Source organism: Peromyscus californicus, unplaced genomic scaffold (assembly GCF_007827085.1).
Source record: "Peromyscus californicus insignis strain IS unplaced genomic scaffold, ASM782708v3 Scaffold_17__1_contigs__length_78620276, whole genome shotgun sequence".
NCBI lineage: Eukaryota > Metazoa > Chordata > Mammalia > Rodentia > Cricetidae > Peromyscus > Peromyscus californicus.
In genome coordinates, this window is record NW_026294469.1 from 48,943,783 (window position 1) to 49,063,549 (window position 119,767).

The window sequence follows — 119,767 nt, forward strand, 5'->3', positions numbered from 1 at the left end:
AAGTGGCCAACCAATGACTGGTCTGACTAGAGATCCATTCCACAAGAGGAAGCCTATTGCCACCTGGGGGTGGGGGCAGCTTCCAGCAGTGCAGGGCGCAAAGGAAATCCTAGTAGTCCACATGCTGTGACTTTTTTATCTGAGGGGGTTAAGGGGAAAAGACACTCAAACACTCTTTATTCTTCTTCTGCATTCTTTATTTTTGTGTTCTTTATTCTCTTTTCTTATCTCTATACGGAAATGTCCCTTCTGTCTCTCTATTGATGTTTTCCTTCTAAATCAATGTTTGCCTCTTAATTCTCTCACTCTTGATGTTTTCCTTTTCTCTCTTTCTTTATTATTGATGTTTCCTTCTAATTCTATCTTTATTCTTCCTTATTCTCTTTCTTGATGTTTTCTTTCTCCTTTATCTTCATTCTTTCCCTTACAGCTTATTTACCCCAGCAAAATCTTTCAAGCAATATAAAAATTTCAATGTGGTTACATTCTATTTTTCAAATGAATGCTTACAATGACTTCAAGTAAAAAAAAAAAAACAGCATGTTTTCCATATCCCTTAACATGATTAAACATTTTACATATTAAAGGTGAAAAACAAATTATCCCAAGAACCCATGTTACGTCCATGCCCAAGCAACTTGTTATAGATTAACAGCGTAGGCAAGCAGGTGTTCTTTTACTGATAGGCTGCCTTTTGCAGTTAAAAAGAAAGGACCAATCACTTTATTACTTATCTTAAAAGGTAATCTTATAAGGAATCTTAAAGGAATCACAAACCTAAACCATTATATATGAAAAAGAACCAGTCAGCTCTACTTTAAATCTTTAGGGTGCATACCCACTCATCAATAGTTTATACACACACACACACACACACACACACACACACACACACACACACACACATATATATATATATATATATATATATATATATATAAAATCAGGAGATTGAGGGCAGAAATGGGTACAAGGAATTAATCACCACATTTGATCATCAACCAAACCTAGCAAGAAAGGCACATCAGCTAATGATAATTGGGCTGCTTTGTTCTTGTTCCCTGACCTTAAAGAGTTCCTCACTCAACTGTGTGCCTTTCTGAAACTTTAGATTGTCTTCTCTGTGGGAGACCAGCTCCCACCTTTTCAAGGGTTCTTAGGAGGAAAGAGAAAATATTAGAGAGAAAGAGAGACCAAGAAAGACAGAAACACAGGATAGCTTCAGGAGGACCTGGATCAATACCCAATGGCCACAAAGGTTTATTCAAAAGGCTTTTTATAACATGCCAAGGGGAGAGGCAAAAGACCTCCCCCTTGCAAGATCAAAGCAGACCGTACAGCCAAGTGTAGACCCTTCCAAACACCTGGTAAAGCCTGTGACTAAATCATCTCCTTATTCAGCCCTGCTGGGTAAAGCAAGCTCAGATTCTCTGACCCTGAGTTATTTGGGCCTCCACACTTCCTGGGTTTTTCACCTCAAAGCTGTTTAACAAAAAACATCTTAGTCTAACTTTAAGTTATTTTCAAAGCTTTGGTTCAGCTATGATGCATTCCAAAACCTGTGAACATATCTCCCAACATTAAGATTAGAAAAATTTAAACTAGCTGGGCTACTGGGACTCAACTGTTTTTTTTAATCATTAACCTAAGTCACAGTCTATATGGCTCCTCAATAAAAACTCATGTGTTCTAGCTGTGTAACACTTCTTTATTTTATCTTTTATTATCAAAAGTCTATTTAAACTAACATTATTATTATTATCAATTAGTACAGCTTAGGAAGAAATCATCTTCATAATAATCCACAGGTAAAAATGTCCAGTAGAAGGGGATATTTCCATGAGATAAACACACTACATTACAGGCAGTGGGGATCTCCCCACACCCATTCACACCATGCCAGATACCAGAGAAAGATGCAGCAGCAAACATGTAAAGGCACAGCAGAAGCAAAAGACATTCTGGAGTCTGTGGTCTCGGGGCCTTGCCCATCCAAGATTCATCCATCAGGGATTCACCTCCTGGTGGGCTGACACCTTGAACTTCAATTGCCACCTCCTGCTCCTCTGACATGGCCACTGGCAGGAGCCCATGCCAGACACTGCCTGAATGGCCAGGAACTAGAGGCTGGATAACCCAGAGACCTAAGATAGAACCAAACACAACTGGCAGGGGGAAAAGTCAATAAAATGATTCCCAGTAATATTCTGCTATACTCATAGACCAGAGCCTAGCATAATTGTCATCAGAGAGGCTTCATCCAGCAACTGATAGGAAGAGATGCAGAAAGCCACAGGAAAACATTAGGCAGAGCTCAGAGAATCCTGAGGTAGAAAGGGAGAAAGTATTGTAGGAGCCAGAGACGTCAAGGACACCACAAGAACATGGCTCACAGAATCAACTAACCAGGGCCCATAGGGACTTACAGAGACTGAAGGGACAATCTGGGAGCCTGTATGGGTCTGACCTAGGTCCTCTGCATATATGTTATGGTTGTGTAGCTTGGTGTTCTTGTGGAACTCCTAACAGTGGGAGCTGAGGCTGTCTCTGACTCTTGCCTGCTTCTGGGACCTTTTCCTCCTACTGGGTTGCCTCATCCAGCCTTGATATGAGATATGTGCCTAGGCTTATTGTAACCTGTTGTGCCATGTTTCGTTGATATCTCTGGGAGGCCTGCTCTTTTCTGAAGGGAAATGGAGGAGAGGATCTGGGGGAGAGGGGAAGGGGCTGGGAGGAGAGGAGGGAGGGTGTAGCTAGAGTTTTCCTGCCTGGCCCACAGTCAGGACAAATCTCTGACACCCGCCAGTCCCACAGCCACTCAGACCCAACCAAATAAACACTGAGACTTATATTGGTTACAAACTGTATGGCCGTGGCAGGCTTCTTGCTAACTGTTCTTATAGCTTAAATTAATCCATTTCTATTAATCTATACCTTGCCACATGGCTCGTGGCTTACCGGCATCTTCACATGTTGTTTGTCATCATGGCGGCTGGCAGTGTCTCTCTCACCCAGCTTCCTGTTCTCTCAATTCTCCTCTCTGTTAGTCCCACCTATACATCCTGCCTGGCCACTGGCCAATCAGTGATTTATTTATTGACCAATCAGCAACACATTTGACATACAGACCATCCCACAGCAGGAGAGGAAACTGTAGTCGGGATATAACATATGAGAGAATTGATTAATTTTTGAAATGATAGAAGAGAGCCCTGAGACCTGACCTTTTAGTGCCGAGGACAAGAAATTCCATGATTCTGCAGGCAGCTAGCAGCCTTATGACTAGCCCTGGACAGGACACTATGATAATCAATGAACACCAACAACTGAATTGACCAAATTGAGACTTTTAAACAAACAATAAAAGAGACTCCCACCTCCTAGTTCATGGGGCTGAGGGATGTGGGGACAACTGAATGAGCCTGAGGATAGAGGGAGTATATAGAGTAATAGAACCACTTGTCCTCCTTTAGGTTTATGTAATCCAAGGCAACACAAGGGACATGAATCTCTGATAGGAGCCATTAGGGAGCCTTGGTCACCACAGGATAGGGTCCCATGAATATCAGCAAGACCACAAAGGGCACACATTATAGAGAGAGCCAGTATTCAATGCCCAGCTTCTTAGGCAGATAGAACTGTATTCACAGAGAGCTAGGAGGGCACCATCAGCTATGAGCTTGCTATGCAAGCATGAGGACCTGCAGTTGGGATCTGCAGCACCCACACAGAACTCCAGGTGACACATTCCTGACACCCGGCCATGGGAGCGCGGAGAGAGGAAGATCCCTGGGGCTTGCTGGTGAGACCATCTAGCTGAGTCAGTGAGCCCCAGGTTCAGGGAGAGACCCTGTCTCAAAAATAAGATGGAGGAGCAACTGAAATGGAAAAAACATTTCAGAAAATGTTTCTCCATTTTTCCCTATTTCTATTTTTTAATGCTTATACTTTTGATAGAATATTTACTTGGTTGTACTTTAATGTTTTAATTTTATGTCTCCTCATTCGTTAGTTTAAGATGTATTTTATCATTTTAATCATGTGCATGTGTGTTTATCTATGTGGTATATACAATGTGTGGGGTTGCATAGACCAGAGGCATCAGATCTTGCAGAGCTGGAGTTACAGGTGGTATGAGGCACCTGATGTGGGTGCTTGGAAGCAAATCCTGCTCCTTGGAAAGAGCAATATATAATCCTAAACCCTGAGCCATCTCTCTAGTCCCACCCCCTCAAATGTTTATTTAATTTTGTTTACATTTCTTTTTTCATTATTGGACAATCTTTTTTTACTCTTGTGTCCCCCGACACACACAAATTTTCTTTCTGCTTTATTTTTAACTTTATCTTGTCTTTTTTTTCTTTTAAAACTGATGTTATAGGTCTAGAAAGATGGTTCAGTGGATAAAATATATGATAGGCAAGCTGAGTTCAAGTCCCAGCATCCACATAAAAGCCAAGCATGGTGGCATGCATCAGTAACCCCAGTGCTTGGTAGCTTGCTGGATACCCAGTCCATCTGAAACAGTAAGCTCAAGATTCCTGAGAGACCCGGTCTCAAAACAAGCTGGAAACCAATAAAGGACAAAATCTGACATTGACTGCTGGCCTCCACACATGCACACATGAGTGGGTGCACTCACAGAGACACAAGAAAATACTATTTTATGCACAGCACATTATATATTTAGGTGATAGTGTCCTTTTGTAAGCTTATATAGGAAAAGAATTGGGGAATAGTGAAAGGGCTCACACACATCTAGCTTGGGTGAACAACCAAAACCAATGGCAACAGCCTGTTTTGGAGTCTTATGATTTCATTGTCCATACATGCACAGTGTCTGTGTTCAAACCCCTACTTTTTAGTTAACTGTCTTACAAGTAGTGGGATTTCATAGAACAGTGGTTCCCAACCTGGGGGTTGAACAACCCTTTCACAGGGGTCACATATCAGATGCCCTGCATATCAGACATTTACATTATAATTCATAACAGTAGCAAAATTAGTTATGAAGTAGCAATGAAAATAACTTTATGATTGGGGGTCACCACATGAGGAACTGTATTAAAGGGTTGTAGCATTAGCAAAGTTGAGACCCACTACCATAGAGGTTTTTCACATATAGTTTTGGTTAACCCATCTCCACACCTTCTTCCTTAACCTTATATGAACCTGATATAAGCACTGGCTGCCCTTCCAAAAGACCTGGGTTTGGTTCCCAGCACCCACATGGCAGCTCATAACCATCTGTAACTCCAGTGCCAGGAAGATCTGATGTTCCCTTCTGACCTCTCTAAGCACTGCATGCAAATGGTACACAAACTTGGAGCAAAACACCTTCATGCACATGTAAAAATAAAAGTTCTGGCGGGCCGACAGGGTGAGCTCACCACTACAATGAGCACATATATGATGGAGAGATGGAAGAGAAAGACAAGAGGAATGGTGCACAGGCTGTGGAGGGAGGCAGAGCTGGAGAGGAGACAGAGGTGAGGAACAGGCTGATGTGAGGGGCCTGCACTACCACCTGAGGCCATGTGATGTCCGGGCCACATTTATCACAGAAGGCCATGTCTGTGTCCATGACCCTGCCACAGCTGAGGTCTGTGTTGATGTTCATGGCCAATGTTGCCACCAAGAGCCATGCAGATAGATGTCAGTGGTCTAGGCTGCCACCTAAGGCCATATTGATGTCTGAAGACCACGCTGATCTGGGTGGCTTCTGCTGCCACCTGGGGCGGTGGTGATGTCTAGGCCCGTGCTGTGGCTGAGGGCCATGTCTGTGGCCCAGGGCCATGTCTGTGGCCCATGTTAACCACCAAAAGCCATGAGGATGCCTGTGGTCTGGGCTGCCACCTCAAGTCATGTTGAGACCCAAGGGCAGCGCTGAGCTGACCCCACCCCTCACCTGCTGCCACACAGCAGCACCAGCAATGGTGTGGGCTTGGGAGAGCTGGCTGTGGTCGTGCAGGAGAGCTGGCCTTGATCATGTGGACTCCGGGAGATGGCGGAACCACACCCACAGGATCTCCGTGACTCAGGGCAACAGCTGGATATCCGAGAGGAATCTCGGTGAGGGTCCAGTACTGATGATGTATCAGATGCCAGGAGCCTTGAACCAGACCACTGACTCACTGCAATGAACATTTGCAAGTAAAGCTCTTTGAACAGAATACTGCGTGACACACCACAGCTCCCAGTGCCACTAAGAGGAATGAATATGTGATGGGGAGGCGGGAAAGACAGGGAAGTGGTAGGAGACAGCTGTGTTGAGTGTAAAAAGGCTGCAGCTAACAGAGGAGCAGGTCGTTGCCCTGAGGGGTCCTCAAGATGTTTTTTGTTTGTTTTTGTTTTGTTCTATTTGGGGGGTGAGGTTACAAGGGTGGAGGGCAGACATGGAAGGACTAGGAAATGAGCAGGATTGGGGGTACATGATGTGAAATTCCCAAAAAAAAGTCAATTAAAAAATGTGTTTAAAAAAAGAACAAGATAGTTGCAGAACGTGAGTTGTAAACAGATGTGGAGACCAGTCAGTCCCACAGGGTGAAAGGCCCGTCTCCAGCTTTACCCTGCTATGCAAATAAACGTGAGTTTTCTTTTCAAAATAATAATTGATAAATACTTTCAAATGAGTTTATTTTTATTTTACCTCCCTCTATGTATCTGATTTGGTTATGGGTTTTTCCACGGTTAGGAAATTTTTTAATTTTTCTTCTACTCTCCTTGCTCTTCTCTCTTCTCCTACATGACTTCTCCACTCTCTCCTTTGTCCCTTCATTTATTTAACTTTGTTTCTCAAAGTTTTCTTTTTCCTTGCTCCTCTCCTTTGTCGAAGGGGAAGGGAGAAAAATAAAAGCTTCTTGCTCGGTTTAAACCAAAGGTACTTCCTGTCCTGCTTTTTGGAGCTGGCAGTTGCTTTTGCTCCAAAAAAGCAGTGGCCAGGCAGCTGCACAGAGATCGCAAGCAGCATTTGTCGCCAACCACAGAACTGAGGGCAAGCATCGGACACCGGGGGTTTTCCCTCTCTCGTCCCCAGCGCCTGGTAACTGAGTCGGATGCTTAAGCCTTTTGTTTCTATTTCCAGAACCAGGAAGAAAGTGTTTGGGAATCAGCTATGGAAAAGGGCGCCGAAGGAAACAATTCCAGAGTTGTCCAGAGACAGCGGGGCTCAGCCCCAAGTTAAGATGAACCCGCTTTTTCCATAAACCGGATGTACATACCGGAAGCTTTGGAAAGTGGGGAAGAGGCGGCTGGCTGCCCTGGTATAAAGCTGTCCACTAGATGGAGCAAGGCTGAAACGGCTTCCACGAGGACGGGCAAGCTTAGGAAACTGTGATTCTGCTGGCACCAATAGAAAACGTCAGGCAGGGGAAAAAAAGGGCTGCCTTCACCACGTCCAAAAGAAATCAGCGTTCTCCGTAAAGGCATAATAATCAAACCCTCCAGAACACCATTCAAAACTGCCATTCACATGAAGAAAAAGCAAGGGCCCTCAGAACATCGCTCAGAGAAAAAGTTAATAGACCTATCAAAATTTGCTTTAAAAAAAAAGTTGATAAAATGAAAAAAAAAAAATGTTACTGACTTGGAGAAAATATTTGCAAATTAAGAATCAGACATTATGCACAACATATAAAGATTTCCTTAAATTCAATAGTAAGAAGACAAGCAACTCGATTTTGTAAACAGGGCTAAAACTTAAACAGACATATTAGCAGAAAGAAACACCCATGACAAATAGAACACACCAGCTAGAATGGGCAAGGATTCCAAATGTGATTTAAGACACTTAGCAAGCATAACCTCGCCTCATGCTGCTGGGAATGCGCCCATAGGAAATAGTTTGCCAGTCTTAGAAAATAGAAATTCCACATTAACCAGCATTGCTGATGCTAGGTACTTACCAAAGAAAAATAAAGCAGGGTTAGTGAGACGGCTCAGCCGGTAAAGGCGCTTGCGGCCAAACCTGACACCTCAGTTCAATCCCTGGGACCCACGTGCTCAGGAGAGAACTGATGTCAGCAAGTTGAACTCTCGCCTCCACCTACGTGTATAATACATATATGCATAAATTAATATGTAAAAAAATTAAGGACGAATGAAAGGCTGTGTTCATATAAAACTATACAAAGGGCTGGAGAGATGGCTCAGTGGATAACAGCATCCTGTGTAAGCATGAGGACTTGCGTTCAAATCTCAAGTGTGTGCTGGTAACCCCACTGGGGGTTGAGGGGAAGAAACAGGCAGAGCCCAGGAACTTGCTGGCCAGCCAGCCTGTCTAAAATGGAAAGCAGATCACTGAGAGACGCTGTCTCGGACAATAAGCAGGATGCAGCACAAGCCTGTGTAAAACAGAACCAAGTGGATACACAGATTAAGGTACTCCTGAAAGCATACGTTTTCAAAGAAACAAGCCTCGAAGACACACACACACCAGCATTGACCTAACATTCCAGAAAAGGGAAAAAACAAAACAAAACACCTACACTGTCAGAGAACGGATTGGTGGCCCTGAATCAGGAAGACAGGCAGGCGATTTTATGAACAGAAAGAACACACAGAGTCTTAGTGCTGCAGAACCGCTCTGTACACCGTTTGTGAATCCAGCTGTGCTCTCCGCTTCCTCATCGAAGCCACAAGAACAGCTGTTTCTGAAGGTCCCTCTACGACGTTTGGAACCAATTCCTCCATGCTTTCCCGATGATGAACTGAAACAGAGCCACAAGAAACCTTTCCTCCTTCCCGTGAGGTCAGGTGCTTCTGTGACAGTGGTGCAAGCCAACACCCAGCACAAGTGGACCGAGACACATTCCTTCTGCCAGCCTCCCCACGCCCCCTTAACTTTTGCCGCTTTACTACAGTGCTGTCCGTGGGAAGCTTGTTTGTTCGCTCTGCTTTGGCTTCCTGATAGCCTGCTCACTCCTTAGCCTGTGTGACTGGACCTTTCCTTCATACTGCATGGGCCTTTCAATCTCCTTGCTTCTGTCTTCTCCTTCTCTGCCCCTTACACTCCTACTTAGCATCCTCCGGGCTCTGGACTTAGCACCTCACTCCACAATGCGGACAGTGATCCTGTCCACTGAGAACCGGATGAGTCCGCATTCGATAGATGATACCTGCAGTGCCGGGCACAGAAACAGGGAGGTAGGTCATGATAACAGTGGTAGCCAGGATGATGAGGACAGGACCATTCTTCGTATCTTCCAAACCATAACTACAACTGCAAACTCGTTCCCAAGGAACTGAAGGAGACTGCCAACTGCATCCTGAAGGAAGGGCCCAGAGCTCTGTGGTAAAGCCATTGCCTAGCGTGAACACAGCCCTGAATTGACAGCAGAACTGAAAAAGCAAAACACAGTTGAGTTGAATCCTTTTATCTAAGTTCTGAGTTCAGGTAGGTGTTCTTTTTTTTAATATATATTTTTTATTAAGAGATTTCCTATTCATTTTACATACCAAGCACAGATTCTGCTGTCCTCCCTCCTCCCGTTCCCCAGCCTTTCCCCCAACACACCTCCTCCAAGGCAAAGTCTCCCATGGGGAGTCAGCAGAGCCTGGTACATTCAGTTGAGGCAGGTCCAAGCCCCTCCTTCCTGTACCAAGGCTGCACAAAGTGTCCCACCATAGTCACTAGGTTCCAAAAAGCCAGCTCATGCACTAGGGACAGGTCCCGATCCCACTGCCTGGGAGCCCCAGGTAGGTATTCTTAAAAGAAAAACTTTACACATGGTCAGTGCGGCACTTTATTGGAAATTGGATGCATACATCAATGAAGTAAGATCAAAGTCAGCATCATTTGACACAATCCTAATATCTATGCTATCTTCTTACATAACAATAGATCCCAAGATGCCCCTGACTTGAGTATCAAAGGGAAAGCTTTAATAGTCTAGAAATATCTCTATGTAAATATAAATCATAGCATCTAAAATAACCATCATTGTTTTGAGTCGGGTTCAAGAGTCCTGGGAAATCTCTTAAAATAATAAGTACTTTAGATGGCTGCTGGAGCTGGAAGGGCTTGTAACTCAATGACAGAACACGGCCCCGAGTTCTCCAGTGCCACAAACAAAAATGACTAAACAAAATCACGAAGATAGCGACAACAAAGTTCAGGCAGAGGGAAATTCTCTCCTGGGGGTCACACGAAGGGGCTAGAATGCTGGGCAGAAAACTCAGCCACCTTGCATTTCTAACACTGCTTGAGAGTCAAAGCTAACAGAGACATGAGACTCAGTGCAGAAAGCAAGTCACTGCACTAACACCTTGGGCACTGTTAAATTATGGCAAAGCTCTCCTTCGAGTCACACGGGGCAGAGATTGGCAGAGAAGTTTGTGAAACTTGTGCTCATCTCTCTCTCTCTGCCATATCAGCTCCTTCTCCCCAACAGAGAAAAATGGAAGAAGTTTCACAAATCAGAAGTTTGATTTGCTGAGGATGGGGTAGACTTCCATGGTTTGGTGCGAGGGGCCCTGGCCAAAGCTGCTCTTTCCCAGTCTCCCTCACCTCCTTTACCATCAGCAGCTTCAAGGATCTTTGGTTCTGCAAAGTTTCTCACTGCACGGCACACATCTGTGTGGCTTCACTGCTCACAAACAGCATTCACTTCCATGGTTCTCAACCCTGTGAAGCGGGAGGCAGGGACCATGACCCCTGGCTGAAAGCTAAGGAGCTTGGTACCCAGAGCGTTAGGTCCCTTGGTCAAATTCACACTGTCAGCCAGCTGCAGAATCAAAACTAAACTGCAAGTCCAACTCCTGCATCTTCTCCACTGTCTCTCTGAGAAGAGGCTGGGGGAGAGACCTGTGTTCTTATCACACGCCATCCCACTTTCAATGGTCTCAGACAGCCCCATTGAGAACCGGATGAGTCCGCATTCGATAGATGATGACTGCAGTGGCCGGGCACAGAAACAAGGAGGTCATGACGACGATGGTAGCCAGGATGATGAGGACAATGGCCCAGATATCCAGAATGTGCTTGGGAAGCAGGACATCCACAGGTGATTGGCTGATAGCATCCATTTCGGCCCTGGAATGGACAGGAAAGGAAAGTCAATTTCGAGCACCCTCTCCCTGCCACCCTCCTAGGAAGGAGATCTCCAGAAGTCAGAGTTGCTGTGATCATTAGTGGTGTGATGGCATCATTTGCCACAGTATCCTATTACCAAGAACATGCAAAACACTTTTTAATATTTCTTTTTATTATGTGTGTCCACACAAGTGCACATGTCTGCATTCATACGTGTTTCTGCAGAGACCAAAAGATTTCAGGTCCCCTGCAGTTGGAGTTATAAGTGGTTCTGAGCCGCCTGACCTGTGGGCTGTCTCCACTCCTCTGCAAAAGCAGCAAGTGCTCTTAACCACAGAGCCACCTCTCCTGCCCCTTATGCAAGGCACTTTATGACTACTAATTCATTCTATCCTCATATCAATTACCAATCCAATGATGAGGGACTTCAATAACTATTCGTGTTAGGTTTCTTAGCCTTTATCTTCAGTTATTCCCATGATTCCCATATTCCATTGATTGACAATGGAAATCAAAGCCATGTAGATGTCATGAATTTGGCCTAGGAAATAAACCCAGATAGATGAACTTTTCATGCTTATTGTTTAAACTACCAGTCTGTTTCCCTCATCCATAAAGTGATAGTTCACTGTTTTTGTTGTGTTCCATTGCTTTTTTAGGGGGGAAGGAGAATATGTGTGTACATATGCACATGAACATGTATGTTCTGTATATGGAAGATATAGGACAAGAACAACCTTGAATGTCATTCCTCAGGTATTATCTATCTTGCTTTGGGGTGTTTTTTTTTTTTTTTTAATAATAGCCGTATTTTTTTTTAATTAGGCAGGAAGTAGAAAAGAAAGCCCCTATACATATTCAAGGCATCTTTGGGTTTCACGGGGTTAAGGAAGACAAAGTGTTTGGAAAATCCAAGTGACCCCTGAATTTTATACTGTGGCCCCTCACAGCCCTCATCTCAGCAGAACCTAGTATTATGCACTGGAACCCTGGGGCAGGAAAAACACCACTTTCATTCCTCTTCTTAAAACTGCTGACAGCCACATGGTAACAGAGAAACACAAGCAAGAACAGTAGCACACAAAGCACTGTGGGAAAGCTGGCAGAGCGCATCTGTAACCATCCTAACTGGCCCCACTCAGCTCCAGCTACCATGCACAGCGTGGTTTCTGAGTCGGGGTCTCTCACTGGGACCTAGGGCTTGTAGATTCAGCTTGGCAGACTGCCAGCAAGCTCCAGGGATCTGCCTGCCTCTGGCTCCCTGGCTCTGGGATTAAAAGCATGCACTACCACACCCAGCTTTTTACACAGACACTGGGAATTGGACTTAGGTCCTGTTGTTTGTGGCAAGGATTGAGGCAACTTTCTTTTTTCTACAGAAAGCCTGCCTACTTATTCCTTGTGGGTTCCTTGGGACATCCACCAAGCACAAGGATGGAGATCTGACTTAGGCATAGCATAGAGAATCTCAATAACCACATTTGGGAATACCTTAGGGACTCAGACTGGTCCACCAAAGTCTTCTCCAGTACTTTTATGCCCAAGCTCTTGGGAAAGGGTCGGGGTGGCTAAATTGAAAGGCTGTATATCTGGAAAGGGTGGGGCTCTTTTGTTCACAGGTAGAGCGCCTGTCTTAGAGTTAAACACAGGTAGAGCCTTGGTAGCTCTCATCTGATATCACTCGACAGTGAGCACCTGAACCAAGCCACGTTTGATGCCGTTTGCAACCCTAGACATGCCAAACATACGAGCCAGCCAATAATTTCCAGGTTCTGTTTAAACCAATGTCCATTTGGTATCTAAAAAAGAAAGTTCAACATGCCTGTAACACAAGTGAGAAGATAAGGCAAAAAGATCAGGAGTTTGAGGCCAACCTGGGCTACAATGTAGCAAGACCTTGCCAAAAAATTAACTAAATTCAGATAGGTAAGACATTCTGTTTCACAATGTCTCAGTGTCTTGGTAGTTGTTCTCAAAGTACCTCAAGCCAAAGAAGTATCTTGCAACTCCGTGTACTAAGTAGTTAGGTTCAAACAATCTAGCAAGGATTTCTGTCCTAACAAGTTAGTATGCGTGTACCTGTTGACACTGTTGCGTGTGTGTGTGTGTGTGTGTGTGTGTGTGTGTGTGTGTGTGTGTGTGTGTGTGTAGGTACCCTCAGATACTAGAGGCGTGGATTCCCCCAGATGTTAGCTTTGGGAATCAAACTCTGGTCTTCTGGAAGATCAATAAATGCTATTAACTGCAGAGCCATCTCTCCAGCCCCTGTGAAATGTTTTAAACTTTGGGATATGACTAGACAATGCCATCTTCTTCTCCTAGTCTACATTAATTTTTGTCCAGATCTAACATATCAATAGCAACCATCAGAAACAGCTGCATGGAATACCACCTCCAAAAACAACATAGAAAGTTCAATGTTAAACAAACTGCCTTCTAAATAATTATGTTTATACCCATAAATTACTGCTGTTCTCAGAGAAGCTTCTTTTTATAGTAGACAGCACTAACTGCAGAGCCTCATAACTGGTCAAAGTGCAGAACATGACTATTGAATGTCGCCGTAAATAAAACATTTATGTCATGCCCTATAAAGGTTCGGGAAACACAACAGAAGAGGGGGGGCAGAAAGAACGGAAGAGCCAGAGGAAGCCTAAGACTGTGGTGGAATGCTGTCTTCTGGGTAGAACATGGCCACTGCACTCTTGATATCAAAGCAGCTGTCCTTACCTGCACAAGACCGCACGTCACTGGGCCCATCGATATCCTGCCATGGATGGGTGAGGGGTTCACAAAGTCTCCCCTTCCCGGAGGATCTATAGGCAGTCAATGGTTGTGGGGAAGACATTTTCTTCAGTGGTGTGGTCATCAGTGAGACACCTATGCTCCTGAAAATAATTTTCCACCCATGTTCCCATAAACAACCGCAATGAAACTGACTGGGTCACTGAAATATGGAGGGATATGGTGAGGTGGCTCAGCAGGTAAAGGAACTTGCTCTCCCTGACCATCTGAGTTCAATCCTTGAGATTCACACAGTGGAAGGAGAGAAATGAATCGCCCAAGTTGTCCTCTGACCTCCACATATGCACCACGGTGTCCTCAAGTGTGTGGTGTGCACACACACACACACACACACACACACACACACACACACACAAGTAAACATCTTTTTTTTTATTTTTCTTAAAGATATGAAAGTAGTAGTAGTAGTAGAAATAGGGGTTAGTTAGGAAAAGGATCAGAGGAATTAAGAGGGAAACAAGAGAGCAATAAGAATGTGATCAAAATAGATTATACACATATATGAGAATGTCATAATTAACCCTATTATGTATGATTATATATGTTAATAAAAACAAAATGAAGTCTGGCATGTGCAGAGAAAAATATATTAAGAACCTACAGCTCCCCTGTTTTCCCTTCAGTGAGTTGACTTTGGCTCCCCAGGTCACCTCACTGCACAGCTCGGGACGAACAATGCAGTGCACTCTCTGTCCAGACGACGTGAGGCTGGCATAACCTCCTACAGCCCGTCTAATCTAAGACCTCTAATTCTATGACTCCAGGTCCCAGCAAAATTCCCAATTCCACCCTTATTTCCTTTTTCCCTAACCACCAGCTTGTCTTTCCTAATGCCTCTGATTCAGTGCCCCTGTTACCACTCTCTGGTAGTACCCATCACACCCAGGACCAGTAGAGAACCCAACATATACATACTGTACAATGGATACAATTCAAGTGTCCACTAATAATAAGATTAAATGAGGAATATCCACATGCTATGGTTTAGATATAGACTGGATGTGTCCTTCATGGATCCCTGTGTTAATCTAATCTCCATTTCTAGAGATTCAGAAGGTAGAAAGTTAATTCAATGATAATGTTTTGAAGTGGAGCCCTTGAAAGCTGGGCATGTTAGCACAGGCCTGTAACTCAGTATTTCAGAGACAGACATAAGAGGAACTCAAGTTTGAAGCCAGCCTAAGCTACACAGAGATGTTATCTGAGGGGGAGGGTGAGAGAAAGGGAGAAATAAGGAAAGGAGGGGATAATCTGACATTGATGAACTCCAAAATATTTTTAAGATTTATTTTTTTAATTTATGTGTGTGAGTGTTTTTGGTTGCATGTACATCTGTGTACCACCTATGTGCAGTGCCCATGGAGGCCAGAAGACGAGTGGGATCCCTTGGAACTGGAGTTAGAGGCAGTTGTGAACTACCATGTGGGTGCTGTGGAAATCAAACCCAGGTCCTCTGCAAGAGCAACAAGTGCTCTTAACTGCTGCATCAATCCAGCTCCACCCACCCCACCTGCTGCCAATATTTTCTTAAAACAAAGTCTCATGTGACTAGGTTGGCCTTGAATCTACTATGTAGCCAAAGATGACCTCCACCTCCAGAGTGCTGGGCTCACCCGTGTGCATTATACTCAATTCACACAGTGCCAGAGAGCAAACACCTGACCTGCTGCGCTATATCCTCAGCCCCCACCTAAATAATTTAAGTGGAAAAAAAGGATAAATAAGGTACAAGATAATGTGTATAGGGTTTAGATTTTGTAAATTGAGTAGATGGGAAAGTAAGGACACAACCACGGAAAATAATTGTGAGAGTAAGCCATCCAAAGAAAGGGTTAATAGCGGTCACCTTCTGGTAGAGTTCACCAACAAGATGCTTTTGCTTTTCATTTTTTGTGGTATTAGGTCACTTGAATTTTCTAAACATGAGCATGTATTGTAATCTCTTTATCTTGACTGAATAGAGGGGAAAATAGAATTGGAGAGGAAGTTCTTCCTGGTTTTCTGTGCTGAAAGGATAAATACATGTATAATTTTTAAATAAAATTAAGACTTTAGACTAGATCAAGAGTCACCAAATGGTATAGACTATGGGAAGTAAGAATCACCTTAGGATACAACAACAACAAAAACACTGCTTTCTGGGCCTCAACCTTGACTTACTGAAAGATTAAAGGATGATGGGAGACTGTTTGGCCTGTCACCCAGGCGATCTGAATACACAGCCAGGTTTGGGAGGCCCTGGGGTCTCAGGCCTTTTCCAGCACTAAGATTTGAGAATTGGCCTGTGTGCCTCACAGCCAGGCTGCTCAGACTTGATGATCAGGGAGCCTCTGGCAGGAGGCCCAGTACCAGGACTGTCAGGCTGGGGCCTGCAGAGAAGGGAGAGGCACGGGCTGCTTGACTCAGTCACAGAGATGGAGTCACTTTCTCCAAAGTCGAAGACACAGAAGCTTGAGTCACAGGAGACACAAACTGTTCAAGACGCATGGGGGTGGAAGAAATCACTCTGTGGTCTCCTGATTGCATCAACAGTTAGCCTGCCTTGGGCCAGAGGAACCCCACAAAAGTCTTCCAGGAAGCCTATTAACATCAAACAGTCTCTGAAACTTCAAATGCCGGGAACACAACTTCCCTGACGGATCTTTCATAAGCAAAACCTGTCATTTACAGTAAAGCAGGCTTCAGGGCTCATCCACAATAAGAAATCATGGACTATGAAAGTGTGAGCCAGTCCTGTTTCAGAGGGTGTGAAGGGGAGGGCTTCAGCACTCCTAGCCCTTCTGAAGTAAGAATTAAATCCCACTCCACAGAAGAGAATCCATGCCTGGTATTGCACACTCAGTCAAACACATATTCTAATCATACCCCTGCTCCTACAAAACTAAGCAAGCAAGACACGTAAATAAATACTGTTTATAACCCACACTCAAGACTATACCAGCATTGCTCTGGTGCAAGTGAAGTGATGGGTTATGAGTTCTGTGTACATTTGAGTACATGTGCACACACACACATGTGTATGTGGGGGGCAGTGTGCATGAGTCACCAAGTGTGCATGGAGAAGCAAGAGGTCCATGTCATACGTCTTCTCTGTCAATCTCCAATTTATTTTTTGAAACAAGGACTTTCACTAAACTGGAGCTCACAGTTTAATTTTTACTAGACCATCTGGCCACCAGGCCCCCAGATCCTCCTGGCTCCACCTTCTGGCTCTGAGATTACAGGCATGCAATGCCACATCCACCTTTTTTACCTGGGTGCTAGGGATCTGAACTCAAGTCTTCCCCATTTTGTGGCAAGTGCTTTAACAGATGAACCATCTCCCCAGCACAAATGAAATTGTCTTTAAAACTCAAAGCGTGGGCGGGAGACAGAGATCCATTGAGGTGCTTACTCTGCATGAGCAAAGGATCCAGCATAAACTGGGCACAGAGGGGAATGCCTTTAGTCTCAACTTGTAGGAGGCGGAGACAGGAGGGTCAGAAGCTCCTGGTCATCTTACATGACAAGTGAGTTAGAAGCCTGGGTTACATGAAACACTGTCTCAAAACAAAAACAAAGAAAACCGAAGGGAGGAAACAGATAAGAGGAAATACTTCAGTAGAAGACAGAGAGAAGGATGGGCAGCTTGAGTTCCTGTCCTCTCTGAAGGGTTGAATAAATATCCTTGAGACCCTAACTAAGCACATAAGCACAATATAAATTATAAGTAATACCAACCAAGTGGTACTGGCACATGACTTTAATCCCAGTACTTGGGAGGCAGAGGCAGGAGGATCTCTGTAGAATATTATTTTAAGGTGTGTTAGTTTTGTTTAAGTTGCATTTGTTTAACTATGCGAAGCTGTGTTACTGTGCCTGTCTAAAACACCTGGTGGTCTAATAAAGAACAAAATGGCCAATAGCAAGGCAAGAGAAAAGATAGGCAGGGCTGGCAAACAGAAAGGATAAACAGAAGGAGAAATCTGGGAGGAGAAAAAAGGATGAAGTATCCAGAGAAGGAGCCAGCCACTCCAGGGGCCAGCCACCCAGCTACAAAGCAAGCCACAGAGTAGGAAAGAAAAGGAATACATAAATAAAGGTAAAAGCCCAGAGGCAAAAGACAGATGGAGATAATTTAGGTTAAGAAAAGATGGCAAGAAACAAGCCAAGCTAAGGCTGGACATTTATAAGAAAAAGCCTCTGTGTGTGATTTATTTGGGAGCTGGGTGATAGGCTCCCAAAAGAGTAAAGAGAAAAAATAAACAACAACAGATCTCTGTAAGTTCAAGCCCAGCCAGGTCTGCAGAGCAAGGTCCAGGACTGCCAGGGCTACACAAAGAAACCCTGTCCCAAAAACAAAACAACAACAACAACAAAAGCAGTACTAAAACAAAACGAAAAATTTACATAGTCTAAAATTAAATGTTTTTCTCCTAATAAAAACTGTCATGTTCTCCCTGAGCCTTTCCGTTTCCTGAGCTACTGTTGGAGGACTCTCAGGCATACGCATGGGCAGGCGCCAGCTCTATCTACATCTTACTCTTCTCTGTCCTTGAGCATGGGTCCTTCAGCATGCTGTTTCTCCCCAGGTAACAAGCTCCAAAACCAATGAAAGAATAAATTTGTCCCCAGAATAAGAACTAAACAAATCATGTTCTGTAGCTTTAACTGCATGCTAGAAAAACTTGAAGAACAGCAGGGCCCTCAGCCTCTGAGGCTGGCTCCTGTTTGACCTCATTTCAACATCCGGGTGTATCGGTCCCCTATCACTACATAAAAAACGTGTATCTTGGCACATCTAATGAATAGCAATAGATCAATTTCCTTATCACTTACTTCGCAGACAAACTGCTTGTAATTTCTGATTAATGGTTCATGTTGGAATTTGGCCCAAACCATTTACGTCATAAATTTAATCCTACCATTGATAAAAATATGAAGTTTCTATGACTACAGGCAGTAAACAGCAGTCAGTCTCAACTGCTGTCATTTTGAGCTAGCAGACTTGATTTATCTCATGAGTGAACAATAAACTTCAGCATGCATTCCAGAGATGTGCACTCAAGAAATGGCATTAACAGTCAGGCACAGTGGCACACAACCACAATGCCAGCACTTCAGAGGCTGGAGGATCAGAAGTTCAAAGTCAGCCTGTTTCAGAAACTCAGAAGCGGGTGAATCAGGCAAGAACAGACTAGTGCTGATGGGGACTCTGCACAAGCCACTCTTCGAATAGGTACTCGGCAGCCTGAGACCCTTGCCTGACCTTACTATGTACACACGCCCCTTTCCACAATGCACCTGGCAACCTGAATCAAGCTATACACGCACTGGACAGCGGAGTAAGTTTCTCCCTTAGTAATGATCAAATCTGGACAATTTGCATTCAAACATATTCCTAATACATCTAAGTAAGAAGGCAGGAGGAGTGATTCAGCCTGAACTGGTTTGGTGCATGTGCAATAAAATAAAGTAAATTGTGTCTTCTAAGAGAATTTTTAGAGAGAATTTCCCATTTACCATCTTATGCCCATGCTTAAGTAGTTAAAATTAAATGCATTGTGGGAAGGGACAAACAGAACAAAGAAATGGATTTAAAACTTATGAAGACAGCTGCAACACATTCCCATACCCAGGACTCAAGGAACATGCGGAAGAGGGAGCAGAAAGACTATAAGAGCCAGGGATCGGGGAGTTCACTGTGAAATTGTGCCTCCTAGTAACATCGGAAGCTACATCCATTGAGTCTCACTAACATGACTGCCCAAATGTGAGCTCAACAAGGAGAACACCAGTGGACATGCCAAACTGGACAGGGAAAGCCCACAGACCTCAACCATACACAGAGGACTACAGGCAACTGAGGAAAGCTGGGAAGGGAAGAGAACACCAATTGCATGTTCTGTGCCAAATGGTCAGCCCTGAAAACATACATACAGCTAGCATTAGCAGCATTATATGCACTCAACAGGTTATGTTTAGGAATACTGTGTGTGTGTGTGCAAGAACAATTAGTAAAAAGAGACCATGAATTTGAAGGCAATCCAGGAGGAGTATATAGGTGGATTTGGAGGGAGGAAGGGGAAGGGAGAAATGTTACAATTAAATTATAATCTCAGAAATAAAAAGTAAAACTTAAAACTGTCAATCAAAATTGAGAACTTCCTGCACCTTAGCAGCAACCTCCCTTGAGCCCCATAACAGGAAGCCCCAACACTAACCAGGGCCCTTGGATACCTCACTCACATGGCCACTGTCACCTTGACAGCATATTTGATCTATTCTCTGGTTTTGCTTTGAACAAAGTTTCCCTGTTACTTTTGCAAAGTTTTCCTTATTATTTTATGTCAATTCTTTGAATAAGAGACCAACAACCTGGAAACCCCTGTCCCAGACGCCATCCACAGGGGGGCTGGAGAGATGGGTCGGTAGCTAGAAGGGCTTGCTGTGCAAGCATGTGGACTGAGTTTGGATCCCAGCGCTCCCATAAAAGCCAAGCATGGCAATGTGCACACACCTATAACCCCAGGCTGCCGGGAGCAGACACGGGGAATTACAGGGACTTGCTGGCTGCCGTCCTAGCTCTAAATTCACTTAGAGACCCTGTCACACGGAAATAAGGTGAAGAGAAATAGAGCAGAAGACCCGGCATCCTCCTCTGGCCTCACACATGCACATGCATGTACATCACACACATGTACTATATACACTATCACACACAGACAGACAGACAGACAGACAGAGAGGAGGGAAGGGGAGAGAAAGGAGGAGGAGGGAATGGTAGGAGGGCTTAACTGATTTAGTCAATTTACTAGAAGTCAATAACTACTGAATTTTGTTTTCATTAACAAGAGCAAGTATACAGCTTTTTTAAAAAATGTAGTTTTTCTTGTTTATTTTGTACAGAGAGAAAGAAGGCATGGAGCAGGATGGGTGGAAGGCGGGGAGGATCTGGGAGGAGAGGAAGGAGGGGAAACAATGGTCAAAATATATTGTATGAAAAACATTCTTTTTTTTTTTTTTTTTTTTTTTTTTTTTTTTGGTTTTTCGAGACAGGATTTTACTGTGCAGGCCTGACTGTTCTAGAACTCACTCTGTAGACCAGGCTGGCCTCGAATTCACAGAAATCTGTCTGCTTCTGCGGAGTGCTGGGATTAAAGACGTTCACCACTACCATCCAGCGGAACTATTTTCGTAAGCAATCAAGTTCTTTGGCAAAAGTCAAAATTAATATACTCAACCAATATCATCACATAGCATATTTAAATGACCTAATTTTCATAAATTAAAATTTCTCATATGTTGGTTGTCAAATGGCTTTTTTCCTTTAGTTTAAAGTGGACAACAAGATAAAAACATTTTTTAAAAAATGGCTTTGGTTGTTTAAGCCCAGCCTGGTCTACAGAGTGAGATCCAGGACAGCCAAGGCTACACAGAGAAACCCTGTCTGGTGGGTGGGAAGTGAGGGAGTAGCCTTGTGGCTGGAGAGATGGCTTAGCTGTTAAGAGCACTGGCTGCTCTTGCAGAGGACTCAGGTTCAGTTCCCAGCATCCAACATGGCATCTCACAACCATCTGTAATTCCAGTTCAAGGGAAACTGATGCCCTCTTCTGGCCTCCACAGGCACCAAGCACAAATGTGGTGCACAGACATATGTACAAATAAAGCACAAACAATAAAATGTATTTTTAAACGCTGCCTCTGAACTAACTTAATTACCCTTTGTGACTCCCTCACCTCCATGAAGCAGAGGTGAGGCTTCCCTTCAGACTTCTCAAACGTACAATCATAAAACTTGCACTTGTATAACAAATTGTATTTGTTTAAAAAAGACTGTAGCAAGTTTATATAGTTTATATAGTGTTTGTATTTGCTTAGTGAATGCAAATATTAAGTTTTATCTAGCCTTGCCTCCTATGTTCACAAAAGCTTCCCAACAATCCTGCAAGGGATGTATTCGTTTCCTACTGTGGAAATGAGAAGTTAACCAGGCAGGGATCTTAAAGCTCTCAAGTACGAAGAAGGATTTTTGCTAAAATACCCAGAAGTTTCACAGTTAGCCTTTCTCCAGTCCTTCTCCAGAGGGACCTAGAGCCTTTCACAAGGCTAACTAACTGTACACTGGGAGAAAGGGAACAGCCAGACTTTCCAGGGTCTGTTGGATACTGGTTCAGAATTGACACTAATTCCAGGACACCCCAAGAAGCACTGTGGCCTTCCATTTGAAGTTGGAGATTAAGAAGATCAGGTGATTAACAGAGTTTTGACTGACATCTGACTCACTGTAGGTCCAGTGGGTCCCCAGACTCATTCTGGTGTGCAATTGGAATCAATATACTTGAAAGTTAGCAGAATCCCCACCCTGGTTCCCACTCCGGCACTCACCACCTCACCAAAGCTCCTTCCAGAATCCACAGAGCCCAGCACACAAGTTGGCAAGGCTCAGCGGCAGAAGCCAGAGCTGCCAGGCTTACCAGCTGACCCACGTTAGTCCCACCACTCTCTTCCCAGGGCAGGGCAGATTCTTACTGTTTCTGGCCAAAAGCCTTTGCAGATGTAGAGTTAAGATGGGTGTGACCTAAAACTATCAAGAGTTCCAGTTCTGATGATGGCAAAGCAAACAATGGATCAATCCTTTTTCTAAACACAACCAGAAAGGCAGGAAATGTCCTCAAAGATGTTAAAAAACGAACAAAATAATGAAGAGTTACCAGGAGACCATCTGGGAGAGGACAGAAAGCAAAGGAGAGCTTGGCAGTTAGGGGCAGCATTTTCCCTCATGGAAACCAGAGACTGAGCTGTGCCTCTGGCAGACTCGGGAGGGTAAGGGAGCGGGAGCCAAGACTGTCTAGATGGACGGGGCCGGCCTTGGAAATGGAACTAGAGCACTCAGTGCTACATGTGAGCTGGAAGTACACCAGGCCTGCCAGAAACCATGGCCTCTGTGAGTTAGCACAGTCCCCAAAATCAAATTCCTGTTCATCTGGATTTCAAGCATCACCAGGTACCTGGCCCAAGTGACTGCGTCTTCTTGGAGGCCAGAGCATCAAACATGCTGAGTTTCAGGTCGTCATGAACATACAATGTCCAGCATAAAACCAAACTGATCAGGAAGGCGAAAGAGACAGTATGGCAAGAACCAAACTATCAAAACAACAGAAAATATAGCTGGGTCAGGCATGGCGACTTGCCTATAACCCAGCACTTGAGAGACAAGGCAGAGAGTCAAGTGTTCAAGAGAGGCTTTACCTACATGTGTTCAGGCCAGCCTGGGCTCCTCCATGAGAACACTACCACTACTCATTACTATGTTTACAAAAAATTCAAGATTGTAAGTTTGCCAGAGAACATGAAAGAGAAAGAACATACTAGACTTTCTTTAAAAAAAAAAAAAAAGTACTAGAACTAATACATTGTTAGGAATGAAAAATCAATATAGGGCTTAGCAGCACTCATAGTTGAAGAGGTAACTGAAAGATGCACCACCAGGAAAATTACTTAAAATGAAACAGAATAAAATCAAAGAATGGATAACACCAAGCCAATAAGGGACCCAGGACACAATGACAAGATACAATGGATACAAAGCACAGGTAACTGGAGGTGGGAGGGGGTGGGCATGCAGAAACAAGGCTGGAATAAACAGGATGAGCAAAGACATCAATTCATACACGAAAGCCCCAGAGACCCCATGAAGATAAGCAAAATGAAGTGCATTATAAAGAATCTGTTAAGATTCAAAAATGAAGAGAAATAATAAGTTATCTTCAATTGAGAAACAACTGATTGCTAACTTTGTAACAGAAACACTTAAAAACAAAATGAGTCTTGAAACAGGTGACAAGAAATAACTCCTATGACTTATGGTGAAGCAGGATATCTCCAGATGAAAATGCAGAAATAAAATATTCAACAGCAATAGAAAACAGCAAAAGAAACCAAAGTAATGTACTTTGATTTTCTGACACTGTCTGGGAAAGAAAAAAAAAACAAAAAACAATAGTAGACTTGGCTTAATCAAAGATCAGTGTCACACTTGGAGCAGCCATTAAGTACATTGCGGGGGAGGGCAGAAACTACTTCATTTTTCTCTTTCCCAAACAAGTGTCAGAAAATCAAAGTGTATATGTATTATCAGACAAAGTAGACTTCCAGGCAAAAAGCAGGATGGCAAATACCGTAAAGATAAAATGATTTTTAATTTCTGTGTACATAATCTCAGAATTTTAAGGAGAAGTAGCCAAATTCATAGAGTGGGAGGTTACAACCCAGCTCTCTCAATCAATGATAAAACAAAGGAATTTTAAAATAACTCTGGGACACAGGTGTCTTAAGTTAATGGCTTTCTATAATGTATTATTGTGAACAGGGAAGTAAGGCTGGGACACTGCTCAGTGCAGAGTGGCTGGCCCGCATGAGCCGAGGTTCTATTCCTAGCACAGAAAGGGGAGGAGATGGGAAGGAAGAAGGCAGAAGAAAAGGTTGGGAAGGCAGGGAGGAAAAGGAAAATAGCTGAATAATTGCATTAGGATACAAGAAAACATAATATATACAACTATAAATAAATGTTGCTACAAGGTAATCGTCCCATAGAGAATTCTAAGTTGATCTCCGTGAATTCTGTCTCCTAAGAGTATCCCAATTATGCAGCCATGTGACCTAAGGTTCCATCAGCATCACGGATGTATGCAATCCTGTCCTTGCTATTTCAGCCCTTTGGCTTTAGTCCCAGATGCAAATAAAGTTAATGAAGACAATAAATAGGTAAACCTTGAAGGTTATTCATTCTCATTTAAGTAAGGCTCTAGAGGACTCAGGGCTAATAAGATTACCACAGTGAGCCTCATACTGTCAATAGGAAGCCCTTTCAATAGAGGATTTAGGAAAAGGGCCAGGAGGAGGCTCTCCTCTAGGGTCTATGACCTCCCCAGCCATGGATAATTGACTAAGATTACAGTACAAGGCACAAATTCCTTCCTAATGAGTGGTTCTTAATTCCAATTAGACACTGTTGGTTACCCCCAAGATAAGAGTGCCACTATTGCACCACCGGGGATGTACTTTTTTAGATTCATTTAATTTTATGTATATGTATGAGTACCATGTGCATGCCAAGTGCCCACAGAGACAAGAAGGTATCAGATCTCCTGGAACTGGAGCTACAGGCAGTTATAAGCTACCATGGAAGCGCTAGGAACAAAACTCAGGTCTCTAGAAGAGCAGCAAGAACTCTTAACTGCTGAGCCATCTCTCCAGCACACACCTCCCAGCATTCCCTGTGGATACAAGCACTGTGAAGTAGACATATCCACATTTCTTAACTTCACTTTTCAGCCATGGAAAGCACTGAGAGTTGACTGAGGCAAGCTACCTAAGGCACAGAGTCCCAGCAACTTAACAGACAGAAAGGAAGGAACATGGCTTACTAGGATCACATGCACATAAACCACAAACGAAACAAGAGAAATGCTGGGTCAGAAGCCCTGATGTTTGCAGTCCCATACTGGGCTCAGCCCTTTGGCTTAAGGCTCGAATACAAACGTACTAAGGTTACTTATTCCTCAATGAGGATAAGAACATCAGAAAAGAGAGGAAGAGACAAGAGAATCTGGCTGGGAGTGAGAAATTCCTCCAAGGGCACAGGGAGAGCCGGGCGGGCGAGTCAGTAGGTACAGAGACAAGACACTAGGAGGGAAATGCAGACAGCTTTGCTCTGTAGCACAGCTTCTCTACATCCCTCCACTCGGTAGATATTGAATAAACACTTTGAACTCAACAAAGCCACAAGATCTTCTATTTAGATGAAGCTATGGGAACTCTTCTAAGTACATGGAATACTTTAAAAGCCAAGGGGGATGTAGAAGGACCCTTTTCTTTACTTTAACATGCAGATGAATGTTAAAAACTCAGACTCTGAGGCTAGGCAGCTTGTGGTGAAACGCGGGCCCACTACCTTCTGGCTAAGCAACCTTAAGTAAGCTAATTGAACTTCCCCATGCTTCTGTTTACTCAGCTGAAAACAAAACCAAATATGGGAAAAAAGTATCTGCCTCGGGATTAAGAGAATTAGCTGAGATAATCACACACAGCACATAACACTGCTCTCACAGAGCAAGAGCTCTACAAATATTAATTCTTATCATGATTGGAAATTCTTGTCTGTAAAGAACCATTACCCTAAGCAAACATCCTCCCCTCCTTCAGCTAGAATCTGTTAGCATCCCAGACTTGGAAAGAACTTCCACTTTATTAACAAAGACGACAAATGGTGCTGTGGTTCAGATACAGTCTGCCTCCCAAGGTTCCTCAGTGGAACAGCACTGAGAGGTGGTACTGCCTGGGGGCAGGTTACAAATAAGGTCACGGGACACCACCTTTGAGTGCTTAGGCCAATCTTACAGAGTGGGCTTGTCACCATGAAACCAGGTTATTACATGGCAAGGCCATATCACATGCTAGCCTTTTGGTACACACATATCCCTTTCTCCTTTATGATGAGTTGTGTGCCACCATAAAGCCCTCATCAGAAGCCAGTGTCATGCCCTCAAACCTCTAGGACAGTGATCCAAATAAACCTCTTTTACAACCAATGCAGCCTCCAATATTTTGTTATATCAACATGAAGCCAACTCAGACAGAGGATAACCCAAACCAAAGATTTTTTTTTTTTAAATCAACCAACGCAGTTAATAAACTGACCTATTTCTCTGGTCCAAGTATGAAACTGATATAGTCAACCATTCAATCTAGTTGGATAAATAGAGATGGCACTGTGACTAATACCAGAGACCAAGGAGGCATAGACATACCCATAAATAAAATAGTTTTTGCCCTTAAGGAGATGAGGTATCAAGTTCGGCATATTTGACACACACCTTTGATTTCCAGTTAAAAGGAAGAGGTGGGTGAATCTCTGTCTCAAGCTAGACCCTGTCTCAAAAAAAAAAAAAAAAAAAAAGAAGTTCACTGTCAGACTGTGGTCAGTGGTAGAGCACTTGCCTAGCACGTGTGAGACCCTGGATTCAATCCCAGTACTGCAATTAAGAAAGAAAGCAGCTGAGGGACAGCTAAATAGGTAAAGGGCTTGCCTCAGAAGCATGAAGAAAGACCCAAGTTCAATCCCCGGTACTCACAGAACAAAAGCCAGGTGTGGTGGCACTTGTAATCCCAGTGCTGAGCAGATGGTGACAAGGGGCTGGCTCCAATCAGTCCCGCCCACTGGGAGAGCTCCAGGCCATGGAGAGATGCTGCCTTAAAATAAGATGGGGGTGGCAAGATGGCTAATCGGGTAGTCATTTGCCACACAAACCTGGTAACCCGAGTTCAATCCATGGAACCCACAGAAAGGTGGAAGAAGAGAAATGACAAAACGTTGTCCTCTGATCGCCACACATGCACACCCCATGGGAAACGCACATATGAGCATGTACACACGCGCATACACATATATACACATGCACTCGCATATGAACACATTATGCATACACACTATAATAATTTTTTTTTAAATAACAAGGTGATGGTGCCTGGGACGCGCTACTTCACGCCATCCTTTCATGATGATACAGCCAGGCCACATGGAGACTCCTAGAACAAACAAGTACTCAAAAAGACAGTGATCCTCACTCTCCCACTCTGCCTAAGAAAAAGAGGTCTACAAGGCAAGGGATTTTTATATGGTCCTAGGAGGACAAGTGCGGGTTCAAGAAGGAAAGAAGAGAGGTGGGCTGAGCAGAGCAGACCACAAAGCCCAGAAGTGATGAGCTGCAGGCTGTGCTGGGACATGTGGAGTCCTGGCAGCTTCGGCGAAGGCTTCGCCTCCCCCCAGCATCAGTCCCACTTGCGGAAGGGGCTGTGGTACAACACCTGTGGGTCAAATGAACTAACTAGTGGGCACAAAATAGTTTGCTGTGGGGTATTTGCTCACACTGTGTGAAAGGCACCTTCTGATTAGTTGAATAAAGAGCTGAATGGCCAATAGCTACAATAGCTAGGCAGGAGAGGTTAGGTGGGACTTCCAAGCAGAAAGAGAACCTCAAAACGCATCTAGGCACCCAGAGATGCCAGCAAGACATGGAGCAAGTCAGACGTACAGAATGGAAAAAAGGTTAAAAAAAAAAAAAAGTGGCAGAACATAGATTAATAGAAATAAGCTAATTTAAGTTATAAGAGCTAGTTGAGAACAAACCTAAAGCTAAAGGCCGAGCTTTCATAATAAGTCTCCGTGTCATAATTTGGGGGCTGGCAACCCAAAATAAAATCTGACGAGAAAGCTTGCTACAGTAGTTGAATATAAAATACCCAGGTGCCACTGAGAAGTGGTGGAAACATTAAGAGGTGGGGCCCAGTGAGAGGTCTTCCGGTGGTCTTTGGGGTAACGTCTCTGAGAGGACACAGTCCCCTCCCCAGACACCTCTCTTCCTCCCCTTTTTTTATTTTTTGTTTGTTTTTCAAGACAAAGTTTCTCTGTGTAGCCTTGGCTGTCCTGGAACTCATTCTGTAGACCAGGCTGGCCTCGAACTCACAGAGATCTGCCTGGCTCTGCCTCCCGAGTGCTGGGATTAAAGGTGTGCACCACCACCGCCCAACTCTTTCTCCCTTTCTTAAAATGTCTCCCACCTGCCACGAAGTGAGCAACTCAGTTCACCACACAATCCCTGCCACACTGCATCGCCTTGTCAGGGAGAGCTGACCATGGTGTAGAACTCCAAAACTATGAGCCAAAACCAATCTTTTCTTTTTATAGGTTGACTATCTCAGGTGTGACAGTATCAGACAGCCTAAGCACTTAGGGCAGTGCACAGGGTCATAGAACTGAACTGATCACATGAACACAGGAGGGGCAGTGGTAAGAGAGTCTCTAAAAAGAGCTCAGCGGTCCTGACAGTAGCTAGGAGGCAATGGTGGTCCAACTGATCTGAATCCAGCGGAGGCAACCACAGTGATGAGTTTGATAGCCTTTCATGTCTGCCCCAAGCTTCAACCTTCCTCTGAAGCAGCTCATCCTCAACATGGGAACTGAAGGGAAGAGTTAGCATTTGAGAGGTTGCCAGTGGTCATCCAACTGGTTTTACCACAAGGACCTATTGAGGAAGGAGGCAATAAAAGAAATGACTTCCTGCTAGCAGGCAACCTTAATTACCCCACAGCAAGAGAAAAGGCAGATAGAGGCAGGTGGCATCCTGCAGGTGTGGCCCTCATCCAGCTCTGCCAGAAGTCTGAGCAGAAAGCGAGGCAGTTGTTTCCTCTCTACCAGACACAGAGCAGAGAGGAGACAGCTCTGAGTCACTGGCACTGCGGGGGTCTGAAGATGTGTGACTCCAAATATCTTTCAGAAAGTGAATCATGGCCAGACATGGTGTCGCATGCCTTTAATCCCAGCACTTGGGAGGCAGGTGGATCTCTGTGAGTTTGAGGCTAACCTGGTCTATATAGTAAGTTCCAGGACAGCAAGGGCTATGGAGAGAGACCCTGTCTGGAAAGAAAACAAAAACACAACAAAACAGAAAGTGAACCATAGAGGCAGGGAACCAGGGAACCACTCAAGGTTTTGCCAGCATCGTGCCTTACAGGACCTCTAAGGCTCTATTCTCTGTCAAAGTTGAGACTGTCAAGGAAGAATGTGGTGTCTAACATAGAGAAAGCATCACAACTATCAAGAAGGGTCACCACCACTACGTTCAGCCTGAGGCCCCAGATGCCTGGGACCCACCAACTTATCCCACCTGCAGGTCTCACTTGCTCTTAGAAGATCAATCCTGGTTTCTACTGAAATGTTCCCAAGTTTTTCTAGACTTAATTTATTAAAATACCACTGACACCCACCAGCCATTCTTCTACCTCATTATGTTTTACTTTCTTCACACAACTTCTGGAGAGGTTCTTTGGTTGTTTAGTTGTTTTGTGTGTGCATGCACACACAAGCACACATAATGGAGTATGTTGCCATGGTGATCACAGGGAGACCAACAGACAAACTCTGTGGAGTCTGTTCTCTCCTTCCACCTTATGCAGGTTCCAGGAACTGAACTCAGACTGCAAGGCTTGCTCAATAAGCTCCTTTAACCAATGAACCATCCCAGCAGCCTTGTTTTGTTATTGTGAGAAAGGGTCTCATGTAGTCTGATCTTAGACTTACTGGCCTTTTTCAAGGTCATCCTTCTGCCTCTACCTCAGTGCAAGATTACAAACACTGCCACTATACCTAGTTTATGTGTTACTAGGGTGTCTTAGTTAGGGTTTCTATTGCTGCAACAAAACACCATGACCATAATGCAAGTTGGGGAGGGCTTACACTTCCACATGGCTGTTCATCATTGAAGGAATTCAGGACAAGAACTCAAACAGCAGGATCCTGAAGGCAGGAACTGATGCAGAGGCCATGGAGGGGTGCTGCTTACTGGCTTGCTTAGCCTGCTTTCTACAGAACCCAGGACCACCAGTCCAGATGGCACCACCTACAATGGGCTGAGCCCTCCCCCATTGATCACTAATGGAGAAAATGCCTTACAGCTGGATCTCATGGCGGCATTTCCTCAGCTGAGACTCCTTCCTCTCTGATGACTCTAGCTTGTGTCAAGTTGACACACAAAACCAGCCAGTACATGGGGATTGAACCCAGGGGTTGATGTATGGTAAACAGGCCCTCTACCAACTGATCTACATTCCTAGACCCTGCATACAGATTTCAGTCTAAAATAAGCTTGCTCAGCACTTGTTGATTTTTTTATTGGCTTTTACACCTAATCTCCTCAAATGAAGGCCGGTGAGAATGGAAGCCCTGTGTTTTGTCTATTACCACATCTTCAATATCTATCACAGGGCCCACCCAGCACATCACGGTACCAATACTGGAAGACCAGAGAGAGAACAGAAGGAGAAGGCTAGGCACGTCACATTTGGCCCCGATCCATGGAATTAGCAGAGGAGGTCCAGAAAGAACCCTGGCTCCTGCAGAAGTCTCAATAGCCATCAAAGTTGGACTGTGTCTCCAAAATAAAACTCACCCTCCGAGTTCACCATTTTCTGGCCTCTCCGTACATTTAAGGATCACGGGGGCTCCTTTCTTTCCCAGTCCACACTGTACCTAACATAGGACTGGCCTTTTAAAATCAAGTCCTCTAGGATTTCCTCCTGTTGACATGCTTGGACTGATGAACATAAATTCTAGTTTAAACCCCATTTACAACAGTAGGTAGGCATGGCTGGAGGGTGCCCACAGTGTGATCCTTTCTCTGCTCTCGGAAAAGGACAGGGAGGCTGGTTAAAGAGGAGGAGTTTCTGATGCCATGACCAGCATGAGGACATCCCAGTCACCCATTAAGTCTTAGAAATGGTAGCTCCTTCCCATTGTATAACAGCCTCAAACATCTGCCATCCTGGCATAACCATTTCACCAGGGAAATTTGTTCCAAATAAATGGGTCAAAAGAAGAAATGAACCGGGCACACAAAATATCAAAAACATGACATGAATCAAATCAGAAACCTTTCTCTAATGTCCCAAGATCCTAAAGGGGCACTCTGTTCTCATCTCACCCTGATTGATCTTACTTCCCCAAAATTCCTAATGGACTACAGACTTGTTCATTGCTTGAGTTTCTGCTCCTCTGTGGCTAGAAAATGGAAAAACACAGGCTATTTATTTCAGACATCAGAAAAGCAGCCAGAGGAGCCCTTTGAGACTGCATGTAGACTGCATTTGACCAGCCAATCACAGGGTTTCAGAAACCAACAGCAAGCCAGCAGAAGAGAAAACACAGGCCAAATCCACAGCATCCTGTTTAAGCCAGTACCGTCCGTCATTACTCAGCAGTGACTTGAACACTGCTGTGCTGGCTGACAAAGGAGACCCTCCATGGATGCAGGGACTCGGACAGCTGCAGAGCACAGAGTAGAGGGGCTAAGCCTCTGCCTCCCCGTGTGATACTACACCAGCCACTCTCCCAAAGATTGCTTCACATGTGTGGCCTGCAGAAAAATGACCCCAAGAGATGTCCATGCCTTGGTCCCCTTAGAAAGGAATTGTGACTTGCAGGGTGAGGCCATGAGAAGACAGGTAAAAGGGTTTGTGGATGTGGTTCATGTTAAGGGTGCTGTGACCGAGAGAGCACCCTGGAATATCCAGCTAGACCCAACCTATCACAGGAACCGCTAAAGTCACGTGGAAGGCTAGAGAAGGCTGCAACCCTTTAGTGCAGTCCCTCATAGTGCGGTGCCCTTACTACTATTATTTTCGTAGTTACTTCATATCTATATTTTCGCTACTGCTATGAACCATAAGGTAAATATCTGATAGTTCCGATGGTCTTAAACAACCAACCCCTGTGAAAGGGCCGGTCATCCTGTGCTTGAGACCCATAGGTTGAGAGCCACTGGGTTAGAAAGCTGTGGGAAGGACTGATTCATTGCTGGTTTGAATGAAGAAGGCAGCCGGTAGCCCAAGACTGCAGCAGCTGTCAGGAGCAGGGGGAGGCCCTCTGTTTACAGTCCAAAAGAAAATGGTGACCTTGGGCCACAACCAAAGGGAGTGAATTCTGCCAACAACTCCAAGAAGGAAACTACCCTACAGCCTCAAGAATGGCAACCCCACGATGTCTGACTTTACTCTCATGACACCCAGACAGATGCCGACCTATGGAGCTCTCCCAGAATAAGTGTTCAAAGCTGCCAAATTTAAGTCTGATAAATTGGGTCTGGAGGATGTGGGGGTTGTTGTTCTTGTTGTTGTTTGCAACTCAGTCTTTACATTTTTGTTCATTGTGAGGACAGGGAGGGAATGAGCATGCCACAGTACAGCACGTGTGTAGGTCAGAGGCAGCTTTGGGGAGTCTGTTCTCTCCTTCTACAGTGGATTCCTAGACTCAAACTCAAGTCACCAGACTTGCATGGCAACTGTTTTTACCAGCTGAACCATCTGGCCAGCCTTGTTTTCTATTTTTTTTTAATTTTGTGTATACATACACAGATTTGTAACTGTGCGTGCAAGCGTGTACACAGCAAGCCTCCAGGATCTGCCTGTCTCCACCTCCCCTTCCCTACCCACCCCACCCCATCCCCCAGTGCTGGAATCATAAGCACACAGCACCACACCCGAGTTTTTTCACATGGATTCTGGGAATCGAACTCAGGCCCTCAGGCTTGCCTGACAGACACTTCAGCCGTGAGCTATCTCCCCAGCTCTAAATACGGCAAGTTATTGACGTGCACAATTAGCTCCTAAGCAAATTCCTCTTTTTGCTTGCACCTCAGTTCTGGTATCAGTCACAACTAGGAATGAAGAACCAGATCAATTCTGAGGGTCTGGCCTGCTCTGGGAAACGGCTGGCTGTGCCTGCTGCTGCCATCCTACCACCCACACCGTTCTGCTCCACCCCGTTCCAGGATGGTCTACGGTTGAAGAACATTAATAAAAATACAGAAAAGAGTGAAATAACAAATAAAGTATGATACAACCGGAGATAATCATATTAAGTGAATTAATCCAACCTCGGAAGGACCAGGATCAGGGGCTAGAGACACAGTTCAGCAGTTGAGAGCACTTGCTGTTCTTGCAGAAGACCTGGCTGAGTTCAGTTCCCTGCACCCAAATCAGGATGCTCAAAACTACCTATAACTCGAGCTCCGAGACACCCACATACATGTGCACCGACACATATACAAACAAATAAAAATAAAATGCTTTAAAGACGAAAATTACATGTGTCCTCTCATCTGTGGACTGGACTTCATACATTACACGTGCACAGAGGATCTGAAAGTGGAAGCAAAGCTGCCCCAGAGAACAAAGGAAATGGGGGGGGGGCGTTAAGGAGAGGACAGTGAGTGTGGGAGACAATGCGCCATAATACAATATACACCTGCATGAAAATAGCCTTAGGTAACCCAATATAAATTTTTTAGTAATTTTCAAATTTTAAAAATAAAATTAAAAGACAAAGGGTAATCATTTCAAAAGTCCCGTGCTATCTTTGAAGGTGACAGATAGGGCTCTTGTTTTGTCACTTCTAACGTCCTTGATCATACCTCAGAGCAATTAAATGAAGTCTAGGAGACCAAGAAGGAAGCCTCAACACTGAGTTAAAGTTTGGGGACCTGAGAAGGTGAAGTGCAGCATGCTGATTAGCAATGTCTGCCTGGGGTAGGGGTCAAGAGGAACAACACAGGCCAGACACTTCTTATTGACTCAAACTAGTTCAGGAAGTATAATTTACTTTCCTCCTTTCTCCTCCTCCCTCTGCTACTCCATTTACCTTGATCCTGTATAGCAAGTCATATCCAGTCAGGCAACAGAATCCAAATCAATGGATAATGAAGCTCTATCTATAGACAACAAAAGTTGTAAGGGTATAGTTTGAATCAGGCTTGCTATTATCTAATGTGCAGGCAGTTCTAATTCTGATCTGGTCCCTGTCCTGGCTACCCTGCACTTAGCCTTTAATATCCTGGTCGTTCCTGAGGTTCACCTACCTCCAAAAAGAACTTTAAGGGATCTAGGGGTCCCTGGTGATCCACAAGTATTCTGGCAGATGAATTCTCACTTAATTTCTCCCATGTCATCCTGCAGTTAATGCAAGATTTGATCCCCATTTCTTCAGGGTTTGGAGAAGTTTGAAGGCTTGATATTGAAGCCAGATTGTCTGGTATCAGTATCACACTGTACCGTGCCACTGACTTCCTGTGTGACCGGAGCTCAGTTTGCTCACCTATTAAGTGGAAGGAATGACAGTCCTTCCCTAACAGGATCATAGCAGAGACTAAATGAAAGAGTATGTGGAAAAGCTGAGAATTATGCCTGTATCACAGTGAGCACCAATCAACGTCAAGTAGGCTTATCATTCCATCATTCAGAATATGTGGCTGGCTAGGGGGCTGCGGTATCACAAGGGCAGTGATGTCAGCATCTATGCTTGTCTTAGTCACTGTTCTATTGTTGGGAAGAGACTCCATGACCAAGGCAACTCTTATAAAACAAAAGAAAGCCTTTAACTGGGGGCTAGCTTACAGTTCCAGAGTCAATAGTCACTATGGTGGAAAGCAGGCAGGCATGCTGCTGGAGCAGTAGCTGAGAGAGAAAGAGACACTGGGCCTGTCCTTTTGCAACCTCAAAGCCCACTCCCAGTGACACACCTCCTCCAACAAGGCCACACCTACCCCAATCCTCTTAATCCTTCTAATCCTTCGCACACAGTTCCACTCCCTGGTGACAAGGTATTCAAATATGTGAGCCTATGGGGGCCATTCTATTTAAAACACCACACTCCTATAAACTATGGGAATGGGGAGTTTACTGGTGCCTATAATGTACTAGAAGTAAAACCAGTGTAAGGTCAAGCAAAACAAAGATCCTGTTTCCTTGGAGACACAGTTTGTATGCTTTAATCCATACGTAAGAAAGAGAAGCAGGTTTTTAAGATGAGATCACAGCAGAGCTGGAAAGCACCTGAGGTTGCCTTGGCCCCTTACCGCCTTGTCCTGTCACCCTCTGGGGTCCAGCATCTGACCCAGCCACCGGGTTTGCACTTTGGTTTGTCTCTCTGACACCTTGTTAGAGCTTTTCACAGAGTTCTCTAGCCACACCAAGGGAAGGAGGGGAAATCCCCAGACTTTCTGTGTAACAGAGCCCACAGTGAGGTTCTGAGGGGTCAGCTTCGGGGACTCCATATAGCACGACTTGTCACCCTACAGTGTGACTCACAACCCCAGGGTGGCTTTGTGACTTTTTCAGTTCTCACCACAGAAGTCTGTGACAGCCTCAAACTCAGCTGGGCTTTCTGTGTGCCTTCAGACAGTGGTGAGTATCTTACACAACCCAAAGAACACAGGCTCTGGTCACCACAGACAAATAGGCATCTGGCCCACTGACTTCCTCATTTGACATATGAGGAAGACTGGGTACAGAGAAGGGAAATGCTCCAGTCCTGGTGATTCTGAGATCTCCTGCTCCACAGAAAACTGCTCCTCCCATTCCACCCTAGGGGGGCTTTCTGTTCTCTCAGACTACCCACTGAGTGGCTCAGCAGATCGCAGAGGATGCTCTGGTGATCTTTCATAGGTGAGTGACAGCAGCTCTAGTAGCAGCCCTGGGCTTTGAGTAGTTTAGTATTCACTGTCTGCCCGCAGACCAGAGAACTGACAGCCACAGGATTCTGCTAGTCACGGAAACACACACACACACACACACACACACACACACACACACACACACACACACAGGGCTACATAAAAGCCCATCTAGACTAGTCGATCAGAAAACTTCCTGACATCTGCACAGATTTTGATGGCTCGTACCTTCTATCCTTTACTCAGTGAACTGTCTGGAGCACCTACTATCTAACAGGCCCCGTGCCAGGTCCTGGGCATGCCTCAGAATCGAGGACTGACGGACTGTCCCTACACTCAAAGAACTGGAGAGGGGCTGAGGGGTACGAAGGAACCAGTCAAACAGAAACTAAGTTCTAACATCAGAGAACCTGGAAGAGGGAGCTTGGAAGAAAGGTCCCTCTCAAAGATACTTTCACTGTGTTTTCATTTGCTTCTAGTCTGGAAGGATGTTTTCCCCATTCCACTGTGACTAAACAGTTCACTGAGACGATGATGAAGTAACCGGAGGCAGTACCTAGGCGAGAACCCAGCAGTCCTGAGGACCAACTGCCGGCTCCAGATATTCCGGACTCTGATGATCTGTTGTTTCTGGGGCTGCCCAAACCCTGCGCTGTGCTCAGGAGCACCGGGGCTCAGGCGCTGAGCTCGGACGCCCAGCCCGGGCAGCGAGCAGGAGCTGCGGTGTCTGGGGTAGAACGAAAAGGCAGGAGCAGGGAAACCCTTGAGTAGCCATCTGCGAGTGGGCAGGGTTCACCCACCCAAGCCACGGCCTGCTAAGAGGCCCAAGGCTGTGGGCAAAAGGTGGCTGGAACTTAGGACTGACAGCGGAGGTAAGGGACAAGGGTGGGGAAAAGAAACTCAGAAATACCGAGGCAGGAGAGAACACCCGGTAAGGGCTACGCTAGGGCAGTCTCCAATCGGGAGAGCCCCACAAAAGACACTCTTCAGTCTCACTCACCCTCGATCCGATCCCGATCCACACTTAGGCTTTACAAGCAGCAACCGGTGCTCTTCCAGGTCCCCAGGATCGCAGGGGATCAAGCAGCCTCAAGCTACCCCAGCTCTGGAACCTCAGCTCTGCTGGCGCCAGGAACATGCTCGGGCTCCCAAGTCCGGGAGCGCGCAACAGAGGCTGGGATGCGTGCTCAGAACTCCACGCGCCACACGGATGACTCTGGAATGCACCGCCGCTAGGGACCGCCCCGGAAAGACTGATCCCCCAGCCTCAGCGCAAAGCGAGCTCTGCTCCTCCCAGCCTCCCCAGGACCGCTGTGAAGAAAGGAACCTGGAGAGAGTCAAAACCGTGGGGCTCCCCGCCACAGTACACTCAGCCTGTAGCCTTAAACAAGTCACTTCGTTTCTCAGGGGGCTTCAGTCCTCTGTGTAGTAAACAGAGGGGCTAGCCTACAGCATGTCCCCAAGATCCTTTCCAACAGTAGTCTACTGTTGGATTCAGGCTGTACCATGTCCTGCATGTAAGATCTTAAGATCCCTTGCTTGCCTCTGTTCTGCTAAGCTGGGATAGCAGCATAGCCCTCTTATGACAACAGACTTAAAAGGACCAGTTGGTGGCCTGCCATAACACACCTCCATGTATTGTTTATTTTGTGATAACATGAAAGTCCAAGGTGATCAACACCCATTAGAATTCAGATCTGAGAGGCTGCCACTCCCTGTTTATTAGTGACCCACTTTAAACACAGGACAGTGCTAACTCCAAAGTCTCCTGCCTCACTCTATGATCCTGTGATCCATGGAATGAAGGGGGACTTCCATTCATCTTTCTTTTAATTTATTTATTTTTGAGACAGGGTCTCTCTAAACTTGCTGTCCTGGAACTTGCTATGTATACCAGCTGGCCTCAAACTAACAGAGATCTGACTGCCTCTGCCTGGGATTAAAGGCACATCAGATTTCCATCCATCTTTTTATTCTATAGCATTTCCTTCCATCTTACTCTTATGGAGGGTGGGGCACATAGGCAGAGGCCACCAATGCCTTAAAAAGTTGTGTTTCTTCCCTTTTTCTAACGCATATAGCAACCATGCTGAGTTGCCCAGGATGACATCTGATCTGGTATAAGCCTCGACTTTTATCTCCCCCCCCCCCCCACACACACACACACACTGTTTCCTCCCACTCAGAGATGAGGTCAGCAGCAATGACAAGTCATTACCAGAAGCTTTAGAGTGAGGGCCATGAGGACGAAGGGGATTAGCATGGAAAGTAACTGGAGGAAAATTCTAAGAGTCATTTTTGATCAACAGAGAAAATGTGTGGTCCTCAGAACAAGTGCAATCCACACGACGGTTGGCTTCACTCTTGAGACAATGCAAGACCCAGGGCTGGAGCCAGCAATCAGGTGGTGTCTTTTCCATTTAGCAGGGTATCAAGATCTTTAATATTTATTTGCTCTGAGACCCAAACAGGAGGTCAAAAAAGAAAAAGTCTTGAAGTCCCTACCAGAAGCACATGACACTGTCTGTTGCCCAGCTGGACTGTGCTGTGGGATGGTCTTTTTGTCAAATGTGTTGCTGATTAGTTATTAAATAAAACACTGATTGGCCATTGGCTAGGCAGGAAGTGTAGGCGGGACAAGAAGGAGAATAAAGCTGGGAAGTGGAAGGCTGAGTCAGAGAGACACTGCCAGCCGCCACGATGAGAAACAGCATGTGAAGATGCTGGTAAGCCACGAGCCATGTGGCAAGGTATAGATTTATGGAAATGGATTAATTTAAGCAGTAAGAACAGTTAGCAAGAAGCCTGCCACGGCCATACAGTTTGAAACCAATATAAGTCTCTGTGTTTACTTGGTCGGGTTTGAGAGGCTGTGGGACTGGCAGGTGAGAGAGATTTGTCCTGACTGTGGGCCAGGAAAACTTAAGCTACAGGACTGATGTTGAATCATATCTACATAACACTTTGTCTTTTCACTTATACACATATGAATATTCAACTGTGGGGGAAACAAGGTATACTGGGTTGGAAATTGGAAAACCCGATTTCTGAGACTGTAACAATTAGCTAAAGGATCATAATGTCTCGCTTTCTTCACTTATAAAGTAGTAAAAACGACCCATCCATCCTGCCTGATACAATTAGGAATAAAGGTTCCATTCATGTATCTTTTTACTTAAAATACTTGATTATCTCAACATTCTAGGCATAAAGAAGACAAACTCTTTACATATATATGTATATAGATGTATGTACATATATATTACTAACACCTAAGAAATAGGTCAAATGCAATCTCCACAACAGAATACTGTCCATAACTCTGTCATATCATCTGGTTTTATGTTCTTTGTGGTTTCACACACACACACACGCACACACATCTTTGTATACTATTTTTGTATGCTTGACAAATCTTTGAGATTTTTCCATGTATCTGTTCTATTTACCACCTTATAAAATGCAGAAGGAACATGTCACCATAGGAAGTTTTATTACAATTGTTTTTAACTTCTGCTGGCCAGCTAAATGCTTCCATATTTCATACTCATTGCTTGCCCAGAGTTAGCTCTGTGAGGAAACAGGAGGTAGAGACACTCGGTTTGTGCTTTATATGGATTATTGAGCCAAACTAAGAATGTAAACATGAATATTACATTTGTAAATGTGATGAGTATGATTTATCAATTAAATCATCAGTAATTTTGTCTGTGAAAATGCCAGAATGTGAACAATAAGTAAAAGACAAAAACTGAATAAGTGACTTGTGAAAAAGAAAGTTCTGTTCATGTTGGTTTACAGCCTGAGCTTGGTCACAAGATTCCACAGTAGAAGGAAAGAATCAACCCCCAAAAGTTGTCCTCTGACCTCTGCACAATGTCAAGTCACATGTATACAGAGACTCATACATACACATACAGAGAAAAGAGAGAGAGAGAGAGAGAGAGAGAGAGAGAGAGAGAGAGAGAGAGAGAGAATGAAGATAAATAAAAATTAATTTTTAATGAAATAAAATTTGAAAGTTCAAGTAAAATCATTTGGACAGAGTCAGACATTAACAAAATCTGAAAGGGAGGGAGCTCTACCCAAACGCCATCACTCAGATTAGCAGAGGGCAAAAGAGGCAGTTACTTTCAAGGATGACCACAGTTTGCTCTCCAGGTAGAGCCTAGTGCCCATCTTTGGGTTCAGCAGCAGAATCCATGTATCACAGAGCGTGAAGACTTCCTCATGGAGCTGCGCATCCATCCTTTCCGCCTCCACTCTCACTCCTTACAGAATATCACACTAACACTGGGGCTCCTACAGTCCCCCCTCTAAACCACCAACAGCTGCCTTTTTGAGTTTTTTGCAGGATTCCAAAAAAGCAGTATTCCCAGATTCTGCCAAAGCTTTCCCTTCTTCATAACTGATCACCCTTTCCATACACATGTCTCTAAAAAAAATATTTATTGTGCTTTCCCCACCACATCCAACAATTTGTCATAGGTAACATCCATTAATCACTTCAACAATCCACAAAAATATATTGATCAATAGCTATGAAGTATGTCTGAGGAAAATGGGGTATTCATCCTGCCCAACTGTCTGCAAGTTCAAAATGGTAACCTTGATCCATTTACTGTGATCAACTTTAGGGAAGCGCTTTCTATGATTGGATCATATGAGTCAACAACCGCCTTCCACAAACTGAACTGTCTATGATGACATCCCTGGCCTTGTTTCTTACAAAGAAAAAGAAGTCACTGAGGTTCCGAGAAGCCTTTTTCTTTCCTTCATTACTCTGGTCACCAGCAATTATCTAGAGTGCTTATCAACAGGCATCTCCTGAACAGGACTCACCTAGTGTCTTCATTACTTTTCTGTTGCCATGGTAAACACCATGACCAAAAGCAACTTTGGAAGGTAAGGATTTACTTGGCTTCCATGTCCCACTCACAGTTCATCATTCAGGCAAGCCAGGGCAGGAACTCAAGCAGGGCAGGAACCTGGAAGCAGAAACTGAAGCAGAAGACATGGAGGAATGTTGTTTACTGGCTTTCTCTCCATGGCTTGCTCAGTTTGCTTTCTTATAAAACCTAGGACCACCTGCCCAAGGCTGGTACCTCCTACAGTAAGCTGGGCCCTCCCACATCAATCCTTAACCAAGATAATACAGGCCTACAGGCCAACCTGATGGAGGTATTTTCTCAATTAAAAGTCCCTCTTTCCAAGCTATGTCTAGGTTTGTGTCAAACTGACTTGTAAAATAACTAACCAACCCACAAAAGTTTTTTTGGTGGGAAACTTGCCCTGCCAAACCTTCCACAGTCAAGTAGCCAGGACTGCAATCTTCCAGAACCTGAACTACAGCTTCTTGGCAGCCTCTTCAGCCTTGGCCCAAACACATCAGAGGCAGCAGGGCATCTCCTGCTGTGTTTAGGAGAGTGGCACAAAAAGCAGATTGGAGAGCGGCACCTGAAATTAGATATTTTTAATGACCTTGTTGCTGTGGAATAATCCTTCTGTACACTGTGTGATGATTGGTTTAATAAACAAGCTGACTGGCCAATAGCTGAACAGGATAAAGTTAGGCAGGAGAGCCAAACTGAGAATGATGGGATAAGGAAGGGTGGAGTCTGAGAAGTCACAAGCAGAAGCTGGGAGAAGCAAAATGGACATGTCATACTGAGAAAAAGTACCAAGCCAAGTGGCAAGGCATAGATAAAAAATATGGGTTAATTTAAATGTAAGAGGTTGTGATTGATAAAGCTTTCATGGGGATCAGAGAACAGAACAGCCACTAGATTAGACAAAGAGGTCAGGCAGTGGTGGCACACACCTTTAATCCCAGCACTTGAGATCCCATGTCTTTGCCTGGGAAGGACACATGTCTTTAATCCCAAGAAGTAATATGGCAAGACATAGAAAGGTATATAAGGCATGAAGAAACAGGAACTCGCGCTCTTGAGGCTGAGGACCAGGAACTAGAGGCTTTTAAGCAGTTAAACTAAGACCCTTTTGGGTGAGGACTCAGAGGCTTTCAGTGTGAGGAAACAGGAACTCACTCGCTCTTTTGATGGAGGATTTTGTAGGGGTAAGAACTAGTGGCTTGCTGCTCTGCCTCTCTGATCTTTCAACTTATACCCCAATATCTGGCTCTGAGTTTTTTATTATAAGACCTTTTAAGATTCGTGTTACAAGAGTTAGCTAGTAACAAGCCTGAGCTACTGGCTGAGCATTTATAAGTAATCTTAAGTCTCCATGTTGGTTATTTGGGAGCAGGTGCTCAGGACATGAAAACTCACTAAACAACCCCTCAGGATTGAGGAGTAATGTGTTTACTGAGTCCCTAGATATACTGCTGTCTGAATAAACTCAAAGATTCTGTTCTCTCTTTATCAGGATATAGTAGGTAAACTTATTTTATAATCAAAGCCTCCACAGACTTTTATACAGAACAAATGTCATTTCATTGGGTATTACCCTTAATCCCTAAGGAATAATTGTACTTCTAGTGCGGAAGCAAGGCTACAAAGCCCTCCAGGGAAATAACTCTGGTGTCTACTCTGAGACTTACATAAGGTCTCAACAGGCACTAACAGATAGCTGTGAAGTTCATTTGCTGAAGAGCCAGCAGTATTAGCAAATGGTGAGAACCCAGAGAAAAGAGGAATCCACTCACTTTAGAGACTTAATACAAGACTTAATGGAGATCAGTTTCCTGGCTTTAATATCCTAGTATTAGACTGGACATCAAAGAAGTGTTTTGAGGGTGGGAAATAGAACTCACGTGTCAGAGTGCTTGCTAGCATGCATAAAGCCCTTGGTTTAATCTCCAGTACGGCAACAATAACAACAACAATAATAGTAATAACAATAAGATGGTCAAGCATTACACTGAACAATATTCACTGGACACCACACCACGGCAGTGAGAGGAACAGAACAACAACAACAGCAACAGAAAACAAAGCTGATAAAAGCGAGTGCTGAAAAGACACCCCAGCTGACACAGTGGTTGATGTGCAGACCTGCGCATGTGAGTGTGAGCTTCAGAACCCACACTGAAAAAGCAATAAAAGCCAGGCATCAAGCTGTGCACTTGTAATTCCAAGTGTAGAACTACAGGGCTGCAGCACCACCCTGTGCTTACACAAGTCAAAACTGTACACTTTTCTACCAAACTGTTAAATAAGACAAAACTCCATTTTAAATAATTTTCTGAAGAAGGTACTTGGCTGAAATTCAAATTCTTCCAGGGTTAGCACTTCTTAAAATCAAATACGTGTTCAGTTTCACTTTCTGCTAAAATTTGCATTCCACTTAGGAACTACATCCCTTTAAATCAGCCAAGTGTGTAAGAATGGATGCCAAGACTATCCACTCAACATGAGGTCCAGAACCTCTTTGTATTATAAATAAGCTCCCCCCCCCCCAACCCCTGCAAAACCCCCTACTGTTTGTGCTCACCTGCTTGATTTGGCATGGCTATGTACCCTTTTGGAAAAGTAAGTAAAACTTTTTTTTAATCTTAGTCCCATTTCTTAAGGAAAAAATAATTTATTTATTTTATTTTTATGTCTATGGGTGTTTTGCCTGTATGCCTGTGTGCCTGGGGCCCCCAGAGGTCAGAAGAGAATGTCAGATTCCCAGGAAATGGAGTTACCCATGGTTGTGAACTACCATCTAGATGCTGGTAACTGATTCCCAGGTCATCTGCAAGAGCAACAAATGCTCTTAACCACAGAGCCATCTCTCCAGCTACCCAGACACCTTTCTTACATGCAGTGTGAGGAACTGAAAACAGAACTTCACACGTGCTTAGCGAGCAGGCTAGCAACTGAACTATCGCCAAAGCCCAGAAGACATTTCTTTGAAACAAAATCAATTAGCCTTTACAGGCATCGAACAAGAAAGACTCACATTGCTAAACATGCTTATGAAACAGAAGTCAGAAATGGAAGATGGAACCATATTACAGACCTTTTAGAAATGAAAAGAATTACAAGGGAAACTACTATGACTAACTCTTTTCTTCTAATTTAGATAAATGGACAAATTCCTAGAAAAAAGAAAACAGTAATTAGCAAAGCCAACTGTGGTGGTTTGAACAAGAAAGCCCACCCCCAATAGGCTCATATATTCGAATGCTTAGTCATCAGGGAGTGGAACTACTTGAGAAAGATTAGGAGGTGTGGCCTTGTTGGAGTAGGTGTGGCCTTGTTGGAGGAACTGTGTCACTGGGGGTGGGCTTTGAGGTTTCAAAAGCCCAAGATAGGCACAGTGGCTCTCTCTTCCAGCTGCCTGAGGATCTGGATATAGAACTCTCAGCTACTTCTCCAGTATCATGTTTGCATGCATGCTGCCATGCTCCCCTCCGTGATGATAATGAACTAAACCTCTGTGTAACACAAATTGCTAAACAGTCTTATTAATAAAAAACCCAGAGCCAGATATTTGGGCAAAAGCTGAAAGATCAGAAAAGCAGAGCAAGCCTGCCACTAGTTCTTACCTCTATGAAATCCTCAGTCTAAAGAGAGCAAGTTCCTGTTTCCTCACGCCTTATATACCTTTCTGTGTCCTGTCATATTACTTCCTGGGATTAAAGGTGTGTGTGCTTCCCAAGTAAAGGCATGAGATCTCAAGTAATGGGATTAAAGGTGTGTGCCACCACTGCCTGGCTCTGTTTCCAGTGTGGCTTTGAACTCACAGAGATCCAGAGGCTCTCTGCCTCCAGAGTGATAGGATTAAAAGTATGTGACACCACTGTCTGACCTCTATGTCTAATCTAGTGACTGTTTCTGTCCTCTGGTCCCCAGATAAGTTTATTAGTGATATATTATAATATATCACTATACCTCTGAAACTGTAAGCCAGCCCAATTAAATGCTTTATTATAAAGAGTTGACATGGTCATGGTGTCTCTTTATAGCAATAAAACAGTGACTAAGACACTGACTAAAGAAACAAAAAATCTGAATAAACCCCAAATAAAGCGACTAGATTAATAGTTAAAAACAAAAAAACACCCTCCATAAAAATCCTAGAACCAGAGTTCTCTAGAGAAACAGAACTGTAGTCAGAAGTTTTCCTGTGTCCTGCCTGGCCCGTGGTCAAGACAAATCTCTCCCACTCTCGTCCCCCAAGTAAACACACAGAGGCTTATATTAATTATAACTGCTCAGCCATTAGCTCAGGCTTATTACTGACTAGCTCTTACATTTAAACTCAGCCCATTTCTGTTAATCTATATGTCGCCACATGTTATGTGGCTTTACCTGTGTGCCATTACATGCTGTTCCCTGGACAGCAGGCTGGTGTCTCCTCACTCAGCCTTCCTCTTCCCAGAATTCTCCTTGTCTGCTTATCCCACCTATACTTCCTACCTGGCTACTGGCCAATCAAAGTTTTATTAAACCAGTGTACAAAAGCATTATCCCACAGCACATAAGTAATAGAATGAATGTGTGTGTGAGAGAATATGTGTGTGTGATATATATGAATACTATTAAATAATATATATGGGAGTTATTACAATGGCATGCAATGGTCCAGCTAGTCCAACAATGACTGTCTATCAACAGCAGCTGTTCAGTCTATGAGGCTGGATATCTCAACTGGCCTTCCGTATATTCCAGAATCCCAAAGAGGTATGCTCTAATGCCAGGGAAGAAATGAACTTGCCATCAAGAGTGAGGGCAAGCAGGCAAAGAGCAAGTACTTTCTTCTCCAGTGTCATTTATTAGGCTGCTACTAGAAGATGTGGCCCAGATTTAAGGTGGATTGTCCCACCTCAAAAGATCCAGATTTAGGGTGGATCTTCCCACTCCAAACAATTAAATCAAGAAAACTCTCTCACATGTGTCCCCAGCCTCTTGACACAGTCAAGTTGACAACCAAGAACAGGCATCACCCTGGCTAAGAGCACTCACAGATTTTGCAAGGACTCAAGTTCAGTTCCCAGCACCCAGATGGTGGCCCACAACCCCCTGTAATTCCAGTTCCAGGAGATCACTCTTCTGACTTCCTCAGGCTCCTGCACACACTTGGTGCAAATACATGCACCCAGGCACACACACTCAATCAAACATAAACATAAAAATAAATAAATTTGTTAAAAGCCCAGGACCAGATGACTTCATAGGCCAATTTAGTAAACGTTTGAAAAATTAGTATACTAAGTGACTCCTGGACATGCTTCATTCTTTCCCTCGGCCCTCTTGCATCCTATTAATCCCTCTGCTTAAAACCATATTAAAATGTCCCTTAATAAACTTCAACTCTGATTCCTATAAATATGTCAGTTTTTCCACAACACAGAAGTGAATAGTTAGGATTTCGTTACTTTTCTTACTGCTGTGACCTGACAATCTAAGGGCTCCTTTGGGCTCATTGCTTGAAGGTATCATCCAGCCCTGCAGGGAAGCACGGCAGGAAGAGCAGCTCCAGCTGTGGCTGCAGGGTCACCAGGCAGCTAGCCATGCTGCATCCACAGCCAGGAAACAGGAATGCTGGTGCCCAGCAGGCTTTCTTACACCTTTCTTCTTTTATTCAGTTCTAAGTTTGGCCATTTAACCTGAAAAATAATGGAAAAGGGTTCATCACTTCTATTGTAGGGTTCAATTTTACTGTATTTTAAAAATCCATTCTGTGTTTCCATTCATAGGGGTCCCCACTGGATCAGGCCCTCCGAATGAGTGAGACAGTTGATTGGCTTGATCTGTTTGGGAGGCATCCAGGCAGTGGGACCAGATCTTGTGCTCATTGCATGAGTTGGCTGTTTGAAACCTGGGGCCTATGCAGGATTGTTTGGCTCGGCCTGGGAGGAGGGGACTGGACCTACCTGGACTGAGTACCAGGTTGACCTCAGTCTGTGGGGAAGGCTTTGCCCTGGAGGAGATGGGAATGGGGGGGGCGGGGGAAGGTGAGGGGGACGGGAGGGGGGAGAACAAGGGAATCCATGGCTGATATGTAGAACTGAATTGTATTGCAAAATAAACTAAAATAAATTAAAAAAAATCCATTCTGTGTGCATGTGGTTTGTGTATAGGAGCAAGCATGCAAAGGCAGAGGTAGGCAGAGGGCAGCTTTTAGGAATCAGTTCTCTCCCACTCTGTGGGTCCTGGGGATTGAACTTTGGGTGTCAGACTTGACAGCAGGTGCTTTATATCCTGAGCCATCTCAAGGGCACTCTGTGATCATATTTTTAAAGATTGGCGACAGGGTCATATGAGACCAAGACTGTCCTTGAACTCTTCATCCCCCTACCACTACCTCTCAAGTGCTAGGATTACAGGCATGTACGGCCAGGTCTGGCTCACAAATAACTTTGGAAGTTTGTCATTATAGAAGTGTACCGATAAGAAAAAACATTGAGAAGTAAAGCAGAGGGTAACCAGCTGTCCCATCTACGTCATAGTACAGCATGTCATCAAGGCCACCTGACTCTAGGAAACAGCTGTTGCTTGGTTCACCATTTACTGTCAATTAAGAGTCAGACAATTGACAACCCCGTAGAGTTAGCTGCTAACTTGTGGACAGCTGGGTGCAGAACAAGTGGATTTTTGTCCGTTCTTTCCAGGAAAGATACAGATGATTTCTACCAAATAGCAAAAATAACTAAAGGTTATGTTTCTATTGCTCTGAACTCAGGTCATTCTTCACAAATGTCAAAAACTTCTAAGTAAATGCAAAATGAGGGTGTGGTTCAGAATTTTTGAAAAGTGATTTTGAATGCTTCTTCTGCATTTACCTCACTGCCATGGCCACATACTTAATGTCTGCGAGCCTCAGTTTTCCCTTCTGTAAAACGTTACATGCCGGGCGGTGGTGGCGCATGCCTTTAATCCCAGCACTCGGGAGGCAGAGCCAGGTGGATCTCTGTGAGTTCGAGGCCAGCCTGGTCTACAGAGTGAGTTCCAGGAAAGGCGCAAAGCTACACAGAGAAACCCTGTCTCGGGGGGAAAAAAAAAAAAACCTATTAAAATCAGAGTTCTTCAGGGAATCAGTTAGATAGATGTGTGTTTAGGAAGGGAGAAAGAGAGAGAAAGGAGTCGGGGGTTGCTTTTAAGGAACTGAAGAACTGGCTACCGTGAATATGGAGGCTGGCAGGACAGGCCAAGTAGACCAGAAACACAAAAGGAACTAATGTTGCGTTGGAATCCAAAGGCATCTGTTAGCAGAACCCCCTGATTCTTTTTCCTTAAGGCCCAGAGCTGACTGGCTAAGGCAGAACCAGACTTAAGAGGGTAATCTAGATTACTTAAAACCCATTTAAATCTTAATCTCATCTCAGAAATAACTTTCCCAACAATAGCTAGACATGTTTAACCAATATATTGAGTACTGTGGTCTAGCAAAATTAACACACAAAGTTACCTAAAACACTCTTTGTCTCCTCTGTCCACCCACCTGAAGAAAACCAGGACCAGTTAATGGTATGTCTAGAACACAAAGTGCCTTTACAATAAGAAGAAACAATACAGAACTGATAGAACTGCAAAGAAATGGGATGCGGGGTCTAAAGATGTGGGCAGGAGTCAGGTCAGCTTTTGAACCCTAAACAACCCTGTATGGTATGTTCTGAGCAGAAAGAGACAATTAGAACCAGAGGGGCAGATCGCTGGAAGAAAAAACTCTAGGACTACACCCTGAAAATGCAGAATGGGCTTTCCTGGGCTGCCATGGCTTCCCTGCCACGGAAGTCATACAAGCTGGTGATGTGGCAGAGGGATTCTGCTGTGACCATGGAGTGCTGGGGAGAACACTGGTACAATGTATGACACTAAACAGTACTGAACCTGACTCCTCTGTCCCTAGTCTGCTGTGACACTGACTAAATCTCTTCCCTTTTCTAAGTCTTTAGGCTCTAGCCATGAATAGAATGTGAAGTTGAATTAGATGATATTCTCTGGAGGAAGCTGCAACTCCGCAATTCCTTTAAAGTTAAGGCTCAAGGGTCTTAAGAACGCTACAATCTGAGTTTACCTTTTCAAAAATTAGTTTTTATTATGGGGGGCGGGGCTGCACGTCTGTCGGTGTACCACATGACTGCAGGACCAAAAGAGGGCATTAGATCCCCTGGGACTGGGGCTGTACATGGTTGTGAGCTGACGTTTGGTGCTGGGAATCAGACCCAGGGCCTCTGGAAGAGAAGCTTGTGCTGTGCTCTTAAGTGCTGAGCCACCCCTCCAGCCCTGGGTGTACCTTTCAAGGAACTTCTGTGAGAGATGACTCACCTTGTCCCACTAACCCTGTATTAGTGACTTTTCTACTACTCGTGTCTGAACCAGGACGGAGCCGCCATCCGTGCTGGAGGAAGTGTGTCACTGGGGGAGGGCCTGACAGTTGGAAGACTTGCAGTTCCCCCTTGCAGGCCCTTGAACAGCTGAACCTTCCAACAGCATTCTTCCAACAGGGTCAGAGAGCAGGTCTTAGAACTCCCAAGAGTCTCCCTCCCTTCCCATTTCATCCTGGACTTCCTCTGCTCCACAGACCCTTGGGCGAAATGTCCTCTTCTACAAAGAAGCAACACAGACTTGCTAACTCTCAAAAGACATAGCTTCTTGCCTGAAAGCGGCATGCAGAAATTTTTACTTTAACTAAAACTTTTTATTGTGGCTAAAATACTACATCCAATTAACAATTAGGAAGGAAGGGAGGGAAAATGAATTTGAGAGGAAACAAGATGCTGAAAAGGAAATGGGAAGATTCCATCTTCTAGGTTAAAAGTGGAGAGATAGTCACATGGTCTCATTAGTGTAATTACTTGAAAGCACTCCCATAGCTTAATTTCAAAGTGTTCAATTATATAGTTGTAGAGCTAGCAAAGCAGAAAGACTGTTACCAGCACATTGTCTGTTTGCCTTTCTAATTTTTCAAGAAAACTGTGACACCAAAATAAAAGGACTTCTATTTATTTTTTTTATAAAATATTCTTTGTTTCTTTGTTTGTGTTTGTTTTTGTTTTTTGAGACAGGGTTTCACTGTGTAGCCCTGGTTGTCCTGGAACTTACTGTAGACCAGGCTGGCCTCAAACTCACAGAAATGGGATTACAGACCTGTGCCACCATGCCTGGCTTTAAGGACACTTCTTAGCAGGGCATGGTGGCTCATACCTATAATCCTACTAGTCGAGAGACTGAACAAGATATAATATAAACTTTTTATTTCTTAATTTAACTTATCCAGGATCACCCAGCCTATAGGGACAGCACTTGTTTTTTGGCTGGCTGGTTGGTTGGTTGGTTGGTTGGCTGGTTTGCAGTAATGGAAATTGAACCCAGAGCCTTCCACATGCTAAAAAAGCACTCCACTACTGAGCTACACCCCCTCTTTTGACATTTTTAACACAGGCCCTCACTGAGCTGCCCAGGCAGCTCTTGAACTTGGAGACCTCTGTTTTACCCTCCCAAGTAGTTGGGCTTACAGGTCTGACTCTTAGAGCTGGCCGTAAGTGTCCTGTGCCCAACTGGCTTCTCCTGAGTCAGTCAGTACTCCTCTTGGTGCCTCTGCTTTTTGCTCTATGAAATGGGCTCCTTCCTGTCTGGCTAACGCACACCAGAAAACACATCAGAATGTGCAGCAAACAAGTACAATGCAGCTTCGACAGTTCAAAGCCCGGCGAAGGGAACAGGCAGAGGATGTTTCTGTGGGAATGAAGAGGAACAATCACTGTGAAGCCTAGCTAACGTTCAAGTACGGTTGTCAGCTCCACTTGTCAACTCCACATGCCCCTAACTTGGATCTGTATTTCCTCCTTGCTTTGAGGGTGGAAGGACTTCTGTGTTTACTACACCACTAGGCCCCAGAGAAGACTATCAGGGCTCCCTTGCAGGGCCTCACAGACTTCCAATTGCTAGCACCTTTGTGTCTATGGGTTTTCCCAGAGCCATAGGAAAGCAGTCTGTCAGTCAAAGTGTCCAGTAATTAACACTCTCTCCAAGTCTTCAGGGATATAAATATTCCCAACTCCCTATCAATTATAATTGGCAGAATAATTTCTGAGAAGCATGTTCTATTGCTTCCCAGAGTGTCTCTGTGGCCCTAGGTTACAGACTGGTAATCAGCTCACTCTCTCCCCTTCCAGGAGCACTCTCTACTGGCATACCCTGAACCCCTCAACTCCCCTAACTCTTGTCTCAAGACTCCTGTCTCATATTCTGCTTCAGATCACACATCTCCTTGGTGTCTGGCTTCTGTCAGGTTCAGCTCACAGAGAAGCTCCAGCAGGAGCTGAGGAGTTTTCATTCTACCCTCAGCCTCCCCACCATCCCCAGAGGTTCCGAATGGTAATGGCTGGCTCTGCAACTGATTCTTCCCCTGCAACTTCAGGTCTCAGGCTTCAAAAAGTACCCCACCTTTGCTAGCCAGGGAATACCAAAATGTTCCTTTAGATTCGCAGAAAGACACACACACTTTTGAACAACTCCCACAAGCAGCTTTTTCTCGAGTTATCAATTCTGGTTAGGTAACTAGTCAGATAGTACAGGCTTAAGGAAGGACCCCTGAGGGAGACCAGCTCCCTCTTATTCCCCCGGGGTACTCCTGAGCAGGGAGAAATGAGGAATTTGTAGATAGAAGGAGAGAGAAAGAAAGACGGAAAACACAGGATAGCCTGGAGAGGGCCTGGGTCCAAACCCACCAGCCCCTTCTGTCTCTACTAAAGGGCTTTTAAAGGAATGCTAAGGGGTGGAGCCAAAGACTTCCCCGCCTGCACAGGCAAGTGCAGATCATCCCAGACACCTGGTGACCATGTACATGGTCAAGCCATCCCCTAATGCAGCCCTGCTGTGTAAAGCAAGCTCAGATCTCACTAGGAAACCTTTGTGGGCTCCCACAGATTCCCACCTGCAGAATCAGTAGCTTGTAAAACCAGGAACTAAAACTACCAGACCCTAAGTGCTAGCCAAAAACAAAGAGATCTAGGCCCTGCGTAGAGACATATCATTCCAAACTGCCCAAAAGATCCTCCTGTTTACAGGGAGGCTTTCTGGTAAAGAATGAAGATACACATTATCCTTTTAAGAGTTAATCCAAACAGGCCTGTTAATGACCTGGACAGGGAAATGTCCCATTGGGGACGCTTTCTATTCTAGAGACACAAGAAACAGCAAAAAGCCTACCTGAAATACAAGAGGGCTCAATGGTCCCTTTAGCCAATGTCCACTCTTACAACTTGAGAGGATGCTCTACACACAATGCCCCTTTGGCCATCGGCCACTCTCACTCTTTGAAAGTGTTTCACTTGCCCCTGTAATAAACATGACCTATCTTCTACACCACACTCCGTAGGTCTTGTCTTAATTCTTTCGACAGACATCACAGGCACACTGGCCTCAGAGAGGGTAGCTGAGGAGGACATGAGGCAAAGAAAGGATAGTAGGAAAAGCAGGAGCACAAGGTGAAGTAGACAGGATGATAGGAGTGAGCCGCACCAGCGGTGGGAGCGAAGGGGTTGTGTTGGCTACAGGTGGGTCATAAAACATCCTAAAGGAAGTTCTTGCCTGGGTGGGTCAGGCTAGCATCTCCCAGGCAATCAAATGGAACCACTGTGCTGGGGATGTCTTTCTGTATGTTGTAAATGTATTGCTCTGATTGATTAATAAATAAAACGCTGATTGGCCAGTAGCCAGGCAGGAAGTATAGTATAGGCGGGATAAGCAGAGAGAATTCTGGGGAGTGGAAGGCTGAGTCAAGAGATGCTGCCAGCCACTGTCATGAGAAGCAAGATGTAAAGATACCGGTAAGCCACAAGCCACGTGGCAAGGATTAGATTTATAGAAATGGGTTAATTTAAGATGTAAGATCTAGCTAGCAAGAAGCCTGAGCCATTAGGCCATACAGTTTAATTAATAAAAGCCTCTGTGTGTGTTTACTTGGGTCTAAGAGGCTTCAGGACTGGCAGGTGAGAGAGATTAGTCCTGACCACGGGCCAGGTTAAACACAGGAAAACATCAACTACACCACTGTGCCCACATCCACTTCAGGTACACTTTTTGCTGTTTCTCAAGTCTCTAGAATAGACAGACAGCTTCCCCATGGGGCATTTCCCTGACCAGGTGATTGGCAGGCCCACCTGAATTAACTCAATACTGGAGTAGAGCTGGAGACTCCATTTTTAGCTTACTTGCTAGCTACCAGCCAGACATCAGCTTCTTTCCACACTAGGCCTCATTATATAGCTAGCTACTCATAAGATCCAGCTTGCAGGGGCGGGGGTGGGTGGGAGAGGTACGTTTATATTTTGGGATTTTTTTTTTTTAGTTGTTGTTTTGTTTTATTGTCTATAGCCCAAGCTGGTCTGAAAGTCAAGACAACTCTCCTGTCTCAGCCTCACAAGTACTAGGATTACAGGCAGAGGCCATAAGAGTAGCTTTAATTTTTTTTATATTTATTTCAAACTTAACTATTAAAAAAAAAATCACATACCAAAAACTAGAGCTCAGTTAACTTCTATACAGTGAGAGCAGTCTTTTGGACCAGAAGCTGGAGACCTGCACATTAGATTTTATACTTTTACCATCAAATACATTTTTATGCATTTGCCCATAATCAAAAATAAAAAAAAATCTATGAGTTAAAACTAGAAAACAATTATATCCTATTTCATAATTCATGTTCATTACTGAATTCAATCCTTCCTCATCCCCTAATATTCAGCTATTTTTGTTATCTTCATGTTTCTTCATGTTATACTATACCCCTATGTACATTTGTTTCCATCTACACATGTATTATGTTATTGGCTAGATGCTGCACATGAGAGAAAACGTGGTCTCACTTAATATTAAACATTCTAAGTCCATCCAATATCTTGCAAATTAACATTTCCATAATCATTTTGGAAGGGTCATTTCATCACTTCTATGGTATGCTCCTGGTTACCAGGCTATGAGTACTACTGAGTACCGACCACCAGAGAAAACCTGGAGACTGGTTTCAGAGACTGGCTCAGTAGTAACCAAACATCAGGCTGAACTTCCATGAGGCAGAAAGTTCCTCAGACATGAAGGGACTCTGGCCAGCCCAAGTGTGGCAAGCTTAGCTCTGGCAGCCTTACCCTTCTCCCCCAATCCCTCTGCCTTGTAAAAACCATTAGATTACATTCGTAAAGCTAGCCACCCAGGTCTATTCCCTTATTTGGCCACTTCCTCCTCCTGAGGCTGACCACCAAGGTCCAGCTATCAAAGTATTGAAGTCCAGCAATCAAAAGTCCCCTTTGGCTCACTAATTAACATGCCTAATTACAATTAAAGACCTCACCCTACCATGGAGTTTCCCCTTGTACGTTTAGAAACTGCCATCTTCCTATGTGCCATGTCTGTCTCCTCTCTATCCAGAGGCACTTCTTTGTCTTCCAGGACAAATACCCCTGCCCCCTCTCCCTTGTTCTCTTCCCCTTCTCCCTAGTCCTCTATGTCCTGTCTTTGTCTCTTATTCCCTGCTCTCTGGTCCCTCTGGGGCAAATAAATCTCCATGGTGTTAAGAACTTGGTCTTGGGGGTCCTGAGCCAATACATTTCCTTTCAAGAAAACAGTTCAAAGTCCAAAAGAACTTTCTAGAAATGAACAGTAAGAGACATCAAACTGAACAGATAGGAATATAGGCACCTGAGAAATGCCAATCATCCAAAGTAATCAAAGAAGTGAACATAATGTCCAAGAAGTAAGCTGGAGATGAGTCTAACTTCAGACAAGCACTTCCTCCCTCGGAACCTCCTTCTCTGGCAGCAAATGTGCTTCTCTGGAACACACTGGTAGCATGCTCTGTTCTTCCCAGTGTACTTCCCTGAACTCATCTTGCTCACATAGCAAGGAGCAAAGCTTATCTGGAAGAGCCTTTGGCACCATTACAAATGGACTCACACAGCAGCAGCAAATTCTCAACCCCAGCTGGAGCTCTGAAGATCTGATTAATGTGTTTAACAAGTGACTGGCTCTTTCCCGGGGCCTCTTGTGAAATATGCTTTCCTGTCTGGTAACCATCATGCTTTGTGGGTTGGAACAAAGTAAACCTGAGACTGAACAAGTCAGCTTCAACCATTCTCTTACAATTAAAAACTCTCATCCTTTCCTGGTCTTTTTATTTGAACCTCTGACAGTATTAATAGCGGTTTCTGAGGAAATAAACTCCCTGTGAGTGAATTCAGTCAAGTCATTAAACAATTCATCCCCTGGTCTAACCAGAGCCTCACTGCATGTTTCCAAGCTACACCCTTCATGTGATACTCATACTGCCTAAAGCTAACTCAAGAAACCCCACAGGCTCAACTTTCAAAATACGCCAGGATCCCCACCCCTGGCACTGTCACCTCTTCCCTAGACCACTGGAGCAATCTATTAGCTAGCTTCTGCTTCTCTCCTTTTCTGTCTGCATCCCAAACACTTCACATACAGAGTGACACGTAAAATGTAGGTCATCACCGCTCCTTTGGAAAACATGGCGGCCTACTAAGCTTTTTGTCAACCTGACACAAGATAGAGTCATCATGGTAAAGGAGCCTCAATTGAGAAAATACCTCCATCAGACTGGCCTGTAGGCAAGCCTGTAGGGCATTGTCTTGGTTGGTGATTGATGTGGGAAGACCTAGCACACTGGGAATGGTGCCATCCCTGGACAGGGAGTCCTGGCTTATAAAAGAAAGCAGTCTGGGCAAGCCCATAAAGACACATTACTCCATGGTCTCTCTTTCACTTCCTGCCTCCAGGTTCCTGCCCTGCTTGAGTTCCTGTCTTGGCTTCCTCTGATGATGGACTGTGACCCATAAGTCAAATCAATCCTTTCCTCCCCAGGTTGCTTTTGGTCGTGCTGTTTATCGCAGCAAGAGAAAGCCAATGAAGAAGACACATGCAATGGCCTCCATGTCCCATAGAGCAAAATCCGATCTCTTAAATGCTTTTCAGGATCCCACAAAGGCTGTCCTTGTTACTTCTGGTGCCTCAGTCCCAAGGACTCTCCAGCCATGTACCCTTTACCAGTTCCCTTACCTCTTTGCTATTGCTCCTCTGGACCTCTGAGATTTGGATCCGCCTCTGCCGAGAACACCCTTTCTCTACTATCTACTTGTTTCAACTTCCTATTTTCTTCCACCTGTGCTCAAATCTAACCTTTTCAGAAGGCCTATCTTGTCACTCCATGTAAAATTTTGAGGTTCCTGCCTTCCATTCCTTGCTCTACCTTCTACAAAAAAAAGAATTGCTTAAAGATGAAAAGAAATTATTTTTGCTGAGTCAGAGTCAGTGTGAAGTCACAGGCTGAATAGAACAGAGAATGTGTGTCAATGGGATGTCATATGAGATCCATCATTTGAGAAGCCAGGATCCTACCCTAAATTTAATTAGCTTTCAGAAAACAACTACCATGGTTAGCCTGAGGTCAAGGTGTGTATCCTCTACTTAAAGAGGATGCTGAGCCCACATTCCTGCTGCTGTGACAGAACAGAAGAAGCACTCTCCAAAGTGCCACAGAATTGGTACTGCGTTCATGTTAAGTCTAGCAGAAGCAGGAGCATGAGGGGAAAACACTTGGTGAGGCTGGAGGTGTGCTTGAGAAACTCCTGTTGAAGACAAGGTGGGGGTACTCTGGAACTGTGAAACTCATGTGCTCAGAGTGGGAATGAGGTCACTCAACAAATGTCCATGGCAAAATGAACAGGCTCTCTGCTATCGTTGGCTTTCTTTTACATTGGCTTGCTTTTTCTTTTTAAGTGTTAAAAGAGAAACTAGATTTTCACTCTGCTGCAGACATGTATTAGCTAATTTCAATAAACTGGGGAGTTGTGTTTATAGGATTAGAAAACAGAAACTGTAACAAGAAAAAACTATGGAAAACAAGTATGTCACGCAGCTCTAATACCAGCACTCCAGAGACAAAAAGATTATTAGGTTTGGGCCCAGCCTAGACTACAAGAAGAGACTCTCTCAAAAACAAATCAACCCATGCTCTGAGTCTTTTTATTTTCCATATGAAAATGCAGGGATGTGAACTAGAATCTTGGCAGTTCATGTTGATTCTTGGTTACATTCATCCTACCGTACCAGAAGACTAGAGTGGGCATCTACCAACTCCAACTTCAGAGACAATGCTACATCTGACTTGGTCTGTGCACCCTGAAAATAGCACTGAAGAAGCTGGCCCTAAAGGGCCTCTCACACCAAGTCAGGTGTCTTCGAGGTCTGTTTCTCCCTCTGCTTCTTTGCCTTGACCTGTGATTCACCGCTGACTGGGGCTCACGCTCGTTACCACCTAGACTTAGGGAATTCCACTATTGGCAACTGCAATGGAAACTCAGCCTGTCCAAATGGAGTCAGCCATGCACTACAGGCAAACAGGAGAGCATTGGGGAAAAAGCTGAGCTGACTCTCCCTTGAGGGGTTTTGTGTCTACAAACCTGTCAGGCAATGTTAGCAAATTCAGTAGCATGTGCACGTAATATGTTCAGATGCAAAAGTAATCAAATACAAATTATTGTACACCTACTATAACACGAATCTTAAAGGGGCTTGTTAATAAAAAAAAAAAAAAAGAGCCTGGAGCCAGGTATTGGGGTAAATGCAGCAAGATCAGAGAGAGAGAACAGCCACAGCTAACCTCATTTCACCAATTCCTCAGCTGATCTCGTTTCCTCAAACTGGAAGCCTCTGAGTCCTCATCCAAATGGATCTCAGCTGAACTGCTGCTAAAAGCCTAAAAGGTTAACAAACCTAAAAAGCCTCTTAGTGCCTGGTTTTCACGCCTTATATACCTTTCTGCTTCCTGCCATCACTTCCTGGGATTAAAGGCATGTGTCACCATGCCTGGCTGTTTCCAGTGTGGCTTTGGACTCACAGAGATCCAGATGGATCTCTGCCTTCAGAATGCTAGGATTAAAAGTGTGAGTGCCTCTGTATTTTCTGGCCTCTGTATCTAGTGGCTGTTCTGTTCTGTGACCCCAGATAAGTTTATTAGGGTGCACAATATTTTGGAGAACACAACATCACCACAACCTACTCTGGATTAACCCCTTTGTCAGGCCTCCACAGAGCCCATGCTTTAGAAAGAAGACATCTTTGTTTTAAAAATAAAGGCGATGCCAAATGCAAGTTGCTCTAACAGGTCACAGTTGTAGGAAAAAGGGAAGCATGGTCAGTTCCTCTACTTTAACGTTTGGCAGGTTTTCATAGAGGTTTTCATACCCTGCAACTAACAAGCAGACAGAAAGTTCCTAACTAAGGAAACTGCATTTTCAGAATCCCAGAGGGATAAGAGGACCCAGAATATCTTCATTCCTAGGTCAGAGCTAGAGATACATAGGACTTGGAAGCAGGATGAGGTTAGGGAAGATAAAGTCAGAAATGCAGGCAGGTCCCAGATCCTGAAAGGCTTATCCATTATTCTGAGAGTTTGGGGATTTGTCTTGTAGGTGACAGAGAGCCAATGAGGGACAATAAACAATAGAACATAAAATAAATAAATAGGATTGAAATGTGGTTTTTAAAAAGACTAGTCTAGCTTAATGTTTCTTTTGTTTTTGTTGTGTTTGTGGGATATTTGTACACTGTGAAAATGTATTGCTGTGATTGGTGTAATAAAAAGCTGAACACTCAATAGCTAGGCAGGAGGTATAGATAGGCGGGACTTCTGGCCACAGAGAGGAAGTAGAAGGAAATAATCCAGGCACAGAGAAATGTCAAATGTCAATGAGACATGGAGGGAACTGAACATACAGTAAGAAAGGAAAGGAAAAAGCCACAAGGCAAAACGTAGATGAATATAAATGGGTTAATTTAAGTTATAAGGGCTAGTGGGGCAAGCCTAAACCAAGGCCAAGCTTTCATAATTAATAAGAAGTCTCCTGTGTCATTATTTGTGAGCTAGTGGCCAACAACAAAGCTTGCTACTACGCAAGGTCTTACTATCTAGTTCTGGCTGGGCTGGAACTCAAAATACTGACCACACTCACAGAGATGCACCGCCTCTGCCTCCCCAGTACATCATCATGCCAGTCCAACCAGATCAGGTGGCTGCTGGGAGTAAGCAGTTAGCCCAGAAGGAAAACAATTCAACTCTGAATTAAGGCACTGAATGAGAGACACAAGTTAGAGGGACACAATGAAGAGGGACACAGTTAGAACTATTCAGAAAGTAAAATCAAAAAAGGAGCCATCAAGGAAGCGCCCAAGTTTTTGGCTAAGGCAGATAGGTGCTAGTCAAGATTCTATTACAATCCGAGGGGCAAGCATGTGAGGAACATCAGCTCTGAGAGAAACATTCACAGTTCAGGCTACGGAGAAGGTTTGCCAGGACAGCAGCAGCCTGAAGCCCTTTGCCATGTTTACGTTTGGGAAATAGGGTTTAGGCAGCAGCAGCAGCATATTTCCTGGGAGGGGCTCCCAGGAGGGCCAGGAAAGGATAGCTGTTGAGATGTGACTCTTTCTTTCCCTTCTGTGTACTTGCTGTGATGTTTTGATGAAACTGCAGACTCTAGGCAGGAAAGCCTGTGATTAGTGTAGTGTTCAAGCAGGAAACCCAAAGTGGGGAGAGCAGCCTTGGCAGATGGCCAGCCATGGTTGGCACAGTTCCTGGGGTCTCGGAAGTTGCTTGGGAGCTCACTGGGCTGTAGCCTAACTCCAGCTGAAGGATTTCTGAGAGGAAATCATAGTAGGATTTTCATACTTGGGGTTTAGGGACCTTTCTTTTATGTGCCTAGCACTTCAGAGTTTACAAAATGCTTTTACACTCATTGGTAACTTTTATTTTCACCAAGACATGTAGTATTTTTCCCAATCCATGTGTTTTCAAACAATACTTGGGAGTTTTAAGTGGTTTTTTTTCAAAAGCGCATAGCTAGAAAGTGCCAAAACCATTGACCTAGATTAGATATTTTATGTTGGCAAAACAATTGGGAAGTAAAGGTCTTATTCTGGGTGAGGATGCAAATTGAGCCGGCTTTTCACAACACATTGTCAGAATCTTTTAAATGTGGTTAGTCTTTCATCTGGCAGTTCTAATTCTGGGTCTGTGTGCCAACCTATGCTCACCTTAAAAAGCAAAGCTCGAAGTGAATCCAACATTAAAATGTGATCCCAGTGGCCTTAGGGAAGAGTGAAAAGGCAATACAAGGACACATTACCAAGCTGGTCACCATTGTGTGCAAAGAGGACCTGATCCTGCTGGAACTCTCTAAGGAACACAAAGAATTCTGAAAGGCAGAGGGGGAAATGTATTCACAGGCTCTCACCTACATTAGTTTCTCCACAGAATGTTAACTCATACTTTGTGGTTTACCAGATGGGTTCCCAGAAGTATCCCAAAATGTATTTACATATCGGCTTCGTAGTTAAAAATAAGGTTAGTGGGACTAACCTGGGACTGATGCTGGTGCTGTCATTGGAACACAGATCTCTGAAAAGTGCAATTTCGGAATCTGGAAGTTATAGTTCTATAGAACTGGAGTTAACAAGAACAGGATCCAGACCCTTGGAGGTTCAAGGGGAACCAATCAAGCAATTAACAAGGTTAATTCTCTGCCATGGGAGACTTTCCCTGTTCCATAGCACAATGACCTCATAATGCCAGATATTCTGTTGGGCAGTGCAACCAGAGGACAGCAGAGAAAAGGCTCTCTGTACCCAGTGTCAAACACAAATGATTATCAAAAATCCAGTTCTTCTCAACTGTAGTAGCTACAGGATTCACCTGGAAACCTGCTGTAAAGTTAAACTCCTGGGTCCCGCCTAGAAATTACAATTTGTGTCTACATAATAATCTACCTAAATAATCCTAGATTTCCCATTTTCAATCCCTCCAGCAATTCCTCTGTAGGTGATCCAGAAGCACACTTGATAAACACTGGCCTTGAACCTAGACTCTGAGTCCTGAGAGGGGAGAACTTGTGCCTATCCCTGGTTCTCTACAGAATACCCTATTTAATCCAGGGACCAGGTAATTGTTCACTGAATTGTTCAAACCAACCCTCTAAAAAAGTGTTTCAACATGCAGAGATGACCAAACCAAACTAGTGGGAAATCATGAAAGTTAGATCAACGGCTGTGGCGCCTACATGGGACTGGACTAGGCCCTCTGCATGGCTAGACAGTTGTGTAGTGTAATCTGCTTGGGGGGGCCCCTGATGGTAGGATCAGAATCCATCCCTGGTACATGAGAGGGCTTTTTGAAGCCCACTACCTATGATGGGACACCTTGTGCAGCCTTGAGGCAGGGGGAAGGGTTTGGACTTGCCTCTACTGGATGTGCCTCCCCATGGGAGGCCTTGCCTTCTTGTGGGTTGGAGTGGGAGGTGAGTTGGGAGAAGGGGGCTGGGGGGTGGGGGGGGGCAGAAGGAGGGAAGGGGGGATCTTTGATTGATGTGTAAAATGAATGAAAATTTTTTCTTAAAAAAATAAAAAAGTGTTTCAAATAGGGTCAGCTCAAATCTGTGGCCTCTCTGCATCGTTAGGCCATGGGACTCTATGGGAGTGGTCTAGAAAAGGGGATTCAAACTCACTAAAAGCTAAATGATAATCCATGAGACCAAATAATTCATTAACATGTAAAAAACAACTACAAACTATTTGAATAATATATTTTCTCTTAAGAACAAAACCCATCTATGAAACTAATCTAGTACCAGGTTGTTTGCCTGACAAGAGTAAAGGGCCCTTGAGCTCTCTAGCTCAGGCAGCCCACTAATCATCTTATCTACTTTTGCTTTCAGATAAAAACACTCCCTGCTTTAAAAAAATAAAATAAAAGAGTACATGTAATTTAATAAATGCTAGACTTAAACTATTAACAGGACAAAATTTATGAGGTAACATACAAAAGCATTATATAAAGTAAGTTATTACCATGTTGGAAAATACGCTGAAAACATTTCATTTGGGGGTAATATGTGCAAGATCTGGAGCCAAACACAAGAGAAAACAGGAAACAACCGCTGTGCTTCCCTAAGCCCAGGTTTTCTGTAACAGAAATAATGCTAGATTCTACCTTTGAAGTTTTGTGAGAATTCAGTCAATGTATGTGTTCCATTTCCTCTACTTCCATTCTCAATGTTAATAGATGGTTCCCTTTCTGCTCCCATCACGGGCTCTAATGTCACACAGAAAAATACAGACGGCCCTTAACAACTTGGTTCACTGATCTCCCGTCTTCAACCGTCGATACAAAATGCTCCCAACACGTAGACCTATCGCCTAACTCTTCAAACGTAGAAATGAACGGTACGGACAATGCACGGACCTTACTAAGGAGTGTCAATGTGGATGTTTCCTGAGGTCCGTGGCAAGACTGTCAGAAGAATGTGCTGCTGTAACTCTGCTTTCCAGTTAGGATGGAATAGTGGCCTGGAAGGAGGGGTAGGAAGGGGCCGTTGGGAGAAAACGAAACAGCAGCCTTACTTTCTGGAAGGATGCAAAGAAGAGCACTGAGCATGTCTGGATTTTGGACTAGGTCAGAGTGTCATGATGAGGGTCCCAGCAGCCAAGGCTCCCGGAAATGGGTGGGCCCGAACCCGAGAAGCGCACGCGCACTGAAGTCGCAAAGCCCCTCTGGGTCCGGTAGCTTACGTCAACGTCTACGTGAAAGACGTAAGGGATCTCGCGGGGAGGGGAAAACGCCGGGCCGAGTCACGTGACGGGCGCGCCGGGCGTTGGCTCCTCCCTCCCCAAGATGGCGTCCCTGCTGCAGTCGGAGAGGGTACTCTATCTCGTCCAAGGAGAAAAGAAGGTTCGGGCCCCGCTCTCTCAGCTCTACTTCTGCCGCTACTGCAGCGAGCTGCGATCGCTGGAATGTGTGTCGCACGAGGTAACTGGGCCGTTCCGCGGGGGGGCTGCGCGCCGGGGCGGGGGGTGCTCTTCCCAGTCACTGCGGCTGGCGGGAAGTTCCGCCGGGGAGAGGCGGGGAAATCGTGGGTCTAGCTTTCTGATTGGCCAAGTGCCCTATCACTCATCGGGGTGTGCCATTTCATTTGCTTGTAAATTGTCACTTGGAAAAGGGGCGGCCCCGGGTGGGGCTGAGCAGATCCTCTTGTTCCAGAGCTGCCTGTGTAGCTGGACAGATTTGCCCTGGACCCTGCGGTCGCCTGTGCGACTTGAGAATTGAGGGCTGGGAGATAGGTCGGGGGTTGTCTAGCTCGAGTCTCTGAAAGGCAGAGGAAGCTGTTTTCTCATCGTTAATGCCCCGACAGCCCCTCTCGCTCGTGGCCCTCTCCTCTGAGAAGTCCTGACCCTGCTTTAACCAGAAGCGGGGCCCTGTCCAAACAGCTTACCCCGTTTCCTAAGCCAGACCAAGGACTGAAGCAAGAAGACTTGTGTGATAGGTTGATTTGAGTAGCAAACGCATAGAGTAGTCTGCTAAAAAAAGAAGCTCAAGAGTTCTATTCACGGGCCCAGGTGGTCATTGGAATAGAATTGTTCACCTACTAGCAAAGTCCCAAACCTTTTGCTGCTTTTGACAGGACTTGTATTTCTACTGCGCTGCCGTTGTGAATCTCAACGGTCTGGTGGAAAAACTCATAGAAATAATGGCCGAGTTTATTCCGTATTTAACTGTGTGGCAAAGGCTTTGCATAATCTTTCCAGCTAATGAAGGTGGAGGCTTGGGTTTGGGAGATTTTGGATGGGGGTGGGGGGTGGGGTTGAGTCAGGGTTTCATGGAGCCCAAGCTAGCCTCAAACTTACTGTGTAGCCAGTGCTGGCTTTTAACTCCTGGTTTCCTGCCTTCACCTCCCAAGTGCCAGGATTATCAGTGTACACCACCATGTCCAGCTGTTGAAGGTGCGTGTTGTTGCAAGAAGGGGGGAAAAAAAAAAAGCTGTATTGCGGTGACTCAGGCCTATAATCCTAACACCCGGGAGCCTGAAGCAAGAGAGGAATGCTGTGAGTTCAAAGCAAGCATTAGCTGCATAGTAATTTCTAGGACAGGCCGCTACAGTGTGAAACGCTTTCTCAAGGCTCACACCCCACCCCCAAATGTACAGGTTAAGAAGCAAACCCAGAATGTTTCTGGTAGATCACAGAGTTGTTTAGAAGTTTGAAGGAAGATGTGAATCAGAGACTAGGATCCCTGGGGGGGGGGGGGGGGGGAATGCATGTGAAAACATGGCCTGTGGTGTTAACCATTTTACATGTTCTTTTATTAGGGATACTTTCCAAACTATTAAGAATGGTTAAACAGAGAGTATAAGAAATCCAAACCCAGTCGTGTTTATATATACTTACATATTTATATCATAGATGTGATTTTTCTTGGATTTCGCATTAGCACTTTGTGTGATAGCTAGAATTGTGTAATTATCAAATAAAACCTACTTACTACATACATACTTTTTTATAAAATCTTTTTTTTAAAAGAGTGGATCTAATATCTCGACTGTGTTTTGAGTAAAGTACAATAAGATGGTTGTTGTTCAGTTTGTTATTCAAAACGTCTCTGACTGGGGAACTGAAGAGATGGCTCAGCAGGCAAAGGCTCTTGCTGCCAAGCCTAACAGTCTGAGTTGGGTCCCCAGGACCTCCGTGGTGCAAGGAGAGAACCAGTTCCTGTGAGTTGTCCTTGTCATCCCCATATGCTATGAGCTGTAGTACCTACCTGTAGGCCACCTACCTCATCACATCAGCACAAAACAAATTTAAGATAAGTAGATGAAAATCTCTTGTTTGGGGGCTGAGGTGGTAGTTCAATTGGTAAAATGCTTACAAACATGCCAGGATCCCAGAACATATATACGTACAAGCTAGGCACGGTGGCACATAATCCTATTGCAGGCCAGCCAGCCTTATCTACTTGGTGAGCTCCGGGCCAATGAGAGGCCCTCTCTTATAAAAAAGGGAGGGGCAGGGGGCAGTGCTTGAGGTTGTAGCACCTGAGAGTTTCCTGAGACCTCCACACACATGCACACACAGAAAATTTTAAGAAATAGATCTCTAATTGGCTGGCTATAACTGTAAATTTTTATATATACTTAGTAAATATATTACATCACTAATGAGAAAACTTGATGCCTTCAAGAGCTACCTTTTTAAAAAAAAAAAAAAGATGTTATGATGAATGTTTTGCCTGCATGTATGTCTGTGCACCATGTACATGCCTGCTGCCTGTGGAGGTCAGAAGAAAGCACAGGATGGGCCACCCTGTGGGTGCTGCTGAGAATCTAACCCCAGTCCTGCAAGAGCAGCAGATGCCCTTAATCACAGGCCATCTCTCCAGACCCAACTTAATGTCTTTTAACAAAGGTATTGCTGAGTTCGTTGTAATGTAATCAGGCCAAACTAGATGGGAGGCTGATCACAGCTTTACACTTGCATTATTAATCAACTCATTAGACCATAGAGTTATTCATTTAGAAGCTTTGAAGTATCATGTAGACAAGTCTTGACGAAGCTCATGTGTAAAGCTTGATGATAGGGAACAGAACATAAGAGAAAGAAAAAGGATTAAAAGAGAAAATTCAAAACCAACAACAGAGAGGTAATTGCTTAGTTGGAAACAGTCCAGGCATTTTGTCTGTTTTTTCCCAGATCAGTAATGTCTTACCTTCTGGTGCGGTATAGCATATTTTAATAATGAATTTCTTTTTCCTCTGATTTTTTTTTTATTTCCTCATAGGTGGACTCACATTATTGTCCCAGCTGCTTAGAAAACATGCCATCAGCTGAAGCCAAATTAAAAAAGAATAGGTAAGAAGAGGACAAATTTTTCAGTTTTCCATTTGTTGTTGGTTTTGTGGGCACTGAGGCTGAACAGGGTCTTACTTTATAGATCAGATCTCAGATTTTGATTCCTCCAGCCTGCGTGCTAGGATTACAGCACAGTTGTTTTAAGTAGCGGGTAAGAAAACACACAGGATTAAAGTTTTTCCTGTTTGAGCATCATTGTTGCCTAAGATACCTTGTGTAGCCCAGGCTGGCCTCGAACTCACTCTGTAGCCCAGGCTGACCTCGAACTCAGAGATCCACCTGCCTCTGCCTCCCAAGTGCTGGGGTTAAAGGCATGCGACACCACTCCCTGGCTTTGATTTTATTTTTTAATACAGTGTCTTTATTAGGAAACTTCTAAGAATTATTTGAAAATAGTGCAGTCCTCCCGCTTCGTTAAGAAACAGTATTGATTTAGTTATGTCACCACAGGCTTCTTGTGGTTGGGACTGTTTCTTAGACTTTCTCTCTTGAGTTTAAAAGTATTGAGGGATCTCGGTGCAGTATCTATCAGATAGACTCAGTGTCTGTGATGTTTTTCTCACTAGACAGGAGAATGGGTCAGAATCGGGAGTTAGACTCCCCTCTCAAAGTCTAGCTACATAAATGTTTAGGGCTTTTTCCATAGTCTGCCTCTTTTCTCTATTTAATCATTACTCGTGAATATTTATTTTGTACATCAGGCTGTGATACTGATTTGTTTTGTTGGTTTTTCTCCCTTGCCTGTTCCATCTTTGGCCACTGGGAGCTCTTTTACTTTTCTCCTGGACCCCTGTAGCCTCGATCATTAGAAAAGAGAGAATGTTGTCATGTTCCTTTTATCTGAGCAATTTCTTACCAGTGTAGTACTGTACGGTATTTTAAGCTTACCTGGTCTACTTTCTGCCTCTAACTTAGAATTTATTATTTCTCAGAGAAGCTTGGTTCTTTTTACCGGAGGACATTAAGAACCAAGACCTGGCTGCTAGATGTAGTCTTTGCTCCTAGCTACTGCTGGGATTTTAGGTTGGTGTGAAAATTCCTGTTACCGGCCATATTCCTGTTCATTTGTGGTTGTGAGCCACTGTTACTTGTCTTTCTTGCTCCAGGAAATAGTTCCTGAGAATTAGATGCTGTATTGTATGCTTTCTATATGTTCATTTATCACTTAATTTTTCAAATGATTCTGTAAGGTAGGTGGTATTATAGACAGGAATCTGTAACAGATGATCGATATTGGACAAGACTACAGGTGAAATCTTGATAATCTCAGGCTGTGGGAGTTCTGAAAGCACTGGGTGTGGTTGCTCACAGCTATAATCCCAGCACTTAGAGCCACGGGCAGAAGGATCACAAATCCAAGGCCAGTCTGAGCTGAATAGACTTTGTTTCAAACAAACAGGGTCCAGGGTTCCCAAAGGGAAACGTTATCTGATGCATCTCAGGAGAGAACAGAAGCCCTTTGAGTGCCCCACTGACCACACCCCTTCCATGGTGGTGTCTGTTCTCTGCAAGTGCCCCACTGTGACCACGCCCCTTCCATGGTGCTGTGTTTCAGGTCTCTGGCACAGCAGTCAAACAGTAATTTTCCAAATCCAGTTTCACAGTTGCTTATGTTGTTGACCCTGAGTTTTCTGTCACACAGTACTCTATCCTCTAACAGCATAAACTATGACATTTGCTTTTTCCTTTAAAATCTCTGTGTCCTGTATAGCCATAAAAAAATAAATGTGGAATAGTAAACTCCACCTAGAAACAGTGATTTTTCTCTGTAGAGGAGATGGAGTTGGACTCTTAATTTGTCACAAGCTTTGGTGATAATTGTTTTGTTTTTAAGTGAGCTTATAACATATAGTGCTTTTGAAATGTTAAACTTGGTAAAAGTACCCAGAAAAAAAATTTTTTTCCCCTTTGAGAGTCTTTGAATTTCTAACATTTGGACCATAGTTTCCTAAATTGTGAATTGTGACCATGTATGGGTTCATGTAACTAGATGTGAGGACTTTAAGAAGTTGACAGAGGTAAAAGGTTTCTGAAACAAAATCTAATTCAGAGTCAAACATGTAACCAATGAGGTGTTTATGACGGGCGTGTCCATATTACACTGGACTACTTCATTACAGCCTTGGCTCTGAATGCAGCCTGTGGACTTGGAACTCCTGCTGCTGCAGTCAGTGCTGCCCGAAACGCCTCGGCTCCCAGTTGAGACTACTGTGGCTTATGAAGTGCAGGGGGTTTCAGCACATGCAAAGCTCTTTGCTATAATACAACCATTAGCTTGATCATAGAAAGCAAAGACAACATTTTCCTTCCATCATTCCTCAGCGTGTGTCAAATTACAGCTCTTTGGTTTGTATCAGATAAGAATGTTGGGGCGGGGGGTATTGTTGGTTTGTTGTTTTCCAGACAGGGTTTCTCTGTGTAGCTTTAAGCCTGCTCTGGAACTCGCTCTGTAGACTAGGCTGGTCTCGAACTCACAGAGATCCGCCTGCCTCTACCTCCCGAGTGCTGGGATAAAAGGTGTGCACCACTACCGCCTGGCTGTAAGAGAATGTTTGATTTTAAAAGTTGATTTGAGTTGCTGACTTAAGCAATATTATTATGATGATGATCATCATCATTATTTTAATTTTTAAATAGGGTTGGGGAAGAGTAGACAAAAACCAAGTATAAGGAAACCTGCCACTTTGCAGGCTCAAATTTGAAAACTTCATATACACACCAAAAAAATTCATCAAATGCATTTTGGCTTGGGATTAGGACAGAATTCTAACCATTTCTGATATGACCCTAAACACACTTGTGTCATTTTGTACTATGTATTTATATAAAGTATTGGCAGTTACAAAATCAAAATATCAACTCTGAAAAGCATTGAAGATCTCTATCCTGCATGCCCAACTATTTAGCAAAGATTTAATCATTATATAACAATAAACAAGCACACTTAGTGTGCAAATTTGCTTTTATCTTTACTAAATGGTAAAATTATATGTATAACAATAAATTGTTTTTAAATTTTTCTTGATTTATTAGCAGTAAATGTTTTATTTGTATACCTATTTTACAAAAATACATACTAGAGATTATGTGAAAAGCTTCTCCAGTGAAAGAGCTCAAAAGTAGAAAACGTTGTCGGGCGGTGGTGGCGCACGCCTTTAATCCCAGCACTCGGGAGGCAGAGCCAGGCGGATCTCTGTGAGTTCGAGGCCAGCCTGGGCTACCAAGTGAGTTCCAGGAAAAGGCACAAAGCTACACAGAGAAACCCTGTCTCGAAAAACCAAAAAAAAAAAAAAAAAAAAAAAAAGTAGAAAACGTTGAAGAGATCCTGAACTAAACCAATGTCTAGCACACAGTAGGTGCTTGTTAAGTATCGGCTGAATGAAGGTTGTCTGTCATGTCACAGATGTGCCAACTGCTTTGACTGTCCTGGATGCATGCACACTCTTTCCACCCGGGCAACAAGCATCTCCACACAGCTTCCAGATGACCCAGCCAAAACCACCATGAAGAAAGCCTACTACTTGGCCTGTGGATTTTGTCGATGGACTTCTAGAGATGTGGGCATGGCAGACAAATCTGTAGGTGAGTGAGGTGTACTTGAACGTGAGATTTTGTTCTGCTGTCAATGCATAATCCCCATAGACTATCAGCTCTGTATCTGGTGGGCTGTAGAACCTAAGTTCAGCACAGTTGTCAGTAAGTCTTCTGTATACCCAGAGCCTCACATTTATGGATCATGTTTCTTTGTTTTGTTTTTGTTTTTGTTTTTGTTTTTCAAGACAGAGGTTTCTCTGTGTAGTTTTGGTGCCTGTACTAGATCTCACTCTGTAGACCAGGCTGGCCTTGAACTCACAGAGATCTGCCTAGCTCTGCCTCCTGAGTGCTAGGATTAAAGGCATGCGCCACCACCGCCCAGCCCTTGGATCATAGTTTTTCTTTTTCTTTTTCTTTTCTTTTCTTTTTTTTTTAAAAAATGATTTATTTAACTTTATTTTATGTACATTGGTGTGAAGGTGTCAGATCCCCTGGAACTGTAATTACAGACATTTGTGAGTTGCCATGTGGGTGCTGGGAATTGAACCCAGGTACTCTGGAAGCACAGCCAGTGCTCTTAACTACTGAGCCATCTCTCCAGCCCCTGGATCATAGTTCTTCATCTCAGATAGAGTAATACTATTCAGTTTCTTAGAGTTGGTAAAGTAGCTTTTATGAATCTAATACTAGAATCAAACTTAACACCATTTATTATAAAAAAAATATTTATTGGGCTAGGGATATAGTTTATGAAGCCCTAGGTTCAAGTCCTAGCACTGCATAATTCAGGTGTACTTGCTCACACATGTAATCTCAGCATTTCGGTGGTAGAGGCAGGAAGATCAAAAATCCAGGGTCATTCTCAGCTGCATATGGAGCTCAAAGCCATCATGGACTATGTGACACCCTGCTTCAAAAAAAATTATTTTTTTTCAATCTAAAATTTAAACATCATGGACAAAATTAAAAGTGATAAACTTAGAAAAACAGACTAAAGATGACTAACGAAAATTGAAGGACCCTTATCAATCAATCAAGAGAATCAGAAGGAAAACAGCAAAGGATTTGGACAGCAGGTCTCATAAATGAACATAAAAGTGATCATCTTAAAAGGTGTTCATCTGGAGCTGGAGAGATGGCTCAGCGGTTAAGAGCACTGACTGCTCTTCCAGAGGTCCTGAGTTCAATTCCCAGCAACCACATGGTGGCTCACAACCATCTGTAATGAGATCTGGTGCCCTCTTCTGGCCTGCAGGGATACATGCAGACAGAACACTGTATACATAATAAATAAACAAATCTTTAAAAAAAAAAAAAAAAGGTGTTCATCTAACTGCAAATTAATGAAAATGCTATTCCTCAAATATTTTTTAAATCTGATTATCTCATGTTAGTCAGACACAGGATAATTCTCATATTACCATCTTGGAGAACAGTTTGATGACCCCTATTTACTTATTTTTATTTTTTTTTTTGTTTGTGTGTGCATGCCTGTTTAGAGGTCTGTTAGAGAATATTGTTTTAAGAAGGTGTGTTACTTTTGTTTATGTTGAATTTGTTTAACTCTGTGAAGCTGTGTTACTGTGCTTGTCTAAAACACCTGATGGTCTAATAAAGAGCTGAATGGCCAATAGTGAGGCAGGAGAGAGAAATAGGTGGGGCTGGCAGGCAGGAAGAATATATAGAAGGAGAAATCTGAGGGGAGAGAAGAAAAAAGAAGTAGCCAAAGAAGGAGGACAACATCAGGGCCCAGCCACCCAGCTACCCAGCCAGCCACAGAGTAAGATTTATGGAAGAGAACTGGAAGAGTCCAGAGGCAAAAGATAGGATAATGTAAGAAAAGCTGGCTAGCAACTAGCCAGGCTAAGGCTGGGCATTTATAATTAAGAATAAGTCTCCATGTGTGATTTATTTGGGAGCTGGGGAGCAGCCCCACCCCCACCCCCACCCCCCAAAAAAGGAAAAAAACAACCAACAGCAGAGGCCAGAGGACAACTCTCAGGAGTTGATGCTCTCCACTGTGTGGGTTCTGGGGTGGAACTCAGGTCCTCAGGCTTAGTGGCAAGTGCCTTTAGTTGCTGAACCATTCTGGCAACCTTGTTTATTTACTTTTTGAGTCATGTCTCACTCTGTCAGAAAGGCATTAGAGCCCCTGGAACTGGAGTCTAAGACAGTTGTGAGCCACCCTGTGGGTGCTGGGTGTCAGACCCGGGTGCTCTGGAAGAGCAAGCAGCCAGTGCTCCTAACTGCTGAGCCATCTCTCCAGCCCCTGTTTGTTTATATGTATGCATTTGGGTATTTTGCATGTGTCACATTCATGCAGTGGCCATGAAAGCCAAAAGAGGGTGTTAGATCTTCTAGAACTGGAGTTACAGTTGCCAGCCTCTACATGGGTGCTGGGAACTGAGCCCAGGTACTCTGCAAGAGCAACAAATGTTCTCAAGTGCTGAGCTACCTTTTAGTGTGTATTTTATTTTGTTTTTGTAACAGTTTCACTCTGTAGCCCAGACTGGTCTCAAACTCACAGAGATCCGCCTGCCTCTGCCTCCCAAGTGCTGGGATTAAAGGCATGTGCCACCACCGCCCGGCTACTCTGTACATTTTTTAATGGTCAAGGGTTTTGAGGTTTGTCTGGGTTTTGAGTTTGGGGGATTTTGTTTTGCATGTGCAGATCCAGTTGTTCAGAATTCGGACCATGCTACAGATGAGAGCAGGGTTCTCAGATCCTGCCTACTTCCAGAGTTGGATTCCTGGCTCCACCATTTACTACCCATATAACTTTAGATCTGTTAACTGTTTGGAGCTTTGGGTTTCTCATCTATAAAATGCGACCAATTAGAGTACCTTACCTCAGAACGTATTATGAGAACAGAAAAAAATGTGCTCCATTTGAGGTACCTGGTGCAGACACTGTGCATACATTATTGGTGGTGTTGGGCTTGATAGCCTAGGCCTGTGATCCTAGCTACTTGGGAAGCTGAGGTGGGAGGATTACAAATTCTGAGTTTGCCTGGGATACAGAGCGAGGCCAGCTTTGACAACTTAACAAGATTGTTCCCAAACATTTTAGAAACAAGATTGGTGAGATGGCTTAGTGGGTAAAAGCTCTTCTGTACAAACTGGACTGTCTGAGTTGTTTAAAGGGCTTGGAATATAGCTCAGTGGTAGAATATGGGCAGAGCCCTAGGTTCAGTCCCTAATACTGGAAAGAAAGAGGGAAAGAGAAGGGAGGGGTGTGTGTGTGTGTGTGTGTGTGTGTGTGTGTGTTGCTCTTCTGAGCATGCTAGTCCATAAGATTTCTAGTATTCTTTCTTAGAAATTCTATGGTGACATTTTATGAAAATAAAAAGGTAAAATTACTGTTTAATGTTTCTTTTCTAGCTAGTGGCGGTTGGCAAGAACCAGAAAATCCTCACACACAACGGGTAAGTACAAGAACTTAGGCCACAGAGGATGAAACAGAAAGGCAGTGGGTGTGGCCCATGCTGAGAAGTGCCTGTATTTGTGCTGTGGGGTCAGTTACTCACAGAGAGGCATTAAGTCAGTGCTCCTCCTCCTCTGTTAACTAATTCATGGAAAACAGTTGTACTTTTGGTTCTGTGTTCCAGTTTTGTTTCAACAAAGGAATGAAAACAGCTTGTATTGTTTTCTTCCTATGCCCAACAATGGCTAGACGTTTCATTTGCTATCAAATACTCTTGGAAGTACAAGCATGCAGCCCTTTCAGCCCTAGAGACACTGCTGATGTTGGAGGTTCCCTTGCAGCAGTAGTGATGCCCACAGCAGCATGGTGGGCATTCGGGCATTGTGCGCCGCCGTTGGTCTTTCCACCCTGCGTCAGAGCAGTGTGAAGAACTGATGAGCTGCTGTTGGCTGCACGCTACACTGTCAAACTAGAAACCAACAGATTTACGGTTTTCCACCTGTAACATCTGCAAAAATTAAAAATACTGACGGTGTCCAGGGTGAGAGTGTAGGGAAATGGTTTTCTCACATGTACCAGTGTGTAGTATAGGTTGATAGAGATCTCTTGAATTCTTTGCTGTGTGTACTTCGTAGATGCTCACCTACAGAAATGCATGAATGTATGAACAAGTACTTGTACATAGTCCTGTGTTTGTGTGTGTATGAAATCTTCAGCATGTCTGCTGGGAAAGGGAAAAAAGTTCTCTCCAGGTAAAGTAAAAACTATAGTAAGTCAAGTGAGGGAGAAATTGTGCCTTGTCAACATTTTTTAGAAATTTCAACTAATGAGATCAACATGTGAGCATTATGCTGCTGTGTGGAGATGCTAGACAGAGAGGAAAGACTTCCAGCAGGGGAACAGCCTGTAGGTGGAGGAAACAAAGTAAAGTATATAGTAATTCTTTTTTGGTTTTTCGAGACAGGGTTTCTCTGTGTAGCTTTTGGAGCCTGTCCTGGAACTCACTTTGTAGACCAAGCTGGCCTCGAACTCACAGAAATTCACCTGCCTCTGCCTCCTGAGTGCCTAGATTAAAGGTGTGTGCCACCACCGCCCAGCAGTATATGGTAACTCTAAGAAAGTGATTGAAGTGGAGTGTGATATCAGCAGATAGAGAAGGTTATTTGAGGCTTGACCTTGTAGACCAAGAAGTTTGAGAAGTCTTTAAATGTTTAAAAGCAAGGAGATGATGGGATCACATTAGTGTCTTTAAAAAAAAAAAAAAAAAAAAAAAAAAATTTGCATGGGCTGCAGAGGTGGCTTAGTGGTTGAGAGTACTGGGTAATCTTCCAGAGGACGTGGGTTCAATTCTCAGTACCTGCACGGCAGCTAATAACTCTCTTAGAATTCCAGTTCCAGGGTGTCTGGTTGGTGTCTATTGCTGTGAAAAGGCCATAAGCAAAAGCAGCTTGGGGAGGAAAGGGTTCATTTCAAACTCTCACTCCATCACTGAGGGAAGTCAAGGCAGGAGCTAAAGCAGAGGCCATGGAGGAGCACTGTTGACTTGCTTGCCCTGTGGCTTGCTCGTCTGCTTTCTTCTACACCCTGGGACCACTGCTCAAGGTACCAGAAGGCTGCTTGTGGTAGACAGTGAAGTATGGAGCGAATCGTCTCAGCCCCTCCATAGCCTTTGCATCCTCTGCTTAGATGTGAAGATTTCATTTCTGAAAACACTGTAATGAGGGAAAAAATGATATGGGCCCTCCCACATCAATCATTTATCAAGAAAATGCACTACAGTCTTGCCTACGGGCAATCTGATGGAGGCAATTCCTCAGTTGACATTTCTCTTCCAAGGTAACTCTAGCTTTTTTTTTTTTGTTTTTCGAGACAGGGTTTCTCTGTGTAGCTTTGCGCCTTTCCTGGAACTCGCTTGGTAGCCCAGGCTGGCCTCGAACTCACAGAGATCCGCCTGGCTCTGCCTCCCGAGTGCTGGGATTAAAGGCGTGCGCCACCACCGCCCGGCTGAAGAATGTTTTTTTTTTGTTTTGTTTTGTTTTTTGTTTTTTCGAGACAGGGTTTCTCTGTGTAGCTTTGCGCCTTTCCTGGAACTCACTTGGTAGTCCAGGCTGGCCTCGAACTCACAGAGATCCGCCTGGCTCTGCCTCCCGAGTGCTGGGATTAAAGGCGTGCGCCACCACCGCCCGGCGACTCTAGCTTTTATCAGGTTGACAAAACATATCCCAACCAGGACATAAGGGATCCACCACCCTCTTCTGGCCACCACAGGCACTACACATATATGGTACACAGACATTCGTGTAGTCAAAATAACCGTGTACATAAAGTAAATCTCTTCTAAAAAGAAAAAACAATTTTTTTTTTGCTGCTGAATTGAGAGGACAAGAATGACACCAGAAGACCATGTATGTCCTGTTGTAAGAAATGTTTAAATACCTTTTAGAACATTTGTTCTATGCAGTGAGGTCCAGCCTTTGAAAAGAATAAAATAGATGTGTTAGTAATGGTTAGAGAGATAGACCAGATGTATGAGAAGTCCATTATACTTGGAGTGAAAAAGAATAGATATTTTATTCCCTTTTACATGAAAAATAAAGTACTTTGTGGTACAGAGCAAGTTCTATATCTATACGTGGGTGTTTTAAAGTATACCATATGTTCCTAAAGTGTGTCAGAAAGACATAACTGGTAGAAGTGGGTACCTAATGAAAGGTTACATTGAGCGCAAAGGATGAGACAGAGGTGTGGTTTTTTTCGTTATGTTTGTATGTTTGAATTTTTATAATTAACATACTGCTTTATGATAAAAAAATTGAAATAAAAAGTGACAAGGCTGGGTGTGATAGATAGTGAAGTATGGACTCATCTTGACTCCTCCATAGCCCATGCATCCTGCGGTTGGATGTGAAGATTTCATTTCTCCTTACAGAAAAAAAGGGGAAAAAAAAACTTGCACACTTCATAACTTTCCCTGTTTCTTTATTCATTTTATTTCAATTCAGTACAGTTGATTGACTGTTAGTCTTTTCGTGAAATAAATAGAGTCTTGGATTTCTTACAGATGAATAAGTTGATTGAATATTACCAGCAGCTTGCTCAGAAGGAAAAGGTTGAACGAGATCGCAAGAAACTGGCACGGCGTAGAAACTATATGCCTTTGGCTTTCTCGGTGAGAATTTGGTAAAGACATTTTGCAAGGCCTGTAAGGCATCAGAGTAGCCGCCTTTCAGAAATGGCCAGGTTCTGGATTTCTGTAGTTGGGATCAAAAGCAGTTTCTCAAATACAGACATGTAAGCCCACAGCTGTGCTTTTGTATGTCATTAATTCTATTTAAATTCCTTGTATTTTAATAGAGACATCTATCTTTCTTCTTCCATCACTCCATTTCATTTTTATTCCTACCAAAAATTACTGCTTAATATTTTAGGCTATACAAAATTGTTTACTGCTTTTGAATCTTATAGAAAGATTGAAAAGAAGGTGGGCAAGCAGTAGATTTTATTCTCCCTACCATTGTGACATACCTCTGGCACCCTGGTTTCTCAGTTCTAGTCTTTTGTTTGTTTGTTTGTGTGTTTGTGTGTTTTTTGTTTTTATTTTGACACCTTCCCATCCTTTTTTTCAAGATAGAAATCACTGACACATGCACTGGTATTTGTGGTGGTGGTGGCGGCAGTGGTGGCACTATTACTGGGGATTGAACTTAGGAGCTCACCTCTGTAGGCAAGCACCCTCTCACTGACTACATCCTGAGCCTTGCACAGTACATTTGTGTGGTTAAATAAGCAGAGACGCCCAAGTGGAGTTGTTGGTAGAAATGATTTGTCGATGTCATTTTCTGCTAATTTATAACTACTAGACAGAAGGAAGGATGGGGATTTTGAGTTTTTCTTGTTGTCCTCTAAGTTTAATTTGTTCTTACAGAATAGTTTGTTTTCTTTGTACTTGTTTGAGCCCTAACATATTGACATTAAGAAATAATAACATTTATTAAATGGTGTGACATGTTGAGCACTGGGCTAAATATATATGTATGTCATTTTATTTAATCCCTACAACAGTCCTGTGAGGCTGATAGTATTTCCCCCATTGTACACTTGAGGAAATGAGATCTGGAAGGTTAAATAACTTGTCATACTGTATCTACTGGACAATTAGTTAAGCCACTAAAGACATAGTGATTGGTAAGGTCCATATAGAAAGAGATTTAAGTTTAAACATTAACTAAAGCACCTACACTTACCAAAGAAGTAAGTGAATGTTCCCAAATAGTCCAGTGGCCTCATCAGCATATCCACGCCTACATATTAGAACAGAACTTGGAACTAAACGCTCTATCCTTCAACCTTCCCTTATACCTGCCGGCTGTATGCATTTGCTTTTATCTTATGCTTCATTTTTTTTTTGTCTCTGTTGTAACCTGCTGCTATATGGGGGCGCTACAGCAACACACTATTCATGTAGTGGTAAGTTCTCCTTTATGATTCTTGCTAACCCTGAAGAAGTTAGCAGATGGTCTGGATGTGCCTTAGATACTTGACATAGTTCTGGCCTGACCCAGGGCTTGGGTGTTCTGAGGCTGGTGTTAAAGCTTGCGTGTAGTCCACTCTGACTGTGTGACTGTAGTTTTAGTCTCCGTGTTGCTTATTCTAGAAATAGCAGAGGAATGTGGGTTACAAATAAAGTGGATTCTAAGTAGCTTTTTTGCTTTATTAGTTTTGGTTTTGTTTTAGTTTCTGCTTTTCCCCCTGAGCTTCTCATGCAGTCCTCCCCTATTTCTTGCTTTCAATAGATAGGAGGTACAAACTGGCCTTTCTAATAGGAATTTCTGAACTTTGTTTAGGACAAGTACAGTCTCGGGACCAGGCTTCAGCGACCACGAGCTGGTGCATCCATTAGCACTCTTGCTGGACTTTCGTAAGTTTGGACATGAAATGATTGAAAACAGCAAATAACAAAATGCGTGTTTAAAGGAGCATCAAAGTATTTTTTTGAACTACCAATAGGAAAAAGATTCTTAGACTTAGAAAAGACCCAAACTGTAAGATACTCTATGTTAGAGGAATACTTCAGTCATTGATAAGGACTTTGAAGATAATCCAGTGGACCCTTGGGAAGTTACTGCCTCTCTTCTTTTAGCCTTAGAGAAGGAGAAGACCAGAAGGAGGTAAAGATTGAGCCAGCTCAGGCCGTTGCTGAAGTGGAACCTCTGCCTGAAGACTATTACACACGACCAGTGAACTTAACGGAAGGTAATTTCATGTGTTCTTCTGTTCCTGCTCCGTTCTCAGCTGTGTGTGGTTTGGCCCCTTGCATGCGTCGGGACTTGAGAGTCTTAATGGAATCAGTAGTAAATGATGTATTGAAAATCAAGTAGATGTACTCATTTAAAGAACTTTAAAGTGTCTGCCAATACTGTTCATTTTGGCATATTGCTTCTGGTAGCATATTTCTTTGCCCACGTACAAGTCTGATTTTTGAAAATGACTGTGAACTAAGCCTGCTTTCTGCCTTTCTTGCTAGTGACCACCCTTCAGCAGCGCCTCTTACAGCCTGACTTCCAGCCAGTCTCTGCTTCACAGCTCTATCCTCGACACAAGCACCTTCTGATCAAACGGTCCCTGCGCTGTCGGGTAAATACTCTGTGCTGTAGAGTTGCCACTTATACAAGAGAAAGGCAGAGGGTAGACATGACTGCTATCTGGCCACTGTAGTAAATACAGAAAGCTCGGGGAACACACCGGATGTTTGGACATTGTTTTAAAAAGTTTCAATATAAATTCAATCTTAATGACTCTGGAAGTAGCTACTATTGTTCTTGCTTCTCAGATATGGACCTGAGGTATCTGAAGGTTGAATGCATAATGTAAGCCCATAAAAGAATAGCAGAAGAATGTATGGGTTTTAGGCTTAACACACGGAAAACACTAATGCAAATTAAACAAATTAAGAAAAAGCAAGAAAGAAGAAAAACCACAATTTAACCTCTAGGAATGTACAGAACAAACAATAGTTTTGCGAGTAAATTGTAAAAGCAAAATAAAATGGAAGGAGGAAGTCTTTTAGATTACATCCTGTGATGCTGTGGACTCCATGATGATGAGCTCTAATATGCCTGAATGATACAGGGTGGTACCCACTGGTCACACATGGCAGCCAAGTTCTTGAAATGTGAAGTTAGCTGAGATACTGACTCCTAATTCATTTAAATATCCACATATGGCTAATGTTATCAAATAATGCATCTCAAGGTTGAAGCATTCAAAGGTATACCAGCCAAGCACAATTTGTACACTTTATGCAGATCCTGATCCAGACAAAACGTAGATATAAAACTTAGATAAAAAAGAGCCCCGGGAGGAAGGGAAGGAGGAGGAGGGGAGAAAACAAAAATTTATAAAATCTAAGAAATTTAAACATTACCAGGATTTCTTCTGTTATTAAAGTATTAGTCTTTTTTAGGGATACTATTTTTTGATATTCTCATCTTTTTGGAGATGCATGCTAAAACATTTATGGATGAATGGCATAATGTCCAATATTTATCACAAGAAATAAGAATGTAGACTGAACATATAGCAAAAGCTTATTATCCGGCTCAGATGGTTCATTGTGTGAAGCCACGTGCCATCAAGAATGATGACCTTTGATCCCCAGGACTCACATGGTAGAAGGAGAGGAGTGCCCACACTCGACTGATTAATTCATTAAATAAGGAAAAGGCTTACTTTTTACTAAATTGAATAAAGTAAATAAATTGAATAAACAGCTCATTTATATGCTGATTAGACACAACACAAGTACCAGAATTCAGAGTTAAAGGGCAGATAGAGCTGGACATGGTGGTACATGCCTATAACCAGCTCCCGGGCATCTGAGACAGGAGGATCTTCAGTTCAAGGCCAGCCTGAGCTATACAGCAATACCCTGTCTCAAAATGCCAAGGGCTCAGAGTAGAGCTCAGTATTAATTTAAGAGTACTTACCTAGCACACACAAGGTCCTGGATTTGAGTCTCAGCAAGAAAGAGGAAGGAGCAGTGGAGGCTATACAGACACTAATTATTTTTTTCTATTTTTCATTTTCAAGACAGGGTCTCACTATTTATCTCTGGCTGTCCTGGAACTTGTGTAGACCAGGCTAGCCTTAAACTCACAGAGATCTGCCTGCCTCTGCCTCCCAAGTGCTGGGATTAAAGGCATGTGGCTGAACAAACATTAATTTTTTTTTTAAGTATTTCACTTTTTTTTCATTTCCTTTGTTTTTGTTTTTTTGAGACAGGGTCTATATGTAGTCCTGACTGTCCTGGAACTCACCATGTCAATCAGGCAGGCCTCAAACTTACAGGGATCCCCCTGTGTCTGCTTCCCTAGTGCTGAGATATAAGGAGTACCCACTATGCCCAGCTCACAGACTGTATAACAGTTGAAATTTATAAATACCAAATAATAGACTCAAAGTACACAAAGCAGTGTTTGAGAAAATTACATAAATAGACATAATGGGGAATATGTTGACATATATTTGTCTTAGAAACAGAACAAACATAAAAATCAGTAAAGAAAGATTTGGCACCTTTTAACTAGCAAACCTGACAAATAGATGTGTATATAAAACATTACACCTAACGTCTGTACAATATACATTGACTGTATACTGGACTGTAAAGAAAATCTCGGGCTGGAAAGATGGCTCAGCAGTTAAGGGCGCTTACTGCTCTTACAGAGGAGTTCAGTTCCCAGAACCCCTATTAGGCAACTCAAAACCACCTGTAAGTCCAGCTACAGAGGATTCAGCACCTTCTTCTGGCCTCCATAGGGTACTTGCACTTACCTGCACATATCCAGACACTCACATACACATAATTAAAAATTAAATAAAAACAAATTTTAATACTTTGGAAAATTAAATTCTTTAAGTGTATCATTTGATCATAATGTAATTAAGTTATAAATTGATAATTCATACATAGCCATCCTTAGATATATAGATGTCTGTGTAGCTATTCAGAGTTACAGATATAGGAGCATTTACACATAAGAGAAGTTAAAACAGTATCTCAGCATCTATTTCCAGAAGTTATAAAAACAGCAGCAAAATTAATTGAGCAAAATAGAAGTAAAAGCAAATACTAACTCTATTAAGGAATTAAGAAACAATGCAGAATACAAGAGAAAACCAAAAGTTGATCCCTTAACAGACATTAATAGAAGTTAATATTAGTATGTACGTTAATACAGATTTGCATAGATGTTGGATATAGAATACACCATTAATACAGTAATAACTATCCAAAATAAATAAGTAGTTATTTTTCCTATCAAATTTACATATTATGTAATATTGATTATTCAAAGTAATATGCTAGCATGCTATATATTTTTAAACATAAAAGGCAGTAAATGGTAGTAGGTATGTACTTCTGTGTGAAAAGGAAGAAAACATTACATGTATATATAAACAAATCTAATTTTTATATATTTGTATATAATTGACTTATAAAAAAAGCAGAAATATCTATGCATGTAAAAATAGTTGATGTTAACCATGTTTAGTGTTACACACCTTTAATCCCAGCACTCTGGAGGCAGAGGCAGGTGGATCTCTGAAACTAGGCCAGCCTGGTCTACAGAGTGTGTTCCAAGACAACCAGGGCTACACAGAGAAACCTTGTCTCAAAAAAAAAAAAATTTTTTTTTAAAGTTGATGTTTGCAAATTATGGCATTGCAAATCGTTGGGGAAAGAATAAACTATTAAACTTTGCTGGGGGTTGGGTAGGCATGTGGTTCAGTTGATGGTGCACAGTTGATGGTGCACTTGCCTAATGTGCATGGGTTCAATCCCCAGTACCACATAAAACTGGATGTGGGCTGCATGCCTATAATTCCAGTATTCAGGAAGTAGAAACAGAAGGATCCTGAGTTCAGGGTCATCCTCAGCTACATAGTAAATTCAGGGCTAGCTCAGGTACATGAGACTTCATCTCAAAAAACAATTTTTTGGCTAGGAAAATTGGAAATCTAAAAGGCAAATAGGAGGAAAAAAATAGAATTATTCATATATGATTTCTGAGTAAGGGATTATTTCACAAACAAGGCAGACAACAAGTACAATTGGATCTTTTACCACAGCAACAGTGAAACTTCTGTTCCTATCCTACAGAAAATCTGTAAACAAATTAAAAGATGTACACAGGCTGAGAAGAGTCATTCATAAGGTGTATGAATATTGAAGGATCTATATTTAGACTGTATACCTGACTCTAGAACATAGCAAAGGGAGGTACAGTATAAAGCAGGGCACAGGACACATGCCTACGATTCTACCATTCTGGTTACAAAAGCAGGGAGTGGCACATTCCAAGACCCTCTGTCCAAAAGCAATATAAAAATAGAGAATGTGGCAGAGAAAATTTCTGTAGTTAGTGAGCATGAGAGATACTTGAACTTACAGGATGATCACAGCAATGTGTATTAAAACTGCTTCAATGGGGCTAGAGAGATGGCTCAGAGGTTAAGAGCACTGGTTGCTCTTCCAGAGGTCTTGAGTTCAATTCCCAGCAACCACATAGTGACTCATCTTCAATGAGATCTGGTGCCCTTTTCTGGCCTGCAGGCAGAACACTATATACATAATAAATAAATCTTTATTTTAAAAAAAAATGTTGCAAGATGCCACTTGATAGTCATCCGATAGCAGAAATTAACAGTTTGGGAGTATCTATCAAAGTAGTAAATGGCCTTCATTGGTCCACTCTTAGGAAATCGTCTTTCTGACACACTTATGCATTGGAAAGTGACTCGTGTCCAGTACTCATTGCTGCTTTACGTACAGTTACAAAGTGATGGGAATATTCTAATAACCAGTTGTCTGGTTAGTCATAGAAATCACTACAGTGGCACGTTAAAGATGAGGTTTCTGTGTGTGCTGAGATGGAATTCCAAGAGTAAGGTAAAATGGAAAGGGCAAGAGAGTGTATCGATTTCCCTTGTGTATTATTGTGAAGAAAGGAAGGTGAGATAAGCCTATACGTTAATGTGTCTGCCTGCCCTGTGCAGATTGGCCCTGCAAAGAGAAGCAAAGGACACATATAATAGAAAAAGCTTTGTACTACCTAAACATTTTAACCAGGTTATGTAGGTCATTGGGCTCATATCCTTGCATTCATACAGATCTCCAGAGTTATATAGATTATTTCCCCTTCTTGGTCCCATTTTCCACGTCTGTTCAGAGCAGTGTACCTTCTTCATCTAATGCAGTCAGTGTAGTGCTTGTCTTAAGTCAGAGTGTGCATTGTTCACACAGTGAGTGCTTGGTGTGTGCTAGCTATTTGGATACTTTCTAAGTACTACACGCTATGATATTTGTGATGACCCAAATGCTTCCTATAAATTTTGGTTATCAATACCATAAATTCTGTTCTAATCTTTGGGCAGGACAAAACATAAAATTCTAGTAACTACTTTCTGCATTTAATGGTTCTGTGGATCTTCTTTTTCTCTTACGTGTACTTTTCTTTTTAGAAATGTGAACATAACTTGAGCAAGCCAGAATTTAATCCAACATCTATCAAATTCAAAATCCAGTTGGTTGCTGTGTAAGTATTTTGGGTTGTTGATTGAGGTTTTATGAATCTTTTTCAATGTGGATTATCTTTTTAAAACATTTAAAAAGGGAAAGAAATTACATCAGGATAGTCTTTCTGTTTCTATTCTGGTTTTGAATTTAGTTGAATAGCATGAAGTCTCAAGTACATCTATAAATATAGACTCAAGGCCATGTGGCCTGAGACTGTGGCACATCTTGGAATCCTGGCTTCTGGGAAGACAGAAGCAGGAGTGTGTTTGTTTTGTGTTAGTGACTGTGTTCTGACATGGTCTCTGACAATATGGAATTATAAAATATCTAAGTTAAGACTTTTTTTTTTTTTTTTGGTTTTTCAAGACAGGGTTTCTCTCTGTAGTTTTGGTGCCTGTCCTGGATCTCGCTCTGTGGACCAGGCTGGCCTTGAACTCACAGAGATCTGCCTGGCTCTGCCTCCCGAGTGCTGGGATTAAAGGTGTGGGCCACCGCCGCCTGGCCAAGACTTTTTTTTTTTTTTTAATATAAAGTATAGCAAATTGAAGAGTACTCTGAAACTATGTTCAGTTTCCTTCCTGGTTCTGATAACATTTTACTGAATGGACTAAAAGTGATTAAGTTAGAGTTAACTCGCTGCAGGTTGTCAGTGGTTGGGGATTTAAAAAAAAAATTATTAGGCAGGCCTGTTGAGGGAGCCAGCACTCTGATACACACACACACATGCACAATAACAGTGTTGTGGGGTTTTTGTTTTTGTTTTTAATTTAGCTGGATTTAATGGTGCATGCCTTTAATCTCAACACTCAGGAAGCAGGGGCAGATAGATCTCTGAGTTTAAGGACAGCCTGGTCTACATAGCAAGTGTCAGGCTAGCCAGAGCTATGTAAGTTGTTTTTTAATTTAAAAACTGGTTTGTTGGTGCACACCTATAGTCTCAGCACTTGGGAAATGGCAGCTGATTCTTTTTGTTAGTTTGTTTTTTTGGTTTGTTTTGTTTTTTTTTCGAGACAGGGTTTTTCCTGGAACTCACTCTGTAGACCAGGCTGGCCTTGAACTCATAGAGATCCACCTGGCTCTGCCTCCCGAGTGCTTGGGATTAAAGGCATGTGCCACCACTGCCCGGCTATGGCAGCTGATTCTATTCTTTTGACCTCACCTCCCAAAAATATCACCTAACAACTAAGAAAAATATTTTGAAAATTAAGGATAAGTCTAACTTTGGTGTAAAAGATCCCTTTGTAGCAAGACGAGAATTCACTAAAGAAAATGAACACCCTTGACCTTGGCAGAAGGAATCATGAGTTGTAAAGGATAAAATTACCAATGTCCTGAGACAGGCGGTAGAACAGGTAGAAAAGTGCTTGGCATTTATGCCAACGCATAATGCTCTGTGTAGAATTCCCACCAACTGGAAACATAACAATTGAAAAGCAATGAGAATGGGCTGTGGGACAAAGAATTTGAACAGGCATCTTATTTAAGAGAAATTCCAAATGGCCAGCAGGTGTGTGAAGAGATGCTGAGGTTCCATAGGAAAAGTTAAGTAGCAGCCATCATCGATGAGTCTGTCAGTTAGGCAGGTACCTACATGAATTGTTGATAGGATTGTGATTTGCAAGAGTGTTTGTGGAGAGCAAGCCGGAAATAGCCAGACAAATTACCTTGATGGTTTACTTTGTTTGGTGTTTTTGAGACAGGGTCTCTCTCAACCCAGACTGTCCTTGAACTCACTATGTACAGAGTGATCTTAACTCCTGATTCTCCAGCCTCTACCTCTTGAGTGCTGGGATTACAGGTGTGTGACAGCACTCCATGCTACATAGACCTTTGACTCAGCAATACTATGGAAGGAATTTACTCTCCAGGCGCAAAAGCACCAACAAAGATACATTTGTGAGGATGTACATTACATCTTTTTCATGGAAAAGCTAAAAGCAGCTCTAACTGACTATTAACACGGAAATTACTGATTAAATGGACAGTCATTTCTACTGCAGAATATTATGCAGCTGTTTAAAAAGAAGCCATTTAAGTCAAAGGGTTAAAAAGTGCTGGTCTGGCAAGTTAGGATCTAGAGAGAAACAGGTGTTGGAACTACCACTTGACTGTGTTTCTCTAAGTTTATTTTCATCATCTCTAAAATTACTTTCTGCTCAAGATTATTGAGAAAAGAGCCCATAAGTTGTGATGGTTGTTATTACCATGTAATAATAAATCACCATAAAATGTGTTCACTCTCCTAACCACCATTGTGCAGTAACAGCTGACTGTTGAGAAGAGACAAAACTACCACAGTAGCACATGTGAACCACAGGATAAATTCCTCTTTATCAAGTTTTTAATATTACGTTTTCCAGGTAGTGGTAGCATATGCCTTTAATCCCAGCACTCAGAAGGCAGAGGCAGACAAATCCCTGAGTTTGAGGCCAGCCTGGTTTACAGAGCAAGTTCCAGGATAGCCAAGGCTACACAGAGAAATCCTGTCTGGAAAAGCAAAAACAAAACAAAAAAGGGACTGGCCTGAGAAATGGCTCAGCAGTTAAGAGCACTGGCTGCTTTCAGAGGACCCAGGTTCAGTTCCCAGTACCCACATGGCAGTTCACAACTGTCTATAAACTCCAGTTCAAGGGGATCTGACAGCCTCATGACACAGACATAACATGCAGGCAATGTACATAAAATAAAAATAAATTTTTTAAAAAAGAAATTATGTTCATAGGTGATAGAAATTAGCTAGCAATTTAGGGGGAAAAGACTCCAAAGAAAAATAAACGGTTTCTCCCTTAGCTAAATTGACAGAAATGTCCATGACAGAGGCAGGCCAGAAACAGCAGTAATGTTTGGAGGCTCTGATCCTTGATCTGGTTCCTAGATGATTTTAGGATTGCCTCTTCAGAGTAGGGGATGTTAGAGGAACAGTAAAGGCCCTTTAAGGAACAACCAACTCTGGTCAAGAGAACAGAATTTCAGTTGGGCCAAGTCAATCACCTGGCCAAGGGACCACCTTAAGGCAGGCCTACCTTAAATTATGCTAAAGAGATGGGTGGAGTAACTAGTCCTTTAATGAAATGTGCTTTCCTCCCCCAAATTCCTGGCCCTAGTGCAGTCCCTTCAAGCAGAGCAGCCATGAGGCTCTATACCTTTCCCTTCTTTCTATCTTTTTCAGGGGCTGGTGAGATCTAAAGATACTTTTTCTATATCTTGGGCTTCCTCACTCTCTGTAAAGCTGCTCTCCCTGCCATGTGACTGCTTGTCTGCCCTTTGTCTGACCTCCATCCCAGCTTAAACAGCACAACTATTGTGTCCTCCTCTCCATTCTCCTCCTCCAGGCAACTGCTGAGATTTACAGCTTGCCTGACCTGGGTTGTTTTCTCTTAAACTCTAACAGTAAAGGTATCCTCAAGTTTAAAAAGACATGCGCATGTTCATTACAGGCAGCTGGTGATATAGCTCAGTACTGGGCGGAGCACTCGCCTAGCTGTGAGGATCTAGCTTGACTGTAGTACAGGGTACAGAAATTGTGCTCACTACAGAAACCCTATCTGCTCAGTGTCATTTTCTTAAGCCTACTCTGTCGATTTTTCTGACAGCGTGGTAGAGTCAGGTGGCAGTGTTAATACAGATGCCCTGGCTGCACCTCAAACCTGCTGAATCCAAATCTCTGGCAATGTGGGATAGGGGCCATTGAATTCCGAAAATACCTAGTTTAAATACTGTGCAGCCTTGATTCTGAGATACTTTTTTTCCACTTCAGTGTTGTAGGCATGCTGTTAACTTATTCTCCATAATGGCCTCTGGGGGTGGGGCAGGGCAGCTCCCACATTTATTTACCCCAGGAACTCTTGAGGAGAGAGTGATAAGAGACTTAGATAGAAATATAGAGGGGAGAGAAACAGAAACACAGGATAGCCTCAGGTGGCCCTGGATCCTTACCCACTGGCCAGAACTTTATTCAAAAGGGCTTTTATAACAATGCCAAAGGGCAAAGCAAAAAAACCTCCCCCTGCTAGATACAGCCAAGAGTAGACCTTTCCAAACACCTGGCACCCAGGCCTGTGGTCCAATCATCTTCTTATGCAGTCCTGCTGGGTAAAGCCACTAGGAAACCTCGGGCTCCAACAGCCTCAGTAGGTAAATACTACATTAGTTATTTTTCTGTTGCTATGACAGATACCATGGCCAAGGCAACTTATAAAAGGAAGTATTTAGTTGGGTTTGTGGTCTCAGAGGGTCAGAGTCCATGATAGCAGGACAAAGGCACAACAGCAGGAACAGCTGGGATCTTACATCTTGAACAGCAAGCAAGAGGTAGCGAGAACATGAATGGCATGGTGCTGGAGCAGCAGCTGAGAACTTACACCCTCCTGGGGCGGGTGGGGTTTGAGGCAGGGTCTTTTTTTTTTTTTTTTTTTTGGTTTTTCGAGACAGGGTTTCTCTGTGTAGCTTTGAGCCTTTTCCTGGAACTCACTTGGTAGTCCAGGCTGGCCTCGAACTCACAGAGATCCGCCTGGCTCTGCCTCCCGAGTGCTGGGATTAAAGGCGTGCGCCACCACCGCCCTGCCATGAGGCAGGGTCTTATCCTGTAGCTCTGACTGTCCTGGAACTCACTAAGTAGACTAGGCGGAGACTCGAACTCATAGAAATCCATCTACCTCTGCCTCCTCAGTGCTGGGTTAAAGGCTTATGTCACCATACCCAGCTTGTGTGCTTACGTCCTTATCCACAGGTAAGAGTCAGAGAGCTAACTGGGAATGGTGTGGACTTGTGAAGCCTAACTGCCCTCCCCCAGTACAAACCTCCTCCAACAAAGCCATACTTTCTGATCCTTCCAAACAATTTCACCGTCTTCAGACCACACATTCAAACACGTGAGCCTGTGGGGGCGGGCGGGGACATTCTCATTCAAACCACCTTTATCACAAGGCAGCATCATGGTCTGTAAATACTGAACGGGCATTTGAACCGGGGCAGTTTTGAGCACCGACAAGCATTCATGCAGCTTGTGATTTTGAAGTCAAAGTTGCATATCGCTCAAGAGCTATGGATATTGTGGAGTTTCTGGATTTGAACCCTGGCACCACACCTGCCCATGCCCAGCATCTCCTTTTTTGTGATGAGGTAGCAGTCGTCGTCCCTCCACACACAGTTGGAGTGAACACTGGTACAACACTCAGATACTGCCTGGCATACGGCAAGCGCTGTGTGTGTGGTAGGAGTGAATTAGTGGTTATAGCCATGTAGAATGTTAGTTAATGATTGGATCTGTAACCAGCTACCTTGTAAGTGAGATTCCCTCAAATAAATTGATAAGGAAAACATATACTGCGCTACAACTATAAGCCCTAACCCAGCTCTCTATAGCCTAAAATTTCAGACAGAACTCGTTGCTAGTTTGGGTTCACATCTCTTCTCTTACTGTGGTGCTACAGGTCTTCGTATTCTTTTAATGTATTCTAGTTAACATTGTTTGTAGCACTAGTTTATGGGGGGCGGGGGGTTTAAGGTAAATAATCATTTCAAGAGACTTCAGTGAACATTAATACATGTTTTTATTTATCGGTAGCAACTATATTCCAGAAGTGAGAATCATGTCAATCCCCAACCTTCGCTACATGAAGGTTAGTACCATACTTATCGGCACACAGACTTAGTAGTCAGTGGCCTCTGCATGTCTGTATATGGGTGGCTGTGTGTGGAATGGGATGCTGTAGGGAAGGTTCAAGGAAAGGACAGAAATGATAAAGACATGGAGACTTGGTCTCTTTAAACTGGGATTCTTGCCAACAGCATGTTGGGGTGTAAGAAGCAGGTTGTACATTCTGTAAAGGTAGAAAGTGGGGAAAAGGAAGATGGCGATACTGGGTACCATAGGCAGCTTTCTGCTGTTGCCAGTAGGAGCTTCTCCATTGGCTCAGATGTGTGTGCATAGTGCCAAGAGCTGCCTAGGTTCTTTTCCACCGTGGCCCCTTTCTTCCACGGGCTTCTCTTCTGTGACTGATGAATGATTGACTCTTCGGCGGCAGCCTCTGGCTCTTTGCCGTCATGCTGCTCATGAAAAGATTTACAGCATCCTTTATTTACCAATCTCAAGAGCAGCAAATGACCATAGTATCAGGTTTGGGAAATCTTAAAAAAAGAGTTTGTAGTTTTAATGTGTCATTTTCCCCCTGCCCTTGGTAATACTTCTGGCTAGCCTATGGCTACAATGTTTTATTTTGGAATTTGGGGTTTTTTGATTTTTCTTTTTCATCCCCTAAGCATCAACTAGAGTGGACAAGAACTGCAAACTTTAAAATAATCATTTAGATAATAAATGTTTCTCAGACTTTCTAGGCCTAGTAACTAGAATCTGCCCAGCTTCTTTAGTGAGATAGCCACTCCAGAGTGTATGTTGCTAACACGGAAACATAAAGATCAGTAAACATTCTTAGGATGCTCTGGTGTAGAGGAACAGGAGTTGTTGCTCTGGAGAAAGGGGGTGATTTTGAGAATCATTTTGTGTAACACCTAAGAAGGTGGACCTCAGTGGGAGTGTGGCACATGTCTGAAAGATGCTTTTCTTATTCTCCAGGAGAGCCAGGTCCTCCTGACGCTTACAAATCCGGTAGAGAACCTTACCCATGTGACTCTGTTGGAGTGTGAAGAGGGGGACCCTGATAATATCAACAGCACTGCTAAGGTAAGGGCGTTTGTCCCTTTGGATAGACCCTGACATGGCCTTTAGTGGCTTCATTGGACATGGCTTAAAACAGTCCACACCGGCTCTCATTTCTGTGTGTGAGCCAGGGTCCTGATTCTACAGCCTTATTTTATGTAGCCCTCAAACACGCAGCCACTGCCTGTCAGGTCTCGGTGTTCTCACTTGGTCTCAGACAGGAACTCACTGCCTGACCTCGCTGTCTTTAGTACTCTCAGTACTTAGTACTCTCAGTACTTGGACTTCATCTCAGCCCACCCGTGTACCACCAGGCCGTTCGTCCTGCATTAGCTGCTCAGCCCTCTGACTAAAGGAGGAAGGCCACCTTCTTCGGCACAGCTTCTTGACGATGGCTGCTTCCTGTTCTTCCCAATTTAGCCTTTCCGGGTGCTGCTGTAGGGATGGCTGCACTGATGGCCGTCAGTGCCTGCTGGGGAGCTGCGTGTGCTGCTCAGTTGTACCCGAGCTCCTCCCTCCTGCTCTAGCTCCCCAGCACACACACCTTCCCATTCAGTTCAACACTCATTCTTGAGGACTCACCTCCTTCTAGAAGCTGGTGTCTCTCCTACATCCACTATTTATGTAGAGTACAAATAGCAGTGACTAAGTATTAAGATAATTTGACTGAATGAAATGTAGGGTTTTTTATAGTTTGCTACTGAGAGGTTGATGGATGTAGCACGAATCTTAAAGGGTCTTATTAATAAAAACAAACCTAAGGCCAGGTACTGGGGTGAATGCTGGAAGATCAGAGAAGCAGAACAAGCCACAGCCACCTCACCTTGCCAGTTCCTCAGCTGATCCTGTTTCCTCAGACTGGAAGCCTCTGAGTCCTCATCCAGAATGAATCTCAGCTGAACTGTGCTGCTCAAAAGCCTAAAAGCTTAACTAGCCTAAGTTCCTGGTCCTCACGCCTTAAATACCTTTCTGCTTTCTGCCATCACTTCCTGGGATTAAAGGCTCTTATTACCGCCTGACTGTTTCCAGTGTGACTTTGAACTCAGAGATCCAGAGGATTTCTGCCTCTGGAATGCTAGGATTAAAGGCGTGTGTGCCACCATTTTCTGGCCTCTATATCTAGTGACTGTTCTGTTCTCTGACCCCAGATAAGATTATTAGGGTGCACAATATTTTGGGGAACATAGTATCACCACAGATGGAATTTTTTAAATTTTGCAGGTGTGTATTGATTTGTGTATGTGCACGCTGTGTGCACATGGCACGTGCTTCAAGGTTAGAGTCAGTTCTCTGCTCTACCATAGGTCTAGAGGAACTAACTCAGGTCGCCGGGCTTGGTGGCCAGCACTTGACCCACTAAGCCATCCCACCAATCTAGTTGATGGACATTCTAAGAGAACTTTATGTAGTACTGACCCATAATTCAGTGTGATACTCACAGTGAGTATTTATAGAAGAAATGCCTGTGTCTCCAGCTGTTATCCAAAGAATATCACTAGAAAATTTCCTAGTGGGTTTTTCTTCTGCCTTTTAATGATTTCATTCACTAGCATCACCTCTAGAAAAAGATGACACATGTCCTTACATTTGTTTTTAAAAATAACAATAATAAGTAGGTGTGGTTGGGCTAAAAACGTAACAGCCTGGAATGTGGACACAGCATTCATCGATCAAGGCTTTATTGTGCCCTGCCACCGCCACCACCACCTACACACACACACACACACACACACACACACACACACACAGCACTGTAGCTATACTTAGTGGCTGATAGTTTCTGCTGGTCTCTGAGATAACAAGGTATAGACCAGTTACAACATAACAATCTAGCCTGTGCTCCACAAGCATAAATACACTCCCCCACCCCCAGTGTTCAGTGTCAGAAAGTCCTTGTGTTTGAGGGGGGATAAATTGTCTCAAATATGCCAGGAATTTTCTTAAAAATAATATAGCAAAGGGAATATGCACTCCTCTCCCCTTCAGAAGTAGCACAGTAAAAGAAGAAAAAGAGGAAAAGATGCAGTACGGCCCTGTGCCCTGGCCTGGTTAAATTCAGTAAGCTGTACTAGTCAGTTACTTTCTGTTGCTGCAACAGAATAACTGGTAACAACAGGTCTTGACAAAACAATCTAAGGAAGCTTATTTTGCCTGGCGGTCAGGGCAGTCATGATGCCTGGCCTCGAGTCAGTTGGTCACGGCTCTTCTTGGTATCTGTTGTGAAGTAGCGGATGACTGCGCTCAGCTTACTTTCTCCTTTTTATCCAGTCCACGAATGGTGCCACCACAGTTTAGGGTGGGTCTTCTTCCTACTCGGCCCAATCAGCCATGCCAGTAGGTTATCAGGTAAGCATTAGCCATCCTGCAGCCTGCAAATCCTCACTTGTTTCCATTCTTCATTCTCATGCTCAAGTTCCTCAGCGGTGTTTTAAGACTGTGTAAGGAGTATAAATGTGTCCAGGAACGCGATGCTCTCCTGTCTAGGCGGTGCTGCTGCAGTTGTCTCTTTTGCTCTCAGGTGGTGGTGCCTCCCAAAGAGCTTGTTTTAGCCGGCAAGGATGCAGCAGCAGAGTATGATGAGCTGGCGGAGCCCCAGGACTTCCAGGACGACCCTGAGTAAGTGGTCTTTCTGTGACCCTCAGAGCAGTCACCGGTCCAGGAGCCTGGACCCGTCCTTTGTGTTGCTGTGATCAGACGTGTGACAGGAGCGGCTGAGGAAGAAAAGCTTACTGAGCTCCAACTTCAGAGGGATTTTAGTCTATCATAGCAGGAGAGGCATGAAGGTAGGAGAGGCTTCGCCGATGCCTTTGACAGAGGCTGCCTGAGGTGAGGCCACAAGCTAGTCACAGTGTACAGAGAAAGCTCAAAACAGCTGGACTGGAAATGGGCGGATAACCTTCACATGTGTGCTTTATGTGGGCTGCTTTCCTCAGCTGGGGCCCACTACCTACCAGTTTCCTATAAGGGCTGGAGTGATGGCTAAGCAGTTAAGAATTTTCTCTGTTCTTCCAGAGGATCCAGATTCAATTCCCAGCACCTAGATGGTAGCTCACAACCATCTGTACTCCAGTTCTAGGGGATCGAATGCCCTTTTCTAGCCTCTGCAGGCACCAAGCATGTACATGATACAGAGACTTACAAGCAGGCACAACACCTATACATGTTAAATAAATGTTTTTAAAGGAAAATATAAATATCTCAGCTTCTTCTGAAGACACTCTTCTTTGATGGTCAGTAGGATGGTGATCGCAGCAGAGGTTCCCATGGAACCAGGAAATGACTAGGAGACTTGGTGATTCGGTTGACTTCTCATCTGCCTAATACTGTGCTTTTCTTTCCTTATAGCATCGTAGCTTTCCGAAAAGCCAACAAAGTGGGCATCTTCATCAAAGTCACCCCACAGCGTGAGGAAGGTGAAGTGACCGTGTGCTTCAAGATGAAACATGATTTTAAAAACCTGGCTGCCCCCATCCGCCCGATGGAAGAAAGTGACCAGGGCACAGAGGTCATCTGGCTTACTCAGCATGTGGAACTGAGCTTTGGCCCTCTTCTTCCTTAAAACAAAGTCACCTGGTGGGCAGATGTCCCCACAGCTGTGCCACCACAACTCTGTAACAGTGTGGAAGCTGCTGCTTCATTAGATGTGTTTATAAAGATGTACCCATCACTACTAAATCCTGTTCCTAGGAGTGGAGGCCAGGCCAGGATTGGGAGCACAGGGTCACTGCTGTTCCACTTGCTCTCTCTGTGGACACCAGGAAGTCTGTGTCTCCCGCACTGAGCCCTGCACGTTGAGTACCAGCCTAACTCCATCCCAGTAAAATGGGTGTTCCTCATTGGGGCGTTCGATTTACTCCCTGAGAAATGGGCCTTGTACCTGTCACAGTTTGACCGAAAAACCTTAGAATGGTAATCCAGAGAAGACCTGCTGTTCGTGCCGCAGCGTTGGTCTCTGTTCCAACTGCTTTCGGCATTCCATTAAGGATAACCTAGTAATTATAACCCTTCACTTGCCGTGGCTCTCACTTTGCCGTTGATTTCCATATGACAGAAGGATTGTCAGTGTCTCTAACTTTGTGATGACAGGACATGACTTTAAGGCACTCCATTTGTCTCCTGTGAAGGACTACAGTATACCTACCCGTTGCCCTTCATTTTCCTCAGTAGTACACGGGACTTCAAGGATTTGAGTTGCAAGCAATTACTATCATGAAGTTCCATTGTTTTAATATTACCCTAATATTCAGGGGCTAATGCTGCCACAGGGAGACAGCCTTTATAGATCTCGCTCTCTGCCCTTCTCTACTCTGGTTTTGTTTTGTTTTGGGGGGGGGGGTGGATTTTGTTTTTGTTTGGTTTTGTTGTTTGTTTTTTTTTTTTTTCTTTTCCATTTATTTTTTCACATAGGTTCCCTCCATGTAACTCTGGCCTGGAACTCCATATGTATACCAAGCTAACCTTGAACTCACCTGCTAGGAGTAAAAACACTTGTCACCACACCCAGCTCTCTGCTCTGTTGTGTAATTCAAGGAATGTTCTAATGTTGCGGGGTTTAGAAAGAGAGTCAAGACAGTTTAAATGGACATACTCAACTCTGGGATTCAGAGAACATTTTAAACTTTGCCTTTTTTAGCATGATATAAACTAACGTTTTTCCAGTGAGCTGAAGGAGAAGTTAACCATCAGTCTCTTAAATCCAAAACTGGATGTTAAAAAAGAGCCTTTCCCTTGGTGGGTATAAGACTTCTTGTGCTGGATCAAGTGAGACCGTTTTGATTGTAAGCCATAGCAGTTGAGCAAGGAGCCAGAGTGCTGGCCTAACCCAGACATGCCGTTTCTCTCAAGTTCTAACGTTGAGTTGCAACCCTTGATTTCTGGGATGTTTTCTAAAACGAGTTAAAAGTAGACCAGCTGCACCACTTTCCTTAAAGTGTTCCTAGCACATGGCCAACAGACCTTGGAAGAAGTTCCTGTTTACAAACCTCGCTTTGGTTTTCATTTTCTGTCTTTAGGAGCTTTGGTTTGGTTTGTTTTAAGGGATAGAGAATCTGGACTACAGATAGAAAATAGTCTTTGTTAGTTCCCCTTAAAAGAGGAAACTAGGAAGCTATTGAAAGACACTATCTTATTTAAGATCAAGCCAATTTTATGAAACAATATTCTCACAGAGTAATATATTTACCTCAGTATAAGAAAATATTGGTCTTTGATGTTATGGGAACAGTAAAGTTTAACCTCATAGAAGCTGGAACAGGAAGTTGGGTAATTACAAGTTTCAAACTACAGAAAGTGATTTTTTTTTTTATAACTTCACAAAGCCTCAAGTTCAAGCCTTCTGTGAAACCATTCCTCAGTGTCTTCTTGGGGTCGGGGGGGAATCAAAGTGCAGATGGCTTCCTAAGTCCACATATTGTGGAGACAGGCACAGTTGTCTGCATGCCTTTATGCAGTGAAACTGATACTCCCCAGAAAATGTTGACGTATGGGTCTACTCCTGGGTGATAAACACAAAAACACTTTTGAACATACAATTTCTGTTTAAGAAGTCAAGTTAACTTACAAATAACCGCTGTTGGCTATTTCAAGGTGAGTTTAGTGTAAGCTGGTCTTGTGTTCTTAGAAAAGGTTCAACACCTGCAGCTGGTGAATTAGGAGTTGCGCCGATCACTCTTCTGGTATTAGATCAGGTGCAGCTGTAGCTGGTGAATTAGAAATTGTGTCTGTGGCCCTTCTGATACTAGGTCAGTGCAGGGTTTTTATTACTAGTCAGTGTGCACCAGGACACAAGAGTTGGGAGTCCTTAGCACTTGAAACTACAATTTGGAAACTTAAAGCTAAGTTACTTTGGGTTTGTGAATTAATTTATACACCAAAATTTTCTTTTGTTCCAAATATATGCTATAGGCATACTGCACTAAATGTCACTGCATCTTTGTAATAAGCATCCTTCTTGGCTCCTTTTGGGGATGAGAGGCACTCCTTGACTTATGAATAGCAAGTTACTGTTTTGCCTTATTGCTTAATGTAGTGAAATAAAGCGACAAAACTTGAGTGTGTCTCCTGTTTGATTTCACAAATACTGGTTAGAAACTACACAACTCAGGGCCTAAAGATCAGTTCATAGATACAACTCTGTGGTAGGCACCCTTCCATTTTCTCTCTCTCTCTCTCTCTCTCTCTCTCTCTCTCTCTCTCTCTCTCTCTCTCAAATTGTTTTTATTTGGGGGAACATAGGCCAAAAGAGGGAAGCAGATCCTTTGGCGCTAGAGTTACAGGTGGTTCTGAGCCGCCTGCTGGGAACTGAACTGTCGTCTGCAAATGTTCTTGACTGCTGAACGGTCTCTCCTGCCCCTCCCTTCATTTCCTTATGTGAATTAACTTGATAGAGTAATTCACCAAGCCCTGCTTCGTGGTGGTGCATGCCTTTAATGCTGGTGGCACTAGAGAGGCAGAGGCAGGCAGATCTCTTGTGAGTTCAAGGCCAGCCTAGCCTATATAGTGAATTCTAGGACTCTGTATAAAGACCCTATCTCAAAAAAAAGAAAAGAAGTAGTTCCCTGGAACATACGGTGGATGTTGCTTGAGCTTATGCACATGTTTTCAGATGCATTGGTTGTGTGTTAGCTATGTACCAGCTTTCATCTCCTGGTTCATTATTTGCAAAGGTATCCTTTAAAATATACAAAATGGAGGATCTCTTAGCTTTCCCCATTGTGAGTAGCCAGCATTAAAGAACCTGATTACTCAAGTCTGTTTTTAGTGCATTTCTCTACTGAAGCCGGAAAGGATCTCCGTCACTTACAACATAGGATGTGAACAAACTCCTGGTGCTTGAGAGGTGAGCTAACATGGACTCCTTCATGGAGAGCTCTTTCTAGCCACTCAGCATCCTCCCACCCACTCCTGACGGGGCCTTTGCCCTACTAGTGTCCTGCTGGCCCTTCCAGGGACCCCCGTTGCCTGGATTCTGACTCTCCCCAACAGCAACTTGGAAAACAAGGACCTGGAAGTTGAAGTATGGTTAAAGGAGATCCAGGTGACATCTTTTGAACATAGGTGTTGTTCAAATCTTAAAAGGTCTTAACAAAAGACCCAGAGCCAGATGTCAGGGTGAAAGCTGATCAGAGAAGCAGAGCAAGCCACAGCCACCACCTGTAGATGTAACCAACCATCTTTTTAAATGAGAAACACAGAACCAATGCAAAGAGGTCAGAGCTAAGAGCTAAAACCTTACCCTTCCTCTGGGGTGGTCCTACCTCTCCGAACCGGAGCTACTTTCTGTGTTAAAGTCTTTATATAGTGTTTCTCCTTTGCCTTCTCATTGGTTGTAAACCCAACCACATGACCGCCTCATCACGGCCTGTCTGTATAGACCTCCAGGTTTTCTATGATTGGTATTGAGATTAAAGGCATGTGTATCCAATACTGGCTGTATCCCTGAACACACAGAGACTTACCTAGCTCTGCCTACCGAGTGCTGGGATTACAAGCGTACGCCACCACTGCCCTGCTTTCCTATGGCTTGCTAATAGCTCTGACCCCAGGCAACTTTATTTATTAACATACAAATAACATTTTAATACAAATAAAATATCACCATAACCACCTCTTATCTCACCAATTCCACGAATCCTCTGACTGAAATCCTCTTGAGTCTTCACCCGAAAGGGTCTCAGCTGAGACTGCTTTAGTTTCAGTTTCCTCATGCCTTATATATTTTCTCTGCCCTGCCGTCACTTCCTGGGATTAAAGGCATGTGTGCTTTCCAGTACTGAGATTAAAGGTGTGTGCCACCACTGCCTGGCTCTGTTTCCAGTGTGGCCTTGAACTTCACTGAGATCCAGATGGATCACTGCCTCCGGAGTGATAGGATTAAAGGTGTGTGCCACCACTGCCTGACCTCTATGTCTAATCTAGTGACTGGCACTATCCTCTGATCACTACACATAGGGAAAGTTAAATGAGATCCAAGTGGTATCGTGGTGTTGGGTTTATTTGATTTACGCTTCCAAATCACTGTTCATCACTGAAGGAAGCTAGGATAGGAACTCAAACAGAGCAGGATCCTGGGGGCAGGAGCTGATGTAGAGGTCATGGAGGAGTGCTGCTTACTGACTTGCCCATGGCGTGCTTGCTCAGCCTGCTTTCTTAGAGAACCCAGAACCACCAACCATGCCATGTTCCCACCCACAGTGGGTTGGGTCCTCTCACGTGAGTCACTAGTTAAGAATATGCCCTACAGGCTTGCCTACAGCTTAATCTTATGGATGCTGACCAGACTGGCCTTAAATTCAGAAATCAGCCTCATCTGCCTTCCAAGTGCTGGGATTAAAGGTGTCACTATGCCCGGCCGTGTGTGTGTGTGTGTGTGTGTGTGTGTGTGTGTGTGTGTTCGAACTGTCCTCTGCAAATCTTAACTGCTGAACTGTCTTCTGCCCCTCCCTTCATTTCTTTATGTGAATTAACTTGATAGAGTAACTCACCAAGCCCTGCTCCGTGGAATGTTAGGCCACAGGGAGGGGCAGCCCCCATAGAGGGATCAGCCACACTTCATATCCTATCTACGACCTTCCTTAAGCTGCTAAGCTCCTAGCATGAAGCAGCCCAGTGGTGGGGTTGGACAACAGGATTAACTCCCTGAATTACATATATCCTTAAATCCTATCTAGTACTGTCATTGATCTGCTAAGCTGAGAGAGCCCTGCCCTCTAAAGTCTATAAATACAAGGAATTCCTGTGTTCTGCACGTTGCTATTGGCTCTGTCCCAGATTTCTGGGCTACCAGTGGCCAGCATGATTAAAGGGCCTGACTGCCTGAAATAATAAATGATAGGAAACGATGCAGCTTCTAAAGTGGCTCCCCATCCAGTGCCCCTTTACCTGCGCCCACAGTTGTTCTTTTCCTCCTGTTGCTGTAGGTGAACTGTTTGTTCCCCGTCAAGCCAGCAGCCCCACCTCTTGCCCATTCTAGGACGTCAGTTCATCAGCCCCCTCACCTGCACTCTCTCTATCAGCATATGCATATGAGGTCCTATGTAGCCTATGGCTCATACCCTCACCACAGTTGGCTCTTTCCTCAAATGTTCCCTGACTGCCCATGTAATGTCCACTGCCTTCCCTATGTCCCTTCTTGCTGCATCTCCCCCGGACCCCCATCCCCAGCAAGAGTCACCAACAGACTGCCCACTGGTTCCTTTCCTGCCTCACTATCCCAGAGCCGTTAAGGCAGGGATTATTTTTATACTTGTATTTCCAAAGCCTACAACAAAGTTTGCCAAATAGTAGGCATCCCTATCTTTACTGAATTAATGTAAATGGATGTTCTCCCTGCATGTATGTCTGTACATGTGTGCGGTACCCATGGAGGCCAGAAGAGGGTGTCAGATACCCTGGAACAGGAGTTTCACACAGTTGTGAGTTGTCATATGGGTGCTCTGAAAGAACAGTCAGTGCTCTTAACCACTGAGCCATCTCTCCAGCCCATTTTGTCATTTTGTATTCTATCAGGTGTTTTTATCAAATGTTTTGTGCTTTCTTATGTTGTCTTCTCAATTTAGAATATTCTTCTCTCTCTTTCTGCATGTTAGGATTACTTCTCCCATCTAAATGTAATTTTAGCCAGGCAGTGGTGGTGCACACCTTTAGTCCCAGCATGCGGGAGGCAGAGGCAGGTGGATCTCTGTGGGTTCCAGGCCAGCCTGGTCTACAGAGCGAGTTCCAGGACAGAAACCTTGTCTTGAAAAACCAAAATAAATAAATAAATTTAATTTTAACCCACAATACTGACCTCTCCAAGGCAGGTACATCTTTCTTTCTTGCACTGTGGGTTTTTTTATATGCATATAGCTCTTCTAATGGGTTGCAAACTCCCTGAGAATCAATTCTAGGTCCGTTGTGTTAGGTCTCAGTGCACACATCCAGAAATGATACACTTGGCTTAGTTCAAGGATTTCTGTCTATTAGATTAAAAAACGAGCATTCCTCAAGAACTTGTGAAATGGATTCCCTTCCACAAAAGGAATCGTCTCCCTTGCCTCTGGCAGAAGGGATATATGGCTCTCCATTGACATACACCTGTGGCTGCATATCCCTCAGTCCCTGCTCACACATACCTGTTATGCATCTCAAGGCCTCACTAGCCTCCTGGCCCCTTAGACCTCCTCAAGTCCTACCCACTGCGACATAACCCCTTATAACCGACAGGACTCTCCCACCACTTCTGCTGTCATCTCGGCTGTCCTGGCCCTGGCCATGTCCAGCTGTTTCTTTTTCTCTCAGTTCTGAACTTTTCAAGATGCCTATGGATGTTCTCACTCTCTCTTATTTACAGTATAAACCTTCCCACAAATAATGGAGCAGCCATTTCAGTGCCTTGTTTACTGTGCCCCTCGAATACACATTGATCATCTGTTTCTTCTACACTCCATTCAAAGAGCAACCTAGAGCAAACTCCAACCCTCAGGCAATTGCATTTCAGCCTTGCTTCATATATGATTTTCTGTAACCATAAATGCGGTGATTTCAAGAATGCACCAGCCAGGACTGAAGAGATGAGTCGGGAGTTACAAGTCATGGCTGCGTCCAGAAGACCTGTGTTTGATTCCCAGAACCCACGTGGCAGTTCACAACTGTCAGGTCCAAATTCTGGCTGTTAGACAAATGTAGTCAGGATTTTCTTTGGACCACCAACCAGCTCCCAATTAAAGACACAGAGACTTATCATTAATTATGAATGCTTGGCCTTAGGTTAGGCTTGTCCCATTAGCTCTTTTAACTTAATTTAACCTGTTTCTGTTCATCTACATTTTGCCTCAGGGCTTTTTACCTTTCTTTCATTCTGTATGTCCTATTTTCCTGTTTCCTCTGTGTCTGGCTCGCCCACCCCTGGTGTCTCTTTTTCTTTCTTTCTCTGAGCCTAAATTCCTCCTCCTACTTACTCTTCCTGCCCAGAAGTCCTGCCTATACCTCCTCCCTCTCTATTGGCCATTCAGCTTTTTTTTTTTAAAGATTTATTTATTCTGTATACAGAATAGATAGGGTGCCAGATCTCATTACAGATGGTTGTGAGCCACCATGTGGGTGCTGGGAATTGAACTCAGGACCTCTGGAAGAGCAGTCGGTGCTCTTAACCTCTGAGCCATCTCTCCAGCCCGCCATTCAGCTTTTTATTAGATCAATCGGGTGCCTTAGGCAGGCAAGGTAATACAGCAACACATCTGTACATACTTAAACAAATAGTCTGCAACAGACAAAAAGCCAGCATTCCTCAGGAACTTGTGAAGCTGGTTCCCCTCTACCAAAAGGAGCCATTTCCTTATCATCAGCAGAAGGGACAAATGGCCATCTGAGGTGCCTATTAACACACCAAAGTGCATGCTGGCCTCCAGGCTCCTTCAGTATCACAAGTTCCCGTTACACATTTCAGAGTCTATGCTGGCATCCTGGCTTTTCTCACCCCTTACCCTAAACTTCTCCAGCTCAAGGGCCTCCCTCCCCTCGGCCACTCACTTCCTCCAGCTACTCATTTCTCCTTCTCATATTTCGGCTATGTGCTCTCTTGATCTTCTTGTCCTCTCTTGGTCCTCTCTTCTGTCTTTCTTTCTTGCTCTCTCCCTCTCTCCTCTCTTGGCCAGGTCCAGTCTAGTGACCATTTTCAGTCGACTACTTTTTCTGTCTGCTCTAGACTCTTCCAGATGCCTCTGGCTGTTCTCTCCCTCATATCTACAATTAAAGCCTGCTTAACCATACCTTGGAGCAGCCACATCTTCAGTTTATACAACAACCATGTGTAACTCCAGTATCAAGGGAACTGACACCCTCTTCTGGCCTCCATGGGCACTGCACACACATGGTGCACAAACACACATTAAAAAAAAAAAAAAAGTTAAGACCAATATCCATTTCACGCCTAAAAGTCAACACTCTATACTCTCCCTACCTTAACTCTTGCCTTCTTTCTATCATTGTTCTTGTTTGTGTGTGTGTTTATTTTGTTTTGTTTTTAAGGCATGTTCTTACTATGTAGCTCTGGCGGTCCTAGAACTCACTATGTAGACCAGGCTGGCCTTAAAAGAGATCCACCTGCCTCTGCCTCCCAAGTTCTGGGATTAAAGACATATGCCACTATGCCTGGCCTGGTTGGTTGGTTGGTTGGTTTTCTTTTTTTTTTTTTCAATAAAGATTTTTTTATTGTGATTTTTCTATGCTGGCCTGTTGTTTTTAAGGCTACATATTTAATTAAAATGATTTGACTGCAGAAGCTTCTGCCTATGGTATAGGTATGTGTAAAGAGTGTCACCTCTACTCAAAAACACAGTGGAGGATCTGGAGAGGTTGTTCAGCAGCTAAGAGTGTGGACTGCTCTTACAAAGGACCTAAGTTAGATTCCCAGAACCCACTAAGTTGCTCACAACCCCCTATAATCCCAGCTACAAGGGGACCTGATGCCTCTGGCTCTGTGGGCACCTACACTCATGTGCACATATCCACACAGAGACACATAATTTAGAATTTTTAAGTGAATGTTCAAAAATCATAAATGTTCTTATATGAGAGCTGAAGTGGCAGGGCAGTCCAACAATCTAGATTCTGAGAAGGGACATAATTCTCTAAGACAGAGGACACGCAGTGTATGAGTTCCTTTTCTATCACTGTGACAAAACACTGTAACCAAGACGACTTATAAAAGAACATGTTTATTTGGGCCTACAGCTCCAGAGGGTCAGAGTCCATGATGGTGGAGCAAAGGCATGGGAGCAGGAACAGCTGGGAGCTCACAGCTCAAAATGCAAGCAGGAGGCTGAGAGTTCAGTAGAGCTAGGACGCTTCTGAAGTTTCAAAGCCTGCCCCCTCCCTATGATGCACTTCCTCCAAGGCCATGCCTCCTAATCATTCCCAAACCGAGGTCCAAGTATTAAAACATATGAACCTATGGAAGTCATTCTTATTCAAACCACTGCATATAGCACATATGGATAGGAGTGAGGAAATCAACCAAAATTCTAAGGAATTGCTAATGGCCAAATAGGAGCCAATATGATACCATGTAACTGTAATCCTAAGACTTGAAGAGAACTAACTTGTGTGCACTCACAAGCTCTAAAACCTCCAGAGGTGGCAAGTTTGGCAGAGTGTTGCTTGATTTAGGGGAATATAGCAGGTGTGCTATAGGAGAGACATAAACTTTGCCTCCCTCCCCAAGCTCTTATCAAAACAAACAAACAAAAAAAAACCACAAAAAAAAAAAAAACAGAAAGCCTAAACCGCTGGAAAAGAAAAATCTGTCTCCCCAGATAAAGGCACATTTCTGCTGAAGCATAGATAGATAGATAGATAGATAGATAGATAGATAGATAGATAGATAGATAGATAGATAGATACAGACAGACAGACAGACAGACAGACAGTGTCCCTGGGAAAGACAAGATTCAGTTCTGAGACAACTCTATACCAACACCCTCTGTCCACCACTGTAGGAAGGGCAGAAACTTCCTCCTGCTTTAGGAGACAATGTAGGTTCAATATAAATAAGCCAAAGTGAGATATGAAGCCTAAAGCCAAATAGTACCAACATGGAAGCTAAACACAGAAGATGTCAGGACCAAGTAAAAGAACCGTGCCCTGGATAATTACCATCTCCGCTAGATTCAGACTGGCTACTCTGAGATATTTGGTATTTTTCCACAGTGGAGAAATGTCTATCTTGATTAACTGTTATTAAAAAGTTTTAATTATCTTTTTAACTTCTAGGAATTAAGAGTAGTAAATATTCAGAAACTGTTCGCTGAGGTGAAATAAATATAAAGGAAGGAAGAAGAAAAGAAGAAAGAAGAGAAGGGGGAGGAAGCTGAGAAAGGATTTCTAAGACCCAGTCAAAAAGCCTACTAAACACAAACTGAATTGTAAGAAGGGACAGAACTCCTTTATCTCTGTACTACCAATCTAGCAAACAGGAACATGCTTCAGTTTCTGGAAGCTTGGCAAGGGTACGAAAGGACATCTCTACTGTGCAGACATAAGCTGAAGGATGAAGCATGGACATTTGAGAAACCTAAAGAACAATGACAGAGGATAGGAAAGCCATGATACACTGACAGGAACCATCAAAACAACACAATCCAGACCCAGTTCAGTTGACTAGATCGTTCAAACTCTACACCATGGGGCTCAATAGGACATAATCCATCTTAAATCCAGGAGGATCAAGCCGGGCGGTGGTGGCGCACGCCTTTAATCCCAGCACTCGGGAGGCAGAGCCAAGCGGATCTCTGTGAGTTCGAGGCCAGCCTGGGCTACCAAGTGAGTTCCAGGAAAAGGCGCAAAGCTACACAGAGAAACCCTGTCTCGAAAAACCAAAAAAAAAAGAAAAAAATTAAATCCAGGAGGATCAGTATGGGGACAGAACATAAATCAGTCATTACTGTAGGCTGAATGTGGGGCTCAGTTGACTGCCTACAAGCACATCAGAACTTTGGGATGATGAAAGTGTATGGTGAATGTATGTAAAAAAAAAAAGTCATAACTGAAAATCTTTGAGCAGTTTGGTGATTGATTAGGTCAAATATTAAATGATCAGGCCTGGTGGCACAGACCTATAATCCCAGCTACATGGGAGACTGAGGAAAGAATATTACAAACTCAGATAGGGCCTTCCTGGGCTACAGAGGTAGTTCAAGGCCGGAGAGCAACTTAGTGAGACCCAGCCCCAAGATAAAAAAGAAATAATAGAAAGGGACATGATAGTGTATGCCTTTAACCTCAGCACTCAGGAGGCAGAGGAAAGTGGATCTGTAGTTCCAGGCCAGCCTAGTCTACATAGGAAGTTCAAGACTCCATATTGTGACCCACTCTCAAAATATTTGTAGAATGGTTGAGAGTTTAAAAACTCGAAAGCGCTGACTTATAAGACCTGTTTCATGTCGGAAGTTAGAAAAACTAATGCCTTGGGATCTGTGGATTCATCGGTTTTTAGCTCCAGGACCTTAAAAAATAAATACATAAAAGGTTAATTCATCTTAATCTCAATTTCCTTTTTTATAAAAGAGGAATCAGCATCCTAGCCATAATGGTAAGGTGGCAACATAAGATACAGGATTATCTAGCTACATACATGTGATTTCCTGATAAGGAATCCGCTTCTAGCATAAAGGAATGCCAAGAGATTCGTTGTCGTCTACAGTACACTTACTAGACGTTCTGTGCTTTTGGGTGCTAAATATAACAACGGAAGGGCCACTGGGAACATGAGAGGCGCAGGCGTCAGCGCCTGGCTGCGACTAACCGCGTCTCGACCCCAGCCTCGGCCGGTGGCCCCCGATCCGTCGCTTTATTCGTCGGCAGCCGGGACGCGCGCCGGGCAGCCGGGCGGAAGCGCCGTGGACCGCCGCGCTCTGACGCGAGGCCCCGCCCCGCGGCCGCCCTAGGCGCGCAGATTAGACGTAGCGCGGCGCCCGCCCGCCCGGAGCCTGCCGGGATTGTGGCGGTCGGTCTCCCGAATCGGAAGCCGGCGCTGCCTCGGGACTCCCGATATGGCGACCTCTCTGGGTTCCAACACCTACAACAGGCAGAACTGGGAGGACGCGGTGAGTGCGCGCCGGAGAAGGACGCGGGGGCGGCGAGGCCGGGCGGGATGGGAGACTATGCCCCGGGCTGCGGCGGGATCGGCCAGAGCCGCGCTGCGGCCTAGCTCGGCGGGGCAGCCGGGAGGAGAGCCCTCGTGCGGCGGACCAGGGTCCCGGGACTGGCGCTGTCCGCCCGGCGACTCCACACTTCCCAGATGCTTTCTTCTTTTCCGCTTGCCGGAAGTGCAGACAGCGCCCCTTCCCGCTCCGCGGCCAGTGCCGGGAGCTGGGGCTTCTGCCAACCTTGCACCCTTCCCCGCCCCAGAAAGTGACTGAGGGAACAGGGTCTTCGGGACTTGCTCTTCAATCAGATTTCCCATTTTCTCCAGGACTTCCCTATACTGTGTCAGACGTGTCTTGGAGAAAACCCTTATATACGAATGGTGAGTGCTTGCCTGTGCAGCGGGAGTGAACTGTACATTATATCGTGGTCCTTGCACGCCGATTGTAAAGTATTTCTCTTGACCATTAGAAGAATTGATGCTCTTTTACTAACCCAAAGTACGGGACAACTTGCAAGGTAATGCCATGCGTACTTCCTCTCCTAGACACTGAGCAATAATTCTGTAATGTAGGAGACGTAACATAACAGCTAATACTTGTTGAGCATCTACATGGAAAGTAGGTCTGTTGACGGGAAAGTATGTCTTTATGTAGTTCTGCTTCCTGACTCCTAGTCGTGTGCCTTTCAGCCACTGCACCTGGTAGTCTATCTAGTTTAAGATACACTTTGTCGTTTTCCAAAAGGGTTTAAAAAACAAACAAACAAAAGAGTCAACATGATTATCTTAGGATTATATGTTGTGATCAGCCTCAGAGATGCTAACTGGATGGTTTATGGGAACAGAATGTAGGATATATACGGTGCATCGGCACAGGAGAGGCCAGCACAGTTACCTTCTGAGCAAACTGTAGAAACTTGGCTCTGACTTCCTCCTACTTGATTTGGGCACTGGGGAAACCATTAGGAATTTTGGTTTTCACGCCAAAAGAATTTGATATTCAACCCGTCAGTTAACACATATGAGAGATCAAATTGCATGTCCATGTTCTAATGTAAAATCATAGTTCTTGCCGGGCGGTGGTGGCGCACGCCTTTAATCCCAGCACTTGGGAGGCAGAGGCAGGCGGATCTCTGTGAGTTCGAGGCCATCCTGGTCTCCAAAGCGAGTTCCAGGAAAGGGGCAAAGCTACACAGGGAAACCCTGTCTCGAAAAAACCAAAAAAAAAAAAAAAGAAGTAAAAAATCATAGTTCTTACATTGACTCTAATAATTTTTTTTTATTGATAGACATAATTGGTTGTAAAACAAAGATTCCTAAACTGGCCATGAATGAGGATTCTTGCCTTTGATCCCAGCCTTTCGGCAAGTGGATCTCTGTGAGTTCAAGGCCATTCAGGTCTGCAAATCAAGTTCCAGGCTATCCGCTATCCAGGGCTGTGTATTGAGACCTTGTCTTTTTCCTAAAGCACCATTCTCCCCCACTGTCTACCTCCTTCAAACCAGTGGCCTAGAGAACTATGCTGGAAAAAAAGCTGCCAACCAAAGTTCAGGAGTAGATGCTTTGGGAAGCCATTCCAGCTCTAGGTGCCGCCATCTCCAGGCTTGATTCTCCTCGACCATGCCAGCCCCACCAAGCACATAAGGTCTACCAGCCAGGTGGATGGAAGGTGTTTAAACCAGTTTCCTCAAAGAGTGGTCAAAGGGAAACATGTGCTGGAAATTGGAAGTTTTCACCTAGAAAACAAAATAGCCCTTGAAATAGCCACCTCCCAGAACTGATTTTTATTTTTTAGGTTAGTGTACAGAGTAATGGGTTTCATTTTGTCATTTTTTCATACATTTGTTTTCAGTAATTCCCTCTTCCACTGCCCTCCACCTTTCTTCCTGCCCCTTACTGGCTAGTTTTCTGGCTTCCCTCAGTTTACCCTTCTTTCTTTTTTGGGGGGATGGGGTTGGGAAGTTCAAGACAGGGTTTCTCTGTATATCCCTGGCTGTCCTGGAACTCACTCTGTAGGCTGGCCTCGAACTCACAGAGATTCTCCTGCTCCTGCCTCCCAAGTGCTGGGATTAAAGTCTTTCGTCACAATGCCCAGCTGCCCTTCTTTCTAATACCTGTTTTGTTGTTGTTATTGTTTTTGGGGTTTTTTTTTTTTTGATTTTTCGAGACAGGGTTTCTCTGTGTAGCTTTGAGCCTTTTCCTGGAACTCACTTGGTAGCCCAGGCTGGCCTCGAACTCACAGAGATCCGCCTGGCTCTGCCTCCCGAGTGCTGGGATTAAAGGCGTGCGCCACCACCGCCCAGCTCTAATACCTGTTTTATTATCCAGCTTCCAAACACACACACACTCTTCCCATCCAGGATCCCTTTTCTAGTTCATGATCTACACATACACAAGAACAATTTGAAATCTAGGTTCCACGTGTAAGAGAAAACATATGGTGTTTCCATTAGAAATTTTAGTTCTTGAGAGGCAGAAGTAAATGTAAGAGTTGTAGCTCCAAAGACACTTTCTTGGTATTAGTTCCATGTACTCTTGGGAGAATATGACCTTGTTGGTATATCTGTCTTAATTTCACTTCTCTTACTGTGATAAAATACCCTGACAAAAACAACTTGGGCGGGGGCAGTTATTTTGCCTTACAGCCCATCATTGTGGGGCAGTCAGGGCAACAGGAACTTGAAGCAGCTGGTTACATCACATTCAAGTCAAGAGCAAAGAATGAATGCATGTGTGCATGCTGGTGCTGAGCCCCTTCTTCACGTACAGGATCCAGGGTCCAAACTCTTGGAATGGTGCAGCCCACGATCAGGCTGGCTCTTCCACATCAGTTAAAGAAAGCAAGACACACCCCCATAGACATGCCCACCGGCTGATGTGGTCTAGACAGTCCACCATCAGGACTCTTCCCTGCTCATTCTAGGTTATGTCAAGTTGACAATTAGATTTAACCTTCCAGAATCCCTTACCATACCCCAACTAAAGGATGACTTAGGTTTGGTTTGATTATCTTTATTCACAATGCCAGTAATCTCCAGACGCATCATGTTTTGTACTTGGGGCGGGGGTAAAAAACAGATACCTGGGTTAGTTTTGTTTGTCTGTTTTTTCTTCTGTAATTCCAGTTCTTTTCTGTTTCAGACCAAAGAAAAGTATGGCAAAGAATGCAAAGTAAGTATGTCTATTAAGAAGTGACTGTTTCATTTTCTTGATCCCTTTTCTTCCCTGTATTCTACCAAAGTGGCTTTGTACTTACTAACTTTTGAGGTTCTTTGGTCAGAGTTCACGCTCACAGCTTTCATGTGTCATTGAATATATTCAGTGGCTGACAACTAGTATTGGAAATAAGAAAAGGATCCTTTTAATGTAGATTCATAAACAGGTGTCTGAATCTGCACTGATGACCATGAGTTAGTGTCCCAGGTGTTGTTTGACTGCTACACAGAAGCATTTCAGCTGAAGAGGGGGGTTGGGACTGTCACAACAGTCTCAAAGAGATAATATTTCCTGCTTCGCTTTCCCTGTTCCCCACCAAAAACAGAGAGTCAGATTCTTAATGTTTGCCGCTAGGTGGTAGGGCTTTGACTTTCTGGATATTTATTTCTGTACTTTGTGAGCTTTTTAACTGCTAGAAAAGAGAAAGTAAATGGAGTTGAGGGTTAGCTGGCATATAGTTTAGGTGGTTGCTAAGGTCAACTCCCCATACCTAGTAAATCTGGATTGAGTCCAGGTCAGGACCATTAACATTCTATTCTATGGCTCTTGGTGTGTGTTCAGATCTGTGCCAGACCATTCACAGTGTTTCGCTGGTGCCCTGGGGTCCGCATGCGCTTCAAGAAGACTGAAGTGTGCCAAACCTGCAGTAAATTGAAGAATGTTTGTCAGACCTGCCTGTTAGACCTAGAGTATGGTATGTTTGCCACATCCGCTAGACCTGGAAGTGTACACGTGCCCTGAACAAGACACCAGCCTGATGCCTCCCACTTCTCCCCATCACTGGTTCTGATCCCGCTGTAATCTGCTTTTCCCAGGCGTAAACTCACAGTTAGGCTTCTGTGGAGTCCTTCTGAACAATAGTAGGAACTTCAGGAGCCATTGGGAAGAAATCAGAACTGGCCTACACCTCCGTCTCTATAGCTAGTTGGGGTAAAAGGCATTGTTCCTATGATAGGCTATTTCTTTGCCTAGGCCTTTTTCTTGATCTAAAACTTTCCTCACAGTCCCAACCAGAATTTCCTGGGCTAATTATGCTCTGGACATTGACACTTTCCTTTTCAAAAAAAGTAGTCTACCAGCAAGGGAAAGTGTGCACACGTCTGTGTGTCTGTGTGTTTATGTTTATGTGTGCTAATCAGTTCTGGCTATATATTGTTTAATATTGATTCATGTTTGTCGGGAGCATTCAGACCTGGAGTACAGTGACCCCTTAACATAACTGGCTATCCATAGGGCCTTCAAGACCAATCTAACAATAAACCATTGTGTTATGTGTATTTGAAATAAATTTGTTAAAGCTAGATACATTATTAACTTAATTTGCCGTGGCTAAAGTATTCTTTGAAGCAATTTTGTAAAGCATTCACCTCACCAAATTCCATGACAGCACAGGAATTTGGACAATTTCTTAGGATGCTCTGTAGCAGTTGTTAGCCTGATGGTGCTAAACAGTTTGATTTAAAATATTGTAAACTGTCACCATTTTAAAAATCAAATTGTTTTTAATTATGTGTATATGTGGGGTGTACATGTGAGTGCAGGGCTGAGTCCAGTAAAGGGTGTCATCTTCTGACGCTGGAGTTACAGTGAGCCACCCTGCATGTTAGAAGGAACTCCACTCTGGCCCTCTGCAAGAACAGTATGTACTCTTAACCACTGGACCATTTCTCTAGCCCCCACCAAGTAAGAAAGAGAAGGGAAGGATGATATTGTAGTTTATGTACATATTCAGTATGAATGTGTTTTCAAATCTATATGATGTTTTTTCCTCCATTTCTTTGTACCAGGCCTACCCATCCAAGTTCGCGATGCAGGATTGTCATTTAAAGATGACATGCCCAAATCAGATGTCAACAAAGAATATTACACACAAAATATGGAAAGAGAAGTATGTTTTTTATTTTAATTAAAATCTAATTGTATCACTTCTTCTCTCCAACCCCTCTAACCCCTTCCAACACCCCCATTGATGGCCTCTTTGATTATTATTGGTTTTGTGTGCGCATGAGCAAACATGTAAATACAACCTGCTGAGTCCATTTAATGTGGCTTATATGTATATGATTTTGAGGCTGACCACTTTGTATTGGATAACTAGTTAAGGAGCTCATCCCCAGAAGAGACTAATTCTCTATCAGCAGTCATTAGTTGCCTGTAGTTCTTTGTCTAGGAATGGGATCCATGAGATTTCCCCTTTTTTAATTAGTATATCTAGAACTTTTTTTTTTTCCTTTTTTTCTTTTTTTTTCAGACAGGGTTTATCTGTAGCCCTATCTGTCCTGGAACTCACTCTGTAGACCAGGGTGGTCTTGAACTCAGAAAGCCTGCCTCTTCCCAAATACTGGGGTTAAAGCCATACGCCACCACACCATCAAGTTAGTATATCTATTGTTCCTGTCTTTATTTAGGCAGCTGTATTGTTGGGATATCATGGTGTAGCTTCCCTGTCATTTCTAGGAAACACAATCTCCCACCAGACTTCCTGGTCCTCTGGCCACTTTCTTGATGTCATTGTTTGTCTGGGGGGATATATTGTTTATGTGTGGTGCTGGGAATTGAATCCAGGGCCTTGTGATTGATGTAGTTTTGTATTTGATAGAAGTCCTAATGAATTGACAGCCAATAAAATTGTCCTCTTCGTGCAGATTTCTAACTCTGATGGAACACGACCAGTTGGCATGCTGGGAAAAGCTACATCCACCAGTGACATGCTGCTCAAATTGGCCCGGACCACACCGTACTACAAACGGAATCGGCCCCACATTTGTTCCTTCTGGGTGAAAGGAGAGTGTAAGAGAGGAGAGGAGTGTCCCTACAGGTAAGAGCTGAGCCTTGCTTTCTGTATTTGCTTTCAGACAACTGATTAGTGGGAAATTCCAGCTTAAACTCATGCTTTAGCATCTAAAGCTCTTACAGTCTGTTTACATGTAGAGTATCTCGTGCAATAAAATAAAGCTTATTATATTTACAGGAGCCTAGCTAAATTATGTTTTCTACTTAACTACGAGAAATTGCTCTATCATATAATATACATGCTGACCGAAGTTTCTAAGATAATTTAGTGCCATCATTTAAATGGTTTGAATAGCAAAGTATAGTTGAAGTCAAAATAAGACCAGACTTCTGCAGGCTACTTTTGTTTCAGCTGAGACTGCCAAGCATCAGAATTAGGGGTTCCAGCTAATGATTTGTCAACTGTAACATGCACCCCCATATATATGCCCTTTTTCTGAGGTGAAATCCATAGCTTTAATCAGATTCTATTCCAGCAGCGTAAGTGGATTACTTAGAGGATCGGGAAGTCTTTACGTGGTATAGTAATCCCTTGCCATTTGCTCTCTTACTAAACAGTATTTTTGTATAGACGTGGTTTCTAGTCTGAAAGGCAGTTGAGGACTCTATCATGTAGCTACTGTAGAGTGATCTTTTCCCTTTGGTTCACTTTGTGCTGTTTTCATTGGTGAATCTTAGACACGAGAAGCCTACCGATCCAGATGACCCCCTTGCCGATCAGAATATAAAAGACCGGTACTATGGAATTAATGACCCTGTAGCCGATAAGCTTCTAAAGCGAGCTTCAACCATGCCTCGTCTAGACCCACCAGAGGATAAGACCATTACCACACTATATGTGGGTGGTCTGGGAGACACCATTACTGAAACAGATCTCAGGTTTGTGGGCGTCATTTCAAAATTCTCTTTGCTTTTAACTGCGTTGGAATAGTTTGCAAAAACACCACCAAGCATGATAATTCTAAATCAAGTTCATTTTTTTTTTTAGCCAGCCTATCATTTGATACAAATGCTGACTGAAAATTTCATAAAATTCTTTTTTGTGATGCCAGTGTAGCTGCATTTCTCATGAGTGCTTTTTCGTGTTATGGGCCTAGTGGTCAACTTGGATTCTTTTAATTACTGCGTATGGGCGTGATGTGTGTGTGTGCTTGTGCAAGTGGCTGTGAGCACCCCGAGAGGCCATAGGTGTTAGAGCCTCCTAGAGCTGGAGTTCCAGCAGTGAGCCACTCGGCATGGGTGCTAGAAGTCACACTTAGTCCTTTGCAAGAGCAGCGTGTGCTCTGAACCTCTCAGTCATCTCTCCAGCCTCTAATTTGACTTCTTTTTTGGGGGGTGTTGTTTTTTGTTTTGTTTTGGTTTTCGAGACAGGGTTTCTCCATGTAGTTTTGGTGCCTGTCCTGGATCTCACTCTGTAGACCAGGCTGGCCTCGAACTCACAGAGATCTACCTGGCCCTGCCTCCCGAGTGCTGGGATTAAAGGTGTGCGCCACCAAGGCCTGGCCTAGTTTGAATTCTACACACACACACACACACACACACACACACACACACGCACGCACGCACGCACGCACGCGCGCACACACACACACACATACATATCTGATTATTTATGGAGGGTAGCAAGCCCTGTGACTCTAAAACTTTTTTATTTAAATTAGTGCCTTTTTAGCAGAGATTCTGATTTAATTTGTATTTCTGGCTTATTCTGTGCTTGACTAGATGAGATATCTCTCTCAGTGAGATGAAGTGGAGAAGAAACTCCTGCCCTTGGTGGCCTGTCTCCATCAAACCCCATCTCATTGAGCTAGTGATCTCCAGGGGCCAGCTAACTTTTTATAAAAGGGCTAGAGAAAATACTTTGGGCTCCATGGAGCACATGTGATCTCTTCTGGATAGTGCTCCCTTTTTTGTTTGTTTGGGGGTTTGATACAGAGTTTCCTACAGCTCAGGCTAGCCTGGAGAACTCATATGACCGTAACTCCTGACCCGCTTGCCTCCCCCTCGTGGGTACTGCAGTGATAGGTGTTAGCCACGGGACCTGACTTGTCGTGTTTATTTGTCTGTTCGTTTATTTATTTGTTTTCGTTGTTTTGAGACAGGGTCTTGTCATGTAGCTTAGCCTGGCCTGGAACTCACTATTTTCCCCACTCTCTAGTACTAGGGTCTGTACGTGGGTCACCACACTTGGCTTTCTCCTTTGTCTTCCACTTTCTTCCTTCTCTTCAGTTTTAAACATTTTTTTTATTTCATTGATTATTTTGTATTTATTTATTTTTCCAGTGCTAAGAATTGAACTGAGGGCCTCATGCATCCCAGACAAGTATTCTCTGCCATTGAGCTACACAGTCCTCTTAAACTTTTTTTTTTTTTTTTTTTTTGGTTTTTTTTTTTTGGTTTTTTTCGAGACAGGGTTTCTCTGTGTAGCTTTGTGCCTGTCCTGGAACTCACTCTGTAGCCCAGGCTGGCCTCAAACTCACAGAGATCCACCTGCCTCTGCCTCCCGAGTGCCGGGATTAAAGGCTTGTGCTACCACTGCCTGGCCTCTTAAACATTCTTGAAGCATTCTTGACGATGGCTGGGCATGGTAGTGTTTGCTTGCAGTCCCAGCTGAGGCAGGAAGGTCACCTGACCCTGTGAGTTCAGAACTAACCTGTGTACCGTAACAAGGCTCAATCTCAAATGCAAACAATCTTGGCTCATGGACCATAAGAGCTGTAGTTTGCCAGTGCCTTATACTAAGAAAGTATGGCTCTTGAGTAACCAAGTAAAGCACCTCCTCTCCTCCACAAGAAAAATCCAGAGATACATGAGAACTCTTCTTAAGTTTCCTTTTATCTCCAATAAGTAGCACCTACATTAGGGCCAGGTACAAGGAAAACCAAAAGACAGGCCTATGTCCCTGGGGCCAGCTGTCTAGTGGTGGATCAGAACATTCTAAGTTCATAGCCCGTCTCCATTTTCCAAGGCAGCATCTGGGTTGCTAACCTGTTCTCCTCGGCCTGTGTTCCTTCAGAAACCACTTCTACCAGTTTGGGGAGATCCGCACAATCACGGTTGTGCAGAGGCAGCAGTGTGCCTTCATCCAGTTTGCCACCAGGCAGGCTGCTGAGGTGGCTGCAGAGAAGTCCTTTAACAAGCTGATCGTGAATGGCCGCAGACTCAATGTCAAGTGGGGAAGGTATGAAGACTGTTCTCAACTGTGTTCTACTGGAGACTTGTGTAAACAGCTCTGTTGGGGCCTTTAAAAGTCCCTAGACGATCCTTCTCTAGTATTTTATTTTAGTGACTTTATGTGTGTGCATGTTTGGCACACATGTGTCTGTGCACCACTTGTGGGCTTGGTGCCAGAAGAGGGTGTTGGATCCCCCGGGACTGGAGTTACAGACAGTTAGGAGCCACCACGTGGGTGCTGGGAACTGAGCCAGTGTCCTCTGAAAGGCACCCAGGGCTCTTAACAGCAGAGCCATCCCTCCAGCCGCTTCTGTAGTGTTTGGTCGCTGTGGCTGTTGGAAGCATCTTAACTTTAGAACTGTATTCATGGTCTTGCTCCAGTAACCTGCTCCTTTGAAGGTCTTCATGTTTTACAGCCACTGTGAGCCAAGCATAATGCCAGGTTGCCAGAGGTAGATGTTGAGGGTTTCGGTTGCATCAGAGGCTGAGTGCTGGGGAAGTGGGGAAAGGGATAAACAGAAGAATATCTGTTTTGAGTTTGAAATTGACTGCGTAAGAGAGATAAATAACATTCCCTAAATTTCGAAGGGGATTCTGTGTCCCTCTTGGAAGCAGAGAGGAGGTTGACAGCAGCTCCCTTGGTGGAATGCTCTCTCTATGCTGAGCACTTGCTGCCCACATGGATGTTGTCTTCTCTAATGATGATAGTGGTTTGGGTTTGGGTTGTTTGAGACAGGATCTCTCTGTGCAGCCCAGAATGTTTCGGACACACTCTGTAGACCAGGCTGTCCTAGAACTCATAGAGATCTGCCTGCCTCTATCTCCTAGGTGCTGGGATTAAAGGCGAGGGCCACCACACCTGGCCAATGATTGTAGCTTTGAACCCAGACCTTCCCACCATCAAAAACCTTGCTTTTAGTTAACACCCTACACTTTGTCAATGTGGGAGAAGAGTGTTTGCTAAAAAGGGCAGGAGTGATGGAACTCCATTTTCCTGGGGAATGAGTTAAGCAGGCGTGTGAAAGAAAGCCGGACAGGGTGCTGATGTCCTGTGCATGTATGTCTCCAGATCCCAAGCAGCCAGAGGGAAAGAAAAGGAGAAGGACGGAACCACAGACTCTGGGATCAAGCTAGAGCCTGTACCAGGACTCCCTGGAGGTGAGTGTGGACTTCTTGCTGATGCAAACTCAGTCCGCTGGCGTTTCTCTGTTAGGAGAGACTGGGCTTGACTCTGTCAGCTGTGCAGCAAACCAGGACATAAACAGTAGGAATGTGGTGTTGATTGTCTGCCCTTCTAAGTGTCTGCTATCTCCTCTCCAGCTCTACCTCCTCCTCCTGCAGCAGAAGAGGAGGCATCTGCCAACTACTTCAACCTGCCCCCAAGTGGCCCTCCAGCAGTGGTGAACATTGCCCTACCCCCACCCCCTGGGATCGCCCCACCCCCACCCCCAGGTAACTGCCTTCTTCCTTTCTGGCCCAGAAAAGTTCTTGTAAAAGTCCTGCACCTGAGTTGAGTCTGAGGCAGCTAGGTCCTTTGTGCTTGCTCTGTAGAAGTCTCCAGGCAAAGCTGGTAGGTGGAGAGTCCTGATTCTTTCCTCTTCTCCTGGACTCGTAGGAGAGGAAAGGTACCACTCTATAAATCTGAGCATAGGTATCGTGGGTAGGAGTTACAGCATGATGGCCATCTGCCACCAGTCTGTTCCTCATTGTAAATTTTGTCCTTGCTGTCCACAGCAAGATGTGGGCCTTGTATCAGGATGGGAATCAGTAAAACTACTGCTTCTGTTAGAAAAACTTGCTACAAAGAGACTGTCATGTGAATACATGGAGTTGGTTATGGAATTGAGTTACATTTGGGCTCATATTCTTTATCCTGTCAGTGGCCACTAATAAACAGTTGAAGCAGTAGCACCCTGTGTGAATGTCCATGACATTGTGAATAATGTAGGAGACAGTGGTGGCTAATAATGTTGTTTTGATGGTGAGCCTGTATGTTTGAAGAAAGTCTTTCCATTCTGGAATGGAGCATTGAGACCAGTGATGGCAGAAAGGATCTTAACATGAGCCTAGTTTCTTTCTGGTCTCCCACATCCTGATTGACTCCTGTCTGGTAGGATTTTCGATGTTTGATTAGTAGCAGACAGCTGGGTGACATACTAACAGGTGCATGGGTCTGAAGGTTTGGGGGCTGAGGGGAAACCAAGGAATATAGGTAGATACTTCTAAGCAGGTCTTGTGCACTGACATTTACTTAACATTATGTCAGCCTTGATTTATGTGTAGGTGGTTTTGATCTTAGAAAGATTCACAGGTTTGGAAGGTTGTCAAGGGAACTGCAAGCCTAATTTTTTCTCTTCCACATCAGGTTTTGGACCACATATGTTCCACCCAATGGGACCCGCCTCCGCCTTTCATGAGGGCTCCAGGACCAATCCACTACCCCTCTCAGGACCCTCAGAGAATGGGAGCTCATGCTGGAAAACACAGCAGCCCCTAGCACAGCATCACCACTCGGGCTCTGAGGAAGAAAGGGCGCTCTAAAATCCCAGTAAATGAATCCTGGGATAAGTATAATTTTCCTTGCTTTGTAGTTTCCATGGTAGCTGAATGTGTTCAGATGTGGGCAGCCAGAGAACACAGCTATGCTTCCCCACATGTATCAGAGGATCAGTGGGCCCAAAACAAGCTGCCATGAACACAGCTGCTTACTACTCTAGCAGTACTAAGACAGCCTTATGTGTGTTCGTTCCTTTTCTACTTAGTGGGGAACGTACACATGGGTGAATCGGAATAACTAATGGAGTTACTATCCCAATATGTTCATTTTGTATCTTTTTGGGCGGGAGGCAAAAATTGACCTGCGATTTGGAAAAAAAAAAAACTTTTGACCATTTTTATGTCTATTTGGTATTTTCTTTTATATCATCTAAAAAAATTTAGTACTAATCATTGTAGTGTCGTAAATGTGATTTAACCAATTTGAAGTCACACCCTCAGAGACAAGCAGAGACCAGAACCCAGCACAGCCGATATTTTCTTTGCTTTTAAAACTTCATGTTACTAAAGGAGTCAACTGATAATTTGACTTCTCCACACTGTCAGAAAAAGACAAAAGTAAAAACTTGCTTTTTATTCCTATTGGGTGGAAACCCAAATTTTATGGCGCTGCATATCATTGATGAAACCTGGTACCTGAGATGAGATGGTTTGAAAGAACTTCCTGTGAAACACCTTAATAAACTGAAAGGAAGAGCCTTGGCGTGTGTTTGCCTGGAGACTGTCCGCCTGCAGCCGGAACTTGGATCCTCAGCGTTCACCCGTGTGTCTTCAGCGGCTCACCATTCGCTGCCTCTGGGCAGGAGACTGTTCAGTCTTAGGATGTTTGGATTTAACTCAATTGTAGATGGTAAGGGAAATTTGATGTTGTATTGTATTTTTTGTTTTTAAATAATTAAAACGGGTCAATTTTCCAAATGTTTCTGGATTTCTGTTTCTTTTACCCTTTGATATTGAATTTGAAATTGGTAAAAGAAACAAGTTATACATGTGAATTTTTTAATCTTCAGACTTGACTCTTTTTTTTTTTTTTTTTTTTTTTTTTTTGGTGGCAGTGGGCTGTAGCTTGAGTTTTCCTGCCTGGCCCACAGTCAGGGCAAATCTCTCTCACCTGCCAGTCCCACAGCCATTCAGACCCGACCAAGTAAACACAGAGACTTGGCCGGGTGGTGGTGGCGCACGCCTTTAATCCCAGCACTCGGGAGGAGAGCCAGGTGGATCTCTGTGAGTTCGAGGCCAGCCTGGTCTCCAAAGCGAGTTCCAGGAAAGGCGCAAAGCTACACAGAGAAACCCTGTCTCGAAAAACCAAAAAAAAAAAAAAAAAACACAGAGACTTATATTGGTTACAAACTGTGTGGCCGTGGCAGGCTTCTTGTTAACTGTTCTTACAGCTTAAATTAATCCATTTCTGTTCATCTATATCTTGCCACATGGCTTGTGGCTTACCGGCATCTTCACATGCTGTTTCTCATCGTGGCGGCTGGCAGTGTCTCTCTGACTCAGCCTTCAACTTCCCAGCTTTATTCTCCTCCTTGTCCCGCCTACACTTCCTGCCTAGCCACTGGCCAATCAGTGTTTTATTTATTGACTAATCAGCAACACATTTGCCATACAGAACATCCCACAGCAGTGGGCAGCATGCAGTTTGAGATGAAATCTCCATATACAGCTCAGGTTAGTCTTTCTTATAAGCCCCTTGAGTACTAGGATCACAGACCTGTGTGTTACAACATGTAAGTGTTTTTTTTTTTTTTCCATTCCATGATGGTAAAAATACCCAGCCTTTTTAGTACTAAGAAGCTGGTAGTAGGGTTGAAATAAGAGCGGACAGAAAGCTGAGTGTGGTGGCACACGCCTTTAATCTCAGCACTCAGGAGGCAGAAGCAGGCAGATCTCTCTGAGTTTGAGGCCAGCTAGCGCTACATAGTGAGTTCCAAGACATGGTAAGACCTTGTCTAAAAATAAAAACAAAACAACAACAAGAGCAAAAAAAAAGGAAGAGCATTCATAGTCTTGTCTGTGGCTTTTGATAGTAGTCTTAAGTGCTGTTCTTACACAGGCCATTGTAAGGAACCAGCAGATCTAAAGGGTTTGATGTATCTAAGATCTGTAGAGCTTACGTGTGTAACTTGGAAAACAAGAATTAGGCCATTTCCCCCTTTTCCAGTCACCCACATTATAGATAGGTCTTCACTTAGCTCACTGACCCGCACCCAGACTTCTCTGGAAACCCTCACAGGCACACCCAGATGCATCCACCTGGTGCCGTGTGCGTCCCTCAGTGGCCACACTGGCGGATGAGCCAGTGCGTGACCTGTCTGCCAGCTTAGCTAGACAGGGTTGCTGGTCAGCTCTGAGCTGCTTTTCATTCTCTATGTCTTCTCATACTCCCATCTTTTTCCTCTGGGATACATGTGGGATGGAATGAATTTATCTGTAATAGGGAGTTATTTAGCTTTTTGAAATTTTTGGTGGTTCTGGGGACTGAACGTAACTTTTTTTAAAAAAGGGATCATTTTAATGGAATGTAAACAGAAAGGTACATAAAACACAGATGTACAACCAACTTAGACTATTTTAAAGTCGACATCTGTGTAGCAGTCAGCCAGGTCTAGAAATAGAGAACCTGCAGTCCTCCCAGAGAAGTTCATGTCCCAGTCCCTCACATCCACACACCCTTCCCTCCGGA

General features: G+C 43.9%; 3 protein-coding genes across 18 annotated transcripts; 2 read left to right on the plus strand and 1 right to left on the minus strand.

Moving 5' to 3' along the window:
- Positions 1-9,725: 9,725 nt before the first annotated feature.
- Positions 9,726-62,413, minus strand: Smim3 (small integral membrane protein 3). Of its 15 annotated transcripts, none has more exons than XM_052742236.1 (6): positions 62,086-62,334; positions 46,217-46,438; positions 41,182-41,337; positions 40,723-40,881; positions 36,881-37,191; positions 9,726-11,032 (listed from the first exon to the last, which is right to left on the minus strand). In XM_052742236.1, the coding sequence occupies exon 6, from the start codon at positions 11,023-11,025 to the stop codon at positions 10,843-10,845; it is 183 nt and encodes a 60-aa protein (XP_052598196.1). In that variant the 5' UTR covers positions 11,026-11,032; positions 36,881-37,191; positions 40,723-40,881; positions 41,182-41,337; positions 46,217-46,438; positions 62,086-62,334; the 3' UTR covers positions 9,726-10,842. The 15 variants fall into 15 exon arrangements, 9 of the variants coding, with proteins under 9 accessions (XP_052598196.1, XP_052598195.1, XP_052598199.1 ...); XM_052742235.1 differs by having other exon boundaries at positions 46,208-46,438; XR_008219206.1 differs by lacking the exon at positions 9,726-11,032 and having other exon boundaries at positions 36,883-37,191; positions 46,208-46,438; positions 62,244-62,356.
- A 51-nt stretch (positions 62,414-62,464) lies between these two features.
- Positions 62,465-95,768, plus strand: Dctn4 (dynactin subunit 4). 2 transcript variants are annotated; one of them, XM_052742231.1, is made up of 14 exons: positions 62,465-62,649; positions 65,452-65,522; positions 68,926-69,104; positions 72,438-72,481; positions 75,542-75,649; positions 76,927-76,947; positions 77,325-77,398; positions 77,621-77,733; positions 78,005-78,114; positions 83,005-83,078; positions 88,626-88,680; positions 89,634-89,741; positions 92,236-92,333; positions 93,063-95,768. In XM_052742231.1, the coding sequence occupies exons 1-14, from the start codon at positions 62,515-62,517 to the stop codon at positions 93,274-93,276; spliced, it is 1,404 nt and encodes a 467-aa protein (XP_052598191.1). In that variant the 5' UTR covers positions 62,465-62,514; the 3' UTR covers positions 93,277-95,768. The 2 variants fall into 2 exon arrangements, with proteins under 2 accessions (XP_052598191.1, XP_052598192.1); XM_052742232.1 differs by lacking the exon at positions 76,927-76,947.
- Positions 95,769-105,166: 9,398 nt separating this feature from the next.
- Rbm22 (RNA binding motif protein 22) lies at positions 105,167-118,087 on the plus strand. The gene is given in 12 exon segments (XM_052742244.1): positions 105,167-105,298; positions 105,667-105,720; positions 108,481-108,510; positions 109,117-109,249; positions 110,343-110,443; positions 111,201-111,373; positions 112,027-112,227; positions 114,365-114,529; positions 115,592-115,680; positions 115,843-115,974; positions 116,888-116,919; positions 116,921-118,087. Coding segments are annotated over 12 exon segments (1,263 nt in total). The 5' UTR covers positions 105,167-105,244; the 3' UTR covers positions 117,020-118,087.
- Positions 118,088-119,767: the final 1,680 nt, after the last annotated feature.

Coding starts and splice junctions, on each gene's coding strand:
- Dctn4 (XM_052742231.1), top strand. CDS start 62,515: ATGGCGTCCCTGCTGCAGTCGGAGAGGGTACTCTATCTCGTCCAAGGA. Junction 77,399..77,620: donor AGCACTCTTGCTGGACTTTC/GTAAGTTTGGAC, acceptor CTCTTCTTTTAG/CCTTAGAGAAGGAGAAGACC. Junction 83,079..88,625: donor AAAATCCAGTTGGTTGCTGT/GTAAGTATTTTG, acceptor ATTTATCGGTAG/CAACTATATTCCAGAAGTGA.